The sequence below is a fragment of the Loxodonta africana genome, chromosome 3 (assembly GCF_030014295.1).
Source record: "Loxodonta africana isolate mLoxAfr1 chromosome 3, mLoxAfr1.hap2, whole genome shotgun sequence".
Taxonomy (NCBI): domain Eukaryota; kingdom Metazoa; phylum Chordata; class Mammalia; order Proboscidea; family Elephantidae; genus Loxodonta; species Loxodonta africana.
The window spans coordinates 44,150,761-44,272,656 of NC_087344.1; the positions used below are offsets into that span (position 1 = coordinate 44,150,761).

At 46.6% G+C, this 121,896-nt stretch overlaps 2 protein-coding genes across 3 annotated transcripts; both read left to right on the plus strand.

Moving 5' to 3' along the window:
- Positions 1–45,545: 45,545 nt before the first annotated feature.
- Positions 45,546–82,565, plus strand: SLC25A33 (solute carrier family 25 member 33). The gene is made up of 7 exons (XM_064281231.1): positions 45,546–45,667; positions 54,460–54,639; positions 67,332–67,409; positions 69,591–69,691; positions 71,480–71,546; positions 74,643–74,923; positions 79,534–82,565. Exons 1-7 carry the CDS (start codon positions 45,612–45,614, stop codon positions 79,734–79,736), a joined length of 966 nt encoding a protein of 321 aa, XP_064137301.1. The 5' UTR covers positions 45,546–45,611; the 3' UTR covers positions 79,737–82,565.
- A 1,032-nt stretch (positions 82,566–83,597) lies between these two features.
- On the plus strand, positions 83,598–114,300 carry TMEM201 (transmembrane protein 201). 2 transcript variants are annotated; one of them, XM_010593138.3, is made up of 11 exons: positions 83,598–83,735; positions 90,754–90,871; positions 91,602–91,796; positions 93,078–93,254; positions 94,543–94,895; positions 95,535–95,738; positions 102,077–102,309; positions 103,712–103,783; positions 104,443–104,742; positions 105,506–105,643; positions 106,946–114,300. In XM_010593138.3, exons 1-11 carry the CDS (start codon positions 83,623–83,625, stop codon positions 107,041–107,043), a joined length of 2,001 nt encoding a protein of 666 aa, XP_010591440.1. In that variant the 5' UTR covers positions 83,598–83,622; the 3' UTR covers positions 107,044–114,300. The 2 variants fall into 2 exon arrangements, with proteins under 2 accessions (XP_010591440.1, XP_023407846.1); XM_023552078.2 differs by having other exon boundaries at positions 104,443–104,738.
- Positions 114,301–121,896: the final 7,596 nt, after the last annotated feature.

Here is a 121,896-nt window from a genome sequence, read left to right on the forward strand (position 1 = left end):
GTTCTCCTCTTACTTCACGAGGGGGAAGGAGAATCAAGAGTAACAACCCAAGGCTGATTCCTATGAGGCGGAGAGGTCAGACGTGCTTCTTCTCTCCACCATCTTTGCTAATTCTGACACCAACTCTCCCTCCCGCGTCACTCTACTTCTGTGCTGGTTCGATTATTCATTGCACTGTCCGCACAGAACTCACAGACAATACGATTATCGGGTTTATTAAGGGAAGTAACAGGTTACAATTCAGGCTCAGGAACACTCAGGATGCAGTTCTTCCATCAGAACAGCTTTTTTCCGCTGTGTTCACAGGCACACCTCTCTCTGGCCCTAGGCCTCTGCCCTGCTCAGGCAAGTGTTACAAAGCTCTTTTAGCCTCTGCCAATTAAGTGCCCAGAGGCACCACACTCCACCAGGAAGCCTTGGCCCAAAGGCACTCAGCTTTCCCACTCTATGGACTGGGAAGCCCACTGCACGGTCTCCTGCCAGACACTCCTGCCACTGATTCTCGCTGTCTTCAGGGTGGCAGCTCACACTCCCTCTCAGTCTCCTGGTTCCAGGAGCTTCTCAGCACAGGGATCCCAGGTCCAAACGATGCGCTATCCTCTCCTAGCTGTCCTTCCTTGGTGGTGGTCGGACCCTCTCTTTCCTGCCTCTGGTTTGGCTCATTTCAAGTCACAAGGTAAAACTGACCAATCCCTTTGATGGGCCACAATTACCCTATCTGCACAGTCCCACCTGCAAGACCATGGTGAGAAAGGCCGCACAAAAGTAATCTATCGCACCACAGAGATTTAGGAAAACTTGGCTCGAATGCACCGATTTTACAACTTGTGCGTGTCCAGTCTCAAACCTCAGACAAAGAGACACAATTTCTTCTAGTTTGCAACCTCACTTCCCCGTAGCCCTGCTGTCTTCACCCCAGTTGGGTCTGCCTCCATTCAGCTGCCAGTCAGTGGGCCTGGGTCCCTTTGCCAGCTTCCTCCATAATCCTATCACACTGAGGATGCCCTGGGACCAGTACCTCTACTAGGAGCCAAGGCTGGGTGTGGGGGCAAGACTCCCAGAGTGGGGGTCAGGGCTGGCGATGGATACAGCTGGGCTAGGGCTAGGGACACATTTACCTGAGTGATGTCATTAGCCAGAGGATGTTGTTGTCGATTACCATTGAGTCGGCTCTAACTCATGGTGACGCCATGTACAACAGAATGAAACCTTGCCCAGTCCTCTGCCATCCTCACGATCATTGGTATGCTGAAGTCTGTTGTTGTGGCCACCTGTGTATTTTGAGTGCCTCCCAATGTAGGGGACTCATCTTCGATGACTATATCAGACAATATTCTGTTGTGATCCATAGGGTTTTCATTGGCTAATTTTTGGAAGTAGATCACCAGGCCTTTGTTCCTAGTCTGTCTTCATCTTGAAGCTCTGCTGAAACCCATCCACCATGGGTGACCCTGCTGGCATTTGAAATACTGGTGGCATAGTTTCCAGCATCACAGCAACACACAAGCCACTGCAGTACAACAAACGGACAGATGAGTGGTAGATCTGAAGATGAGTACTAAAAACCCAGAAAGATGCTGCTATGAATTGAATTGTGTCCCCCCAAAAAAGATATGTTGAAGTCTTAACCCCCAGAATCTGTGCATGTGACCTTGTTAACATGAGTTCATACTTGAGTAGGGTGAGTCCTAATCCAGTCTGAGTGGTATCTTATAAAAAAGGAGAAGAAGCACAGAGAAACAGAGGAAGGAAGGCTGTGTAAAGTTGTCCCTACAAGCCAAGCAATGTCTGGGGCTACCAGAAGCTGGGAGAAACAAGAAAAGATCTCCCCCTAGGCCTTCAGAGAGAGCATGGCCCTGTCAACCCTTTGATTTTGAACCTCTAGCCTCCAGAACTGTGAGACAACAAATACTACCTAATTTGTAGTGTTTTGTTACAGCAGCATTGGGAAACTAATACAGATATTATTAATAAATATGTACCCTCACTACTTTGTCCTCACAAACTGGCTACCTAATGGGATTTTTAAAGTGGAATCTAGAATTTTCCCCTCTTGGCCAGTCAAGTATTTCAGCAGTAAATTATCTCTTAATTTCTTCCTTTCACGAATTAAACTACAGTACTACATCAGCTTCAGAATTTGAAATACGTACTTTGCAGATTTTTTAAATCCTTGTTTGAAGTTGCTAGAGGAGATGGGAGCCCTGGTTGTGGAATGGTTAAGTGCTCACCACCAAAATGTTGGTGATTTGAACCCACCCAGCGGCTCCTCAGGTGAAAGACTTGTCAACCTGCTTCCATGAAGATTGTTGTGTGCCATCAAGTCGATTCCAACTCATAGCAACCCCATGTGACAGAGTAGAACTTCCCCATAAGGTTTCCTAGGCTATAATCTTTATGGGAGCAGATCACCAATTCTTTCTCCCGAGGAGCAGCTAGTAGGTTCAAACCACCCACCTTTCAGTTAGCAGCCAAGCACTTAACAATTGAGCCACCAGGGCTCCTGCTGTAAAGAATACAGCCTAGCTGATCAAAAGGCAGAAAATATAGAACAGAATTTCAAATTTTCACAGAGTCCAGATTTTCTGGAGCCATGGAGGCTGGATGAACCTCTGAAATTATTGCCCTGAGATAATCTTTAATCCTTAAACCAAAAATATCCCCTAAAGGTCTTAAACGCTAGCAAGCAGCCATCTAAGATGCATTGATTGGTCTCAACCCACCTGGATCAAAGGAGAACGAAGAACACCAAGGACACAAGGCAATTACGAGCCCAAGAGACAGAAAGGGCCACATGAACCAGAGACTACATCATCCTGAGACCAGAAGAACTAGATGGTGCCCAGCTACAACCGATGACTGCCCTGACAGGGAGCACAACAGAGAACCTCTGAGGGAGCAGGAGAACAATGGTATGCGGACCCCAAATTCTCATAAGATCAGACTTAATGGTCTGACTGAGACTAGAAGGACCCCGGTGGTCATGGCCCCCAGACCTTCTATTGCCCCAGGACAGGAACCATTCCCAAAGCCAACTCTTCAGACAGGGATTGGACTGGACAATGGGTTGAAGAGGGATGCTGGTGAGGAGTGAGCTTCTTGGAGCAGGTGGACACTTGAGTCTATGTTGGCATCTCCTGCCTGGAGGGGAGATGAGAGGGTAAAGGGGGTTAGAAGCTGGTGAAATGCACACGAAAAGAGAGTGGAGGGAGAGAGCGGGCTGTCTCATTAGGGTGAGAGTAATCAGGAGTGTGTAGCAAGGTGTATATGGGTTTTTGTGTGAGAGACTGACTTGATTTGTAAACTTACACTTAAAGCACAATAAAAATTATAAAAAAAAAAATCCTCTGAAGTTGTCTTAAAACTGAACAACAATTTAGCTTAATTAGTAAAGACTGTCTGTCTTGAGCATTGTGCTCTTTTAAGAACTATATGGAACCTTATGAACAACAGCAACTAGAAAGATTAGATAAGAAACTTGGGAGGGAATGAGTTTATGTTAATGGGAGAACAGCTCAGAAAAGGAAAGTGAAAATAGTTGTACAACTCGAAGAATATAATCAATGTCACTAAATTGAACACGTAGAAACTGTTGAATTGGTGTAAGTTCTAACGTATATCCTCAACAACAAAAACAACAAATTATTAAAAAAAAGATTACAGCCTAGAAAATCCTATGGGCAGTTCTCTGTCAGATGGGGTTGCTATGAGTCAGATTGACTTGACAACATCTAACAACAACAGAGGAGATGGAGGCTAGAGCCCCCCCAGCCCTCTCCACTTGGGGTCCCCACCGTGTGCCTTCACACTCAGCCTCCCTCTCAGGACCTGACGGTGGGGCCCTCCTGGACTCTGCACTCCCTGAGGGAGGGTCCCAGGAGAAGAATCTCTGTACATCCAACCCTAGCAACTCTGCTTAGTGGGGTGGGCTTCCCGGGGCCAGTGCAGTCTTCCTAGGAGGTGACACGAGGGGTAGGATTTTCACGAGTGGGGCCGTGGGGGTCTGGCTCCCTCCACCTCTGGTAGGGTGTCCTGGGAGAACCTGAGGGGCACAGCCAGGGGGTCTCCATCCCAGGCATGGTTGGTTGTAGGTGGGTGAAGGGGTTTGGGGCACAACCCTCTATGTTGTTGTTTTGTTAGGTGCCATCTAGTCAATTCTTGGCTCATAGAGACCCCATATGAAAGAGTAGAACTGCCCCCATAGGATTTTCTATTTTTTAATCTTTATAAGAGCAGATTACCAGGTCCTTTTTCCATGGAGTTGGTGGGTGAGTTTGAACCACCAACCTTTCAGTTAGCAGCTGAGAGCTTAAACTATTTTGCCACCAGGGCTCACACCCCCAAACATCCACCTGTCTAGCCCAGGATGGTGGCCCAGGACCCTTGAGAGAGAAATCTGGGAGAAAACACATCATGGCCACCTGTGGGGATGCTCGATTAGTAAATCCTAGTGCCCACCCCTAGCAAAGCCACCAGGGCCACCATGGGCGCTATGGGGGTGGCTGTGCCTGCTGCGGCCACCAGGAGGCACCACAGGGACCAGTCAAGGATCCCCAGAAGGCTGCAGGACTCTGCCCACCCTGCATCCAGCATCCACGTGTATTATCTCTGTTAATCTTCACTGACACTGGAGGAAGGTACTGTTACTGCCCCATTTTACAGGTGTCACCAACCTGCCCAGCCTCCCAGCTGGAAAGGGGCAGAGCCAGTACCACACCCCTGACACTGGGCTCTTCGCTGTTCTGCCCAGGGGAGGGAGACCACTAGCCCTTGCTTCCTTGCTTTAATTGGCCCCTCCCAAACAGATGAGGCCTGGGGACCTCAACATGCTGGGACTGGGAGACCCTTCTGCCAGGGTCCCTCCCTCCCAGTCATTCCTTGTTTAAGGTGCTTATGGGGGAGGAGGGTGCTCAGAGTTTTGGGCTTTTTTTCTTCACCGAGGGAATAATTTTAAACCGGTTTTGGGTCCCATATGCTGCCTCCCTCACCTACTCCAACAAAACTGACCCAGGAGATCCTGCTGCAGGCCTCCAATTGGGAGAGCTCCCTTCTTCCCTCAGAGAGAATATTTCCAGCACCGCAGAGCAGGTAGACGTGGCCAGGAACCTGGAATCCCGACACCGTCCTCCTTTCTCCTCTGCCCATCCTGGGATTGTGCCCTCAGGCTCTGCCCTCTCAGGCTGGGTCCCACCCCAGACCTTTCTCAATGGACAGGGGGCTGAGCATGCCTGGGCCACACCTCCACTACTCCACATTCCTCATGTGGTAAAGCCCAGGCTCCATGGCAGAGCACCCAGGCCCAAACACCTGTCCGTCTCCAGCAGTCTTTCTGGTCTCACCTTCTCTCACCCTCCTTGCTTCCACTTCCAGACCCTTAGTTACACTCTGCCCACAGCAGACCACAGATCAGCATTTGGTGCACTCATTCTGCAAATATTTACTGAAAGCCTTCTGTGCCAGGCCCTGAGCCTAGTGCTGAGGATACATGGTGAACTAGACACTGTCTCTGCCCTTGGAGCCTGTGGTACAGTGGGAAGGAGATGTGAGTGACCCCTCATTGTAATATAGGTAGATAGGCACCATAACAGGGGTGGAACAGGACCTTTGGAAGCTGCGTGGTTTCAGGCTTCCATATCTCTATTCCTTCACTTCTACACTCCTTTTAGAACGTGCATTCCCAGCTTCTTGGCATAGCAAAATCCTATTTATCCCACAAAGCCCAGTTTAAATGTTCCTCTTCTGTGAAATCTTTGTTAGTTGTCCCAACTGTCCAAGCAGAATTCACTGCTCCTTCATCTTTGCTTTTGCAGCACTTGACGTACACTCTAAGCTCTACATTTTGTGTACATTATGCTGGACCTTCCTGACCCCAAGTGCTGCTCCTGGGATGACATAATCCTTGTCCCCAGTGTTCATATGCAGCCACCATGCCCCATCAGCCAGCCTGTGCTTCTGTCTTCAGCTACAGCACTCCCCTCCTCACCAGATCCCCCCTGGTTCCAGGCTGCCCAGTGCTACCTCATAGGTTGTCCCCATCTGCCCAGTCCTCAGGATAAGAACATATTTTCTCTCTCTTTTTTATTTTATTGTAGTGAAAATGTACATAACAAAACACATGCCATCTCAACAATTTCTCCACGTGACCTTGATTACATTCTTGGAGTTATGCCACCATGCTCAATATCCTTTTCCAAACCATTTCACCACCATTAACATCAACTCACTGCCCCCTAGGCAACAACTCCCCCTCTCCCTTTCCATCCCACCCCTGATAACCACTAATAACCTTTGGTTTCTATATATTTGCTTCCTTCATCCAAGTGAGATCATTCAGTATTTGCCCTTTTGAGACTGACTGATTTCCCTTAACTTGTTTTCAAGGTTCATGTATCTTGTGGCATGAATCAGGACTTCATTTCTCTTTATGGCTGAGCAATATTCCACTGTGTGTATAACATTCCTCTGTTGATAGAGATCTTGGTTGTTTCCATCTTTGGCTATTGTATAAATGCGCAGCAATGAACATTGGTATACAGATTTCTGTTTGTGGAACATGTTTTCTCTTGATGCCTGCTGTTCCTTGGATTTGAAAAAAAGTATGTTTTAGGAAAATCTTTCCCACTGCCTCTCTCTGCTGTGAACACTTTGCCAGCCCTGAGCTGGCACCAGACTATCACCATTTCCTCCCATGATTAGAAACTCTTGAGGCCTGGGCAGGGCACCCTGTATGGTTGGGCAGGGTGTGCGCTCCCCAAGGCACCACATTGAAGGGGGTACCATTCACATCGTAGACATCCTAGACATTGTAGATCTGTATGTTTGTGGTAACAATTTCCTCGCCAGTGGCAGTGAAGTGTCTTGAGGAAGGAGTACCTGGGGGAGCTGAGGCTAGAGTGAGCCGGCTGCCTCTAGTCCTGAACAGTACTGAGGACATTGGCCTGGCCATGACCAGGAAAGAGCTGGGAGGCTGAGTGTGGTTTCAGGTTCAGGTGCAGCCACTGAACTGTGGTTCTCACTGTACTGTACTTTCTGCTCTTGGTATCACTCCTGGGTCAGATGCAAGCAGTTACTGTTTAACAGAGGCCTATGGGAATCTGCGTGGGGCTTTTAGGATGAACTGTGGGCATGTAAACTTTTAAAAATCAAATGTAGGTAAAGAGGCATCTGGCATAGAGGTTAAGAAGGAGGCATGTGGAGTATGACCAGCGTTGGTTTCAGGCCTAGCTGTGTGTGACCTTGGACAGATTACCATTTTCTTCATCTATGCATTGGAGACAGTAAGAGTAGAAGAAAGACAATTGTTATGGATGAAATTGTGTCCCCCAAAATATGTGTTGGAATCCTAGCTCGTAGTCCTAGTAGCGCAGTGGTTAAGAGATATCCCTGCTAGCCAAAGGGTCGGCAGTTCAAATCCACCAGCTGCTCCTTGGAAACAATCCCAGGAGCGGCTAGCAGTATAGCTTTCACAGGTCAACAGGTGGAGAGGAATTTTGCCCCAGTTTGAAACACACCCAAAGTCTCACCCATACGTGATTTAGATGACTCAGAAGATGAGATTTTTGGACTTAGATTAGATGCTGGAATGGGATTAAGTCTAATTCTTCATTTGTTTTTGCGTTTGTTTGTTTTAATAGAGGAAGGAGCCTACAAAGGCAAAAATGACCAAACCGAAAAACCAAACCAGTTGCCATTGAGTTGATTCCAACTCATAGTGACTCTAAGTGTGCGAAGAAGAACAACTCCATAGGGTTTTCTTGGCTGTAATCTTTAGGAAAGCAGATCTCCATCCCCTTCTTCTATGGTACCACTGGGTGGGTTTGAACCACCAACCTTCAGGTTAGTAGTTGAGTGTAAATCATCTGTATCACCCAGGGGCCTTCCAAAAGTGTCCAGGGCCCCCAAAAGTCACAGTATGGCTCTGAGCCCTACATTGGATGTGTTTTGTTTTTTCACCATATGTTTTAAGGCCCTATCTCCAGGGACTTCAGCCTATTTTATAAATAAAAATGAAGCTCTAATACATCCCTCTCTGACAAAGACAAGCCGAGGAATAAATTCCAGGCAAATGGTCTTGGGAGCATGGTCACCTCCTCCCCCTTCCTCCCACAGTCAAGATATTTGTCCAGAGGGAAAGTGAACAACAACAACAAAAAAATTTGCACATTTGAGCCTTCACAGCCTTGAAAGTGAATGGCTCCCAAGAACCAATGCAGCTCTTTGCGTCTGGATTTACCTGGCTATGTTCAGGTTCAGATTCTCATTTGGAAAAAAATTAGTAAAAGGACTTGGCATGGGAGACTCAAACAAACCAGTCTGACCCAGGAGCTACTGGATCCAGGGCATAGAAATAAGTGCACTGTGGCTGGCTCCCAGGGAGGCTGTGCTGTACACTGCGTCCCCATGAGGGCCAGGCGTGGCTTTCACCCTATGGCATCAGCTTTGTCTTCATTTGCTGCAAAGAGAGGAGGGAGCAGAGGGAGGTGGCTCAGATGACTTCCCGTGAGCCTCTTCACCCGTTCTGGAAGGATGAGTTCTGGGCAGCTCAGGAAAGGTCACAGGGCTAAATTTACTTGCCTTGAACTGGTGTCCCTCAGAGCCCTGTACCCCAGAACACACACCTGTTTGTTTTATTATTATATATATTTTTTAACAACCAATGATGTTTTCTTTTGGGGTGCCAGGACAAGGGATGAGAGGTTGTGCCTGGGCAGTGTGATGAGGAAAAGCCATTCTTAGCGGCCGTGGTGTATGCTGGGCTGGGCAGGCCTGGGTGCTGGGTAGAGATGAGGGGACCTCACCTTCAGAGGGAGCCCAGTGAGCCCACCCTGCTGAGCAGGCCAGGGGCAGGGGGGTCAGCCCCTGTGTACTGGTTCTGACCACTGTCCCTCTGACAGGGCGTGTCTGTGCCTCTCAAGCCTTTAACATCTTGCCCAGCACTCCTGCTTATTATTGTTAGTTGCTGCTGAGTCGGCTCCAACTCATGGTGACCTTACATATATTAGAACGAAGGGTTGCCCAGTCTTGAACCATCTTTATGATCACTGGTATGTCTGAGCCCAAAGTTGTAGCTACGGTATCAATCCATCACATTGTTACATTCGTTTTCACTGAGCCCCTACCAGACATCATGTCCTTTCCTAGCAATTGATCTTTCCTGATAACATGTCAAAAACAAGCAAGCCGAAGTCTCTCCATCCTCTCTTCTAGGGAGCGTGCTGGTTGTATTTCTTCCAAGACTGATTGGTCTGTTCTTCTGGCAGTCCATGGTTATAGTCAATGTTCTTTGCCAATGCAGCAGTTCGAACGCATCACTTCTGTCTTTCAGAAGAATTCTACCCTGCTCACACACAGCAGAACCAAGCGAGGGGCCATGGTGTGTCCTCACCGCTGGCTTCAGACTCGTGACCTCACCTGTACAAGCCTCCTCTGGGGTCACGCCTGGCTCTGACTTCGCATTCCCCACATGACTAGAAGCATCCCTCTCCGGCAGAGAGTACTTTAGGGGCTGGTGGAGGCAGGAGGAGGTGCTGTAGGAGGGATCTTTGGGACAAGGCAACAAGTGACTGGCAGCCTCATTTCCATCATTGCCACCTAAGGCTTGGATTTAACTCTTTAATCCCCCATCCCCTCAGGTAGTGATAGTCCAGTCCACAGACTTGAAGATCCCGGAGCTGGATGGGTTAAAGTCAGTACCATGTTAGATTCTGGCCCTTGTGTACCTGGTGGCTGAGAGCAGGCGCTCTGGAGGGAGCCAACTGCATAGCAGGCCCCTGCTCGGACACCTCCACTGCCAGGTCAACCCCCCTGAGCCTCCCTTCCCTCATCATCAAAATGGGAGTATAATAGCACCACCTCGCAGGATTCCAAGGATTCAATGGTGTAAGGTAAAATGCTTAACCTATGTAGCCATTGCATTCAAGTTGATTCTAACTCCTAGTGACCCTGTAGGACAGAGTGAACTACCCCATAGGGTTTCAAAGGCTGTAAATCTTTATGGAAGCAGACTGCCACACCTTTCTTCTGCGGAGCAGCTGGAGGGTTCAAACCACTGACCTTCCAGTTAGCAACTGAGCTCTTAACCACTGCACCACCAGGGCTCCTACATAGTCCTCCCCCAAAAACAAACCAAACCAGTTGCTGTCAAGTCAACTCCAACTCGTGGTAACCCCATAGGTGTCAGAGTAGAGCTGTGCTCCATAGTGTTTTCAGTGGCTGATTTGGGGGAGGTATATTGCAAAAAAAAAAAAAAAAAAATTTTTATATTGCCAGGCCTTTGTTCCGAAGCACTTCCAGGTGAACTTCAACCTCCAATGTTTTGGTTAGTAGTTGAGCACTTACTTAACTAGTTGCACCACCCAGGAACCACACATAGTCCCCAGCATGTGGTAAATGCTACTGTATTTTAAAATACGTATTGTAGGTGAAGTGCCAACACCCGGGTGAGTTAGTGCTGACATCATCTGCTGGTGGCAGATATGGGGGACCATGCACTAGGAGATACACTGAGCATCCAGGGTCACCACTAATATGCTGAGAGGTTACAAATGAGGCATCAAGAGTCTGAGGTACAGCTGGAATGCAGGGGAGAGCAAATTCTCAGTAACTGCTATGAACACTCACTTGGTGCCCTTCTAAGTCCATCCCTCTGTGACAGTCCCACTGACTGAGAACCACGTGTGACGCTCCCTCTCAGGCTAGTGTCTGGAATCCAAGTCTCTGACTGCTTTGCTGCTCCTTCCTAACTCTTCCTGCCACAGCCCTGGCTGCGTTTGATCTGGCACCATAAAGTGGCTTCCATCCGAGGCAGGACAACCGTTCCACAGACGAAACTAAAACTGTGCACCTTGCAAAATAGTCCTGGGTCGCAATCCCATTTCCCAGCCTTAGAGTAGAGACCAGTCAAATCAAACCTGCTGCCGTCAAGTCGACTCTGACTCATAGCGACCCTATAGGACAGAGTAGAACTGCCCCATAGAGTTTCCAAGGAGCACCTGGTGGATTTGAACTGCCGACCTTTTGGTTAGCAGATGTAGCTCTTAACCATTATGCCACCAGGGTTTCCTGGAGTAGAGAGAGGTGACAATTAGAAGCTAATAGGCTGTTAATAACTTTTCATTGAGCATGGCCTGCTTCCTCTTTGTTCCTGCTTAATTTTCATCACCCCACAGCTGAAGACCTCACAGAGGTGTGTGATGCGGTTTACTGACCAGTGGAAGAAGCCTCTTCAGCTGGTCCTGCCTTGGCTGAAGCTGCTCCACCTGAATTGGGGCTGTCATTAGAGTGACTATGACTTTGACACATCCTGTTTGTGAGTTGTTGTTGTTGTTGTTGGGTGCCATCAAGTCAATTCTGACTCATAGTGAGCCCATGTGACGGAGTGGAATTGCCCCATAGGGTTTCTAGATTGTAATCTTTGCAGGAGCAGATTGGCAAGTCTTTCTCCCACACAGCCACTGGGTGGGTTAGAAGCATGGAGTTTTTGGTTAGCAGCCAAGTGCTTAACTGTTGAGCCACCAGGGCTCCTTCCGTTTGTAAGTGCTATATTACTAGTTGAAATGAGTATTGCTTCAAAGCAATCAATAATGTATTTTGTTCTGTTTTGTTTTGTTAATGTTTTGTTGAGATATAATTCACATACCATAAAGTGCGTGTTTAAAGTATACTATCCAATGGTTTTTAGTATACTGTATTCACAAAGTTGTATAACCATCACCCCTATCAATTTTAGAACATCTTAATCACCACCAAAAGAAGCCTGTAACCGTTAGTTATCACTCTCAACACACTTCCTTCCATCTCCCGGCAACCACAGAGTTGCTATGAGTTGGAATCAGCTTGACAGCAAGGGGTTTGGTTTTTTTGGTTTATAGATTTACCTGTTCTGGACATTTCATATAAATGGAATCGTAGAATATGTGGTCTTTTGTGACTGGCTTCTTTCATTGAACATCATGTTTTTGAGGTTCATCCATGTTATCAGTTATCAGCATATTATCAGTACTTCATTCCTTTTTATGGCTGAATAATATTCCATTGTATGGATATGTCACACTTTGTCTATCCATTCATCAGAAGGTGGACATCCGGGTTGCTTCTACCCCTCGGCCATTATGAATAATGCAACAGTGAACCTTTATGTAAACAAGTTTTTGAGATAGTGCTTTGCTTTTGTAATTGCCACCCAGACAGTGTATCAATGTCCTTGAGAGAACCAGGTGCATCATCTTGTCTGCAACCCTAGGAAAACTTGGGTAAGAAACTCCCTCAAGTACTTTATACATAGACAGATGCAGCTTAAGCTTCAGGGTTCCTGGCAGTGGTGTTCACAGGGTCAAATGTTTTTGCTAAATTTGCAAACGTGAGATACTTTACTGCAATCAGTTAAATACTGTTTCTTTCCACTCCAACTCACTGCCCCTCCTGGCAATGGCACTGCAGTGGCTGTAGGCGTCGTCAGAATCTGTTAAGGGGAGGCTGAGTTGGGTTTGGTGGAGTATATTAATGTGTTCATAGTCGAGTGCATTGTGTTAAGTTATTGTAGGAAAACCAAAACCAAACTAAACCAGTTGCTGTTGAGTTGATTCCAACTCATGGCCACCTGTGTGTGTCAGAGTAGAACTGTGCTCCACAGGGTTTTCAATAAGTGATTTTTGGGGGTAGATTGCCAGGCCTTTCTGCCTCTTATAGGAAAGGCTTCCAGAAATGTTTCCACTGCTCACTGCAGCTTACCCTGCGTGGTGACAGGATGGTGCAGAGCCAGAACTGTGTAGCCAAAAGATGTAGGACAAAGAACAATAGATGACTGACTGTCAGTTGTTATTTTTTTAATTGTGATGAAATACGTATAACAAAAAGTTTGCCATTTTAACCATTTTTAAGTGTAATCAGTGACATTAATTATACTGACCATATTGTGCTACCATCGCCACTATCCATTTCCAAAAGTTTTACATCACCCCAAACGGAAACTCAGGACCCCTTCAGCAGTAACTCCCATTCCCTGCCACCCAGCCCCTGGTAACCACTAATAAATTTTTGTCTCTGTGCTCGTGCCTAGTCTAGATGATTAAATTAATTTTTAAATGTTGTTTTTAATTTTCTTATTTTATGTTCACCACTTTGTGGTGATTTCTGCTAGCTTCGCATTGGGCAGGCAAGAGAATAAGATCAGCTTGGGCCCTGTATTGTTTGAGGCACCTGTGAGAACATCCTAGCTGAGGTCCAGGGGGCGGTTCTCTAGACAGATCTTGTGCCCAGGAGAGAATCTGGACCGGAGGCGCTGACATAGAAGCCTCCAACATATGTTGTTGTTGGGTGCCGCCAATTTGATTTCAACACATAGTAACCACATGTGACAGAGTAGAACTGCGGCATCGGGTTTTCTAGGCTGTAACCTTTATGGGGGTGTCCTTGGCAGGAACAGTTCCAGTGTGTGGTGAAGACGGAGTCAGGCTGAGGACAAACACAGGATTCAGTTATGAAGGGGAAAAGGAATACAATGCCATGAAGGTCTTCAAAAGACACTAAATGCTGGTGGGCAGGAGCCCGGAAGAAAGTTCAATTCAGTGGAGATGCAGAAAAGAGATGGGAAACAGTTCAATGGTTGCCAGGGGTTATGGGGGAAGAGTGTTGAACAACTGAACCTAGAGGTTTGGGGGAGCACTGAAGCTGTCCTGTATGACATTGCAGTGGTCAATGCGTGACACTGTACATTTGTCAAGACCCATTCGAGTTTTATAGCTCAAAGAGTGGACTTTTTAAGAAAAAAGAAATTAATTAGGAGTTCAGGAGATTCCAGGATGGAATGCAGACTGTGATATAAGAGTTTAACTACAGGCAGTCCCCGATTTAGGACGTATTCGAGTTACAACAAACTGCACTTACAACCATCTGTTTTGGGGGCCAGTTTTTTGTACATCCTATCTGTAGTAGTGTACACTAGATACAGTGTTACAGCACGTAATTTGCTGACGTTATCATCGTCAGATGTTCACTTACAGATATTCAGTTTTGTGATTTGTTGTTCAAAACACTTCCATACAGCAGGTGATAGGAGGCAGTTATGGAAAATGCATGCAGGAGATATGGAAAAAAATGCTGAGTTATGTGAGCATGCTCCAAACATTTGATCAGGGTAATATGGAAGAGATCAATGGGAAAATCATCCATATGGCAAGAATGCTGAATTTAGAACTTGATATTGCTGTTGTGGAACACCTTATAGATCACAAAGAAGAGGAATTGACAGATGAAGACTTTATGGATTTTGAAGAGGAAAGAAATGCTGAAGAAGAAAGAAATAATGAGGAAGATGAAGGAGAGCAGTTGTCAAAAAAAATTAACAGTGAAAGGATTAGCTGGAGTTTTTTCTAAACTAAATCAGGGGCTTCAGTTGCTTGAAAACATGAACCCAAACGCTGATTGCTTTGCTAAAGTTGCTTGGCAGATTCAGGAAGCAGTGAAATGTTACTGCAAAATATATGAAAAAGAAAAAAGAAAAGGACTATACAAAGAACTCTTACTAATTTTCTGACTAGAAACGCCATCCCCAGTCCCAGGAATAAACCAGATGATCCGTGATCTTCCATAAATGGAGTTATTACTACAACTGACAAAACACCAATGACATCATCAAACTCTTCAATGTCGGGGTAAATTTTTATGATTGGTGTAATTATTATGTATGTATGTATATATGTATTAAAATATATCCGTAAGTTTATATGTAATGTTTCCAGTGCCCAAAGACAAATAAAAATAAAGATCAGATTTATAGAAACTGATAATAAGGCAATAATAATGAAAACCAAAAAAAAAAGGAAAAAACGAAACAAGATATTCAACTTATGTCAGAACTTTCTACGAAATTATCTGAATGGAACACTGTCATAAATCAGGACTACCTGTATATTACAAATGTATGGCATAACCCCACTGAGGAGGTGGGGGGAAAGGTGCTAACTTTAGTAACTTTGAAGATGAGTGGAGGCTGTAAGACTAAAGACAAAAGTAACTGCACATAAGCACTGTACTCTAGCTGATAAAGTCCATTTCTCATGGGAGTACATGCAGGTTAACAATTCTGAACCACTATACATGTATACTTGGTGCATTTGAATTATGATGTTGGCAAAGAATATTGAATATACCATGTACTGCCAGAAGAATGGACAAATCTATCTTGGAGGAAGTACAGCCAGAATGCTCCTTAGAAGCGAGAATGGTGAGACTTCATGTCGCTTACTTTGGACACGTTATCAGGAAGAATCAAACTCTGGAGAAAGACATCATGCTTGGTAAAGTAAATGGTCAGTGAAAAAGAGGAAGACCCTTGACAAGATGTATTGGCATAGTGGCTGCAACAATGGGCTCAAACATAACTATGACTGTGAGAATGGCTCAGGACTGGTTAACATTTCATTCTGTTATACATAGGCTCAACAGTAGCTAAAAAGAATGGAAGTAAAAGAGCTTAATAGAAGACTTCAAAAGGCATTTTGAAAAGACAAAGTAAAATATTATCATGAAGTGTGCAAAGACCTGGAGTTAGAATGCTCAGCATTTATCAAGCTGAAAGAAATGAAGAAAAAATTCAAACATCAAGTTGCAATATTGAAGGAGGATTCTACCAGGAAATTATTAAATGACAGAGGAAGTATCAAAAAAAGATGGAAAGAATATAGAGAGTCACTATACCAACCATTTCAGGAGGTAGCGTACGATCAAGAACTGATGGTACTGAAGGAAGAGGTCCAAGGTGCACTGAAGGCATTGGTGAAAAACAAGGCTCCGGGAATTGATGGAATACCAACTGAGATGTTTCAGCAAACTGAAGCAGTGAGGCAAGTGCTCACTTGTCTATGCCAAGAAAGTTAGAAAACAGCTACCTGGCCAATCAACTGGAAGAGATCCATATTTATGCCTATTCCCAAGAAAAGTGATCCAGGCGAATTCCAAAATTATCGGACAATATCATTAATATCATACGCAAGTAAAATTTTGCTAAAGATCATTCAAAAGCAGCTGCAGCAATATATTGACAGGGGACTGCCAGAAATGCAAGCTAGATTCAGAAGGGTGCATGGAACCAGGGATATCATTGCTGATGTCAGATGGATCCCAGCTGAAAGCAGAGAATACGAGAAAGATGTTTACCTGTGTTTTACTGACTATGCAAAGGCATTGGACTGTGTGGATCATAACAAATTATGGATAACATTGTAAAGAATGGGAATTCCAGAACACTTAATTGTGCTCATGAGAAACCTGTAGATAGATCAAGAGGCAGTCTTTTGAAAAGAACAATGGGATACTGCTTGGTTTAAAGTCAGGAAAGGTTTGTGTCAGGGTAGTATCCTTTCACCATACTTATTCAATCTCTATGCCGAGCAAGTAATCTGAGAAGCTGGACTATATGAAGAAGAATGTGACATCAGGATTAGTAGAAGACCAATAAGCAAATGATAAAACCTTGCTTGCTGAAAGTGAAGAGGACTTGAAGCATTTACTGATGAAAATCAAAGACTATAGCCTTCAGTTATGAATTACACCTCAACATAAAGAAAACAAAAATCCTCACACCTAGGCTAATAAGCAACATCATGATAAATGGAAAAAATATTGAAGTTGTCAAGGATCTCATTTTACTTGGATCCACAATCAACATCCTTGGAAGCAGCAGTCAAGAAATCAAACGACATATTGCATTGGGCAAATCTACTGCAAAAGATCTCTTTAAAGTGTAAAAAAGCAAAGATGTCACATGAGAACTAAGGTGCACCTGACCCAAGGCATATTTTCAGTGGCCTCGTGCATGCGAAAGGAAGACCAAAGAATTGATGCCTTTGAATTATGGTGTTGGCGAAGAATATCAAATGTACCATGGACTGCCAGAAGAATGAATGAACAATTCTGTCTTGGAAGAAATAAAGCCAGAGTGCTCCTTGGAAGCAAGGACGGTGAGACTTTGTCTCACATATTTTGGGCATGTTGTTAGGAGGGACCAGTCCCTGGAGAAGGACATCATGCTTGGTAAAGCAGAGGTTCAGCAAAAAAAAAAGGAAGACCCTCAACAAGATGGGTTGACACAGTGGCTGCAGCAATGGGCTCAAATACAACAATTGTGAGGATGGCGTAGGACCAGGCAGTGTTTCATTCCATTGTACATAGAGCCGCTATGAGTCAGAACTGACTTGACAGCACCAAACAAGAAAAAAAACAAATACTTCTAGTGTCATGAGATATTCTTCCCCCCACCCCCAACTGTTTAAAAATGTAAAAATCATCCTTAGCTCATGGACCATACAGAAACTGGCCCACCAGCACTCGTTGGCTGACTCTTATTCTAACCGAAGAAACCATCAAGCCAGATGTATAATAAAATGCTCTTGAGGCTAACTGATTAATCGGCTTTTCTTTGTTTTCATCCTTATTGATGGACGTGATTCCTGGTGTCAAATCCAAACTATAAAAATTAAAAAGTTAAGTTGCAGCTGTCTTCGAAGCATGACTTCTCCCCTCCATCCCCTCCAGGGCCATCATCCTTGAGTGGGAACACCACCTGAAATCACTTTGCAGCAGGACTTCGAACTGGTTGGTTCTGGTTCGAACCCCTGCTGAGAATTTGCATTTCCACCCCAGATACACTGAATAAGAATCTACATTTTAACAAGATCCCCAGGTGATTCTTAATAAATTTTGAGAACCACTGCTTTACTAGTACAGGAACCCTGGTGGTGCAGTCGCCAGTAACCAAAAGGTAGGCGGTTCGAATCCACCAGCCTGTCTGCGGGAGAACGATGTGGCAGTCTGCTTCCGCAAAGATTTACAACCTTGGAAGCACTATAGGGCAGTGTGAGTTGGAATGAACTCTACAGCAGTGGGTTTGGGTTTTTTTGTTTCAACTAGCGATTTTGTTTTTTAGTTATTCTCATAGCTGTAGGATCGTTATGAGTTGGAATCGACTCAGTGGCAACGGGTATGGTTTTTGTTTGGTTTTGTGGTTCTCAGAATTGGTCCCTAACCAGCAGCATTCGCATGGCCTGGGAACTTATTAGAAATGCAAATTCTTGGCAGGGGTTCGAACCTGCGTGAACCAGTTGGAAGCCATGCTTTGCAGTTTGCACCTCACTCAGACTTTCCCCTCACGACCTAATCTGCCGTCCAGGAACAAGACGCTTCTCAAGTCCTGAGTATGGAAATGTGATAGGTGACTATCGGCTCTGGTGAGGACACAGGTGGGGCCAGGTCTCCGTGCATGTTCTTGACAGCCAGGGTCGGAGCGCCAGCTCAGGAGCTGCTGCCAGTTGAAAGGCTGGCTTGTCCCTGGTGGTTGCCTAGGAAGTACTGGCAACTCAGACTCCTCCTAGAGTCTCAGCTGATCCCCTCCACCTCACAGGAGGGGGAGAGGAACGCTGGAGGAAGGGAACATCTCCAACGCTCTCACAGAACAACAAGTACCCGGGGACCCCTGCCAGGAGGAGCCAGCCTCCCGAGGGAGTGTCAAACAGGCAAAGAAAGGCAGTAGCAGCAAGCTGGCCAGTGTGTGCCCCCAATCAGGAGGAGCATTTCAGACTCCACTGACCCTCACGTTTTGAAGGGAGGACCAAAAAACACCAAACCCTTTGCTGTCAATTCTGACTCGCGGCGACCCCATGTATTTCCGAGGAGAACTGCTCCACGAGGTTTTCATGACTGACTTTCCCGAAGCGGATTCCCAGGTCTTTCTTCTGAGGCTCCTTTGGGTGGGTTTGAACTGCCAATCTTTTGGCTAAGTTGCTGAGAACTTAACTGTTTGCACCACCCAGGGACTCTTTCTGAAGGGAGACCAGTCTAAATTTCTCACACTGTTCGAAAGAATTTCCGTGTTATTGCTTTCAAGGACATGGGGTTATTGAAACTAAGCTCACCAACTTTCTGGAGAAAGGCCCTGCCTTGATGAAGGGCTAAGGGCATTTCGGATAGGCCTGGTTTCTGTTATCTAGTCATTGTGAAGGTGCCATCTGGGCGGGCACAGGCTGGGCAGTTGAGACTCAAGCAGGGAGACCAATATAATCAAACCCTTCTCCACTGGGATATGGGGCCGAGGTGCTGAGCGTGCAGAAGAAGCAGGGTTAGCAAAGCCTAGAGGTGGAGAGCAGGGACCTCCTTGGGGAAGTGACACTAGGGGTCAATCTACAAGCAGGAAAAGGGGAAAGAGTCCTAGCAAGGGCACAGCACATACTAAGGCATGGAGGCACCAAAGACTGTGCCGTGGGAGTGCGGCGGGCGGGAGGGTCTAGAACTTTTGCAGCGGGGAGCAGATAATGCTTTGAAATGTTGGGTTTGAACGTATATTCAGCTGGGCCTTTTCGGGGGAAGTCCTGCAAAGCCTTGTAGAGGGAGCTGAGCTTCTGTCAGGCCTCCCCCTGTCCCCCAGGGACTATCAACTGGGACTGTTTAACTTAATGGATCAGACAACGTGGAGCTCCACTCGTATCCCCTCTGCCAACCCCAAAAGTGACCTGCAGATGGTCCCGTGCAGCCCCTGCTCCTCCTTGAGGGTATTCCCTGGCTGTGGGAACATGCCCGTTCTGAGGAGGCAGCCAGGAGTTAGCTCCCTGGGAGCAACCGTTAAATCATGAGCAATGAGAGGGCAGATAAAACACCCCGCTTGCTCACCCCTCGAGGGGTGACTGTGAACTGCTTTCCACATTGTCTCCCAGGGGATCCCCAGAAGGATTGCGCCTTAGGTCCCCACACTGGTAACTGCTCATCGGCGCAGCCTCTATGGCTCCCTCCTCCCCTCACTGAGGGGGGGGCCTTCCTCCCTGTGCTTCCTGGGACCACCTCCCAGAAAACACCAGTTGCTGTCAAGTCGATTCCAACTCGTGGCAACCCCATGTGTGTCAGAGGAGAGCAGAGTATCACGGCGACCCCACGTGTGTCCGAGGAGAGCAGAGTATCACGGCGACCCCACGTGTGTCAGAGGAGAGCAGAGTATCACGGCGACCCCACGTGTGTCCGAGGAGAGCAGAGTATCACGGCGACCCCACGTGTGTCCGAGGAGAGCAGAGTCTCACGGCGACCCCACGTGTGTCCGAGGAGAGCAGAGTCTCACGGCGACCCCACGTGTGTCCGAGGAGAGCAGAGTCTCACGGCGACCCCACGTGTGTCCGAGGAGAGCAGAGTCTCACGGCGACCCCACGTGTGTCAGAGAGCAGAGTATCACGGCGACCCCATGTGTGTCAGAGGAGAGCAGAGTATCACGGCGACCCATGTGTGTCCGAGGAGAGCAGAGTCTCACGGCGACCCCATGCGTGTCCGAGGAGAGCAGAGTCTCACGGCGACCCCATGCGTGTCCGAGGAGAGCAGAGTATCACGGCGACCCCGTGTGTGTCAGAGGAGAGCAGAGTATCACGGCGACCCCGTGTGTGTCAGAGGAGAGCAGAGTATCACGGCGACCCCGTGTGTGTCAGAGGAGAGCAGAGTATCACGGCGACCCCGTGTGTGTCAGAGGAGAGCAGAGTATCACGGCGACCCCGTGTGTGTCCGAGGAGAGCAGAGTCTCACGGCGACCCCATGCGTGTCCGAGGAGAGCAGAGTCTCACGGCGACCCCATGCGTGTCCGAGGAGAGCAGAGTATCACGGCGACCCCGTGTGTGTCAGAGGAGAGCAGAGTATCACGGCGACCCCGTGTGTGTCAGAGGAGAGCAGAGTATCACGGCGACCCCGTGTGTGTCAGAGGAGAGCAGAGTATCACGGCGACCCCGTGTGTGTCAGAGGAGAGCAGAGTATCACGGCGACCCCGTGTGTGTCAGAGGAGAGCAGAGTATCACGGCGACCCCGTGTGTGTCAGAGGAGAGCAGAGTATCACGGCGACCCCGTGTGTGTCAGAGGAGAGCAGAGTATCATGGCGACCCCGTGTGTATCAGAGGAGAGCAGAGTAGGCTTTGCAGTGACTGATTTTTTGGAAGCAGATCACCAGAACTTTCTCTCGAGGTGCCTCTGGGTGGACTTGAACCTCCAACCTTTTGGTTAGCAGCCAAATGTGTTAACCATTTGCACCACCCAGGGACTCCCCGCAAACAAACCTGGGACACCCAAACCCTTGTCACAGGTTGTGCTCTGGGGAAACCATAAGGAGACAAAACTTTGTAGTTTGGTGCTTTTTGGATGCCAAAAGCAAGAAACCAAACTCATTGCCACTGAGTTGATTTCCACTCATAAAACTGAAACTGACGACCCTATAAAACAGGGTAGAACTGCCCTATCGGGTTCCAAGGCCATCAACCTTTATGGAAGCAGCAGAGTGTCTGGTGGGCTCAAACCACCGACCTTTTGGTTAGCAGCCGCCAAGTGCTTAGCCACGGTGCCACTAGTGCTCCTTTCTGGATCACGATAGTATCAAACCTCAAACCACATGAGGACAGGCCTACGGGCACAAATTTTCTGAGGAATTTTTTCCCTTCCTCCTTGAGTCCAGATGGACAGACAAGTCTCCTTACTTATCCTTGATGGTAGACAAACATGTTAAAGTTCCCCTTCACATAGGGTTGATCCTCAGACAGCCCTGCCTGCACCCCTCCCGCTCAACCATCTCGGCCCAAACATCTGGGCTACAAAGTGCAGCAAACAATTCAAAGGCAGCCGTGATGCCCTCTGTTTTTGAGATTTCCCATAGTTTCAGAATAACTCAGTTTTACGTCTAAAAAGTCATTCGTTAGGTTTTGCCTTGGATTTGTAGCTTTGTAATGGGGGTGGGAGCGGGGCATGGAGCTGCTTTTCAGGATCTAAATCAGCCGTATTTCCGGAACCAGAGGACTCCAGAGTCAGAGCCAAGGGCCTCTAGACTGGCAGCAGGTGCCTTTGCCATTTCATAGACACCGTTCAAGGCTTTGCATGCCTGCTTCTCCCTGACAGTGTGCCAGCCATTGCCATTGTCACAAGCTCATGAAGCTTGAATTAATTCAGCTTTGGTGTTTGTACTGGGATGTATTCAGAACATAGGCTGCTGTAAGACAATCCTGGATGGGGTGGGGAGTAAGACCGACTGTTAAAGGTAAAAGGCCATATCTATAGGGTCGCTATGAGTCGGAATTGACTTGATGGCAGTGGGTTTGGTATTTTTGGTTTTACTGACATGAACATGCAGCCTGCCTCTCTACCACAACCACACCCCACACCCCCACACCTCTCCTCTCTTCACTCACCAAGCTGCAGCCACACTTCCTCCTTCTTTCAGTTCCTCACACAATCCCAGCTCATCCCTGCCACAGGGGCTTTGCACCTACCTGCTGTTGCCTCTGATTGAGACACTTCTCCCAGAGCCTTACAAGTTTAGCTCCTTCCTATCCTCCACATCTCAGCCTAATGCCACTTCTGCAGAGAGGCCTTCCCTGCCCACTCTTTCCATAGATAACTCTAGATCATTACAGCAGTTACTCAGCACAACACCCATTTATGCCCTTCCCAGCATCAGGCACAAGGCAATGATTTAATGTGCCCTTTGTTTCTTTGTTTGTGGTCGGTCTCACCCACTGGAATGCAAACTCTGTGAGAGGTGGGGACCATGTCTTGTTCACAGCTGAATCCCAGCGCCCAGACATTGAGGAGGAATTCAGGCATAAATTTCACACAAAAAAGAAAATACAATATTATCAGACTTTTCATGATTTGATGGTACCACTAAGACTTTTGGCTCTGATTCCACCATTGGCAAGCAACCTAATGGTGACTCTTCAGTGGGAAGATGAAGCAGGCAGGGCGGGGAAAGGAACAGATATGGGGAGGGTGAGATGAGATGTGGTTTGGTCCACATTAAATTCTACTTGCCTATTTGTAAAAATGTCATGGTGGCGTCTGACCTCTTCTAACTTCACAAGGTGGAAGGAAAATCAAGATCAACACCTGAAGGCTAATTCCTATAAGGCGAGGTCAGACATGCCTCCACTCTCCAACCTTTTTACCATTTCTGATATCAAGTCCCTCCCATGACGCTCTCTACTTCTCTGCTGAGTTCCATAATTCATTGCTATGGCTACACAGAACTCACAGACAATACTCGTGATTATGGGGTTTATTTTAGAGAAGTACCAGGTTGCAATTCAGAATCGGGAAGTTCTCAGGATATAATTCTTTGGTCAGAACAGCTTCTTGGCCTGTGCCCACAGGCAAGCCTCTCCCTAGCCCTTGGCCTCTCAGCCCCTTGACTCCTTGGCCCCTTGGGCCCCTTGGGCCAGCCTGGCCTCTGCCCTGCTTGGCCAAGTGTTACAAAACTCTTTTAGCTCTGCCAATAAGTGCCTGAAGGCACCCCGCTCCACTGGCAAGCCTCCTGCCCAAAGGTACTCAGTATTCTCACTCTGTGGGCTGGCGAGCCCACTGCACTGTGTACTGTTGGTCTCCTAGTTCTGCTGACTCTGCTGCCACTGTTTCCCTGCCACTGCTTCTTGCCATCTATCACTGTCTCTGATGTCACAGCTCTCTGTCTCCTGGGTCTAGGAGGTTCCCGGCACAGGGACCCTGGGCCCAAAGGACTTGTACCCCTTCCATCTCTTCTTTCTTGGTGGTAGTGAGTTCCCTCCTCCACTTTGAAATTAGCAGGATGGCAAAACTGACAAGCCCCCTTTTTAGGGTTCCATACACCTTATTTGCATGGTCCCACCCACACAAAGGTGCCATGCACCTTATTTGTATTACTAGCCAGCCATCCAATCCCCTTGGTGGGCCACAAGCACCTTATTTGCATAGTGCCACTCAGTCTTTTGGTGGGAGTTACAAGGCTATGGCTAGAAGGGCCATATTAAGTAATTCACTGCACTGTGCTATTCAATACCCACCTGGCATCATGTAGGTAGATGGATGCTCCAGAACACACATCAGGGAAAGGGCAGAGCTGCAGGTAGAAATTGAGAGTCACATGGATGCCATATAGAAGGTTTTTAAAGTCTTGGGACTAGATGAGGTCACCTGGACAGAAAATAAATAAACCAGTGGCCATAGAGTTGATTCTGACACATGGCGACCCCATGTGTCGCAGAGTAGAACTGTGCTCAAATGGGTTTTCAATGGCCTTGACCTGTCAGAAACAGATTGCTGGACCTTTCTTCTGAGGCGTCTCTGGGTGGGTTCAAACTGCAACCTTTTGGTTAGTAGCTGATCACTTAACAGTTTGCATCACTCAGGGACTCCTGAGAGAGAGTATAGCCCCCAAATCACAGCACTAAGAAACTTGGTGGGTTTTGACCAGTGTTGTTGTGTGCCATTGAGTCGATTCTGAGTCATAGTGAACCTATATGACAGAGTAGAACTGCCCCATAGGGTTTTCTAGGCTGTAATCTTTATGGAAGCAGACATCCAGTCTTTTCTCCCTCAGAGTGGCTGGTGTTTTTGAACCACTGACCTTTCAGTTAGCAGCCAAGCGATGAACCATTGCCAACCCAAGGCTCCTTTTTTGAGCTGTGGGGACCACCCAGCATATATCCTTCCATGGTGGGCATTAGGGCATTGCAGAAAGAGCAGAATCAGGCGTGGTAAGACTTACTAGCTGTGTGTCTCAGCAAGAGGCAATGTCTTCAAGCCTCAGTTTCCCCATCTGTAAAATCACTGTGAGTCACACGGCCTACCTTATTTATACATCAACACTTCTCCAGTGCCCTTCAGTGTGGCGTTGGGAATGTAGAGGAGAATGAAGTGCCCCTGCCCAGGAGGAGCCATGGTGTAGTGGAGAAGCCCGAGGTAGGGTGGTGAGAGCTGGAAGGAAGGAATGGGCGCGGTTCCAAGGAGGCAGGAGGGGCTGCCTCTAGCTCTGAGACAGGTATGTGCTGGCGAGACTCTCAACAACCGGGTGAAATAAACATGCTAAGCACCACTTTATAAAAGAGGGAAATCAGGTTCAGAGACATTAGGTGACTTGCTCAAAGGCACACAGCATGTGAGTGGCAGAGCACACAGTGGAGTGCTCAAGTATCATTAGCTTTGATGGTAGTGTCCACGACCATCGCATACAAAGCACCACCCCACCTTCCTCCCCCTCACCAGTAACAGAGTGATTGTTAGGGACTGAATTGTGTCCCCCCGAAATGTGTATCAACTTGACTATGTCATGATTCCCAGTATTGTGTGATTGCCCACCATTTTGTTATCTGATGTGATTTTCATATGTGTTGTAAATCCTCTCTCTATGATGTTAATGTGGCAGGATTAGAGGCAGTTATGTTAATGAGACAAGACTCAATCTACAAGATTTGGCTGTGCCTTTAGTCAATCTCTTTTGAGATATAAAAGAGAGAAGCGAGCAGAGAGACAGAAGACCTCATAGCACCGAGAAAATAGTGCCGGGAGCAGAGCATGTCTTTGGACCCAGGTTCCTGCGCAGAGGTACTACTAGACCACAGAAAGATTGATGACAAGGACCTTCCTCCAGAGCCAACAGAAAGAGAAAGACTTCCCCTGGAGCTGGTGCCCTAAATTCAGACTTCTAGCCTACTAGACTGTGAGAGAATAAACTTGTTTGTTAAAGCCATGCACTTATGGCATTTCTGTTATAGCAGCACTAGATAACTTAGACAGCGATCAGTAGGGAAGATGGCTTATAATACGGAGGATCAGTTTACAATAGGGAAGATCAGCTTAACTTGAATTTCAGAGGGAGAAAGGCTAGGGGTGCACCCTGCCTTGAGCCTCTAGTCCAGCCTTGGGTGGAGGCTGGCGCCATCAAACTCCTTGTTCAATCTGATCTAGGTAGCCTTGGGCAATGATTTCCTCTCTGTGCCTCAGTCTCCTCATCTGTAATATGGGCACAATAGTCTCTACCTCATAGGGTCATTGTGACAATTAGGTGAATTAATACAAGTAAAGCACAGAGCAACTCGTTGCTGTCAAGTCGATCCGAACCGATGGCGACCCCATGTGTCTCAAAGCAGAACTGCTCCATAGAGTTTTCTTGGCTATAATCTTTACAGAAGCAGGTTGCCAGGACTTTCTTCTGTGGCACCACTGGGTGGGTTCAAACTGCCAACCTTTAAGTTAGTAGCAGAGAGCAAACCGTTTGGTCTTCCCAGGGACCTTACACAGAAAATGGGCTCCATAAATATTAGGTAGAATTCTGGGTGCCCTTTGCAGACCTGCTCCCCCCCCACTGACCTGGGCCCAGGGTGGCAGCGTCGCAGCTCTGCCCTAGCTCTGCCCTGCTTAGACTGTGGTGATTGCAAGCCTGCGGCTGGAGCCAGCTCCCCTGGCAGGGTGAGGAACATTGGATAATGTCCAGGAGCTAATGAATTCTTCAAACCCTTAGGGCTCGTTGGCATATCATGGTTTCAGCCCTCTGAAGGGTGCCCTGGTTCTGCCACTCTGGGTGATCAGGCCCTGAAAGAAAGCCCATCGGAGATTATCTCGTCACAGCCCAAGCTGCTCTGTTTCACGCAGTTGCTTGACACATGACAGTCACAGCCAGTGGCACCAGTGGAGACCTGCGCCCATCTGCTTAGTCTGCATGGAGCCACTGGGACTCCCAGCTTCGCTCTTAAGTCCTCTGTCTACCAACTCGTGGGTTGTCTTACAGGAAGCCAGAGAAAGCTGTTATTTCTCAGAACGCCTTGGGGCACAACTGAAGTGGAGCTTCGCCAACAAAAACAGCTCTTCCCAGTTCAGCCTGGCCAGGGCGGCTCCTCATTGCTCTATTGTCTCTCCATTTTCTTTCTGGGGGCAGATTCTAGATCAGAGTGGCCAGGGAGACTCTGGGGGCACTGAAGGGCTCACCAGTTCGGGGTCTCTGAGATAAGCCATTTGGCTGTGATCCAGGTAACCTCCTTTGATCCCACACTTTTAAATCGCAGCAAGCCCAGGGTAGGCCAGGAGAGCCCAACATGATCAGTGACAAGTTGAGGAATCGAGGAAGAACAGGACATGGCCCCCCACCATCCTCTGGCTATAACACGTGGTCCCGTGAACGCTGAACTCCCAAGTTAGAGGGGTCTCTGAGCCCCTCCCTCCTGGCTACAGGAGCTCCGTCACCCACCTTCACAGTGCACCTACCCATTATAAGTGGGCCTTCTCAGTGGGTGCCTCACAGAGGCTTCAAGAGCCAGCTGTGGGCTGTAGGAACCATGGGTTTCATTCCCACCCCCACCTGACCCCTCACAGAGCCTTTGGCGTTTTCCCTCTAAATAACAGCCAATCCCCTCCCTCCTCCCCCTCTCTTGTCTGCACCATCAGAACACCCTCCTCATCTTTCTGATTCCACTCTTCCCCCCAACCAATTCTGGGTCCACACAACGGCCAGGAGTATCCTTTTCAAAAGCCAGCCTGAGCCATACCACAGCTCTTGAAAAACCTTTCAATGGCTTCCCATTGCCCTTGAGGCAAAGCGCAAATCCATGGGTCTTCCGGGTGGATCTGGCCCACCTCCTCAGCCAGGTCCCTCTTTATCTCTCCCTTCCATTCTCCAGCCCTGTGGGACTGGTTTTCAGATGACCTTTCTCTCCAGCCTCAGACCCTTTGCCCCTGCAGTTCCCTCTCCCTGGACCATTCTCCCCACCTTTCTTTTGGCCTGGGATAATTACTGTTCCACCTTCAGGTGTCACCTCCTCAGGGAAGCCTTCCCTGACCCTGCCCAGACAAGCATGGTATGATGAGGGGCTTCTCCTCTAGGACTTGTCCATTGTCCCTCTCTCCACCGGAGTGAGCTCCAGCCAGACAGGCAGGACTTGTGAATCTCACCCACCAGGGATACCAGGTGCCAGGCTCCCAGGCTTGCAGTGGACGAGGAGGCAGATCATTTGGGGGAATGAATGAATGAATGAGTGATACTTATCCTGCTTTTCTGTGTTGCTCTGCCCCACCCCTCTGTGATGGGAGGCTGCTGGAAGAGTTCTCACTGTGGTCCAGATACCGCTTGCTTCCCTCTATGGGATGACAATGTCCATGTTGATGGTCTGTGGCCCAGCATCCCTTGGTGTTCAGAGTGGTCAGCACTGGGTACCAGGCTGAAGAGGGAAAGGGGCCCCCTTGCCAATTCGGGGCCACCCTCTGTCGACAGGAGCCCAGAACCCCAATCCTTGTGCCCAGGATCCTGAAATTCTCTTGCTCAATAGCCTCTTAAACTGCCAGCTCCCAGCTCACCAACCAGCATGGCTTAAACCCACACCGAGGGAGACAAAAGCATAGCAATGACAAAGCTCTGGTTCCCAGGCACAGTCTCTGGCCTAGGCCCAATTTTCTTGTCATCTTGCCACAACCCGATAAGGCAGCTACCAATCTCATCCATCTCCGCTCCATGACTGGGGAAATAGATGCTCAGAGAGATGAAGTAACTTCCCAAGGTTCTGGGATTTGAACTCACACAGCTTCGCTGTAAGGCAATCATGCCTAACCTCTGTGTTTGTTGCTTCTCTACCCTGGCTTGATGGTTAAGCACTCACATTCTGCAGGCACAGGCAGCTGGGTTCAGATCTTGACTCTGGACAAGTTATTTAACCTCTGTTAAGCTCAGTTTGTTCATCTTTAAGATGGGAATAATCAGAGGGAGGGAGGAAAAAGTGCCTGCCCCAGCCAGCGAGATAGTCCAATTACAAGTCTCCTTGGTTGATATTGAGTGTGCATCAAAGTCTAAGCATTCTTCAAAATAGATGGGAATTGACCTTCTACCGAAGGTGCTTTCTTTTGAAGAAATGATCAGGAATCATGTGGGTAGGGGCAAAAAGCTCACAAAGGGTTTGAAAAAACAGGTTCCAGCCTTGTGGACACGGAGACGGAAACTCGCTGGCAATGAATTGTCCTTGCCAGAGGAGCCAGGAACAATGCAAGCCTTTCATGGTCAAGAAAGCTTGGCTGGTGAGGCCTCATTAGGGCTGCACCCAGAACTTGGCTCAGGAGAAAGTAGCAGCCTGCTGGGTAGTCGTCCTTTGCCCCCAAACAACTCCATCTGTCACCGTGCCCTCCAGCACCTAGGCAGAACACACCTGGGGCCTCAAAATGGGGAAACAGGCCTTAGACTTTCTGCAAAACTCCAAACCCAGGGGGAAGGTTTTCCAAGAGTCAGCAGCTTTTGCAGAAAAACAAGGATTAAAGACACAACTAGAGGTTCGACAGCCAAAAGTCAGAGGAGGAGCAAGAAGCCGGCAGGCAGCAGGTCATCAGGAAGCCTCAGGTCTGCATAGATTCCAACGGTCACAAAGGCCCAAACAAGCTCCTCCTCAACCAACCCCCTTCTCCCGCCCCACCCAATGTCAGGGAGCAGGACTTGTACCTGCCTGGAATCTGGTGTCTCGTAAGTGAGCTCTGTGTAGCACTGTCTACGCACTTTCTAATCTCTAAATTGATATGTTGTTGTTGTTAGCTGCTCCTGACTCATGGCAACCCCACCCACAACGGAGCAAAACACTGCCTGGACCCCATGGTCATCTTCAGATTGGACCATTGTGATCCGTAGTGTTTTCATTGGCGATTTTCTGAAGTAGAACGTCAGGCCTTTCTTCCCAGTCCATCTTCCATGGCAACACGCAAGCCTTCACTGACAAACATGGGGTAGGAGGGAGAAGTAGAGGAGGGTGTGGCTGTGCATGGGGTGCCGTGGCTGGGAATTGAACCTGGGTATCCTTTTTTTTTATCCTGCATAGAAGATGAGAATTCTACCACTGAACCACCAATGCCCCCGATATGTTGTACGTATGGTTGTATATTTTGTCTGCTTTGCTTTTTCTCTCTCTGATCAGCTTAATGGAGATAAAGGTTATATATAATTAAGCACACTTGTCTTAAGGGTATAGTTCAATGAATTTTGACAAATGTATATACCTCCACGAGGATATAGAACATTTTTATCACCTTTGAAAGTCAATCACCTACCCATTCCCAGTCCTGGACATCCACTGATCTTTCTCAGTCACTATAGATTAGTTTTGCCTTTTCTAAAATTTCATATAAATGGAATCATGTACTCTTTTATGTCTGACTTCCCTCTTTGTTTTTTGATGCTACTGTAAATAGAATATTTTTAAATTTCATATTCAAATTGTTTGCAGCTAGCAAAAAGAATTATTTTTTGTATATCGACCTTGTGTCCTGAAACCTTGCAAAATTCAGTGATTAGCTCTAGTAGTTATTACATGAATTCCTTAGGGTTTTCTATATAAACAATTACATCATCTGTGAATAAAGACAGTTTTACTTCTTCCTTTGCTATCCTTATTTCTTTTTCTTGCTTTATCGCACTGACTAGGAGCTCTGGTATTACACTGAATGAGTAGTAAGAGCAAACATCTTTGCCATATTGCCAATCCTAGGAGCAAGTGGTCAGCTTTTTACCATTAAGTATGATGTTAGCTGTAGGGTTTTTGTAGACACCCTTTAATCAAGTGAAGGAAGTTCCTTCCTATCCCCAGTTTGCTGAGAGCTGTTTTCATGAATGTGTGTTTAGTTTTGTCAAAGACTTTCTCTGCATCTGTTGGGATGATTGTCTGATTTTTATCCTTTATTCGATTACTATGCTGAATTATACTGATTGATTTTCAAATATTAATCCAATCTTTCATTCCTATTTGGTCATGATGTCTTATCTTTTTTTTATATTGCTGGGCTTGATTGCTAATGTTTCATTAAGGATTTTTATCAGTTTTTAAAATAATATTTTATTGTGTTTTCTATGAAGGTTTACCAGCAGTTTAGGTTCCCATTCAACAATTTCTACACAAGTTGTTCAGTGACATTGGTTACATTCTTCACAATGCATGAACAGTCTCATTATTGCCATTCTGGTTGTTCCATTAGATTTTTATCCACTTTAATCACTGCTGTATCCCAGAACCTAGAACACCGTCTTGAACAGAGTAAATGCACAATAAATATACATTGAATGAATGAATGCAAGAATGGAATAACTTCCTTGATATGAGATTGCTGGGTCAAAAGTGTAGCTATAGAAGCTAAAAACAAAAATGGAGTTACTTATGCCCAGTCTGGAAGAGCATGGCTGCTACCTGGTTTCACAAAGCAAAATTTTAAGCTAATAAGTAAACTAAACATTTGTTGTTGCTTTTGTTGTTGTTGTTCCAAAGAAAGGTGATCCAACAGGATGCAGAAATTACCTAACGCTATCATTAATATTACATGCAAGTAAAATTTTGCTGAAGATCTCTCAAAAACGTTTGCAGCAGTATATCGACAGGGAACTGACAGAAATTCAAGCCAGATTCAGAAGAGGATGTTGAACCAGGGATATCATCGCTGATGTCAGATGGATCCTGGCTGAAAGCAGAGAATACTACAAAGATGTTTACCTGTGTTTTATTGATTACACAAAGGCTTTGGACTGTGTGGGTCATAACAAATTATGGATAACATTGTGAAGAATGGGAATTCCAAAACACCCAATTGTGCTCGTGAGAAACCTGTACATAGATCAAGAGGCAGTTGTTTGAACAGAACAAGGGGATACTGTGTGGTTTAAAGTCAGGAAAGGTGTGCATCAGGGTTGCATCCTTTCACCCTGCTTACTCAATCTGTATGCTGAGCATATAATCCAAGAAACTAGACTATATGAAGAAGAACAGGGCATCAGGATTGGAGGAAGACTCAGTCTGTATTATGTGGATGACACAACCTTGCTTGCTGAAAGTGAAGAGGACTTGAAGCACTTAATAATGAAGATCAAAGACCACAGCCTTCAGAATGGATTACACCTCAACATAAAGAAAACAATCTAATTTTTAGAAAAAGTAATTAGCTTGTTTCTGTGTATATATGTATAATCAACAGTCCCTGCTCTTTAACTCCTGCATTCCAAATAAGCAGATGCCTGGTTATTTGAGAGCCACTCAGCAGAAATTGATTCCCTCAAACCTTCGTCATTTGTATTCTTAAGCAAATCAACATTTTAAAGAAGAAAGGATTTCAAAGGACATTTTAATGAAAAAAATTTTTTTTTCTGAAAATCTGGCTAAAACCACTGGACTTCTCAGACTCTCTTTGTTCCCTTCTGATTATATAAACCCCAATGTTGGCACATTTCTTTGGAACATGAGGTTTAGGCTGTGTGCTGTCTGGTCCTGGAATCATTGATTGAATAACAAAGCTCTAGTACTGTTTTCAACTTTGTTTCCATTCTCAGAGTCTTTTACATTTATGGTGTCAGAAGTGGGATTCCCTAGTGTCTTAGGCACCTAGTGCTGCTATAACAGAAATACTGTAAGTGAATAGCTTCAACAAAGACATATTTATTCTCTCACAGTGTAGTAGGCTAGAAGTCCAAATTCAGGGCAACAGCTCCAGGGGAAGGCTTTTTCTGTTGGCTCTGGAGGAAGGTTCTTGTCATCAATCTTCCCCTGGACTAGGAGCTTCTCCACACAGGAACCCCAGGTCCAAAGGACAAGCTCTGCTCCCGGCACTGCTTTCTTGGTGGTATGAGGTCCCCATGTCTCTCTGCACACTCTTCTTTTTTATATCTCTAAAGAAATTGGCTCAAGACACTATCTAAGTGCCGCTAATCCATCTCATTAGCATGGTAGGGATAGGATTTACAACATGTAGTGAAATCACATATCAGATGACAAAATGGTAGACACTCATACAATACTGGAAATCATGACCTAGCCAAGTTGACAGATATTATGGGGTGACACAACTCAACCCATGACACCTAGGTAGCCTCTGAGATCCTGGGATCAATTGCCAGTTTTGAGCTTTGGTACCAAGCTGAACTGATTGCATTCCTTTGTCTCCACTTTATTTCAGGGCTACTCGGGTTAAAAAAAAAAAAACCTCTCAGAATCTGAGCTCCTCACCTTGTGTAGTAGCTCTTCTTAGATTTATTTTTCTATTTGTGTTTTGAATTGCTGACTTTGGAACTGCTGTCCTGATGGGTAGCATGAACTCCCATATTTATTGTGACTTTGGTGAATCACAGTGCTTCGGACTGTCTCAGTATGGGTTATGCTGAATCCCAGAAAGCAGCTGATTTTCCTAGTGGAATTCTGGCTCGCTACATGGCCAAGAACTATGGATCTAGGCCTTGTTTGTATTTGGATATTTGTTTGAGCTCCCTAACGACAGTTAAATCACTGGCCATTTTAGGGTATTTTCCAGTTGGAGAGACTAGTATATTTAAGGTCTAAAATAAGAGACTAGGTTTCTAGCCAGCAAAATGAATTAGGTTCAGAAAAATGGAATCAGGTTTTGTATGGTTGTTACGAAGGAATCCCAGAGACTTTAAGTGCACATGGGTTGAGCATCATAGATGCTCTTACGGCACTTGCCACCAACAGAAAATCACCCACGAAAGGATAAGCTGGGACGTGAGATGGGCCAGAGCTTTAGGCTGTCCATCTCAAGAAAACTCTCATGCAAAGGAGGCACACTGTGAAACAAAACACTGACCTAACCCCGTGGCAGACTCCCTGCTAGGAATTTAATTTGATTCTGGGAAACTAAAGTTTCAACCTAAGAGAATAAAATTCTTGGACATCCTTGATAAATGAGCCTGGATTTCCCCCCACGGGGATGCTTGTTTAGGGTTCATGTTCAGAAACGCTATAAGCTGAATATACTTGAGGTAATTTAGAATTTCAGTGATCACTTCGGGAAAATGAGTTTTCATTAGCATTTTTTTTTTCTTTTGAGAACTTTAGTTTAATGCTCAGTTTTAGGCAAAAGATCTGAATAAAATCCCTCCATCTGAGACTCTGCCAAGTTAATGAGTTTATCTAGGACCTGTTTTTCTTTTGAATTGAGTCAATCTCATCCAAGAATTGTTGTATACATTTTGAGAAACTGGCTTCTCCATATGTTTGTCTTGTGTGGTGTTGAGTATAAGCCTATGTTTTGAGATAGCCTCACAGAACAGTTGTCTTAGTTATCTAGTGCTGCTATAACACAAATATCACAAGTGGATGGCTTTCACAAACAGAATTTATTTTCTCAGTTTAGGAGGCTAGAAGTTCAAATTCAGGGCACTGGCTTTAGGGGAAGGTTTTCTCTCTGTGTCAGCTCTGGAGGAAGGTCCTTGTTTCTTCAACTTCGGTTCCCTGGTTCCTTTGAGATCTCTACGTGGCTTAGCATCAATCTTTCCCCATCTCTTCTTACTTGCTTATCCTAACCTGCTCTTTTTATGTCTCATAAGAGATTGATTCAAGACACACCCTATACTAATCCTGCCTCATTAACATAACAAAGACAAGCCATTCCCAAATGGGATTATAACCACTGGCATAGAGGTTAGGATTGACAGCACATATTTTGAGGAGACAAAATTCAACCCATAACATTCCATCCTCTGGCCCCCAAAATTCATGTCCTTCCCACATGCAAAACACATTCACCTCATCGCTTCATCCCAAAAGTCTTTAATCACCCTGAAGAGATAAAGTACTTAGGAATAAATGTGACCAGGGATGTAAAAGACCTATACAAAGAAAACTACAAAATACTACTACAAAAACCAAGTGAGAGCTACATAAGTGAAAAAACATGCCATACTCGTAGATAGGAAGACTCAATATCGTAAAAGTGTTAATTTTACCCAAAGTGATCTACAGATATAATGCAATCTCCATCCAAATACTAACAGCATTTTTTAATGAGGTGGAAAAACTATCACCAACTTGATTTGGAAACGAAAGAGGCCCTGGATAAGCAAACGATTATTGATGAAAAAGAACAAAGTAGGAGGCATCACACTATCTGATCTCAGAACCTACTCTATAGTCATAGTAGTCAAAACAGCCTGATACTGGTACAATGACAGATACATAGACCAATGGAGAATTGAGGCCCCAGATGTAAATTCATCCACCTATGGTCAATTGATCTTTGATGAAGGGCCAATGCCCATTAAATGGGGAAAAGATAGTCTTTTTAACAAATGGTGCTGGCAAAAATGGATGTCCATCTGTAAAAAAAAAAATAAATGAAAGAGGACTGATACCTCACACCATACACAAAAACTAACTCGAAATGGATCAAAGACTTAAATATAAAACCTAAAATTATAAAAATCATGGACAAAAAAATAGGAACAAAGCTAAGGGCCTTAATACATGGCATAAATATAATATAAACTATAACTAACAATGCACAAATACCAGAAGATAAACTAGTTAACTGGGAGCTCCTGAAAATTAAACATTTATGCTCATCAAAAGACTGGGGAAAAAATTAATTGACTACAACATATCAGACAAGGGTCTATTCTCTAAAATCTATAAAATACTTCAACACCTCAACAACAAAAAGACAAATAACCCAATTAAAAAATGGGCAAAGGATATGAACAGATATTTCACCAAAGAAGACGTTCAGGTGGATAACAGACACATGAGAAAATGCTCATGATCACTAGCCATTACAGAAATGCAAATCAAAACTACACTGAGATACCCTCTCACTTCAACATTACTGGCACTAATCAAAAAAAAAGAAAAAAAAACAGAAAATAACAAATGTTGGAGAGGTTTTGGGAAGATTGGAACTCTTATGCACTACTGGAGGAAATGTAAATTGGTACAACTACTATAGAAAATGATATGGCTCACCCCCTTAAAAAGCTAGAAATAGAAATATTATATGATCCAGCAATCCTACTCTTAGGAACATATCTTAGAGAAATAAGAGCTGTCACACAAATAGACATATGCACACCCATGTTCATTGCAGCATTATTCACAATAACAAAAAGATGGAAACAACCTAAACACCCATCAACAGATGAGTAGATAAACAAGTTATGGTACATACACACGATGAAATACTATGGAATAATAAATAACAATGATGAATCTGAAAAACATCTCACAGCATGGATGACTCTGAAGGGCATTATACTGAGTGAAATAAATCAAGTACAAAAGGACAAATATTATATGAGACCACGGTTATAAAAACACAAAAGGTTTACACACAGAAAAAAACAATCTTTGATGGTTATGAGAAAGGGGAGAGGTGGTGAGGGGAAATCACTAACTAGATAATAGTTGTTGTTAGGCACCTTTGAGTTGGTTCTGACTCATAGCAGCCCTATGTACAACAGAACAAAACACTGCCCTGTCCTGAGCCATCCTCACAATTGTTGATATGCTTGAGGCCATTGTTGCAGCCACTGTGTCAATCCATCTCTTTGAGGGTTGAGGGTCTTCCTCTTTTTCGCTTATCCTCTACTTTACCAATCATGATGTCCTTCTCCAGGGACTGATCCCTCCTGATAACATGTCTAAAGTACTTGAGATGAAGCTTTACCATCCTTGCTTCTAAGGGGCATTCGGGCTGAACTTCTTCCAAGACAGATTTATTGGTTCTTCTGGAAGTCCATGTCATATTCAATATTCTTCACCAACACCATAATTCAAAGGTGTCAATTCTTCTCCGGTCTTCCTTATTCATTGTCCAGCTTTCACATGCATATGATGCAATTGAAAACACCATGGCTTGAGTCAGGCGCACCTTAGTCCTCAAGGTGATACCCTTGCTTCTCGACACTTTGAAGGGATCTTTTGCAGCTGATTTGCCCAATGCAATGCATCTTTTGATTTCTTGACTGCTGTTTCCATGGGTTTTGATTGTGGACCCAGGTAAAATGAAATCCTTGATAACCTCAATCTCCTCTCCATTTATCATGATGTTGCTCATTGGCCCAGATGTGAGGATTTTTGTTTCCTTTATGTTGAGGTGTAAGCCATACTGAAGGCTATGGTCTTTGATCTTCATCAGTCCTTCAAGTCCTCTTCACTTTCAGCAAGCAAGGTTGTGTCATCTGCATAACACAGGTTGTTAATGAGTCTTCCTCCAATCCTGATGCCCCGTTCTTCTTCAGTGAGTCCAGCTCCTTGGATTATATGCTCAGCATACAGATTGAATAGGTATGATGAAAGGATACAACCCTGATGCACACCTTTCCTGACTTTAAACCATGCAGTATCCCCTTGTTCTGTTCAAATGACTGCCTCTTGATCCATGTACAGATTCCTCATGAGCACAATCAAAAGTTCTGGAATTCCCACTCTTCGCAACGTTATCCGTAATTTGTTGTGATCCACACAGTCGAATGCTTTTGCATAGTCAGTAAAACACAAGTAAACATCTTTCTGGTATTCTCTACTTTCAGCTGTGATCCATTTGACATCACCAATGATATGCCTCATTCCACGTCTTCTTCTGAATCAGGCTTGAATTTCTGGCAGTCCCCTGTCGATGTACTGCTGCAACCATTTTTTAATTATCTTCAGCAAAATTTTACTTGTGTGTGATATTAATGATATTGTTCAATAATTTCTGCATTCTGTTGGATCACCTTTCTTTGGAATGGGCACAAATATGGATCTCTTCCAGTCGGTTGGCCAGGTAGCTGTCTTCCACAATTCTTGGCATAGACGAGTGAGCATCTCCAGTGCTGCATTCGTTTCTTGAAACATTTCAACTGGTATTCTGTCAATTCCTGGAGCCTTGTTTTTAGCCAATGCCATCAGTGCAGCTTGGGCTTCTTCCTTAGTACCATTGGTTCTTGATCATATGCTACCTCCTGAAATGGTTAAATGTCCACCAATTCTTTCTGGTTTTTGAATAAGAGTCTTCCTTGTGGGTGAATGGCTATTATCTAATCACTGTTGGCGTTGTCCTTCAGGGTAGATCTTGAAATTCTTTTTAGTACAATGACTGTGCCTATTCCTTCCATCTTCTTTTGATGCTTCCTGTGTCATTTAATATTTTCCCCATAAAATCCTTCAAAACTGCAACTCAAGGCTTGAATTAAAGTGTTCTGGACTTCCCATTTTCTGCAATGTTACCCATAATTTGTTATGATCCACACAGTCAAATGCCTTGGCATAGTCAATAAAACACAAGTAAACATCTTTGTGGTATTCTCTGCTTTCAGCCAGGATTCATCTGACATCAGCAGTGATATCCCTGGTTCCACATCCTCTTCTAAATCTGGCTTGAATTTCTGTCAGTTCCCTGTAGATATACTGCTGCAACCGCTTTTGAATGATCTTCAGGAAAATTTTGCTTGCATGTGATATTAATGATATTGTTTGATAATTTCTGCACTCAGTTGGATCACCTTTCTTGGGAATAGGCATAAATATGGATCTCTTCCAGTCAGTTGGCCAGGCAGCTGTCTTCCAAATTTCTTGGAGTAGACAAGTGGGTACTTCCAGCCCTGCATCTGATTGTTGAAACATCTCAATAGGTATTTCACCAATCCCCCAGAGCCTCGTTTTTCACCAATGCCTACAGTGCAGCTTGGATTTCTCCCTTTAGTACCATCAGTTCCTGATCATATGTTTGAAATGTTTGAAGGTAAGTGAATTCTTTTTGGTACAGTGACTCTGTGTATTCTTGCCATCTTCTTTTGATGTTTCCTGCATCGTTTAGTATTTTCCCCCTAGAATCCTTCAGTATTGCAACTCGAGGCTTGGATTTTTTCTTCCTTTCTTTCAACTTGAGAAATGCTGAGTGTGTTCTTCCATTTTGGTTTTCTATCTCCAGGCCTCTGCACATTTCCTCATAATACTTTGACTTCTCGAGCCACCCTTTGAAATCTTCCTTTCAGCTCTTTTACTTCATCATGTTTTCCTTTTGCTTTAGCTACTTAATGTTCAAGAGCAAGTTTCAGAGTCTTTTCTGACATTCATTTAGTTCTCTTTCTCTCCTGTCTTTTTTATGACGTCTTGCTTTCTTCATGTATGATGTCCTTGATGTCATTCCATAATTTGGTCATTAGTGTTCAACACATCAAATCTATTCTTCAGATGGTCTCTAAATTCAGGTGGGATATACTCAAGGTGGTACTTTCGCTCTTGTGGACTTGTTCTAATTTTCTTCAGTTTCAATTTGAACTTGCATATGAGCAATTGATGGTCTGTTCCATAGTCTGCCCCTGGCCTTGTACTGACTGATGATATTGAGCTTTTCCATCATCTTTTTCCACAGATGTCGTTGATTTGGTTCCTGTGTATTCCATCTGGTGAGGTCCATGTATATAGTCGCCTTTGATGTTGGTGAAAAAAAGTATTTGCAATGAAGAAGTCATTGGTCTTGCAAAATTCTATCATGCGATCTCTGGCATTGTTTCTATCACCAAGGCCATATTTTCCAACTACCGATCCTTCTTAGTTTCCAACTTTCACATTCCAGTCACCAGTAATTATCAGTGCATTCTGACTGCGTGTTCGATCAATTTCAGACTGCAGAAGTTGCTAAAAATCTTCAATTTCTTCATCTTTGGCCTTAGTGGTTGGTACATAAATTTGAATAATAGTCATATTAACTAGTATTCCTTGTAGGCATGTGGATAGTATCCTATCACTGACAGAGTGGTACTTCAGGATAGATCTTGAAATGTTCTTTTTGACGATGAATGCAATGCCTTTCCTCTTCAAGCTGTCGTTCCTGGCATAGTAGACTATATGACTGTCTGATTCAAAATGGCAATTCCAGCCCATTTCAGTTCACTAATGCCTAGGATATCCATTTTTATGCTTTCCATTTTATTTCTGATGATTTCTAATTTTGCTAGATTAGGATATTTAGAGACTTGATACTCTTGGTATATTCTTGGTATATCCTGACTATCTGGTATTATGTCTTAAGAGTATCACGTGTTATATCTGAAGCTTTTTGAAAATAAGATTAATCATTATGTTTAGAGATATTTTTGTCTAAAGTTTTTTTTTTTTTTTTAATTGACTTTATTGGGCTTTGGGTTACTTTTTAAATTAATTACCATCAGATCTTTTACTTTTAAGAATTATTATTATAAGTTAATCATTGTCATTTTTAAGTTGTCTTCTGCAGGTAAATTTTACTTTCTGATTCACTCAGAACACTTGACCAAAATATTTCAACAAAGACCAACTATATCAGACTTACGAAGAGGACTCTAATATTTTGAACGGGGATACAATTGGAATGAATCGAGATTTCTAGAACTCTTATGTAGAAACTGATGAAGTTTTCAAACTGCTGCTGAGCCAGAATTTCATGAAACCAAAATTAACTACATAGGACTGAGTAAACTAAACAAATTACCATAAAGTTTATATGAGAATATTGCTATTGTTTGGCATTCTATTTTCTAGAGATAAGAAACTGTTTTTTTCCTTTCCCTCTTTTAATGTAACAATCAGCAATTTCAGTAACTAATAACACTATGCTGGCTATAGAATACCCTATGGTAAGGGTTTTTCTCATCTCCTGATTGTTGTTATTTGACTTGGTTATGTGACTCTAACCTTTGGCCTTCGCTCCCACCAGGATGGATTAGCAGATGCACTATAGGATTGAGCTGGACTAAAGGTCAAATACTAACTGATTTACCTCTTCTAGCTGATGTCCCCCTTTTAAGAGCTCATTAGTCCAGATCTCTATTTTTGCACCTCAGTGTCTTAGTTGTCTGGTGTTGCTATAACAGAAATACCACAAGTAGATGGCTTTAACAAACTGAATTTTGTTTTCTCACAGTTTAGGTTACCAGAAGTCTGAATTCAGGGTGCCAGCTCTAGGGAAAGACTTTCTGTCTCTGTAGGCTGTGGAGGAAGGTCCTTGTCTCTTCTGAGCTTCTGCTCCTGGGCAATCTTCATGTGGCTTGGCATCTCCTCCCCCGCAATCTCTACTTCCTAGCCTGCTTGTTTAATCTCTTTTATATTGCAAAATAGATTGACTCAAGAAACACCCGACACTAATATCCTGCCTCATTAGTATAACAAAGACAACCCATTCCCAAATGAGATTATACCACAGGCATAAAGGTTAGGATTTACAACACATATTTGTGGGGGACATAAGTCAATACATAATGCTCAAATAGGGTTAGAGGATGTTATGGCACAAGTCAAAGCTCTGACTAAATGTATTCAGAGTATTTTTAATAATTTTACCCATGGACTCTAAGAAATGAATACTGAAATAACTATGATAAGAAAAGTAATTCTTCAAAATGGAAAGGCTCTTGAGATTCTCACTGCTGTTCAGGAAGCCTCCTGTGCCATTGTTAAAAGTGTTGTGTTTATATTCCTGATAATACTGCTAATATTACTCATAGGTTTCCCATACGCAACCTACAGTGTCAAATCCCAATAATCCTGTTCCCCCTGTGACTGATATTTTAAGTAATTGATTTAGTTCTTGGGGTGGATAAAGGAAGAAAATATTGATTTACCTTGGCTTGTTTCAATTCATCTTTGTATCTATCTTTATAATTATATAATGCTGTTTTTTGCTAATCAATTGTTGTATTTCTGTGGAATGTTGTGTACCCAAATCTTCTCAGCCCACATATAAACTAATGTTAATCCCTCATGCTTTTCAGCAAAAAATAAAAATATGTAACCCTGTGCCTGTTGATATACAGGTATTAATATATTTTTACACAAATAGCGTGTATTTTCTGGATTTGTTTGCCTGCTTCCCCCTCCCCCCACGAGGCACTCTCAGTAAGTGCTGCCATGCCAATCCTCTTCCACATGTTGCTGTAAAAAAAAAAAAAAATTTTTTTTTTTTTTTGAGCATAGCGCACTTAGTAAAATACCTTATGGGGGAAGGGTGTGGCTGGCAAACAAACGCAGAAGGCACTTGTTTTTGTGTAAAAATATGGTAGCTAATGTTCTTCAGGCTGGCTAAGGAGTTCTCAGATTTGGCCTAAACCTTCCCCTGATAAAACCCTGAAACACCTCACTCAGAAGAGGAGGCCTATTAGCATGGCAAGGTGAAGAAAATATATGTGAGGTAAAATGACACTAAAATAAGACAAACGACGGAGTGGTCAACAATAAGACGTAAAAGGAAGATTACTCCATCTGTAGATGATCAGTGCCTCCTAGTGTAGGCTTGGTCAAAAAGGAAGAAATGTGGCTGTGGAAGCTAAAAACAAAGATGGAGTTACTTATGCCCAGCCTGGAAGAATACGACTGCTACCTAGTTTCACAAGGCAAAAGTTTAAGATAATAAGTAAATCTAACTTTTAGGAATAGTAATTAGCTTATTTCTGTAAATTTATGTATAATCAACAGTCTCTGCTGTTTAACTCCTGTATCCCAGATAAGCAGACACCTGGTTATCTGAGAACTGCTCGCAGTGATTAACCTCCTTCAGACCCACGGCATTTGTCTCCTTAAGCAAACTAACATTTCAGAGAAGAAAAGATTTTGAAGGACATTTTAATGAACCTCTGAAAAAATGGCTAAAAGCGCCTAGAGTTCTCGGACTCTCTTTGTTCCCCTCTGACGATATAAACCCCAATACTGCCACATGTCTTTGGGAGGCACAGTTTAGGCTTTATGTTTCCCGATTCTCAAATCAATCAAATAAATCCCTAGTATTATTTTTTGAGCCCTGGTGGCTCAATGGTTAAACCACTGAGCTGCTAACCAAAAGGTTAGCAGTTCGAACCCACCAGCCTCTCCCCAGGAGAAAGATGTGGCAGTATGCCTCCCTAAAAGATTTACAGCCTTGAAAGCCCTATGGGGCAGTTCTACTTTGTCCTTTAGGATTGCTGTAAGTTGGAATAAACTCCTTGGCAACGGGTTTGGTTTTTTGCTTTTTTTAATATTGTTTTTAATTTTATTTCTATTCTCAGAAATTCTTTTACAGAGGACCTGTGCATTTCAACATTTTAGCAGAAATTGCCAGACTTCCCACTGAAAATGTCCCACCAACTCATATGCCAGGGAATAATGCAGTGTGGTACAATAGAGCTCTGAGCAGTGGGGGCGTAGGAGGGAGAAGCCCTTGATTTCCCAGGTGAGCAGAGAAGCTGCCATTTGAGCCAGTCTTAGAGGAGCTCCAGGAGTCTGGCCAGCAGAGGAATGAGAACACCCTAGGCGGAGAAAACAGCGTGTTCAAAAGCACAGAGGCATGAAAGATGGTTGCATCAGCCACTATCTGGAGGTGTGACCTTAGGCACATCCATCCTGCTTATCCAGAAAAACAGAATGAAAACAATGGTGCTGTCAAACCTTATGAGTATCCAAGGAGATAATTTAGGTGAAAGACCTTGGAAACACGGGAAGGCTGAAAGCATGGCTGACATGAAGGAAATGGGGAGGGCTGTTGATGTGCCCAGCACAGCACTAGGCTGAGGAGGGTTCGGGAAGTATTGGGAAAAGAAGGCAGGAGGCCATGGGTTGCACTGGAGTTAGCAGCCTGGGTCCCAGCCTCAAACGCCTCTGTGAGCAGGAAGCAGAGATGGAGGACTGTGGTCCAGGGATTTAGGATCCTGCCCAGAGGGGGAGCAGTTCCCTCCTGGTTGAAGCAGCAACAGTACTGTCCTCTAGCTCCACTCATGCCTAATAAACCATCTTCAACTAAGAAAAATACCAACTTTCTAAGGGACTAAAGCAAGGGATTTGGGAGATGCAGGGAGTATGAAGAAACTTTCTTTCCTTCCTCTCTTCTTTCTTCTTTTCTCCGTTTATTGAGCACAGCACTGGGTTTGGTTTTTTGGTAGTATGATTTCAGAGCCCTGGTGGTCCAGTGGCTAAGCGTTGCCTCTTAACCAAAAGGCCGGCAGTTTGAATTCACCAGCTACTCTTTGGAAACCCTATGGGGCAGTTCTGTTCTGTCCTATAGGGTCACAGTGAATCGGAATCGACTCAATGGCAATGTGTTTCGAGTATGACTTCTCTCTCTAGGGCTGGGAGCAAAGGCTTTAATGCAGAATAATCACTCTTCGTATTTTGGATGACCGGTCGTAAGAGTGGTTTTTAAGAGTTCCAGAAATCAAATGCAGATTGGCCAGCTAACACCTGTGTTTGCACACAATTCCCCCGCTACTTAAGCTCTTCTTGTGTTTACGTGCAGGACATCAAGCTGCTTGGTCTGGTCCAGGTACCGCTTTTAACAGCTCTGGGATGGTGCGCTCTGCTTCTGGAGGTGGGTGGGGTCAGGGTAACAGACTGAAGGGGAGAAGGGGTGGCTGGTGAGAGCAGTTAGATTTTGCTACAAAGTAGATGAGAGACAATGAAGACTGGAAAGCAGCAGCAGAGCTAGAGGAAACAGAGAAGGAGATAGATTCAGGAGAATTTTAGCACGTAGAAGTGCCAGGTGAATGATGGGCTGCTTAGAAAAACAGGGGGGTCTAATGCAAGGCAGATTTCTGACCCTGGAGGCAGTGGGAATGGTGTTGTCACCACCACGACAGGAAATACAGGAAGCAAAACAGGTTTGGGGGAAGGGAAGAATGAGTTCTATTTGGGACATGTATGCATTTATATCCTTGGGCGTTACTAGATGGTAGGTATTGTGTCAGGAACAAGCGGTGAACAAGAGAAACAAAGTCTCTGCACTCCTGAAGTTTACATTCCATGAGTGCATGGTTGGCAAGAAACAAATAAATCAACAAAGTAACTGCATAAGCTTATCTCTGGCTATTGAAATGAGGTTATGTGATAGATTGTGTGGGGAAGGGTGGTCAGGGAAGGCTTGTCTTTTGGGAAGACCTGAGGTTGAGTTGATGCCAGGCTAAGTTTGGCAGTGATCCAGGAGCATACAAATAGAGAAATAGTCTGGATTTATAAACCTGGAGTTCAGAAGTCTGGGCTGGAGATGATTAGAAAATACAGACCAAAAAGCATGTTGCAAAATAGGCGCAGCGTATATAATACTATTTATAGAACGATCAAAAATACACGAGGTAATAGTAGGAGTACAGGGATTTTGCGCTGTTTTCAGCCCCCCCCCAAACTGGGTGGTGAGTCCAGGACTGCGAGATGTAATTTTTATACCTTTTTGCACATCTTAAATACCACAAAGCAAACTAAAAATAACCAGTCTATTAGAACTAATGGTAATTCATGTGTGTCAGACTAAACCTGTGCTCTATAGAGTTTTCAACGGCTGATTTTTCAGAAGAAGATCACCAGGCCTTTCCTCCAGGTGCCTCTGGGTGAACTTTTTTTTGATTAGCAGCTGGGGCATTAATGCTTTACACCATTCGAAAATTCTCGTTGGCGTGGAGTGAATTCCTACTCATAGCGACCCACCAGTGGCTTTGCAAGGGAAATATGTGGCCGTCTGCTTCCATAAAGATTACAGCCTTAGAATCCCTGCGGGGCAGTTCTACTCTGTCCTGCAAGGGCGCTTTGAGTTACACCACCCAGGGAGGAAAAATAAAACAGCCAAGGCCAAGGGCCTCTGCAAAGCCGGATTTTGCCGCCTCTTGCGGAGAGGAGCAATTTTTTTTTTTTTTTTGCGGAGAGGAGGGGAACCAGGCAGCCTCCAGCAGGACCAACTCCAAGCATTCCCCTCCGGGCAGACCCCCGCCCAGGCGGTGCAGTCACCCGGCCCGCGTGCGCTCGCCGGCCTATGGGCGCGCAGGATCCGGGCCCACACCCCCGCTGCGTCCCGCCCCCTGCCTCGCGCCCCGCCCCCGTCGCTTGCGCCACCGCGTGACGTCACGGCCCGGCCCCCGCCACGTGACGGCCGCGCGCCGGCTCTCGCTAGCGCCGGGCTCGGGCCGCAGAGGCCGCTGAGGCGCCGGCGGCGACGCCGGGAGGGCGCGGGCCGGGAGCCCTGTGGTCGGCCGGCGCGCACATGGCGGCGGCGCAGGCGGCAGCCTGAGCGGCAGCGGGCGAGCAGACCAGCGACCGCGAGCGTTCCTCGAGCCCCACGCGGCTGCGGCCCCGGCGGCGGCGGGCCTCGGAGCCGGCGTGGCCATGGCGACCGGCGCTCAGCAGAAGGAGAACACGCTGCTCCACCTCTTCGCCGGCGGGTGAGCGTCCCCAGTGCGTTCGCCGAGCCCCGCCGGCCCGCCCGGCCCCCGCCCGCCCCGCCCGGCCCCCGCACCGCGCGGGTTACCGGCCTCCCGGGCGGGTGGCGACGCCGGGAGGAGGAGGAGGAGGAAGAGGAGGAGGAAGTCCGGGCCAGGTGGCAGGTGGGAGGCCGCGGGCCTGAGCCCGCCGTCCGGAGCGCACCCCCGGGGCGATTGCATCCCGCGAGGGTCGCGCTCCTGACGCCACCCTGCGTCCGGGCTTTTCCTCTTTCTGAACTCGTAGCGGCTGGCGTGAGCGAGCGTCCCGCGGGGCGGCTCTGCCCGGCCGCTGTGCCCCGGCCATCCCGGACTGGCTGCCGCTCGAGGGCCTTAGCGCTTCAGAGCCGGTGGTGGCCTGGCTGGTGCCCACATTCGCACAGGGGCTCCTCGGGGCAGGGCAGGAGCTGTGTCAGACAGTCACAGGGACTGCGGGGGTGGGCCGTCAGCCAGGGCGTGAGAAGTGCTGGTGACCCGTGATGCTGGCAGCAACCTGTGGCTAACGGGGGACCTCGGAAGAATGTGGGCAGGAGGTCAGGAAGGTGTGTTGAAATTTTTTCATGGGGTGGTGGATACTCCCAACACTGGAGACAACGAAACTCTATGAGCCGCATTAATTTGATAATCGTGCATCATGCTTTTTTTCAATGGAGGCAACAATTTTTTAGGGAGCAGGGGGCCTAGGAAGGGAGCTAATTTTATTCAAAAATGAAAATTAAAATGTTTGATTTCAGTAGTTTTTTTTTTTTTTTTTTATTACAACCAATGGCTTTTGGGGTCTATTTGCCAGCCTCACAGGCCAGGCACAACGTTCTGCATAACATAGAATTTATCCTGTATTATCATCTTGAGTTGAGTTTTTTAGATGCAGCTTGGACTGCTACCTAGATGTGCTGCCTAATTATGGTTGAGAAACATATCTTCAGAGATAGCTATGATGAAAGTGCTCTTCCTGAGCTTTTCATACTTTTTGTTGTAGGTGATCAAGGAGTTCTCCAACCAGAAAACTTTTGTGGTTTTTCATGAATAGGACGAATTTCTCATTCATCTTCTCCCTGTCTTTCTCTAAACTATCCCTCCACCTCCCCATTGATATTTCCTTTGGAAGTAACACAAGGATGAAGCCTTCTTAAATTAAGATACTTGTTATATAAATTTATCATTCTTGGAAATTTTAAAAAAGTTGTCCATTTTATTAAAGCCTCACACATTTTTAAAGCCAAGAGAGATAATTAAAAAAAAATTTTTTTTTTTTTTTTTTTTTAATGCTTCACTGAGTTTGAATTACTGTTTTCAGTGAGGTGGTCTTTTAAAAAATACTTTGTATTTCAAACTGGAGCATTCAGTGCTCTGGGGCAGCCTGTGCTGAGGCTTCTGCAGAATTTGTCTGCTGTCTTGATGAATCTCCAGTGCCCTTCACAGTGCCCTCTGGCTGCTGCTGCTCGACAGGAGCAACCAGCCTCTTATCTTATGATGGTGGAAACTGCAGTGGACCGGACAGCTCGCCTGGTTGATGGAGTTGTGAGTAGTGCCTGAAGCTATTGTATTTAGTAGGTTTCAGTCCCTTCAAAAATAGCAGTTCAGGATAACTCCCATCCACTGCGGTCGAGTGGATTCCGACTCATAGTGACCCTATAGGACAGAGTAGAACTGCCCCATAGAGTTTCCAAGGAGCACCTGGTGGATTCAAACTGCCGACCTCTTGGTTAGCAGCCGTAGCACTTAACCATTACGCCACCAGGATAACTAGATACTCAAAAAAAAAATCTTCCAGAAGAATGTTTTCAGAGTAACTAATTGGATTTTGATCAGTTCCCACTAGCTTAAAATATATTACTTCAATTTCATTTTAGGGTAGAACATTAAAGAAGCACAGTAATGGATATATTATATAGTTAAAACTAGTTGGCGCGGTGGTCCCTCTAGGTCTGGGTGAAATACTCGCTGCTTTGTCCTAAGTAACTAGTTTCCACTGTTAAACGGGCATCTTTCCAAAGAACTAAGTTCACTTCCTTTGAAAAGAAGTCCAAGCCCCTGCTTTTAATATCCTTTACATCTCTCCTGTTTATTGAATAGCCACTGGAAACGATGATAACAAGTTTAAGCTATCACCAATCAATGATATTGAATAAATACATTTTATCACATGTAATAGGCTTACGAACAGTTTTAGATCATGGAAAATACGGGCTTTGCAGTAGCAGAACAACTCAGTCTCTTTCATCTCACTGATTTTTTTAAGTCAATTTCTTGGATTCTTTGTAAACGTGAAAATACTCCTTCATGGACCTGCGCTAGTCATATTTTTTATAGAGTGTATTGCCCTATAAGAAGAAAGAATTTACATAACAGATTGGCATACAGCAAGGCAAAGAATTGAATACCTATGTTATCTAATTTGAAGGTATGATTCAGTTTATAACATTTCAGTTTTGTACTTGGCTGGGAATAAACCTATTGCATGAGTTGCAATTTGACATTGTTACCAAATTGATGGGATGCCAAGTTATTCTAATGTTATAATACCTGACATATATATATGCTGTGTGATGGTTTTAAGTTGTGCACCCATTCTCATCCTCCTTTTCCTAGTTGTTCCCCATTAACATCAGCTCACTGACCCCTTTCTATCTAATCTTTTGAGTTGCACTTGCCAGTTTGATCCCATATACAAAATCCCATTATTGTCGAGTTGATTCTGACTCATGGCGACCCTACAGGACAGGGTAGAACTGCCCCATAGGGTTTCCAAGGAGTAGCTGGTGGATTGAAACTGCCGACCTTTTGGTTAGCAGCTGTAGCTCACTGTAACTCTTAACCACTGTGCCACCGGGGCTCTTGATCCCACAGAGATACTTCTTAAAAGAGCTCAATACTCAAAGCAGACATTCTTTACTAGTTAAGCTAAATTATCATTTGGTTTTAAGAAGACTTCAGGGAGTATTTTTGGTTTAAGTTTTAAAAATGATCTCAGCAAAAGTTTCAGGGGTCGATCCAGCAGCCATGGCTCCAGAAATCTGGACTCCATGAGAACTGGAAATTCTGTTCTGCATTTTTTCCCTTTTTATCGGGATTCTTCTATAGGCTTTGATCAAAATGCTCAGTAATGGTAGGCAGGCACCATCTAGTTCTTCAGGTGTCATGGCAAAGGAGGAAGTTGTTCATGGAGGCAATTAACCACACATTCCATTTCCTCCTCCTGTTCTTCCCCTTCTTCTGTTGCTCTAGGTGAATAGAGACCAATTGTACTTTGGATAGCCATTTGCAAGCTTTTAAGATTCCAGGCAGTACACGATAAACCAGGAGGTAGAACAAAAGCACTAAACACTTTATTAGGCCAATTAACTGGACTGTCCTATGACATACTGAGTTTTAGTGGCAACATAGTGAATATTCTGTGAGTATCCCACTAAACCAGTTGAGTCAGAGAAGAAGTGTACTCCAAATGGTTGATTTTTCCAGAGTAGAAAGAACTAGATCTTTCTTTCAAGGTGCCTCTGGGTGGACTTGAACTGCCCGTCTTCCGGTTAGCAGCCAAGTTCTTGTACCATTTCTGTTCAGTGCCTGGGTCATGGGGATATAGCCGTGAAGAAGGCAAGTGATTGTGGAGTTCAGTGAGGGAGTTTTAGTAACTTACCACAGGGTTTTTATTCTAATTACATAACTTTTGTATAACTCCTCTGATTGCAAAGTTTTTGCTAGTGTAAATAAGTAGACATCTTAATGTGTACTTCTCTAATTATTTTCTTAGGCTAAACCATTAAAAGTAAAAGCGCTGAGTCAGAACATTTTTTTGAGGCTTGGTACCTAAGCAACACATTCATAAACCATCTCTCAGGGTAGGGTACTTCTGCATGAAAGAAGCTCATTCATATGATGCTGATTTTTATGATCTTTTTTGGGGTTTCTGCTGTTTTCTGCCTTTTTCCCTCCCACCCCCAAGTTTGAGGTCTAGATGTCAAAACAATTTACACTTTCCTCACCCCAAAATCTGGGTAGCAGTGTTATCAAAACAAAAATGTGCTCAAACGAATTTTCTTGTTACTACATGACAAGCAAAACCTGTGATTCCTTTTCCACTGTTTAAGCTAATTAAGAAAAACAGTGAAAGCATCTGGGTTTAAACAGTGAGGCATTCTTGGCAAGTATACCTGAATTCTAGAGGAAGAACAAACTTCAGGTGAGGGTTTATCTATTCACTCAACAATGTCACTGTGGTATCTGCCTTATTCTAAGGCTGGTCTCTCACCCAACACAAAATGGATTCCAGTTGCTCCTATTTTTTCCAACCATTGAACGAGTCTTTGTGTCTAGTCTTTATTTGCTATTGAAAGAAGGACCTTAAAACTTTCCCCATCCAATGACTTGGGGTTCAGCTTGCCCACAGAGTGTGAAGGGATGTCCTTCATCTGCTGAATAAGCAGTAACATAAGGGGGCAGTGACTTAGGAGATCTCTGCAGTACCTGAAATAGCTGGACTGAGCTGTAAGCAGATTTGGAGTTGAAGGCCTGGATTACATGTTCAGGTCTTATTTTTATGGGATGATTGTTTTGTTTTGTCATCAGATATACTTCCATAGCCTTTAAAATGCATTTTAATGGAAATATGTTAAGCCTTTAAGCTTTTAAAATATAAAATTGACATGTTTTCAAAATTCTGTATTTTTTCTCCTACTGTGGACAGCTGTTGCTTGGTGTACACATGCACTGTGCTTGTCCCTACACACTTAATGTTCATCAGCTGATGGCTACTTTTAAAGTTTTAGGGAGTACAGAGATGGTGCCTGTTGATACATTTGCTAGGGGAACAGTGTTGAGAAGATACAGGAACATATTTGAATCACTTAAACTCTTGTTGTTGTTAGGTGCCATTGAATCGTTTCCCACTCATAGCAACCCTGTGTACTACAGAATGAAACACTGTCTGGTCCTGTGCCATTCTCATGATCTTTGTTATGGTTGAGCCCATTGTTGCAGCCACTGTGTCAGTCCGTCTCATTGAGGGTCTTCCTCTTTTTTGCTGGCCCTCTGCTTACCAAGCATGATGTCCTTCTCCAGGAACTGGTCCCTCCTGATAACATGTCCAAAGTTTGTGAGACGTGGTCTCACCAGCCTTGCTTCTGAGGAGGATTCTGGCTGTACTGCTTCCAAAACGGATTTGTTCGTTCTTTTGGCAGTCCATGATATATTCAGTATTCTTCGCCAACACCATAATTCAAAGGCACTGATTCTTCTTTGGCCTTCCTTATTTATTGTCCAGCTTTTGAGTGCATGTGAGGCGATTGAAGACACCATGGCTTGGGTTAGGTGCACCTTAGCCTTCAAGGTGACATCTTTGCTTTTTAACACTTTAAACATGAGTCCTAACTGCCTTTTGGAAGATTTATTTATAGTAGTAAAATTTTTTAAATGCTTTCTTGAAAAACTTTAGATGTAATTTTTCTTGGATAGAGTCATTTAGAAGGCTTTCAGTTGTGAGTAACAGAAAATTTAGTTCAAACTGGGTTTAAACAGTGAAGAATTCTTGGCAAATATACCTGAATTCTAGAGGAAGAACAAACTTCAGGTGAGAGTTTATCTATTCACTCAACAATGTCACTGTGCTATCTGCTTTATTCTAAGGTTAGTCTTCCCCCCAACACAAAATGGATTCTAGTTGCTCCTATTTTTTCCAACCATTGAACAAGTCTTGAGCTTAACTCGTATTGGACCAGTGTGGGTGCACGTGCCCATCTCTGAACAGATAATGTAGCAAAACCAAAACCAAACCCGTTACCATCGAGTTGATTCCAACTCATAGCGACCCTGTAAGACAGAGTAGAACTGCCCCATAGGGTTTCCAAGGAGCGCCTGGTGTATTCGAACTGCCGACCTTTTGGTTAGCAGCCATAGCTCTTAACCACTACACCACCAGGGTTTCCAATAATGTGGGTGGTACTTTTTTGGCTTAAGTGAGTCAAGGCTGGAACTAGAGATGGGTTTCAATCCCATCCAAACTGTATGGCTTCAGAAATTTGGGGTCTTGTTAATACAGAGGAAGACGGGGATGGATGCCGGAGAGGCAACCAGCAATGCCCACCATGTTGGTTATTCAAATATATTGTCCATTTTTTGGTCTAGTGCAGTGTTTCTGAACCTTGTCTGGATAATTCTTTGTTGTGGGGACTTTCCTGTTTAGGATATTTAGTGGCATCCCTGGCCGAACGCACTAAGTGCCAGTACTTGACGGCAGCTGGTTATTATACATATTGTAAAACATACGTAGAAGATAGAAATGAAGTGATGGAGATTATTAATAAAATGACACTGAGATTGTAGTATTTTCTTTCTGTATGCCAGTGGCTCATTATGCATGTCTCTTGGAATATGCATCCCACTTTGGAGATTAATGGTCTAGTGTATTGGTGTCCAGTCAGATTCGTCAGTTTCCCAACCATGTGATGCTACTCTGTATCACCTAGATATTGAATGTGACTTTTCCCGTTGTCTGAGCACTGGCTACTCGGGTCAGCTGAACCAAAGAAGTGCTTTGGCCCACAGGTCAGAAAACACTGTGATAGATAAACAATTTAGGGTATATGTTATCATCATGATTGTAAACCAGGTTTACTTTAGTGGCTATGAGTCCGAGCCAGCTTGATGGTACCTAACAATGGCAACAACCTAAATAGGGTGAAATGGCTATTTTTCTTTTCTCTCCTTCCCCCTTCACCCCTGAATCTGTATATTTCAGTCTCTCATTCGGACATTCATGTTCTTCACTGTAGATCGACACTAAATGATAGTTCCTATTTGTAGGAGTATTAGAGGATTGGTTACTTGTCATAAAGTCATCATTCAATAAACAGCAGTAGTGGCTTCCAGCTCTTAGTTATCAGGATTTACTTGCTATATGGAACTGTAGGCTTCTGGTTTTCAGGTACTGCTGGGGGTTTTACTTCATTCATTATGTCAGGGCCTGTGAGGTGCTGGATTTGCTCCTAAATTTCCAACACTTGCTGCTGGTGGAGTAGAGAAGTTGACTTAAATATTCTGTGTGTGCCCAGGCCCTCCTTCCTTTCTGTGGTCACTTTCCCCAGTTAAAGATGCTAATGCTATGTCATTTTTATTGATCTACCTTTTGTGGGTCAGGTTCCATACTCTAGTTAAGTACAAAAATATGTGACTACACAGCTCTTTTTCCTTAGCGAGCTCCCGGTCTAGTGGGAGAGACAACGTGATAGAAGGTAGACCTATGTCAAACCAGAAGATTTAATTAATGACATGTTCCCAAAAAGCCTTTTTAAAAGGTTGAGGCTATTCCATTTAAGGAGTACTTTTGAATAAAATCTTATTGATTGCTAAGTGGAGAGGGATTATATTAGCAAATCCTTAAATTATAGAATTACTTTATTTCAAGGTTGTAGAGTAAGTACTGGACTTGTTAGTATTCTTGCCAAGGACCTTAGTGGTGGTTCAGTGGTTGACTTTTCATCTTCTACATGGAAGACCTGGGTTTGATTCCAGGCCAGTGCACCTCAAGTGCAGCCACCAACCCGTCTGTCAGGGGAGGCTTGTGTGTTGCTGTGATGCTGAAAAGGTTTCAGTGGAGCTTCCAGGCTAGGACCCCGTGGATCACAACAGTCTGACCCCATTGTGCATGGGGTTGCCATGAGTGAGGGGCCAACTCAGTGGCAGCTAATAACAACAGCAATTCTTGTCAGGTAGAAGCTCTGAGAGTTTGTTTTAATGAAAAACTAATACATTTATGGTTTGCTTATTAACTTTCTGAAAAAACTGGTGTGTAACTTGCCTGGAGACTATAAAATGATACTGTTAAGAGTAAATGTTATTTTCACATATTTAGATATCTTAAAAGATATTTTCCTTGAAATCTCAATAACTCCTTAGCTTAGCAAATACTGTTTGTGAACCTGATGCTGGGGGTATGAAAGTGAGTAATACACAGATCCTGGCCTTCAGGAACTCATATTGTGGGGCAGCATTTCCCAAAGAGTAAAACATGTATCACTACCAGTATGGGTGATGATTTCAGATGATACATGATGTTGCTAAGTATAAGTAGCCATTAAACATGTAATTTCATGAATATTATTGCTTAGGGAAAGATGAAAGTAGGTATTTTAGGATAAAGAAATGAGTTGTTCGGAAGAAAATATTTAACTAGTAATTCAGGTCATATTTCAATATCAGCAACTCGTAAAGACAGCACTCAAATGACTGACAGCAGGGAACACTAGTCCAGAGAGATGTGTCAGTAATGGGGACACGGGACGAATTTGATTACTTCTGACTGAGGGAATCCCAAGAACTTTATTGTTAAAAGTAAGCTTTAGTTTAATTTTCAGCGGAGTCCAAATTAATCAGATTTTTAACAGAAATCTGTATTTTCCTAAACATAGATTTTCAAAATAGTAGCATTACCTAAATAACTATTTTGAGTGTGCTGAGATACATTTTGTAGACTATTGCAATATGGTAGTGAAATTGAAATTACATGAACATCCAACAGTGGGAAATTGGTTAAAATATTATACATCAATGCAAAATGATAGTATGCAGCTATTAAAATGATAGTTATCTCTTTAGTTGATGAGATTTCAGCTATTTTTCAACTATTTTTTTACCTCCCTGTATGTTCTAATTTTTATTAAATGAACATATATACATCTATAGAAATAGAAAAATATTCACATTTCCTTTGTGTAGAAAATGGTGTCACTTTTCTGATCCTGCTATGACTTCTTTTCTTCCAGGTGTGGGGGTACAGTTGGTGCTATTTTTACTTGTCCACTAGAAGTCATTAAGACGAGGTTGCAGTCTTCAAGACTGGCTCTTCGGACAGTCTATTACCCTCAGGTTCATCTGGGGACCATTAGTGGAGCTGGAATGGTGAGACCAACATCCGTGACACCTGGACTCTTACAGGTTCTGAAGTAAGTTCAGTCCTCTCCCTCCAGAACTCTGTGCCGCTGCCACCCACATACCCGCCCCCACCATCCCATACGAGATGTTTGTAAAGCACAGCAGATGAGATGCTCTGTTTGCACATTCTGTGTGTATCTAAACTTAAGAATTAGGTTTCTTTACCAATACCATTGACCGCTGACCTTGCTTACTTAGCAACAGGGGTCATGCTGTACATGTGACCATCATCCAGACAGTTAAAGTAAACCTAACAGCAGACGGAAAATCCTCCGTTACACAGTGGCATTGGATTGTCACGCTTGTCCAAAGTCTGTCCTTAGCAAGAAGATAATTTTATTCTACTAGAGTAAAAAGTAAAAATTTTAAGAAATCAAACGAGAAGCGTTGTGAATATTTTAAGAGGAAGTAATACAAAAATAAAATGTTTTTATTTTTTACCTTTTTTCGGAAATAAATTTAAATTTATAGAAAAGTTGTGGTATAGTGTATTCAATATATATATTTTTAATTTGTTTCATGCCTGGGCTCTCTGGCCATTTTATTTTCACTGCCTTAGAAATATCTTGTATACTGACAGAGTAGCTAAATATTCATAAGTTGGATTTGGCTTCTCAGTCTCTATGCTTAAAATAAAAACTCAGAAATTCAGATGTCCACTTAACAACATCTGGCTTTCTAAAAAGGTTGAGGCTTTGTCCTTTCAGAGATAGTGCGCAATAAATATTCCTTGAATTTAACAGAATGTGATATTCAGATCTTTGAAACTTATCATTTCAGGTAAGATATTTTTAAGATTCTCCAGCATACCTCAGCTATATTTGATAATTTTCAAGTGAAAAAATGACTCCTTTTATGTTCAAGAAAGACCTAATTGCCCTTTATCAATATAGACATTTAATTGGGAACTGTTGGAAAAAGATGTAGTAAAATAGAAATGCTGTGTCTGAGTAACCACGAAACTTAGCACTTTGACCAGAGTTCAGCCACATTTTAGATAAGGGAGAATGAATTGGAAAGTGCTTTGTTTATTTTTAGGTACGTTTTGTTTGTAAAAACCTATCTTTGAGTCACTCAAGCATCCATGCCAAACGTGTGTTCGATGTCTCTGAGCTTGTTGAGCAAAGACAGGACAGCAGGGCAGCAGGTGGGGACAAGGTCCCGAGAGAGAACCTGAAACTGAGTAAGGAAAGGAGAGGGAAGCTAGTATCTAAGACTCTAGGAGAATGAGTTTTTTAAATTAAACATTGAGAAGGGGAGTGGAAACACGAAAGGCAGGCAGAAGGTTAGGGATAAACATAGGAAAAATAGAAACACAGAATTATGGAGGCAACCTTTGATCTCAGAAAGAAGAACTACAAACTCAGTGTCCTCAAAAAGACAGGGCTGTGAGAAACACCCACATCTTGGTTTGCCTTTTGACACTCTTAGGCATTGCAGTGCCTTGGATGGCACCTTTCTTCTAAGCAATCCAAAGTGCTTTGAACATAATGAAACAGAGACAGATAATTTGTCAACTAACATTCAAAGTGAACTTCCTCTTACATGCTTGCCAAATAACTCATGACTAGTGAACTTACGTTTACTGTAACTGGGAAACTGTTACCCAAAAGTTGTGGGCGTCAGCAGGGCCAAGCCCGTAAGGTAAATGGGAATGTTTCTGTATTTCAAGTTTTTTAGGATTCATATTCTGCATGCCTAGGACCTGTGTGTCTCTCTATTGCCAGCAAATATCTCTGGGTATATATTTTAAGATTCTCCAGCCCACTTCAGCTGATATTTAATATCTTTCAAGTGAAAAAAACAACTGCTTTTACGTGATAATGATTTTATTGAGTTTTCACAGCACGTTAGCACTCAGGCATGATATTACCCGTATTTCGTAGATGAAGAAACAGATTGGAGGTTAAACGACTTATCCGACATCATATTTGATGTACATTTGCCTGTTTCTAAGAAAGATATGAAACAGCTTGAAGTAAAGTAAAAAAAACAACAAAAGCCCTAGAAACGAGGCTAAACCTCTGTTTCTTTCAGGTGAAGACAGCAGTAGTAGCTCAGAGAATTTTAGCTACCTCAAGTCCTTCTACCTCACTGGCTGCTGCTGCTGTTTTCTTTGCTGTTTCACCAGCCTCACACCCTCTTGATATTGGAGGGTCTCAGGGCTCAGACCTTGGACCTCTGTAGTTATATCTATTCTTTCGGGGATCGCATTTAATCTCGTGGTTTGAATACCATCTGTTAAGCTGACAGCCCTTCTCTGAGCCTAACACTCCTCTTCCAACAGCTTATTTGACAACTCTACTGGGATGTTTAATGAGCATCCAAAGCATAACATCTGTGACACTGAATCTTCCTCCCGTCCGCCCCCAAAACCTACTGCTCCTAGGGCCTTCCCAGTCTCAAATAAACGCAACTCTATCCTGATTATATAGCTCTAAAGCTTCAAAGTCGTCTTGGCTCTTATTTCTCTTTTTAGCAAATCCTCTCAACTCTGCCCTCAAAATATATCCAGAATCTGGCCCCTTTTCACCATGTTCTCCACTACTGATTGGTCGAAGCCGCCATCTCTGTCACCCGTATTATCTCATTAGCTTCCTGACTGGTCTTCTGACTTCAGCCTTGCTGCCCTCACCATCCTCAGCCTAGCCTCAGTAGAGCAGACAGATGATCCTCAGTCCACAGCCCTTCAGGTAAAAGCCAGAGCTGTTCCATTGGCCAACCAGGCTCTACTCAACTGTCATCCCCTCCCATGACTTTTCGGACTTCAACTACTCTATCCCCTCTCTCAACTCCTCCTGGCTGTGCCTTTCAAAGGCTGGGAATATTTTCTGCTGCAGACCCATTGTACTCCTTTGTACTTGGCTGGCACACAGTTGTCATCTTTGCAGGAAGGCTGTGAAGCACCTGTGCTATTTAAAACTAAACCCTCCTTCCACTCCCCACCTTTTGTTCTGCTTTATTTTTATCCCCAGCACTTACCTCCATCCAATATAAGTGTAGTTTACTTATATTGTGTATTTTTCTCTATTCCCCTCCAGTAGAATGGAAGTTCCTCAGAGGTTTCTCAAGGTAGGGACTTTTGTTTGTTTTGTTTACTGAGGTATCCCCAAGGACCTAGAATGCTGCCTGTCTCATAGTAGGCATTCAGCATATATTGAATGAATGGATTTTGAGACATTAAGATCATGCATATAAAGGGCTTCACACACATATACACCCACACACGCCTCCCACTATATAAATAACAGCTGCTGTCATTGTAGTATGATTATAGTATGTACTTTCTGTGCTTTTTAATAATAAGATTTATAACAGTTTCTTGATGCCCCAGGCAAAAAGGGAAATACTACATAAGTCTCATTTGAAGAAAGAAAGCATGCTCACTCTTCAGGAAAAATTGTGTCTTTTCCTGATAGTTCTAAAAGCAACCTGTTACTCAGTAGTTGTTAAGATGGTTTACCAACATAAGAAGCGTTGCTTTCGAGGATGGTTTAACCGAAGATGACCGCTTTTCATTCTACTACCTGCATTATTGCATTAGCTTTCTGTCTCTTCTATTGACCATCCCTTACCTAAGAGCCCTGTGGGCACAATGGTTAAGTGCCAGGCTGCCAACTGAAAGGTTTGTGGTTCAAACCCACCCAGCTGTTTCGTAGAAGAAAAGTCCTGGCGATCTGCTTCCATGAAGATTATAGCTTAGGAAACCCTATAGGGCAGTTCTACTCTGTTCTGTGAGATCTCCATGAGTCAGTATTGACTCAAAGACACACTACAACAAGCTAAGGGCAGGGAAGATGGCCTGTAGGGAGGGGTCTTTAGTAAATGATAAGACAAGGAAAAAGGTCCAGACCTTTACCACAGAGACCATTGCGGTTGTCTGTTCACACTTCTAAAAGACACGAGTTTATCAAAGACCCAAATGAAGAATAAAATGGTCATTCATTTAAAGCTAAGCTGCTTATTATTAGTTTTACTCTTTTGGGAAGTACTACTTTAAAAGACTTAGCAGATAACAATTTATCAGTAGTTTTTTCTTCAAAATGTAAGTTGGATGTTTTTGGTGTCTCATGTTAGCTTAAAGAAAACAGAAATTCTCACAACTAGACCAGTAAGCAACATCATGATAAATGAAGAAAAGATTGAAGTCATCAAGGATTTCTTTTTGCTTGGATCCATAATCAACACCCATGGAAGCAGCAGCAGTCAAGAAATCAAAGTATGCATTACATTGGACAGATCTACTGCAAAAGACCTCTTTAAAGTTTTAAAAAGCAAAGATGTCACTTTGAGGACTAAGGTGCGCCTGACCCAAGCCATGGTGTTTTCAGTCGCCTCCTATGCATGTGAAAGCTGGACGGTGAATAAAGAAGACCAAAGAAGAATTGACACCTTTGAGTTGTGGTGTTGGCAAAGGATACTGAACATACCATAGCCTGCCAAAAGAATGAACAAATCCGTCTTGGAAGGAGTACAGCCAGAACGCTTGTTAGAGGTGAAGATGACTAGACCTTGTCTCCCATACTTTGGATATGTTATCAGGAGGAATCGGTCCCTGGAGAAAGGACATCATGCTTGGTAAAGTGGAGGGTCATTAAGAAAGAGGAAGACCCTCAGCGACATGGAGTGACACAGTGGCTGCAGCAATGAGCTCAAGCATAGCAACTGTTGTGAGGAGATACACGACCAGGCGCTGCTTCATTTTATTGTCCATAAGGTTGCTGTGAGTTGGAACTGACTTGAGGGCACCTAACAACAACATGTTAGCTTAACCTATTCAGAAAAATTTCTCCCGTAGAGAGCCAATACCTTATATTTTGAGTACTGTTACTTAGAAAGAAAAAAGGTAAGATTTTAATATGCCTAGACTCTCACTATTAAGTTTACTAATAAACCAAAACCAAACCTGTTGCTGTCGAGTTGATTACAACTCATGGTGATCCTGTAGGACAGGATAGGACTGCCCTGTAGGGTTTTCACAGGGCAGCTGGTGGATTCAAACTGCTGACGTTATGGTTGCCGGCCAGGCTCTTAATATTGTGCCACCAGGGCTCCAGGTTTACCGATAGGTAATGATATATCAATTTATTTCAGGTATTTGCTTTTAAAAAAGTCTTCTAACTTACCAATTTTTTCCCCCCTAATCAGTGCTGCTATTCTTTAAACCGCTCAGGTACCTTATTTTTGTTTCTGAAGTACCTTTTTAAAAAAATTTTTTTTTTCTTCTTCTGTACCAGTATCAAAGGTTTCCAGAGCTAGACTAACCATTGATGGTTTGAAATACATATATGCCAGTGGGTAGTTGAAAATTTCAATCTGAGAAGTAACATTAGTGAGCCCATCTCCATCTTTTAAAAACTGACGTATTCTGATATGAAGTATTTGTCTTGGGCTTGTCTGTGACATGCATATTATGACCTAAAACTAGTGACAAGAATGAATGGCTCCAAACAAGACTGTAATCCTTTTCTGCATTTCTTTCCTAGATGAAAGTTTGCATTACTGTGGGAAAATTTGTCTAGTCCTTGCATGCTTTATTATGAAGCTGAAGTGTACCATTTATAGTAGGAACTTGATTGTTCCAGAAACATTTTGTAAACATTCAGCTAGGTTAAAAGTTTGGGTTATGTAACAGACTTGACTGCTTGCCCACTGTTAATATGCATAACTCTGAGGACAGTCTCTCTGCAGTTCTAAAAGGCCTGAGTCACTTAAGGACAAAAGTTCCCTGCTGCATTATGGATGAGAGGCTCAGAGCTTCCTGGAGCCAGAGATTCCCCTAATTGTCTTTAAATGGCCCCTGGGCCGCACAGCATACATTAATGTTGGCCACAGATATCTGAACTTTTACAAAAAATTTTGAATGTGCTTGGCATTTGAAAACCTTTATTATATACTGATAAGGTATAGGTTGCTTCAAGATGTGATTTGAGAGAAGTTTTTAAAGTTCAGAAAGTTCAGCTTTTACTAACACAATGTACTGGTTTGAGAAAGATAGTAAGAGTATCTCAGATGGAAAACAATAAATTCTCATGGCTCTCTTAATGGCCAAATGGCTTATTTTTGGACCACTGTGAAAATTCACTGAAACTCCATGAATTTCATTTTGACGTGTTACATTATCAGTGTTTATTCCAATCATGCTTTTCATGATTTTGTGGGCTAAAATAATGAGCGTGGTATTTTTTTATGGCCTATGGTAAGCTTTTTTTAAAGAATATTTTATTTTGAAATGCAAGAATGATACAAATAATTTGTTTATACCCTTTGTCTGTATTTACCGGCCTTGAATATTTTGCCACATTCATGTTTTCACTTGTGCTCTGTTGACGTGCGTATTTTTTTCTGAAACATTTGCAGATAGGTTACATGAGTCATGCCCCTTTGCCCCTTAATACTACAGGATTTATTTCCTTAGGACACGGATGTTCTCTTAAAACCACAGTGCAGTTTTCAAACTAAAGGAATTTAATATTGATACACTACTTTTCACTTTTTAAATCTACCAGCCTTATCAATTAGCTATTTTAAGTGATGAATTTAGCACAAGAACTAAATTTTATTGTAAAACTTTGTTCTTGCCAATCTCTCTCCTGCTTTCTAGATTTTTTCCAGTAGTTTCTTTCCTTCTTGTTGTATCTTATTTATTCTTCAGCAGTTTTATTAAGATGTTATTCATACACCGTGCAATGTACTCTTCCAAAGTGTGCAATTCATTGGTTTTTAATATATTCATAGGGCTGAGCAACCACTGCCACCATTTAATTTAGAACATTTTCATTCTCCCTGAAAGAGACCCCATCCTCCTTCCCCTCCCCTGGCAGCCAATAACCTACTTTCTGTCTCAATTGATTTTGTCTGTTCTAGACATTTAATATAAATGTAATCATATAATATGTGGTCCTTGGTGACCGCCTTCTTTCACTTAGCATAAGGTTTTCAAAGTTCATCTGTGTCATAGGATGTATCAGAATTTGATTTCTCTTTATGACAGATGTTATTCCATTCTTTGTATATACAGGTAGTCCCCAACTTATGAGCAGTTCTATTCTGAAGACTCCGTCGTGTGTCAAATATCTTTTTTTTTTTTTTTAGTTTTCATTATTAATGCCTTTTGTTATCAGTATCTTTATCAATCTTTATTTGTCTTTGGGGCTTGACGTGAGAATGATAACATCAGGAAATTACATACTGCAACATTGTGTGTAGTACATATTACTAATGATAAGATGTACAAAAATAAAAACAGACGGTAATAAGTATGATTTGTCGTAACTTGAACATATTATAAAGTTGGGGACTACTTGAACCACATTTTGCTTATCCATTCATCAGTCAGTAGGCATTTGGATTGTTTCTATCTTATGGCTGTCGTAAATAGTGCTGCTGTGAAAATTTATGTACAAGTATTTGTGTGGATCTTGAAATTTTATGTACAAGTATTTGTGTGGATCTGTGTTTTCATTTTTTTTGGATGTATACCTAGGAGTAGAATTATTGAAGACGACTTGAAGCCCTTACTGATGAAGATCAAAGACTACAGCCTTCAGTATGGATTACACCTCAACATAAAGAAAACAAAAATCCCCAACTATACCTATAAGCAACATCATGATAAATGGAGGAAAGATTGAAGTTGTCAAGGATTTGATTTTACTTGTATCCATAATCAATGCCCATGGAAGCAGCAGTCAGGCAGTCAAACAACACATTGCTTTGGGCACATCTGCTGCAAAAGACCTCTTTAAAATGTTAAAAAGCAAAGATGTCACTTTGAGGACTAAGATGTACCTGACCCAAGCCATGGTGTTTTCAGTCACCTTATATGCTTGCGAAAGCTGAACAGTGAATAAGGAAAACCAAAGAAGAATGGATGTCTTTGAATTACGGTGTTGGTGAAGAACATTAAATATACCACGGACTGCCAGAAGAGTGAATAAATCTGTCTTGGAAGAAGTACAGCCAGAATGCTCCTTAGAAGCAAGGATGGCAAGAGTTTGTCTCACATACTTTGTTGTTGTGTTTTTTTGAGTGGCTTACCACAATAAAGCTTTATTTATTTATTGAATTTTAGATGAAGGTTTACAGAACAAACTAGTTTCTTATCAAACAGTTAGTGCACACATGGTTGTATGACATTGGTTAACAACCCCATGACATGTCAACACTCTCCCTTCTTAACCCTGGATTCCCTCTTGCCAGCTTTCCTGTTTGCTTTTGCTTTCCAGTCCCTGCCCCAGGGCTGGTATGCCCCGTTAGTCTTGTTTTGTTCTATGGGCCTGTTCAGCCTTTGGCTGAAGGGTGGACCTTAGTAGTGGCTTTATTACTGAGGTGAAAGGGTGTTCGGGGGCCATACTCTCTGGGTTTCTCCAGTCTCTGTCAGGCCAGCAAGTCTGGTCTTCTTTTTTTGAGTTAGAATTTTATTCTGCATTTTTCTCCAGCTCTGTCCGGGACCCTCTATTGTGTGTCACCTACTTTGGACATGTTATCAGGAGGGATCAGTCCCTGGAGAATGATATCATGCTTGGTAAAGCAGAGGGTCAGTGAAAAAGAAGACCCTCAATGAGATGGATTGATTCAGTAGCTGCAGCAGTGGGCTCAAGCATAACTTCCGTGAGGATGGCTCAAGCCTGGGCAGTACATAGGGTCACTATGAGTTGGAAGTGACTTGACGGCACCTAACAACAACAGAATTATTGGGTCGTATGTGTTTAATTTGTTGAGGAACTGCCAAACTATTTTCCAAAGTGCTATCCCATTTTACATTTCCATCAGCCATGTATGAGGATTGTAATCTCCCCACATCGTTGACAACACTTGTTATTGTCTTTTTTATTATAGTTATCCTAGTGGGTATTAAGTAGTATCTCATTGTAGTTTGATTTACGTTTCCTTCATCACTTAGATGTTGAACATCGTTTTAGGTGCTTATTGGCCATTTGTATATCTTCTTTGGAGAAACATCTGTTCAAATCCTGTGCCCATTTTTTAGGTAGGTTGTCTTTTTCTTGTTGAGTTGTAAGAGTTCTTTATATCTTGTAGGTATAAGTCTGTTATCAGATACGTGATTTGCAGCTATTTCCTCCTATTCTGTGGGTTGTCTTTTTCCTTTCTTGGTGGTGTCCTTTAAAGCACAAAATTTTTTATTTTGATGAAGTCCAGTGTGTCTTTTTTTAAAAAATTTGTCACTTGTGCTTTTGCTGTCATATCTAAGAAACCATCCAAGGCCCTGATGATTTATTCGTATGTTTTCTTCAAAGAGTTTTATAGTTTTAGATTTTACATTTAGATCTATGATCCATTTTGAGTTAATTATTGTATGTGAGGCTCAGAATGTGAGGATGAGGTAAGGTTCCAACCTCCTCCTTTTATATGTAGATATCTACTTGTCCCAGCACCATTGGTTGAGAAGACAGTTCTGTCCACCAGTGCATTGTCATGGCACCCGTGGCTATAATCAATTGACCATAAATATGAGAGTTTATTTCTGGACTCTCAATTCCATTCCATTGATCTTTATGTCAGTACCACGCTATCTCGATTACTGTGGCGTTGTAGTAAGTTTTGAGTTCAGGATGTGTAAGTGTTCCAACTTAATTCTTTTTTCAAGATTTGTTTTGTTTATTCTGGGTTCTTTCCATTTTCATGTGCATTTTAGAATCAGCTTATTAATTTATGCAAGAAGCAACTGAGTTGTTTTTTTTTTTAATTTTTATTGTGCTTTAAGTGAAAGTTTACAAATCAAGTCAGTGTCTCACAGAAAAACTTATACACATCTTGCTACATACTCCCAATTGCTCTTCCCCTGATGTGACAGTCCACTCACTCCCTCCACTCCCTGTTTTCGTGTCCATTTTGCCAGCTTCTAACCCCCTCTACCTTCTCATTACCTCTCCAGGCAGGAGATGCCAACATAGTCTCAAGTGTCCACCTGATCCAAGAAGCACACTCCTCACCAGCATCCCCCTCCAACCCATTGTCCAGTCCAATCCCTGTCTGAAAAGTTGGCTTTGGGAATGGTTCCTGTCCTGGGCCAACAGAAGGTCTGGGGCCATGACCACCCGGGTCCTTCTAGTGCAACTGAGATTTTGATAAAGATTGTGTGGAATCTGTAGATCAGTTTGGGGAGTATTGCCATCGTAACAATATGAAGTCTTCTAGTCCAGGAACATTGCTAGCATATAGAAGTACAGTTGATTTTTGCCTGTGGCTCTTATGTCTTACAGCTTTGCTGAACTCATTTATTGGTTGTATTTTTTAGTGGATTTCTTAGTATTTTCTGTATGTGAGATCATATTGCCTGCAGAGACAAGTTTACTTTTCAGTCCAGCTACCTTATATTTCCTCTTCTTGCTAATTGCCAGCCTGCTACATTTTAGGGAAGCTTTTACAAGTACAAACATTCTTTATTTCAAGCAATTAAGTATTCTGTAAACATCCAGAGACAGAAAAGAAGCTAAGATTTAAAATTTGTGCATTCAAGGAGTCTAGAACATGAGAAGCTGTAGTTAGTTATCTGAGGAAGGAAAAAATGGGAAACAAAACTATAAACGGACAAAACTTGTATCCAGTATGCCATGGACCAAAACATCAGCTTAACCTCTTTTGCACCAAAAATTTCAACTTGGTTTTGGAAACTTTATGTCTATGGGAAAAGTGGAAGTTGGCGGAAACAGAATAGGCATGATCCGTTTTACTATTAGCTTTATAGGAACATCTTTTCCATAAAGTGAAAGAGAGCTTTTTCCCTTAACCTTAGTGTCACAATGAAGGTCAGACGGGGCAGGGCTATGATAATTTGTGAACTAGAACTTAGGATGCTGTCAAAGTGGCGGTACTGTTACCAAGGAGAGAAACTCCTCAGGATGAAAAGGAGAGTAAGTTAGAGAAAACAGCAACTTAACAATGTAAATTCTGTTAGGTTCCATGAAAACTGAGCTGCTGGAAAGAATAAATTAAACTAACTTGAATCACTATATTGGACTGGGAAAATGCCTGTAAAGGATGTTCTGTACAATCCGCTTAGGATTTATTTAGTCACTTTTAACCAAAAAACATTTAACATAAAACAAAGGTAGTCACAGTAATATCTTTGGATTTGAGATGCTAGGTGTCGACTTTAAATAACACTCATTTCCGGCTGTGAAAATGATGAGAAGCATCTGGTATTTCTATTCCTGATATCCCTGCCTAGGGTTCTGCTAGAATAGGTAGAGATCTAGAAGATAGGAGAGTTATAAATTAGGAATAAATTCAAAAGAAATACCATCGAGTGAAATCCCTGAACCTATTTCTGGGTGAATCTTACAGTGAAGACATTGTTCCGTGTATTGGACCCTTTGCCAGATGCTCAGGCTTCCTTATAGGATGTTGGGGTGGGGTACAAACCCTGAAGATGGTGCTCCCGTGCAGGCAGTGGGAAAGGCTTCTTGAAATCATGTCTAACTGATGCTTTTGAAGCACATTTTTTCACTGTATTAAGGAAAGCGATGTTGTAGAGCCTCCTCTGATTCTGTATTGTGATAGGTAAAACCTCTGAAAGCTGGAACCTGTGTAATGAAAACCTGTCATAGAAGGAAAACAAATATTTTGTAGTAACAGAGAGTGATAGATAAGTAGAGAGAGTGTAACCTGTCAAAGGTGTAAAACTTTTTGACCTGGAAAAACAAGGCAGTGTCATCAAGTTCTGGCCTTCACAGCTTTCACTGTATTACAAACAGGCAAGAGTTCGGGGTCGTTTGTACATTTTATTCTATTAAGGAGCTAATGTAAAGGCTGACTCTGGTTTCCATAGTCTTTGCTTAAGAGTTTCTGTTTGTCTTGTTTTTTATTGTGCTTTAGGTGAAGTTACCAAGCAGATTAGTTTCTCATTCAACAATTTATACACAGTTGTTTTGTGACGTTGCTTGCAATCCCTGTGATGTGTCAACACACTTTCCTTCCCCACGCCAGGTTCCCTGTTTCCATCTGTCCATCTTTCCTGTCCCTTCCTGCCTTCTCATCATTGCTTTGTGGGCAGGTGTTGCCCATTTGGTCTCATACACATGATTGAACTAAGAAGCATGTTCCTCATGTATGTTATTGTTTGTTTTATAGGCCTGTCTGATCTTTGGCTGAAGGGTGAACTTCAGAAGTGGCTTTAGTTCTGAGTTAAAATGGTGCCTGGGGGCCAGCCTTGGGAGTTCCTCCAGTCTCTCAGACCAGTCTGGTCTTTTTTATTTTTTCCTGTGAATTTGAATTTTGTTTTACATTTTTCTCCCGCTCTGTCCAGAACCCTCTATTATGATCCTTGTCAGAGTAGCTGGTGGTAGCTGGGCATCATCTAATTGTTCTGGGCTCAGGCTGCTGTAGGGTGTGGCACTTGGGGTCCATTAGTCCTTTGGACTGATATTTCCATTGTGTCTCTGGTTTTCTTCATTCTCCTTTGCTGTGGACGGGATGGGACCAATAGATGTATCTTAGATGTCTGCTCGCAAGCGTTTAAGACTGCAGACGTTACTCACCAAAGTAGGATGTAGAACATTTTCTTTATGAACTTTGTTATGCCAATTGACCTAGGTGACTCGTGCAAACACGGTCCCCAGCCCTCAGCCCCAGTAACTCAGTCCCTCAGGGTGCTTGGATGTGTCTAGGAAGCTTCTATGACTTTGCCTTGGTCAAGCTGTGCCTAAGGGGTTTTAAAGATACATCTTTTCTTATTCAGGTCAATCTTGGAGAAGGAGGGACCAAAGTCACTTTTTAGAGGCTTGGGTCCAAATTTGGTTGGAGTTGCACCATCAAGGTAAGCATTACACTTTTCAGCTAATTTACTATATAATGCTGAGCCCTTTCTTACTGAGGGCAATACTGCTAAATGATCGGTGTCTTTTTCTGTGTTGGATTTGTGTCAATACATCCAACATATAGAAATAGTCAGCAGTGCCTGTGCGTGTGTGTTGTTGTGTGTGTGTGTGAAAGAGATTCTGGTTGTTCTATTCTTAATTATAAACATTTACCTGCTATAATCAGTTGTAATCTAAAATTTGCTACACAAAGTGTGGAATGGTTATTATCTGGGAGCTTGTTTAGAAATACACAATCTCAGCCCACATCCCAGGCCGACATAGGAATCTGCATTTTAGCAACCTCCCCTGTGCTTCATATGCACATTGAAGTCTTGACCTGGAGGAATTTTAAAAGCTTCTAGGCTTTATCTTATATAAAACATTCTTATTTTTGTAACAAGACTTAATTCTCTTCAAAGCTTGTTAAAATATAGGGAACTGTACTGCCTGACACTATAGCCACTGGTCATGTGGGACTATTTAAATTTAAATTAATTAAAATTAAAAATTCAGTTTCTCAGCCTCACTAGCTACATCTCAGTTACTCATTATCTTAGCGGCTACTGTATTGAATAGCATAAATATAGAACATTTCTGTCTGCATAGAAAGTTCTACTGAACAGTGTTGATACAGAGGATAAATGTGTATAGATACAAAAGTGAGCATGTGAGTGAGAGACTGTGTGTGTGTGTCTAGAATATCTCTGGAAAAATAGATAAGAAACTGGTACTAGAGATTGCTTCCTGAGAGAGGAGCTGTGGGGGGCTGGGTGGCAAGGGTGGGACATATATACACACACACAAATATACATATATATCCACCTATATTCATACTCCATATAATAGTCAAATAGACTTTAATGAAAATTAAGCCTTATTAAAAAGATGAGAACACTGTTTTATATAAAGTGAAGGTTAAAGCTTCTAGAATTCCCATAGATCAATGCCCCAGTATGTACACAAATCACCTGGAGGTGTAAAAATGCAGATTCTTACTAAACTCTTCTGTTCCTTTAGAATTTTGTAGCATCTGAGCACAGTCTATTCAAAAATAGCAAGTGTTAGTCTGATAGTTAATACAGGTTATAGCATTATTGGAAGATGGTAAACATATTGCACGTACATGGTAAATAAGTGCCTTGTCCACATGTGGGCAGTGCTAACGTGGTAATACTTGCTGTCTTATGTAGGTAGATTCTTGACTACTTTACTCATTTAGAACGGATGGGACCTAGAGTGAAAAAGGAAGATTTTACAATACAACAATAATGAACAGTCAAATCCTAAGTTGAAACATAATAGTCTATGCTTGATCCGTTGGCCAGCATAGAAAATCCCAACCAGACCCTACTTCCCAGCCCCAAAAGGAGGGGAGACAGAAGGGAAAAAAGCAAAGAGGGAGAAGAGAAGATGGAGGGATTTTGAAGGAGGGGTGGTGAAGTCCAACCCCCACCTGTAGCGTTCAACCTCTGGGGGATTGGGGAGCATATTCAGTGGAGGAGCAGACCAAAAACAAACAAAAACCAAACCCATTGCTGTCAAGTTGATTCTGACTCATAGCAATGCTATAGGACAGAGTACAACTCCCCCATAGGGTTTCCCAGGCTGTTTAATCTTTACGGAAGCAGACTGCCACATCATTCTCCTGTTGAGTGACTGGTGTTATGAAAGCATCGTATGATGGCTATTCCTATGGGATCCTGAGACATCAAAAAAAGTTCAAATTATATTTGACATTCTCAACTTTGGTGTAAGGCAGGACAAGTATGGTATATTTTTAAAATATTACAGATTTTAGAAGTCGTATATGTTGGCACCCAAAGGATTGACTTTTACCAAGAGTTAATCCAGAATGAAGACTGTAAAAGAATTTTGTATATATGTTTTAGTATCTCATTTTCCCCAATTATTTTGGATACCTTTGTTATCAATAAATAATTTTTGGAGTGGCAGGAACTTCCTGTGTAACAGGTTTTATGTAGAAGGTTTTGGTTACATATCCACTTTTTTCTCGTATTAGTTTCCTGCATTTTTCAGATGTTGCAGAGGGTGTGTGTGTGTGTGTGTGTAATCATATGCATATATGTTATATGGTGTCATAACAATTTCTTAACAGCTCTCTCTCTTTGTTCTAACAGGGCTGTGTACTTTGCATGTTACTCCAAAGCCAAAGAGCAATTTAATGGCATGTTTGTGCCTGATAGCAATATTGTGCATATTTTCTCAGCTGGCTCTGCAGGTATGTTACACTAATGAGTGGAGATAAGAGTTTCTCACTTTCCTTAAAGCATGTGTTGTGCCAAACGGCTTTTTCCAGGAGTTAGAAATGAGCTCCCTGCTTCTTTTGCACCTAAACTTGTTTATTTAAAGCTTATGTTAGACCTGACAGAATATGAGTGTTTGAGTGTAGTTTATAACTTGGTTCCAATTTCCTTGACCACGAAAGCTTTTTAATTCTCCCTAAAAATTTACATGTTCTCATGTCTGCTACTTGTTAGTGTTATGATTCTTTTAAAGGAATATTAATGTTTTTTATTCTATTTCTCCATTAAGTTATTTTCTAAAGTCAGAGCTGCTTTCTTCATAACCCCCGACAGCGTCCAGCTCATCCTACGCACAGTTGGCACTTCTGGCTTCAACATTTGGATTATATAATGGGCATTTATTCAGGGCTTATAGTTGAACCCTTCAGTAGGGTCAGCGGCAGCTCAGGTAGCTTCGGCTTGCTTTTGGTGGAGTTGTTTCACCAAGATGTTTTTCTGCAGAAGTTCTTGGCAAAAAAAATTTTGTAGATTTCTAGGGTAAAAGCTATATATACCTTCTTATATGCACTTTTGTGTCTGTTTAAATAGAAAGATATTTTAGAGAGCTTAAATTGGCATTTTATGAAAAATCTAGGCCTTCTGCCAGCCTGTAAGGCGTCCTCTTGTTTTGTCTGCCTTTGTTATTCCAAACAAAAGCACTTCTGAGTGCTTTCCCATCTGAGCGTTTATAGATAACAATGTCTGACCCTGAGTAGAAAATAAGTAAAGCTGCATCACACAAGATAGGCATTTCTACTTAATATGGAGGAAGTACAGAGTTTCAAAACAGGTTGATCTTCGTTTATATTTCACTTAATAGGCCAATGGTGAGTTAGCCAGGGCTAAAAAATGTTAATCAGGTTTGTAACTTTCTCAGAGATTACTTAGAAGAGCCCTTGGTAAATAAAGCAGATCTGGAGAGAGTTTTTTAAACCTCTGTCTTCCTAGTGGAGCCCTAGTGGCGCAGTGGTTAAGAGCTCAGCTGCTAACCAAAAGGTCAGCAGTTTGAATCTACCAGCCCCTCCTTGGAAACCCTGTGGGGCAGTTCTGCTGTGTCCCATGTGGTCATTATGAGTCAGAATAGACTTGATGGTGACGGATTTGTTTGTTTAATCTTCCTGGTATCAATCCACTTAGGACTGTGGAGGGCTGTGATATTGGGGAAGAGTTAGATCAGCACCACAACATTACTTTTCCTTGGTTGCTTTGGAATGATTAGTAGTGCTAAGATGGAGAAGGCTTACTTCAACAACAAAAGAATGGTGCCTCTAAGCAGAACAGTCTTAAAACTTCAATTTTCTGCAATGATTAGTCAGGTATTACAATTTTTAAGTTTGGATTCAGGTAAATGGAGATTTAGTTCCTTCTCCAAGTTAGATACAAGGTAACCTTCTGGATTAGATCAGCAACTTTTTTAAACAAATTATTTCTGGACCTGAAATTTGTAAATTGAGTTTAACATAGCTTCATAGTTACCACAGAAGCCACCTGAACAGAAATACCAACAGCACCACCTATAGGTTAAAAAGATGAGACAGGGCTCTAGAAAGTTGAAGAGATTTCTTTTAGGCCCAACATACCAGTATGTTGTATAGTTTCCACCTATATTATAGATTGTAACTGCTTCCTACTATCCATTTTTATTGTTAAGCCACTGAAATCTTGATTTCAAAGTTTATCATTTGGTGTAGACAGTGATGACTTTTTTTTTTTTTTCCTTCCAGCTTTTGTCACAAATTCCTTAATGAATCCAATATGGATGGTTAAAACCCGGATGCAGCTAGAACGGAGGTAAGCTATTGATTGTTCCTATGCTCACTTCCCTTGATATAGAAAGAATTCTTGGGGATTTTGTTTTCCCCCTCAGCCATTCCTGGCCTTTTTTTTTTATTATTATTATTATTATTATTATTATTATTATTATTATTATTATCGGCATATGTAGAAACCCCTTTTGTTTTGAAATTTGGGCTGCCAACCGTGGTGGGGACATAAGAGCCAGCTGATTTCTGCCTGGGGCATTTTAAAACGTGGTTCCAGTGAGCTCTGCTAGCATGTTCCTCAACAATGAATGTTTGTTGCATGCTTCCTATGTACTAGCCACTAGGGAAACAGCAGGGGGTAAAACATAGCCCTTGTCTTCCAGGAGCTACAGCTCAGTGGGGGCTACAGAAAGTAAAGAGAATGATTATAGCCTGGTATAATAAGGGACTTAAGGTGCTGCAGGACCATGGAGGGTTACCTAATGCAGTCCAAGCAGGGAGGAGGTTCGTGGAGGGTCACCTAATACAGTCCAGGCAGGGAGGAGGTTAGGGAAGCTTCCTGAGGCCACGACATCCACACTGCCATCTTAAGAACAGCCAGGGTGCTGTCAGTGAATTGTACGCCTTATAAAGTTGAATTGGCAAAAGTTGTATGATAGATGTATTTACAACAACGACAACATGAAGAAAAAAGCTGCTGAGGCTGCTTAAATACAACTAAACACCTGATGGGATTTGTTTGGTTCCTTGGTCTGGAGGTGGTCATGGTTTCATGGGACATCCCAGTTAATTGGCCTACTAATGTGTTTAGTGCTTCTTTTTAACCTCCTAGTTTGTTGTATAGTGCCTTGGGTCTTAAAAGCTTTTCAGGCAGCCATCCAAAGTACAACAATTGGCCTCTATTCGCCTGCAACAACAGAGGAAGAAGGAGAGTCAGGAATTGGAGGAGGAAGTGGAATGTGTGGCTGATTGCCTCCGTGAACAACTTCTTCCTTTGCCATGAGACCGGAACTGGATGGTGCTCGGCTACCATTACTGAACATTTTGATCAAAGATTCTAAAGAAAAATCCTGATCAAAGAGGGGGAAATGTAGAATAGAATTTCAAATTCTCATGGAATCCAGATTGCTAGAGTCGTGGAGGCTGGATGAACCCCTGAAACTGTTGCCCTGAGATAATCTTTAAACCTTAAACCAAAAATACCCCCTGAAGTCTTCTTAAAATCAAACAGTAGTTTGGTTTAACTAGTAAGAAATGTCTCCCTTGAGCTGATAGATAAGATCTATCTATATGGGATCAGATTGACAGCAGCAACTCAAAAGATAGGAAACTTGGGGGGGGGGACAGTGAGTTTATGTTAATGAGAGAGGAACAACTTGGAAAAGGAGAGTGAGAATGGTTACACAACTTGAATGTATAATGTCACCAAATTATGCATGTAGAAATTGTTGAACTGGTGTATGTTCTGCTGTGTATATTCCCAACAACAAAAATAAAATACTAAAAAACTTTTTTAAAAATGAAAGGTATGCCCAGCAGGAAAAGTTTAAAAAAAAGAAAAAATAGCCAGAGTGGTGGCTAGGGGCTGGGGTGGCAGTGAAGGGTGGTTCAGGCAGAGAGAACTGTGTGCCAAAAATCATGAGGCAAGATAGCATCGTAAATTCTGGGGAACTGGAAGAAGGGTAGTGCGGGGAGTGCACCACGTGCATGTGTACACGCTAGAGAAGGAGGGAATTATAGAAAGAGAAGGCTGGAGAAATAAGCGGGGACCAGATCCATAAAGGCCCTGGGAACGAGTTTGGAGTTTAGACTTGGGCTTTATTTTGAAGGCAGTGGAAAGCCGTTAGAGCAGCTGTTCTCCTTAGAGGGATGTGATTTTACACCCAGGGAATATCCAGCAATGTCTGGAGATGATTTTGGATGTCACAACTTGGGTGGGATGCTACTGGCATCTAGTAGGGTGAGGCCAGAGATACTGCTAAATATCCTACCCTACACAGGACAGCCCCCACAACAGAGAAGTAAAAAAAAAAAAAACCCATACCCATCAAGTCGACGCCGACTCATAGCGACTCTATAGGACAGAGTAGAACTGCTCCAGAGTTTCCAAGGAGCGCTTGGTGGATTTCAACTGCTGACCTGTTGGTTAGCAGCTGTAGCACTTAACCACTACGCTACCAGGGTTTCCAACAGAGAATTATCTGATGCTAAATGTCAACAGTGCCTTAAATGTCAACCTGCACTAGAAGATTTTAAGCAGGGGCATGACCTGGTTGTGTTAGAAAAGTCACTTCAGTTCAAGTGTGGGGAATGGCCTTTGAAGAGACAATCAGGGAGACAGAGAGACTCGTTGAGGATTGTTTGGCATGTGACCCAGAGTCACTTATTCTGCCTGGCAGCAGGCAGTTACAAATACTACTTTAAGTCGTTGAGTAGGAGCACCTGGTTTTAAGGTTTTTATTACTTTAAAAAATATTTGACATTTGTAATTTTATTAGAAAATTAAGAAACCATAGTCTCAAAATATGCAATTTGGAGACTAGAGAAATTAGAGTACCAGTATACTCACCACCCTGTCAGAAAGGTGAATATCCCTTCAGTATTTTCCTAAAGCACATTTGTATCATAGTTGTGGTTATTCATTACATATAATTTTGTCCCGCTTTCCCACTTAGAGCATTTCCCTGTATCTTACTGGCTTCATAACCATTTAAATCTCGTAGATGCACAGTAGTTTACTTGTTACTCCTATTTGTAGATATTTGGATTATTTCGATTATGTATATATTTGATGACCTAACAGTTGTATTTTCTCTGTGATTAATGTCTTTTCAAAATTAGGTCAAAGGCTGTGAACAAACATTTTCCATGACTCTTGATACAGGTACATATAATATCTTGTGGTCCTGCCAGATGTCCCAGCTAATGGACCTGGCCTCCCTCTCAGCCCTGAAGCCTGGCCTCCCAGTGGGCCAGGGGTCAGTGTGACCACAGGGCCAGGAGGACACAGGTCACCTGTTGTAGGACTTCTCTTATCACACCAAGCGTCACGTGGTGTGATGGGCGCAGTTGCTGGTTCGCTGGTGTGTGTTCTCATGGGTCTTTCCCTGGTCTTCTTGTGCAGAGTGAGAGGTTCCAAGCAGATGAATACACTTCAGTGTGCACGCTATGTTTACCAGACAGAGGGCATTCGTGGCTTCTATAGAGGATTAACGGCCTCATATGCTGGAATCTCAGAAACCATCATCTGTTTTGCTATTTATGAAAGTTTAAAGAAGTATCTGAAAGGAGCTCCGTTAGCCTCTTCTACAAATGGGACTGAGAAAAATTCCACAAATTTTTTTGGACTTATGGCAGCTGCTGCTGTTTCTAAGGGGTGTGCCTCCTGTATTGCTTATCCACACGGTACGTCATGCTTTTTCTTCCCGAGCAGTCCAACAGCTGTCAGGTCTGTGTCAGTTGTCAGTGTCTCTAAACTTCTGTAGCACAGATTGGCATGCAGATGCCTGCAGGTAAGGTCAGTGGGTACAGGTGTCAGTTGTTCCTACTGTAATTGCATATGTACATCCATCATGTGAGTCGTGGGAGCTTGACACAACTCCAGCTGATTGTGGCCAGAGCTGTTGTTGTGCAGAAATGTGGGCCATGTGTTGCTGAACTTCTGATGTTTTTGAAAGATGCCAAAAATCTGGATTTTTTAATAAAAGTCCTTGATTTTAAGGAATATGGGAGCCAAACTTAAAAAAAAAAAATCTCTCAGCTTCTACTCTTTCAGTGAGGCGCTGAGGAAGGCTACTTTGGATAAACTTATTTTTTAAGGAATTGTAGAACTGATGACCTATTGGCCTACTTAAAAACAAAAAAATAGAGCTTAGTTTATTGCATCATGAAAAACGGGATTTGCTTTCAAAAGCCTGTGTACTGTTGGCTATGACAAATGTGTACAGTCAGCTGACAGGCATTGAACCTCATTGTGTGCATTGACACTGAGCTGGGCCCGACAGGGCTTAGGGAGACGAGGTCCGCAAGGTATCTTACGGCAGGGAGACAGATGCACGCGTCCACTGAGGCCCGCAGAACACATAGGAGGTGGTGAGCTCTGTGCTGTGAATGCCTGGATGAGGGAGAGCCAGGTTGGCGAAGGCTTGAAACAGAGGTGGCTTTGAAGCTGGGGCAAATGGAGCCAGATTCTAGTAGAGGAAAGATTGGGGCGGGGGTGGGGTACATGAAAAGAATGTCTTGTTGAAAGATACAAATTACACCCTCAGTGATTTTATGGTATTTGTTTAATTAGGAATGTTAGGTACTGTCAGGTCAATTTCAACTCACAGTGACCCCATGAGACAGATTAATTACCCCATAGGGTTTTCTAGGCTGTAATCTTTAAGGGAGAAGGTTGCCAGGTCTTTCTTCCGTGGAGCTGGTGGGTGGGTTTGAACCTTTGACCTTTTGATTACCAGCCGAGAGCTTTAACCCTTGCTCTACCAGTCAATGCTCCTTAATTAGGAGTGGAAAACCATAAACTATATTTAAGTCCTATTAAAACTAAGCTCTTCTAAACCATTAAAAGTTGCTTCGTACTTGTGTTATTAGGTCCCATCGAGTCAGTGTCAACTCATAGTGACCCTGTGTACTACAGAACAAAACATTGCCCAGCCCTGAGCCATGCTCACAATAATTATGCTTGATTGAACCCATTGTTGCAGCCACTGTGTCAGCCCATCTCCTTGAGGGTGTTCCTCTTTTTCGCTGACCCTCTACTTTACCAAGCACAATGCCTTTCTCCATGGACCGATCCCTCCTGATAACATTCCCAAAGTATGTGAGACGTAGTCTTTCCATCCTTGGCTTCTAAGGAGCATTCTGGTTGTACTTTTTCCAAGACAGATTTGTTCGTTCTTTAGACAGTCCATAGTGTATTCAATATTCTTCACCAGCACCACAATTTAAAGGCGTCAATTCTTCTTCAGTCTTCCTCATTCATTGCCCACCTTTCACATGCATATGATGCGATTGAAAATACCATGGCTTGGATCAGGTGCACTTTAGTCTTCAAGATGACATCTTTGCTTTCTAACACGTTAAAGAGGTCTTTCGCAGCAGCTTTGGCCAACCCGATGCATCCTTTTATTTCTTGACTGCTGCTTCCGTGGGTGTTGACTGTGGATCCAAGTAAAATGAAATCATTGACAACTTTAGTCTTTTCTCCATTTATCATGATGTTGCTTATTGGCCCAGTTGTGAGGATTTTTGTTTTATGTTGAGGTGTAATCCATACTGAAGGCTGTGGTCTTTGATCTTCATCAGTAAGTGTTTCAAGTCCTCTTCACTTTCAGCAAGCAAGGTTGTGTCATCTGCATAATGGAGGTTGTTAATGAGTCTTTCTCCAGCCCTGATCCCCCATTCTTCATATAGTCCAGCTTCTCAGATTATTTGCTCAGCATACAGATTGAATAGGTATGGTGAAAGGATACAACCCTGATGCGCACCTTTCCTGACAACTGTCTCGATTTATGTACAGGTTCCTCATGAGTACAATGAAGTGTTCTGGACTTCACATTCTTCACAGTGTTATCCATAATTTGTTATGATCCACACAGTCCAAAGCCTTTACATAGTCAATGAAACACAGGTAAACATCTTTCTGGTATTCTCTGCTTTCAGCCAGGATCCATCTGACGTCAGCAGTGATATCTCTGGTTCTACGTCCTTTTCTGGATCCAGCCTGAATTTCTGGCAGTTCCCTGTTGATATACTGCTGCAGCCACTTTTGAGTGATCGTCAACAAAATTTTACTTGCATGTGATATTAGTGGTATTGTTTGATAATTTCCATATTCGGTTGGATCACTTTTCTTTGGAATAGGCATAAATATGGATCTGTTCCAGTCAGTTGGCCAGGTAGCTGTCTTACAAATTTCTTGGCATAGACAAGTGAGTGCTTCTAGCACTGCATCCATTTGTTGAAACATCTCAGTTGATATTCCCTCAGTTCCTGGAGCCTCATTTTTCTCCAGTGCCTTCAGTAAAGCTTGGACTTCTTCCTTCAGTGTCATCGGTTCCTGATCCTGTGCTACCCCTTGAAATGGTTGAACGTCGACCAATTCTTTTTGGTATAATGACTCTGTGTATTCCTTCCATCTTCTTTTGATGCTTTCTGTGTTGTTGAATATTTTCTCCGTGGAATCCTTCACTATCGCAACTCAAGGCTTGAATTTTTTCTCCTGTTCTTTGAGCTTGAGAAATGCCGAGCGTATTCTTCTCTTTTGGTTTTCTATCTTCAGGTCTTTGCACATGTCATCATAATACTTTGTCTTCCCAAGCCACCCTTTGAAATCTTCTGTTCAGTTCTTTTACTTCATCTTTTCTTCCTTTTGCTTTAGCTACTTGACGTTCAAGAGCAAGTTTCAGAGTCTCTTCTGACATCCATTTTGGTCTTTTCTTTCTTTCCTATCTTTTTAATGACCTCTTGCTTTTTTCATGGATGATGTCCTTGATGTCATTCTACAACTCGTCTGGTCTTCAGTCATCAGTGTTCAACATGTCAAATCTATACTTCAGATGGCCTCTAAATTCAGGTGGGATATACTCAAGGTCATACTTTGGCTGTCGTCAACTTGTTCTAATTTTCTTCAGTTTCAGCTTGAACTTGCATATGAGCAATTGATGGTCTGTTCTGCAATCGGCCCCTGGCCTTGTTCTGACTGATGATATTGAGCCTTTCCATCATCTCTTTCCACAGATGTAGTTGACTTGATTCTTGTGCATTTCTTCTCACGAGGTCTACATGTATAGTCACCATTTATGTTGGTGAAAAAAGGTATTTGGAATGAAGAAGTCATTGGCCTTGCAAAATTTTATCGTTCAATCTCCAGCATTGTTTCTATCACCAAGGCTATATTTTTCATCTACCGGTCCTTCTTTGTGTCCAACTTTTGCATTCCAATCACCAGTGATTATCAGTGCATCCTGCTTGCATGTTTGATCACTTTGAAACTACAGAAGCTGGTAAAAATCTTCAGTTTCTTCATCCTTGGCCTTAGTGGTTGGTATATAAATTTGAATAATAGTTGTATTAATTGGTCTTCCTTGTAGGCCTATGAATATCATCCTATCACTGACAGCATTGTACGTCAGGATAAATCTTGAAATGGTCTTTTTGACAGTGCAACACCATACCTTTTCAAGCCGTCGTTCCTGGCATAGCAGACCATATGATTGTCCAATTCAAAATGGCCATTACCAGTCCATTTCAGCTCACTAATGCCCAGGATATCAATGTTTATGCCTTCCATTTCATTTTTGGTGATTTCCAATTTTCCCAGATTCATAACTTTGTACATTCCACATTCTGATTATTAATGGATACTTGCAGCTGTTTCTTCTCATTTTGAGTTGTGCCACATCAGCAAATGAAGGTCTGGAAAGCTTGACTCCATCCACGTCATTAAGGTTGACTCTACTTCGAGGAGACAGCTCCTCCCCAGTTGTCGTTTGAGTGCTTTCCAACCTAGGGGGCTCATCTTCCAGCACTGTATCAGACAGTGTTCCACTGCTATTCATAAGGTTTTCACTGGCTAATTCTTTTCAGAAGTAGAAGGCTGGGTCCTTCTTCCTAGCCTTTCTTAGTCTGGAAGCTCAGCTGAAATCTGTCTACCATGGGTGACCCTGTTGGCACCTGAATACTGGTGGCATAGCATGTAACATGCAGCAACATGCAATCCCCTACAGTACAACAAACTGATAAATATGTGGGGACGTGTACTTGTATGTGTATGTAAATGTCCATAATTGACCCGTTCCCAGAGTCAGAAGATGTTCTAAAAAGAACTTAGCTTTGCATTGTATCTATGTATGTGACTGTCCTGTCCAAGTAGAGCTTAGATGGCAGGTGAACATAGCTGCGCATTGACAAACTGTGTGACAAAGCTATATGCTAGCTGCTTTAGACTTTCCCTGTGTTGCCTGGAAATAAAGCTTATTTGTAGCATAACAAGTGTATTTCTCTCTTCGCAGAAGTCATAAGGACGCGACTCCGTGAGGAAGGCACCAAGTACAAGTCTTTCATCCAGACCGCACGCCTCGTGTTTCGGGAAGAAGGTTACCTTGCCTTCTATAGAGGACTCTTTGCCCAGCTCATCAGGCAGATACCAAATACTGCCATTGTGCTGTCTACCTATGAGTTAATTGTGTACCTGTTAGAAGACCGTGCTCAGTAACAGGCCAGAAAATTGTGCTCTAGAAGAATAAAACTGAGAAACTCTAGAGAATTTTTTTTTTCCATTGATGTTTAGAATGTTTGAAACAGGAAAGGCCATAAAAGAACTGACTCATATCACCTGTTGGACATTTTCCTTTTGGATTCATGCTTTCTGGAAGGTTCTAATTTGTTAACGTTGAGTTAATTATAACTTTTTTTTTTTTTTAACTTAAGAGGATTCAGGATTAAGCAGCAACTAAATTAAATCATGCTATTTAACTTAAGTATAAATTTGGCTTGTGTCCTCTTTTATGATCACTGTCCTGTAAAATACAGCTAAAGACTTCAGTATTTCATGCGGTCACTGTACTGTAAAATACAGCTAAGGAGTTCACTGTTTCAGGCAACATGCGGAGAAAAACTCTAAAGTCTGACTTGTTTCCAAATCCGAATTTAAGACCTCACACTGCTGTACGAGTAAGAAGTGTCACACTTTGGTGGTACCGTGTGGACCAGGACAGAGTCCCAAGCTATTTTCCTCCTTTGTACATTTCAAATTCTTTGTATCAATTATAACCTAAGCTTTCAGGCTGCTGAGATGAAAAAATACGTACAGTTTTCTGGCACTATATGTTTTAAACTGTATACATTTTCCTGAAATTGTCCTATTATCCCCCATTTGAACCAAAGGAAAAATTTTAAAGAATGGTTTATCAATTCCATCCAAGGTCTCCCTTCACCCCTATTCTTGGATCTTTGCTACTACAGAAAGGGAGCTCAAACGCAGGATGGATCGCCCACCCCCGGCTAGCTCACTTTCATTCTGACAGGAGGCGCTTCATGGCGTTTAAATACCATAGTTCACGGTAAAAATTTAAAAAATCCCAGAAGTAAGAAGTTGCCAGAATTTTACCCCTTTGTTTTAATGGAAATTCAACAAGGAAAACAAAAGATTAATAAGACAGAAGGCAGATAAAGTTGATAATCTCCCGTTGGTTCTTCCATTGGAATTTGAATATAGCGACATTAAGGTTATTTTTCAATCTGGATGTATAGAAGGACACTTACTTCTACTTCCCGATGCACTGTCGTTTCAGATTCAGCCGCAGTTACTCTGACTGGGGTGAGAGGAGGATATTTTCAAATTGTGTTAGAGTTTAATTTTGTTCACCTTTATAGTCATAAAGGAGGTTAGTTGATGTTCCTGAGCCTTCTAGCATAAGCGGCTTCAACAGCTATCTAGAAGTCAAAATGAGTGCTGTAATCAAGCTCCGGTGCTTCTAAAATGCATGATAGTAAAGTGATATCCATTCCAAAAACTCGGTTTTAACTCTGATAGTGGCATGTGGCAACATCCTCCTATTTTAACATTCAGATTAAAACCTGAATTTTTCCTCAGATTTTGATCCAATATGAAGGTTAAACATTAAGTGTGACATAAATGGTCAAGCACTCAACTGCTAGCCGAAAGGATGAAGGTTTGAACCCACTCATAGGCTCCTCAGAAGACAGACCTGGCGACCTGCTTCCAAAAGGTCATAGCCTTGAAAACCGTATGAGCGGTTTTATTCTGCACACGTGGGGTCACCATGAGTTGGAATCTACTCGACCACAACTAACAATAACTATTTGCTTTTTGGATGTGAAGATTATTTAGAAATAATTTCCATTTATACAAACTTGAATTAACAATTTGATGTTGATCTAGTATAATTTAGGTCTCCACTTGCTTTTCCTGCACCAGGGCATTAAAATTAAATTTCAGCACGGAAAGTGGGAAGAGAACAAAAAGGAAATGATGCGTCCTCTGTGAAGAAGCTTGTTGGATTTTTAAATAGGAAGTATTGTTTGAGCTGTTGTTGGAGAAATCCCATTGTTTATTTCTCTCTTCTCCACAAGCTTAGTCATTGGGATTTCATTTTTTTTAAGTCATGTAAAGCTTTAAAAAACCTCATTGCATATCCAGTGTGTGCCAGGCACTTGGAGGGTATTAAATTTTTTTCTTCTTTAAATTCTGACAATTTTGTAAAGCAGGTATTATTGCCACCCACGTTTTGCAAACGAGAGGCTCAGGGTGGGGGACTTAGGTGATTTGCTTGTGGTCGTGCAGGTGGTAAGTGGTAAGCTGACCCAAAGGAGACTTACACGCTACCTGTGGAAGAAACCCGTTAAGAGGCAGAGGGGTATTTGAGCCTATGGCATGGCCCATCATTTTACTGAAGGACTACAAATCCACAGGCGTTCTCTCTGATCAAGGTGAGCATGAACTAACGCATGTGGCAACTGCGTGCAAGCTTTGTCTGCAGAGATCAGAGGCCTTTCCCTGCGCAGGACATCGTGCAGACATGGAATCTTGCTTGGAAAGAGAATGATACTTAAGACACAATGCTACACGTCTGAGACAAGTGATGCTGGTTATTCTATTTGTGTGCTGGCGGCTGGTGAAAGCAGTAGGAGGGCAGAGAAAAGCCTTTGCTCTGATACCCACTTCCAAGGTGGGTGGCTGCCCTGACTAACCTCCCCAGGTTTCAAGCTTGCTCCCTCTGATGCCTCCATCATCCAGCCTAGTGAATGCATGTGACAGAACAATGGGGCATCAGGAAACAAAGGTAGCATTTGCCCCCAAGTCTAAAATTTATCACTATCCACAAAGAACTTCAATGATGAGCTCAAAACACTGGAAGAGTTGTAGGAACATTGAAAACATGTATTGTGTAATTAAATACAAATATTTCCTACCATTATGTTTTTATTTTTTAATTACAAAAGCTATTTAGTTCAAACCAATGATACTGACAGTTGCATAAAGTTAATCTCCCCTCACCCCCCTTCCCCCCCCCAAATAACCAGTGTTAGCAGTTTGACGTTAACCATTCTCTTGTTAGGTACCCCTGAGTAGGTTCCGACTGATAGCCACCCTATGTACAACAAGGAAAGCTGCCCCCATCCTCACAATCCTTAGCTTGAGCCCATTGTTGCAGCCACTGTATCAATCCATCTCCTTGAGGTTTTTCTCTTTTTCGCTGACCCTCTACCAAGCATGATGTCCTTCTCCAGGGACTAGTCCCTCCTGATAACATGTCCAAAGTATGTGAGACAAAATTTTGCCATCCTTGCTTCTAAGGAGCATCCTGCCTGTACTTCTTCCGAGACAGATTTGCTCATTTTTGCGGCAGTCCGTCGTATGTTTTAAGATTCTTCCCCAACGAGGCGTCAGTTCGTCTTCAGTCTTCCTTATTCACTGTCCATTTTCTACTTCCTACAAACAAACTTTCTATAGGGTTTTTTGTTTTTTTAACTTTGGCTATTATAAAAATTAATCTGCGTGTTGCTAACACCTATAGCTCTGACATTCTAAAGGTTGCATTACAATTTGTTCAACTTCGCCCCCATCGATGCTTTAATATAGTTTTTTAACCCCTGGGGTGGTGGCTTCAGTGCAAGTGCCTTAAGGAGCTGCAACAATCAACAAAACTGAGCACTGAGCACATAGGCCGCCTTTGGCTAGGGTTTGGGAAGACAGTAGCAGGAGAAAAAGACTAATAACAAAGCAGTCGAATGTGCCCGAGATGCTCCCCTCCCACCTGAAGAGGATGGGCGCACTTTGAGCCCAGGGGCCGCGAGAACAAACGCTGCCGCAGCCAGCTCCGACTGCGGGCGGACAGGTCGCGCCTGGGCGGCTTCCCACCTTCGGCCGCACGGGGGCGCTCCGGAGCAGACAAGGCGGCTTCCGCCGGCGCCCCGCCCCCCAGGGCTCGCCCCGCGCCCCGATTGGCTGCGCCTCGGGCGCGCGCCGAGTCAGGGGGCGGGTCCGCGCCGGCTACAAAGCGCGGCGAAGGTCACTGCGCAAGAGGCCCGCCTGCTGCCCGGGCCGCTGCGCCCGGCCGCCATCCCGCGTGGGAGCCATGGAGGGAGTGAGTGCGTTGCTGGCCGGCTGCCCCACTGCCGGCCTGGCCGGCGGTCTGGGGGTCACGGCGTGCGCCGCAGCCGGCCTGCTGCTCTACCGGATCGCGCGGAGGTGAGTGCGGGCCCGCGCCGCCGACGTCCGCAGGCCCACGCGGCCGCCCCGCCCGCTCTCCCGGGCCTGTAGCCCGCTGGCCGCCCTCTGCCTCGGCCCCGCGGCCTCCCGCGTGGTGTGTGCCCTGCCGGCGGCCCCCGTGCGCCCCACCCCCCCGACTGCGGGCCTCAGAGGTGCCTCCTTTCCGGGGTCCCGCGGAGGCCGCAGCGTCGCGCTGAGGGGCCGGCTCTTGGCTTACAAGCAGAGACCGGGTCTGCACGCCCACCCTCCATAAAAAGTCCGAGTTTGGAACCTTTGTTCGGGAAGCGGCTGAGGCGTGTAGATTGGGGTCGGGGGCGTTCAGAGTGGGCATGGGGACTCCAGGAATGTGGGCTGCAGGCGAGAGCATCCACGTAGCTCCCTTGTAGGGTCGCAGTCCCTCCCCCACACACCCAGGCCACCCAAAATGCAGAAGAATCAAGCCGCGGATGGAAGGCAGATGCGGTCCTCTGTGCCCTGTCTTTGGCCCTGGTCCCCGGGCAGCATGCTGGGATGGTGATGTTAACAGCCAGCCTCTATCTATCTGCATACAATTTTCCAGTCATTGTTCTAAAGTCCTCCTATTAGCTCGTTTTATACCCCCAGCTCCTGCTCCCCCGCGAGACGCAGAGGTTAAGCAAGTGGTTAAGCAGAAGAGCCATAATTTGGACTGAACAATCTTGCTCTGGAGCCTGCATTCCTAACCGCCGGACTACACTGCCCCCAAGATCCTGCTTGAGATACTTAAGGGGACTTTAAAAGGGGACTGAGCTAGTTCAGTGGCAGCCCCCAGCTCTGGCTGAATGGCGCCAGAGATCATGCTGACCCCTCCTGGCTCAGCAGGGCCTCAGAGAGAGTGGACTGTTTGCCCACCTAACCCACCTTCCCAGGAGGCAGGGAGAAAAGGCAGGGTGGTGAGAACATCCTTGGGACAGAATGGGTGGGTTTGCAGCTTTGTCAGGCTATGCCAAAGGGATGCTCAGATCTTTGGTGAAAGTGAAAGGTCTTGCCCAGGGTCACTCAGTGGCAGGTGGTGGAGCTGGGATTTGAACTCAGGCCGTCTGGTTGGTGAGTCTGTTCTTCATAACCACTACCATGTAATGCATCTGGCCTCAGAAGGGGGAAATAAGTGAGAGTGGTTGAGTCACAGGCTTCTTGAAGGAGGAAGGGGTAGGAGGGACTTGAGCTGTGCCTGGAGGATGAGCCAGACTAAGGAGGGGGAGGCTGGGGATCTCGTGGACAGACCACAGCCGGCCAGAGCAGCCAGGGATTGAGGGGGCTGTCCCTGCCCCTCAAAGGACCTCTGAGAACCCAAGTTTCTACATGTATTAGTTCCTAGAAGTTGAGTCGGGGGGGCTGCAAGACCATCTGACTCATGCTGGCCCCTTTATCCATGGGTGCACTAAGGTCCAAAGCGCAGGGTGCTCTGATCCAGGGCGTGCTGGCAGCAGAGCTGGCCTAGAGCCCAGAGTTTCTCCTGGACAATGCTGCCTCAGTTAGCCGAGGCTGGGGAAGTGGTCCCAAGGGTCAGAGCCTGGACGGGGTAGGGAGCAGGCATGGTGCTGCGTCGTTTCCAAACTTGCTGGCATCTCCTGTACTGCTGTGTGGCTGCATTTGCTCACTGCGTCTCGCACTTTGGTGCCTTGTGTGATGGTCGGTCTCAGGTCCTATTTCCCCATCCCAGATCCTACAGCTAGCTTTCCCTCTTGGAGACAGGAATCTGGGGCCTGGTGAAGTGCTGGGGAGCTGGGTACAGAGGGCACGGTTGGGCGGGTCAGAGCTGTGGTGTGGCGTTACACCAGTGCTGTTGGTTGTGGTTTGGAAGGACCAGTCCCTCCCGGCATGCCCAGGGATGTCCACACAGAGCATTGGGTTTGTCCAGAGGTCATAGATTCAGAAACAAGGCCAGCCCTGCAGCCTGAGCCTCCACCCTTTAGGAAGGCAGCAGGCCAGGGGGACGCCGGGATGGTGATGAAGCTGGCTTTGGCAGCAGCTCGTATTTTGAGTGGCCATCAGGAGCGTACATAGGAGAGTTGTTTTTGGAAGGCAACTTGGCAGGTGGGAGTTTGCGGGCTCAGCACAGGGCTTGCAGTGGGCAGGGGCGTGGCCCTGTGGCTGGACATGGAAGGAGAGGCTGCCTGGCACACCGTGGGTCTGTCCCACTGCCCTCTGCTCAGATGCCAAAGGGCTGGCGTGAAGGGCATCCATCTTCCCAGAGCCTCCGTCAGTGCAGACCCCAGCTTCCTGCCTGTGGAGCCCTCTCATCCATACTACTGTTAATGCGGTAGCAGCCAGCATCTCCATGCTGGTGACAGACCAGACACTGTTCTGAACAGTGCACACAGTCCCCTCAAGAACCCTGGTAGCATCCCCACGAGGGGCAGGAGCTGCTGCTCTCCCTGCTTGACAATTTACAGAGGTTAGGCCACCTGCCCTCAACCACCAGCTCTGCCTGACTCCAGCTCTGAACCAGGCATCACGTCTGGGTCCTCACTGAGCACTTTGGCCTCTTATTGGCCTCACAGGTGGCCACCACCAGCAGCACGGTCTCAGGGCTAGGGACCAAAGTCCTCTTTTATACACCACCTCCCCCCCGCCCCGCCCTGGCTTGCCCACCCTATGTCCAGGGGCTCATGGCAGCTGTTAGCTTTTATGCCCACCCTACCCCAAACTCCCCCACCCCAACTGTCTCCCAGTCGGGTGTGGCCTTGCCCACACCCTGTGCACGTCCCTATCCTGTGGGAGCTGCAGGGGCCCCTGTGTTCCTGGGGTTGTCCACTTTGCAGTGTCCCAGGCTAAGTGCCTGAGCTCCGTCTAGCATTCAGAGTCCACCAACAACCCCCTGCCCAGGCTCAGTGCCCCTGTGCACCAAGCCCCAGCTGAGCAGCACTGCTCCCTGGGTGCACACCGTGTGGTCCCTTCCTGGGCCTTTACCCACAGCCATGCCTGCTGGAGGGCTGTCTCCTTGTTTTGCCCCATTAGAAAGGACACCACTCTTTAGGGCCACAGCAAATGTGCCTTCTCTTGGGCCCTTTCCAGTGTCGTTTGCCACCATCTGTCCCGTGAGGTTGACCTCTTTATCCTTGTGTCAAGTTCAGAAGCAGACAGGGCCTTGCTCTTGCATCTCTGCAGCCTAGTGGTTGGACTGAGGTGACTGGGGGTGTTGCCCTGCCCAGGCCAGGGTCTGCCCCCATAGCAGTGGGTTTGGGGCTTCTGTCCTAGTGTCAGAAGGTCTGCTATGGACTTGTGTGTTTTGCTCTAAGTGGGTCGGTGGGGGCGGGAGGAGGCCCATTATGTCCTTTATGCCCAGTTGTGTTTTGATGCCCAGTCGCTGCAGCCCAGGCTGGACGGGATGGCACATCTGCTTGTGCTACTGCAGGGAGGTCAGTGTGGCAGGTGTGGGCACAGCATGAGAATGGCCTCCTCGGAAGCCCAGCAAAGGCCTAGAGGAACAGATGTGGACCCCTCCCCTGTGAGACTGTCCCAGGATGTCCTCTTGGGGCTGACCTCTGAGTCCCTGGGCTGTCGGGGGAGCAAGGCCTGGCTCAGAGAGACGTCCACTGGGCCCAGCGCACAGTGGCCAGGGCCCTTGTCAGGGGGGAGGAGGGCTGGGCCTCCTGGAGGGGAAGTGTCCTTCTCAAAGCCTGGAGACTGGTTCACACAGGCCACCCCCGGGTGGCTCTGCGGTCTCCAGGCAGGACTGTCCTGTCCCATGTCTCTGCGTGGCACTGCACTGGGTACATAGGTGCCTGACCCCGGCAGATTCCTAGACATAAGACTTGCAGCTGCAGGCCTCTGGAGTGGTGGGCTTGCTCCTACAACAGGCCCGCCACCCGCAGGTGCTGATGATGATGTCACCGTTAGAGGCACATGTTTTTCTCATGTTCACACTTCTTTGCAGTGTGTGTTCTTGGGCTGGTGTAGGGGCAGCCCAGAGTGTGCAGCTGCCTGTGGTACCCAGACCCAGCAGAGCCCAAAAGCCTCTGGATCCAGGTGGTCACAGCCCGTGTGAGTGGCCTCAGACCTGTTGCCCATTAAGCCAGACAGAGACAGGGTTTAGAGGCCTTCGAGGCCTGCAACTGGGCTCCAAGCTGCCCAGAACCCAGACTGGGTGCCCAGTAGGAGGGACAAAGGCCCCTATCTCTGCTTCTGGCTTTTTTACCTGTGTAACAAGGACATTCTCATCTTAAACCTGGCCACAGAGAAGTGTAGTTTGTCCCAGAACCAGGTTGGGGCTGAGGTTGTTGGCCTGGGGGAGAGATGGAGGTTGAAGCGTTCCTGGGGGGAGCGATTACTTGAGCAAAATCAGCAAGCACTGTGCTAAGCCTGGTTCTGGGCTGCATAGGAGGCAGGCGTGGCCTGGATGCCAGGATCCCTGGCCAGGCAGAGGGACTGTGTGTACTTTGAGGGGGCTGTCGGTGTGGCCCTGCATGGGGTTCACATCCACTGTGCGTTTGTCTGTTGCATGGAGCTCCAGAAGCCACGGCGCTGGGGCATGGAATAGCCGAGACTGGCGTGGCAAGTGGACTCCCCATCCCCACCCACCACAGGGACCACGAGCCATGACTCCTGGCGTTCAGACCCTGCCTGGTACTGGGCAGGTGGTGTAGGTGACTGGGAGAGAGGCCCCCCACCCTGGCAGGGATTTCCATGGGCTAATCACCCTTCCCTTTCGTCACCGGCTTCCTGCCCAAGCTCAGTCTGAGGCTGGAGTCATTTCTCTGGCAGTGGAGCTGGAGATTCAGAGAAGGGGCAGTGGTTCCCGAGGAGGGCTTGGGGCAGGCTCTCTGGGCCAAAGCCACAATCCCTGTGCACACGTTGTTGGTCCCAGGCCAGTGTCTCTCCCCTCCGTGTGTCTCTGTATCTGTCAGCCACTAGTGCCACACTCTTGCTTGGTTTCTCAGGCTGGTGGGGTGCAGTAGGGTCTGGGGCAGGTGTGGGCAGAGTTAAAAGGGCTGGGCCCCTTGGTGAGGATGGAGGGGTTCATCATGCTGCCCCAGGTGTGGGGCTGCAGGGTTGAGGGAACAAGAGGCTCCAAGGGCTGTGTCACGACCATAGGACACGCCCCCACAGTCACAGAGAAGCCAGGTACAGATAAACAGAGTATGTGCTGGGGGCCTCATTGCACAGGACACCAAAAGCCAAATCCTGTTGAGGCCAGTGCCCTGGCAGGGTGGGTTTCCACCCCTAGCCGTGGCTGGCACCTCCTCCCTTTACTGCCCAGGTGGTGAGGGCTGGCACCAGGCTAAGTACGGTCACGAGTTCTCTTGTGGGCCCTGTGCTGCGTGGCCCCATGCTGCTGACAAGACATGGCTGCCCCTTGCCATCCTTCATGAGGGCTTTGGCCTGTGCTGGAGCAGTGGGCGCTGGAGCACAAGGGAGTGGGGTGTGAGAGGGTGCGTGGGCTGAGGCTGCTAGGGAAGTCCAAGGCCCTTCTGAGGACCTGGTTTCATCTTCTCCGCTTCCTTCCCCGCCCTTTAACTCCTGCTTATTGGACATTTACTCTAGGAGTCCCTGGGTAGCACAGTCAAGTGGCTGACTACTAACCAAAACGTTGGCAGTTCAAACCCTCCCAGAGGCGCCTTGAAAGACAAGCCTGGCAATCTGCTTCTGAAAGGTCACAGCCTTGAAAACCCTATGGAGTAGTTCTATTCTGCACACATGGGGCCTCCATGATTGAAACAGACTCAATGGCAGCTAACAACAGCAACTGTGTAGGCCCTGTCACAACCTGTCACACAGCTCCTGCGAAAGAGGCGGTCGTCATCCTCAGTTGACAGGTGATAAGACTGAGGCCCGAGTTTGAGGAACCCACCATGATTGGTGGACAGGAGTGGGAGGGGCAAGGCCAGGGCAGTGGCTGCTGGTATCAGGAACCAGCCTTGCTTCCCAGGGGCTGGCCTTTGTCCCAGGCCAGGACGGGGATGGGTCATGACAGCACTGGCCCTCTGTCTTCGGAGCACCTGCCTGTGCCTGTGTCACTGGGTCCTTGTAACGCTCAAATCGAGGGTGCTGTGATCGCTCCCACTTCACAAACACTGCACCAAGGCCTGGGGAGGGTAAGGGACTTCCTGTGTCCACTCCTAGAAGCGAGGCGGGGGGGCAGGGCAGGGATGCTGACAGCTGTGCCATTGGGACCCATGGGCAGCGGGGCCATCTGGTGTGGCTCCTACCCAGCAGAACCCAGACAATACAGCTCCCCCAGTGCTGGAGAGGGCAGGGGGGCAGAAGTGTGAGGCCTGGATGCTGGGGTTCAAGCAGCTGCTATCATTACCCACGTTTCTAGATTTCTGGGATGGGGCTGTTTACTGAGCAGTTGCTGCACGCCCTCCCCGTGTCCGGTGGCAGACAGATCCCCCAGTGTCTGGGCCGGGATTATCCTGCAGGCTCCACCTGTCACCACACGTGTGGCCAGTGAGGCCCTCATCCCATCACCAGGGAGGGCTGAGGGCTGGCCCCAGGCTAAGCAGCTGGCCCGACTCCACCCCTGGGCCTCCAGGGGACTGTCTTCACAAGAGCACACCAGGCTCCCTTCAGTCTGGGAAGCTCCCAGGAGCACTGTTACTGCAGCCTGGGAAGCTGGGGGGAGGGCAGTCCTGGAGCCTGCTGAGTTGGTCCTGTGGCCTGGCCAGCCCTGGCCGTGTTGCCCCCTATGTCTCAGTGCCAGGACAGAGGGGACTGGTGGCCCTGGGTCCATGTGTGGACACGCTGGAGCCCAGGGAGCTGGTGAGTCAACAGCTGCCCGCTGGGGTTGGGGTGGGGGTGCTTTGCTACAAAGGATAAAGTGAAGTCCAAGTCATTTGCTTCCTTGTTCCATCTTATGCAGGCGTGGCATCATCCAGTCCAAGTGCATGTCCTGGTCCGGCCCCCCCACACCCTGCTTTGGTCCCCTTTTCCTTGGTGGTCTGGGGCAGGACAGGGCTCAGGTTGGCCATTCTGCAGGTAGCAGAGAATGGCCTGATGGGGGCTGCGGCTGACCCCACTCTTCTTCTGTCCACAGGAAGCCAACCCACACCATTGTCAACTGCTGGTTCTGCAACCAGGACACAGTGGTGCCCTATGGGAACCGCAACTGCTGGGACTGCCCCCACTGTGAGCAGTACAACGGCTTCCAGGAGGTGTGGTGATGCACGCTAGCCGGGGGATGGGACCTTGAAGCTACACGGCTCTGTGCCCTGTCCTGGGCCTGGCCCACACCCTCCCTGTGTAGGCCCTGAGCATGGGCTCCTCCCCTCCCCCTGGCCCTGCCTTTCTGCCCTGTCTGGGCATGAGGAGGAGGCTCAGGGAGCTGAGGTGGCTTGTCCAAAGTCACACTGCTAGCAGGTGGTGGACTTGGAGTTCTTCCCCAGGTGTGGCTGACCTATTCTCAGTGGTCAGCAAATGTTTTCTGTACAGGGCCCATTAGTAGATATCTCAAGCTTTAAGTGCCGTGTGGTCTCTGTCTACTTACAGCGTCTCAGCTCTGCCTTTGTAGCACAAAAGCAGCCGTAGACAATAGGAAAGCAAGTGAACGTGGCTGTGTGCCAATAAAACTTGACTTTTAAAGAAAAGTGGCCAGCCCTTGCACTAGACAGCAGATTGCAGACTGAGCCCTGGGGAGCTGTAAGCGTCTGAGGAACCAGGCCAGTTGGAGATTTGGACGGGAGGGCAGGGCCTGGGCCTCACCTGGGCTCCAAGCTGGGGGCCTCCCTCAGTGTTTTGTCTGTCAGGGTTCCATGTGAAATTACTCTGGAAGGAGAGCTGCTGCTGTTGCACGGAAGGAAAGGAAGACTGTGCTGGGTCCTCCCTGCACAAGGCCTCTGCTTTGGGGTTCCCCAACTGACTGCAGATCCTGCCCCCCCCCCCCAGAACGGTGACTACAATAAGCCGATCCCCGCCCAGTACCTGGAGCACCTGAACCACGTGGTGAGCAGCACGCCCAGCCCCCGTGACCCCGCGCAGCCCCAGCAGTGGGTGAGCAGCCAGGTCCTGCTGTGCAAGCGGTGCAGCCACCACCAGACCACCAAGATCAAGCAGCTGGCCGCCTTCGCCCCTCGCGAGGAGGTGAGGCCGCTGGGCAGGCGGGGGGACAGGGGCAGGGCACCGTCCTGGTGTCGTCTCCGCGCCTACTGCCTCTGCTCTCCCAGACAGTCGCTCTTCTGTCCTGAGCACCCGGGGCGGGGGGTGGGGGTGGTGCTCACCCTGACCCTGTGCTGGCCCAACATTCTGGGGTGTGCCGTTTCTTCTCGATCTCCCTGTGTCTTGTGGTTGCTGCTGCCTGGGTTCCAAGCCTGGGAACACCGTGGAAACCACAACTTCTGCCAGTCCAGAAGGTTTTGTCCCTGGGCAGAGGGAGACAGAGTCCCTGGACTCCTGGGAGGTGCCCCCAGGGAGGGTGAGGATTGCCCACTCTCCCCAGTTGGGGCCCCAGTGGGCCTGTCCTCTGCTCCTCCTTCTGAGTCGTTCTTGCGCCTCAGGTGGCCGGGCAGCCTGTCCGGGAGTTGTGGGGAGAGTATGCTTCTGGCTCCTCAGAGAGAAAGGGGGTAGAAGCTGCCGAGAGGCTTGGCGTTAGGAGTTTGCCTAAGCCGGCAGTTTCGCCTCCCCTGAGCCCACTGTGGTGTCCAAGAGCCTGTATCTGGCTCAGCCTGCCCAGATTTACCCAGTGCCAGGGGCTTCAAGCCCTGAGGGGCCAGATCCCAGCCGAGGCTCAGGGGCCCAGGTGGAGAACAGGTGAGCTACAGCTGGGGCAGGGAGAGGTAGGCCTGCGGGAAGAAGGGAAGGAACGTGAGGTTTGGCAACCAGGGCAGCCACTGCCAACAAATTTTGGGGTTCCCATAAAAACAAGAGGGGTGTACTGGGGAGGGCAGGCTGGGTCTTAAGTCTTCTGGGCTGCTCCTGAAGCTCACAGACTCCTTCAGTCCAGGCCCACCAGGGGCTTGCTAGGGCTTTCCAGGCCCTGTGCATCAGGAGAGGTGGCAGCCCTGTCCCCTGTGCTACCCACCTTCCTGGAGCTCTCAAGTCTAGGGGGCCTGATGCAGTAATGATGTCCCCATCTCCTGGCCTTCAGCTGCCACTTTTGGGTGACAGAACCTCATCAGAGTGGCCTCCGTCCCCTGCCGGGCCCCTGCTGTCCTGGGCTCCGTGCTGGCCCTTCCTCCCTGCTCGGTAGGCTGAGGAGCAAGCAGGCAGATTAGGGGGACTTGCCCTGGCCACCCCACTTGTGAATGGGGGGCCAGGTCTACATCCAGGCTGGGCATGGCAGTTGGAGGGGCAGCCTCGTCTCTCTCAGCACCTCTGCCCTCCCCGCCCCCCGCAGACTCTGAGCCTCTGCCCCTCTCCCTGCAGAGCAGGTACGACGAGGAGATTGAGGTATATCGGCACCACCTGGAGCAGATGTACAAGCTGTGCCGGCCCTGCCAGGCGGCCGTTGAGTACTACATCAAGCACCAGAACCGCCAGCTGCGCGCCCTGCTGCTCAGCCAGCAGTTCAGGCGCCGGGAGGCTGACCAGTCCTGCGTACAGGTCAGTTACAGGGGTGTCATGGGCACATGGGGGCATCCCAGTCCTTGCATTGGTGCAGAAAACCCCTTCGCAGAGGGCCAGGCCCTCATACTGTAGGTCCGCTCTTTGGAGTTGAGGCCCTTTTCCTTGGGGAAGCAGCCTTCCTGGGGGGGCCTGGTTCCCAACCAGCCCCCCAGCCCCTTCATGTCATCAGTCCGCATGGATGTCCCAGGAGAGTGGCCACAGTGACACGTTCGTGGTCTGCACCCTTCAGCGCACACTTCCCGTTGCCCGCTGTCTCTGAGTGCGTGCATTCCTTGCAGCACCCCTGCCCTGCACTCTTAGGCCTGGGACCCCTGTTTACAGCTGCGGAAACCGAACTCAGGGCGGCTGGGTAGCATGCCTGGGACCACTCCCCTAGCTTGCAGTGGACTCTCTGGCTAAAATCTATTATTACCTTTTTTTTTTAATAAAACCTATTGCTGTCAAGTCTGTCATAGTGATCCTATACGACAGAGTAGACCTGCCCCATAGGGTTTCAAAGGAGCCGCTGGTGGATTTAAACTGCCGACTTTTTGGTTAGCAGCCGAGCTCTTAACCATGGAATGGTGTGGTTGTTTTAAAGAATCAGATAGAGTAGCAAGTAGAGTTAGAAGTGAAAACCATCTGCCTGCAAAGAAGCTGCAGGCCCCACCCCTCTCCCTTCCCCAGCTGTGCCCTGTGACCAGTTGGTCTGTGGTTTCTGACCACACGGCTGCATCTCTGCCACTATGGCGTTCAAGTGTTTGCACAGCGGAAAACAAGGCAGACTCCGTCATCTGGGCTTTTTGGGTTCTGTGACTTGTAAGACTCCTTATCTTGGCTGTCTTTTTTAATTTAATTTTTGTCAGTGTTATCTGTATGTTTTTTGCAATTCCAGTTAACATCCCAGTAGGAATGTTTGGTGACACAATGCCTGGTAATTCCTTTGGGAGAACAAGGTTACTGTGATCTGGAAGGTTTCTCTAGGGGAGGTTGTGGGGCAGTGCCCTCCCACTCAGCAGCTTTCCTGGGGGCATGGAGGCCCAGAAAATGGGGCCGGTCCATGGAGCAGGAGGTGAAGTGTAGAATCTAAGCCAAGAACATTCGAGAGTTTAGGGTCTAGTGATCTTTGATCACCAGGAACTGAGTGGCTCCTTCAGCGAGTGTTGCAGCCCTAGCCAAACTCCACACTACATCCAGAGCCCGCACCCAGACAGGGCGGCAGGCAGGGCAGTGGGGGACATGTGGCCATTGCTGCTGACCAGCCTCTCTTCCTGCCTCCCTCCAGAGCTTCTGTTCCTCGGCTCTGAAGGCCCCAGTGCAGGTCATTGTGCTCCGAACCCTCGCCTTCCTGGCCTGTGCCTTCCTGCTGACCACCGCACTCTACAGCACAGGTGACCCCTTCACCCCGGGGGCCGCCCTGCCCCCTGCCCTGCCACCTGGTGGCAATGGCTCAGCTGCTCCTGACAACGGCACTGCCCCAGTGGGTGAGGGCTGGCAGCAGCTGCTGGGTCTGCTACCAGAACCTGCGGTGGAGAAGTTGCGGGAGGCCTGGGCCTTTGGGCAAAGCCACCAGACAGGCATCGCGGTGCTTGGCCTGCTCACCTGCCTGCTGGCCATGCTGCTGGCTGGGCACCTCAGGTGAGTGTAGGGCTGGCGGGTAGGGGTTTGCACCCTAGATGACTGTCCAGGACAGTGCTGTGGAAAGGAGGGTGCTCGGGGTGGAGCCAAGAGCCCAGGTGTGCTGGCCGAGTCAGTGCATTGGCCCCAGGCAGCACTCATGTGTACGTGGAACAAGATGTAGTCTCTGTTCTCCAGTGGTTGAGGGTCTGGTGGGTAAGACAGGCAAGGCAGTGGCTCTCAGAGATAGCCCCCTGCTCACTTACTGTGTGCTGGGCCAAAAGTACCTCATCTGTGAAATCGGGGTGACAATAACCACCTACCTTGGGGGGTTCAGTGGGGTGTTTTAGTCCCTTGCTGTCCTTGCCTGAGCAGCAGCAGGCCCCAAACCAAGGGCTGCGTCCACATCATCTTCCTCCTCAAGGTGACTTGAGGGAGGGTTCCTTAGCCCCATCTTACAGACTATAGCTCTGAGGCTGAGGAGAAACCCTGTGGCCTGCTCAGAGGCGGTATTCCAAGGCCCATGTTCTCTCTTGGCTCTGGGATCTGTCCTGATCTGGGCCAGGCCTAGGGCCTGTGGATTAAGGAGGCAGGAAGGGCTGGGTGGGGAGGGCTTATCCTGCCCGATGGGCACTCACTCTGCCCCGCTGTTCCCTGCAGGCTCCGGAGAATTGATGCTTTTGCCTCCTGCCTGTGGGCCCTGCTGCTGGGGCTGCACCTGGCCGACCAGTACCTGCAGGCCACCTCACCCAGCTGGCTGGACACAGTCAAGTTCAGCACCACGTCCCTGTGCTGCCTGGTGGGCTTCACGGCAGCCGTGGCCACGAGGAAGGCGACAGGCCCGCGGAGGGTCCGGCCCCGAAGGTCAGAGAAGCAGCAGTGACTGCGGGGGGAGGACAGACGGACGGACAGGCCCAGAGCTTTACCTCCCAGCCCAGGGCAGGGCTTTTCTCTCTCTTTTCCGTCTTTCTTGCCTGCCTCACTCCCATTCTGCCCAGCTTATAGCCTGGGTCTGGCCCAGCCTGGCACTTCCCTGATGAGCCAGGCCTTCCCCCTGCCCTTCCCAGCAGGACCAAGCCACCTCCTGACCTAGGGTGTTCCCCAGGTACCCTCTAGCTGCTTTTACTGCTGCCACCTCTCTGGCCAAAGACCCTTTAGCTGCCTCCCCCGGGGACAAGCTTGCCTGTGACCCGAGGCTTCCTGCTGGCAGCTCCAGGCCCCCACCCTCACCTCGGCCATCTCCTGCCTCTGACACCACTGAGGGGTGCGGCCCTGGTCTTGGCTTCCCTCTCGTCTCACCCTGTCTCTGAAGCCCTAGGCACATGCAGACTGGACCCTCACCACATGGCCTGACCATTCGGGCTATGTGACACAGGCAGGCGGGGTGACAGGGACCAGGGCAAGGCCCCCTCATCTTTTTCCTCACGTGGACCCTCTCCTTGGTCCTGCCTGTTGCTGGGCCAGCCTTGCTAGAGGCCAGCAGGGCTGGAGGGGTGGGTCTTGTCCCTCTAGAGCTGCCCCCAGCACCCTGTTCTCAGACCTTCTGGAGACTGTTAGCCCTCAGCCTACTTCCTTGGGAGTTGGGAGTACAGTTCCTGGGCCCAGCTGCCTGCAGGGCAGACCCACATCAGGAAGTCCTGCTTCTCCTCATGGCCAGGAGGTGGTCTCTTTACTGCCAGGCCCGCTGGGAGTGGTCCTGGGTCGGGGGGGCGAGGGGTGGGCGCAGCGTTCACAGTCTTTCCCTTCTTCATCCATTAGTTGTCTGGCTCTACTGTGGGCCAGACAGACAGCACCGGGCATTCATGCCCTACCATGCCACCGGGGTGCCCTGGCTCCACCCTGCCAACTGGGCCCTCCACACCTCTTCCTGGGCCAGCCAGGGCTTCCTGGTTCAAGGCTGCCGCTAGCTGCTGGGGCCTGCACCCACCTCCACCCTGCTGCCTGGAGTTGTCCCCAGTTTCCCCCATTCACCCCATATGATGCCTGGAACCAAGGTGTAGGGGCTCAGGCTGCCTGAGGATGTGCCGGTCCATGATGATAGCAGACTATTTCTCCTCTTGTCTCTCTGGCCTGTAGTCACCACCCTCCTCCAGCCCCTGGCAGCCACTCACGGAGGGTGCTGTGGGTGCCTGCTCTCCATTTCCACTGCAGGGCGGCCGCAGAACCCTCGCAGCCTCCCACCCTCCAGGGCCACCACCTCCCTTCCTTGAGTTGGGTGGGGAGGGAGACTGGGGACTGACTCAAAGTCACCAGAGGGCTGGCCTAGGGATGCCATCTCCCAGAGTCAGCCGCCCCAGGGGAAGGTGTGTGGCCTCGGCACAGACCTGCTACTCTCCAGCTGTGTGGTCTTGGCTAGGCCCTTCCTGTTCCCAGCCTCAGTTTGCTCTCTACAGAGTGAAGGGCAGACCCTCTCCAAGACCCTTAGAGTGTAGTCTCAGCAGATCTCACCCTCCTTTCTTCCCTACTGTCCCTGCCTCTGTCTTTTGTTTGGGTCCTGCTAGCGTCAACTCTTGCCAGCCTTGGTCTCCTGTCCCTGTCACCAGGGTCAGGGCCTGGAGCAGGTCCCAGGGTGAAAACTAGGAGAGGTGGACCCTAGAGCCCACTGCGTACAGACCTACAGCATAGCCCTGGGCAGCTAGAGCACATGACCTCTTGGGGCTCAGTTTCTTCTTCTGTACTTTTTGGCACCATGTGACTGGCTTCCACTCACAAGCTCTGGTGAGGATCACACGAACTGGTGCATATGGGCGCGCTCTGAGAACTGGAACCGTGTCCGCGCTCTGAGAACTGGAACCCTGTCCGCTCGTAGAGAATGTTCCCTGGCAGGGGGTTGCATCAGAGAAGGCCACACAGGAAGGTGGACCACAGCTATCCCCTCCCTGGTGTGGCGCCCTCTGGTGACCCCAGGCAGGCTGCACCAGCCCCTGCACTCCATGTCTGCAGGGCTCAGGGAGGGCAGGCTCAGCCACAGGGCTACCAGCTAGCTGGCCCAATGGGCCCATTGGTGTGAGCACTCTCGCGCTCAGCATGTTAGGATCCTTGGTGCCCTGGTCATGCCTAGGTGGAGCCCTGCAGAGGGGGCGCATGTCGTGCCTGAGCCCCGCTGTTCAAGGCAGGCCTGAGAGGCTGCCCCACCCCATGCAGCCAGATAGCAGCGTGCCCCCTCCTTGGCATCTGTCCGTGTGCGAAGACCCTCAGTGCTTGAGGAGACCTTCTGTGACAGTCCCTCCCCTACCTGTGACAAGGCCTCAACCTCTCTGGCCAGCTTGTTTTCTGCTGCCCTCATAGTATGAAGGGTGGGGTGAAAACCACTGTGGAGAGACCTGAAGGGGTCTATGTTTTCCCATGGCAGGCTCAGCGGGGGCAGAGCCTGGAATCCCGCCCATTGGCCAGAAGCCATTCTGGTGGTGTGCCTTGGGCGGGGGGGCGGGTAGGGGAGCCACCTGCCTGTGCCCCACACTCCATGCCCCCAGCCATGGCCCCTCAGAGAGCAAAGGCATCAGAGTGGGGCCCATTGGCTGTGCCTCCCCGTCCCTGTATGCTGGCATCTCTTCTGGAGGAAACTGACAGTGAGATGCTAATTACTGCTTTGCTTGGCATTGGGTAGAAGCAGGACATCTGTGTGTATGTATGTATTTAAATTAAATTATTTATAATAACCGTAAGCTCTCTTGCTGGCCAGGAGCCCCCTGCTAGGCAGACGTCTTTACTACTTCTAGCAGAGTATGGAAAGACAGACTGCCTCGGGAGAAGAACCTCTTTAGAGGAAGGGCTCCCGACCTTTTTAGAGTTTTGTGTGGCTTTTTAAATTACCCATCTGTCCCTTAAATTTTCATGAATAGGATATTTATTCCAACCCCCTTTTGATGTTACTGGCAACGACGGAGGAAGTGCTGGCGTCCCTGGGATTATGGCTTGTTACTGAGAATGTGTCACCCCTGGGGATGTCCCTTTCCTCCCCCACGGCTGGGGACAACCTGTCAGAATATCACAGGTCGGGTAGGATCATCCAGGTGGCGCACCTGGCTGTCTGCGCCCTCCTGTTCCAGCCCCCGCCCACGGGCCCTCGTTCCTTCGAGTTACCTCCTACGAGTTACCTGAGAAGGCTGCTCCAGTAACACTGGCCCAGGAACAGACCGCCAGGACTCGTCCTTCTCCAGCCCCAGGGCCCCACCCCACCCCACCCCAGAAGGAGCTTGTGTCTTTTCTGACTGTTCTGAGTCTTACTGTCTTTCTGTGTAGTAGATTGTGGAGAATTGTCTAGTACCCTCTAATCACTGTAAACACCACTCCTGGCCACCGACGCTGGTTTCGATGCCATGTTTTCAATAAATGCCTCCCGGGCCCGCTTTCTACCGGTTTGGCTTCAGGTGCCATGTCTTTTTTGTTTATTCCTTCGTGTTCCTTTAGAAGTGTTTCTGTGCCTGGGAATGGGGAGGGGGCTTGGGGTACAGGCATGTCCACGGGAGTCAGGCTGGCAGTCAAGTATGGAGCTGGTATCCTGGGCCCAGATGGCTCAGGGCCCAGCTCTTTTCACCTGCCTTGCTGGGTCACAATGGCTACTTAAAACCTTGTCTTCTTCATTCCACCCTCAACCAGGGCTATTTGGCTGGGGAAAACTGCCTCCCCTCGGTGTTGGATCAGAGTAGGACATGCCTGACCCCTCCCCAGAATCACTGTCTTCCGAGGTGGGCGTGAAGATTTGGGTTCTGGGCTCTTAGTCCATCTCTGAGACCTGGTTTGAGGATGCAGGGCAGTTTGGGGGCTCTCACCAAAAGGAACTCCAGTACCTTTGGAAGCTCTTAGGAGCATCCCTTGGGAGGTCCATCCTGGGCTCTCCTAGCTGCTTCTGCACCCTCTTCCAGAGTAGGGTCCTCCAGCGATACGGTCATGATGGGAGTTCACACTTGGAGCTTTACAGGGATCAACTGATTGAGTGATGTTACTGTTTAAGTGTCACAGCAAGAGGGGTCAGACCTCCAAGAACTTTCTCTCACCCCCGCCGGTACCAGCATATCCAGTGACACCAGAGACCAAGTAGGACATTTGCCAAGTAGACAAGAGACTGGAGTGTTAATCAGCGGGGCAGTCCCAGGTGTGAGCAGGATCTGGAAAAAGTGGGAAAGAGCTGGCAAGACCCAGCTTTTCCTGGCCCCAGGTGGCCTCTCTGCGGCTCAGGCAGCCCACTCGGAGCCTCTCATCCCACTGCGCCACCACAAGGCTTGCGGCTACTGAGACCCCCAGCCTGCCTGCTTCAGGCTGAGTGCAGTGGCTTTGCCTGTGTGCTGCCCAGTGGGGGCGGGCACGGGAAGCCTGGCACAGGGTCCTGCTGCCATCTGCTGGGAGGGCCTGGGCGTGTGCACGTGCATGAGGGCCCCAGTGCCCTGCTGTCCTCACTGCTCGTCCGCAACAGACTCTACAGGAGGAGACGGGCACCCACTCTCCTACAAAGGCTCCCCGCACGTTGTCAGAGCAACTTGTTCCCAGGCTCCAGCCCACCTTGGCTGCCCCTGCAGGTGCCTGGCACTGTCTTCCTCCTGGCCACTGCCCAAGGCCATGGTGCTATCTTGCCAAATGACATCACACTTCTAAAATGGCAACGCGAAGTTGTATTTTCTACTTAGAGGTGGAACCGCCCCCAGATGTCCCTTGGGGGCAGAGAGGTGGGGGGTCAGACAGGCTTGGGAGGAAGGCCAGTGGATAGAGCTTAGGCATATCCAACCTGGGGCACATCCTGCCTTGATTTCCCCATGTTCCCCAAACACTGGGCCTTGCCTTTGGTTCTGAAGTCCAGGTGCTTTGGAAGGCATTAGAAAGGTCACATGATTCTCCAGCAAGTCAATGGCTGACCCCATACTTTCCCTATAAAATGCTTTTAAAAGGCAGGGAGGTGAAAATAGCTCGGGAGATCTGTGGGACTGGAACCATAGCTTGGCTAGTGATGCCCCAAGCAGTCCGTCATGACACACGCCAAAGGCCTTAGCCAGCCTGCAGGAGGGCCCAAGCCAGCCTGCCTGCTTGGTGGCAGCTGTCAGTGGGCTCGCTTGTCCCTGGGGACTGAGGTAAGGTTGGGCTCCCCGCCATTGGCGGACTAATGTATTAACTGCCCCACCCCTCTCTCCCCTCTGTAATCAGTTGCCTTAATCAGAAGCATGGTTGACCTTCTGGCTTGGGGCCCTCAGGCCCTGTTGTGTGATTTGTACTCTTCTCGAGTTAAAGAGACACTGTCACCTTTTGTCTCTCGGGCAGCATTTGCTGGTAGTTGTCAGAACTTCCCTAAGCTTCGAGTTTGGTTTGTGGCCTGGTGGTCAGGTCTGTGACAGCCTCTTTCCAGGGGGAATTCCAAAGCTTGCCACCACCCCTCTGTGCCACACAGGGCTGTGGAGGGAATCTCCCAGCATCCAGGAGCCCTGGTAGCGCAGTGATTAAGAGCTTGGCTGCTAACCAAAAGGTTGGCCTGTTCAAATCCTCGAGCCACTCCTTGGAAACCCTGTGGGGCAGTTCTACTCTGTCCTGTAGGATTGCTATGACTCGTAATCGACTGGACAGCAGTGGTCATTTTGTTGGTTATGAGTCAGAATTGACTTGATGGCAGTGGGTTGGTTCTGGTTTTCCAGCGTCCAAGAGCAGGAGGCTGTCCCCCATGGGCAGCACAGCCATGGGACTCTGAGGAGTCGGGCCCTGGGGAACAGAGGACATCTAGGTTGCCACCTGGCTTCAAGAACTCCTGCTGCAGCCTTCCTCCCCGTGGTCCGAGCTCGACTGCTCTGTTGGGCCCTGAGGTCACCAGAGGCTCTGGACACAGAACAGGAAGTGCCAAGGACAGGGCCAAGCCCGTTAACCTTGATGGAGTGCCTGGCTCAGGGCTGGGTGTTTTTGCCTCAAGGCAAAGGGATGGCGTGAGGTTGGCAAGGGCGACAGTGTCACTTTAATACCGAGACTCGTAGTGAAACTAGTTTGCTGTGAGCCTGAAGGGGGTCGGAGGGGCATGCTGGGAGGGGTGGGTCATGCTGGCACCTCCCAGCCACCCGCTCCTAATGGCGTGAATGTGTTGGGACTGCTTTCTGCTTTAACTAACGCACGCCTTCTCCGGGGACCCAGACTCAGGCCCCCTGGCACGGTGGGGAGGGGTTCAGACCAGCTGCGCAGAGGCCTCCTGGGTTGACGCTTTTCCTTCTCCTGGGCCCACTGGGCTCCCGCAGGTACTTCCCAGGAGACCCTACTGGCCTCTTCCCCACAGTTCCCAGCCTGACCATCCCCTGCCCGGGGGTCGGAGGTGCCTCACCGGCTCTGCTCATCCCCACCCCACCTGGTTTCCTGCCCCTCACCAGCCAGCAGCTGTTTCGGTCACCCCGACGGGCCTCACCCTCCTCCCTGCCAGGCCGCCTCCACCGGGCCCTCTCGCTGGGAACCATGCCCTCTCTGACCCGAGCAGGTAAGAGGCACAGATGCTGGGCACAGGGTTTCTGGGGAGCAGGAGGTGGGAGGTCATGCCAGAGAGCAGGCGGGGCTCTTGCCAGCAAAACAGGCAGAACTGGGCCCAGGTCCCAGTGCATCCAATCCGTAGCTGGCCTTGGCCAAGTGACTTAACCTCTCTGAGCCTGTTTCCCCTCAGAAAAATAGAGGTGATAGAGGAACACGCCTCGGGGTGGTTGTGAGGGTTGAGAATGATGTGCTTAAGGCCTGAGAAGGCACCAGCCGCAGTAGGTGAATGTACGTGGTTGTTGGGGTTTGTCTTTTACTGCCATTCTCACCATTGTTACCACTGTTGTGGTTGAGGCGTGGGAGGCTGGAGCCTTCCCATGAAGTCCAGAAGTCCAGGGCATTCAGTTCAAGTCACTGGTCAGCATACTGAGTGCTTCTGCCAGTGGACTCCGGGGTAATGAAGACCTGGACACCGTCGTCAGGAGTTACCAGCCACAACGGAAGACCCTTGTCTCCCCTCACCTTTCCCGACAGGATCTCCAGGCAGTTGGCTGGGATTCAGATCCAATTTTAAACATACTCTGAGCCCTACAAGTGTTTTGTGGCCGAGCCTCTGCCGCCTTTGGAAGCGCCCTGGTGTGGACTGGGTTTGCCTCCCTCTTTGGACGCTGTGTCCAGGGGCTGGCTCCCTGGGTGTCAGGCCTGGTGCTGGGGGGCTGCAAGCTGGGATCCTATTCTTAGAGTCTGGCTGGGATCTTGGTCAAACCAGCAGGAACAGTGCTCTCACAAGACTCTGATTGTCCCTGCTTGGGTCACATGACCACCCTTAGCCCTTGGCGTGGGATGGTGTGGGGGAAGGGTGGCCGTGTACTGTGGCTGCAGGCCCTTTAGAGCCAGCAGGTGGGGGAGGGCATGTGGCGGTCACCTGCTCTTTCGTCATTAAGTTCTTGTCTGGCACTTGGGGAAGATGAGACCCCTGAGATGAGGTCCCGGTAGTTGGGGTGTACTTGTTTCAAAAAAAGGGCATTGTGCTCCATCCTCCCGAGAGTCCACACAGGCGGTGGGGGCTCGGCTTAGTGGAGGAGCTGGAACTCAAGATGGCTGGAAAGCCGGGCCTCACAGGGAAAGAAGGGCACAGAAAGTGGTATCGGAGGACTTGAGCCCATGCCCAACTCATCACTGAAACTTGCCCTGGGTTTTGGTTTCTTAATTCCACAAAATGGGAGTGATTGCTTGGGCCTAGCTCAAAGGTTGTTTCAGGGGTTAGTCAGAGCCTGTGTTCTCACGCAAGCATGGTATGAGTAACAAGGATTGGATTTAGACAAGATGGTCTGGGAGTCATGGGGCACGAGAGCAGGTAGGAGGCACAGAGTATGCAAGCTGACCTGGTCCCCACTTTTCTTCCACTCCAGACTCAGGGTATCTGTTCAGTGGAAGCCGCCCACCTTCTCAGGTGACTCGGTCAGGGGAGGTTCCTGTTCCAGGTAAGGAGAACTGATAGCTAAGGGCGGGGGGGGGGCTGCCTCAGGTGTGGGCAGCATGTCAGGACCAGGGGCTCCAAGTGTGGTGGGGGGGAGTGATTAGCACATCCTTTGGGGTCAGACAGCTTTGCAACAAAACACCAACCTAACACCCCCAGCTGCGCAGCCCTGAGCGAGTAGCCCTCTGCCTCAGTTTCCTCCTCTGGAAAATGGGGCTGATGGTTATTGGGATTAGATGACGTGGTACCTCTGGAGCATCCAGCATACTGTATTTGCCATCATCGTACTGGGGAACCCAATGAAGAAGCTGCTCTTGGGAGCTGGCCATCAGCAGGGGCCCAGGTTAGCTGACCCTATGTCTCCAGAGGGTGTGCCTTTCTGGGCCCTTAGCCAAGGGGGGATCAGGGGCTTGGACAGAAACTGAGGGCAGGGGGGGACATGGTTGAGGCTCTGTGAGTCTTCTGTGCCTGGCAGGGTGCAGGCCCTTCCTCCTGGTTTCCAACAGATGCCCTTCTGCCCCCCAGTTGCCCTGCAGCCATCCTTTCTTCCTGGGTTAATATATACAGAAGCCCCAGGAACACAGAGCACACAGTGAGCGTTAAGGCAACAGCAGCAAGCATCATGCCTTATTGTCGTCGTGGTTTTGTCACTCCCCCACCCAGACTACTTCTCTCTGCTGTCCGGGAGCTGCCTCTCCTCCTCACTGCCCTCCCCCGCGCCCTCTGTGGCCGGCTCCTTGGCCTCCAGCTCCAGCTCCCTGCGCCACCGCAGACCCCTCATCAGCCCTGCCCGGCTCAACCTGAAGGGCCAGAAGCTGCTGCTGTTCCCGTCACCCCCCGGAGAGGCCCTCAACACGCCAAGCAGCTCGGATGAACCCTCTCCCCATGATGGCAGCCTCTTCACCATTGAGCCATCCCAGGCCACCCTGAAGCCACCCCCGAGGGACACCAAGCACACTGTGGGTATGGCTTGGTGGCGTCTTGAGGACCAGGGGCCAGCAGGGATGGTGGGTGGCTGGTGTGGGACAGGGCCCTGCTGAGGCCTTGCCTTCATGACTTATGTCCTCTGTGTAACCTGGGCCTGTGTTGCTCAGAAGGTGGCACTGCTCCTGTCCACGTGTGTGCGGTCACTCTCCTAGCCCCAGGCAGCCCAGCCTGGAGATCTTAGACCCCAGCTAGAACACTGCCCTGTGCTGGCTGATTGCCTCTTCCTTTCCACTTGGCCTTTGGATCCTCTGCCCCTCAGGGTGGATCTGAAACAGGCCACACACTGCCAGGCTGCATTAGGGCACAGATTTTTGTTTTGCTCAAACAGTGTTGCTCTTCAGAGCATTTTTGAAAGTTTTAATCAGGCCCCAACACTTAAAATCTAGTCATTTTCCACAAATGTGTAAATATCCTATGTCTTTTACAATGTCAGAAGATCTGGCTGTCCTGGGCCTGAATCCTGCCCAGGCAAGCAGAGGTACCTTCTCTAGCAGGGCCCAAGCTCGCTTGTCCCAGCCCTGCCCCACTGACTAACCCATCCTGAAGCCCCACTAGAGTTTGCTACCCTGATCTCAAAGCACCTGCCTTGAAGGAAGGACTAGCCTCCGGCTGGAGCAGGTGGGGACTGGCACTGACCACCATTCCCAAGGCCCGTGTCCTGGGTGAGAGGTGGAGCTGCCCCACATCTGTCACTGGGGCAAGCTGTCAGCACCTGCTGAGCTGTCTTTTCTCTCTGCAGACATGGGAGCAATACCAGAAAGAGGCCGTGCCTATAGCAGCCGCTCCATCAAGAAGGAAGACGACTCATCCCAGTCATCCACCTGTGTGGTGGACACCACCACCAGAGCAGGCTCGGAGGAGACTGCTGCCTGGAGAGGTATGTACCATACCACATTAGGGTGGGGCGGGGGTGAGCGGGGGCTGCCACCTGGAGAGGTCTGCCACTGCGCCAGTGCAGGGCAGGGGTGGCGGGGAGGCCAGTTCCTGGAGAGGCTTGTGCCCTGACATGGCAGGGAGGGCAGGGGAGGCTGCAGGTCTGAAGGAGCTGTTGGGTCTGGGACCCCAGAGGGGACTACAGGCCCTCTAACAACTGAGGGTGGATTAGATAACCACCCAGCAGACAATGCCCCGGTCCCCGCCCCCCAGGATTAGGGTCTAGACCTGCCCTATTCGTTACAGCAGCCTGGTGGTTATTTAAACGTAAATTCATTAAATAAAAAATCCAAGTCATCAGCTGCAATAGGCATGCTTCAAGTGCTCTAGAGTAGCGTGTGGCTGGTGGCCTTCGTGCTGGACCAGCAGATAGGGAATATATTCTTTGTCAAGGAACACTCTCTTGGACCGAGCTGGTCAGCAGAGTGTGGTAAGAGGCCAGTGTGCTTCTGGGCACCTGGTGGCCTGGGTTCAAACCCTGCTGACCAGGGCAGGGGGTGAGGTAAGATCAGTGGTTCTAGGCAAAGCGCCCAGCACCTGGTAAGCACTGGACAGGGTTGTCCACCAGCCCATTAGTCTCCCCTGTGGGGAAGCGCCTGTACTGATGAAGGTGGACGGAGCAGCTGAGCAAGCTTTCTTGAAAAGGGTCCTTTTGAGCTGAACCTTGAAGCTAGGGTGGCCTCACACCAGGCTGGAAGTCAGGTGTGGCCAGCAGGGTGACACAGGCTGGGGGCCGACTGGCCTGGGTCAGTGGGCGTGACCTTGGAGGCTGGGCAGTCGCTTGTCTCCCTGAGCCCCAAGCTCCTCATCTGCAGGCATGGGGGCTGCAGCCCACTCCTTGCTGAGGTACAAGCACGAGGAGCCCAGCCTAGTGCCCACCCGGTGGTATGGGTTGGTAAAGGCTGCACCTCCAGGGACGTGGCACTTCAACAAGGGACCATGGGCAGGCTTGGGTGGCCTTTCCAGGTGGGGAGGCCTTTCCGGCGGGGAGGGCCTTCCAGGTGGGGGGTCCTTTTTAGGTGGGGAGGCCTTTCCAGCTGGGGTGGCCTTTCCTGGTGGGGAAGCCTTTGGGCCGGAAAAAGACATGGGGGTGAAGTCTCACCTATCTAGGAGGGTGCCTTCGCAGCCCCCAGGAACTATGTTCCATGGACAGGCGTGGATGCTCTGCCAGCTGGCCCCCCATCCACATGTCCCCACTGTCTCCCTTGAATTTTGCACCCTTGACCAAGTCTCTCTGCCCTTGCAGGTCGTTTCAACCCCTCCCTGGTCCGAGGCCTCCTGGCTGTGAGCTTGGCTGCCAATGCCCTCTTTACCTCAGCCTACCTGTACCAGAGCCTGCGCTGACCCACAGCCCGGCCACCTCCACCACTGCCGCTGGCCACCGGGGCCGGAGCGATCGGCAGCCAAGCCTCAGAAGCCTCCTTGGAGCAGCCACCACTGCCTCTGCCTGCCCCTTGAAGGCCATGACCTCGTGGTTGCAGAGAAGAGTGAAGGGAACAGCCAGTAGCTGCCTGCACAGTGGGACCCTCTCCTGCCCCAGGCTACCCCCTCCTCAGCCAGGTGGCTGCAGGCCTAAGTGGGTGTTCCTGAGCCACACACCTTGCTCACTGATTCCAGGGCTAACATCGGGGATGTGTTTGGTGCTGACGCTCTGATCCCTGGGCCTGGGACCCCCAAGGGACTGCCGGCCCTGGGACCCCTGCCCCCATCATCCAGCCTGGCCTGGCAGGAAGGCCAATACTACTGCACCTGGAGAGGAGCTGGCAGGGGCCGCCGCCCTCCTCCATCCAAGGCCGCGGTCACATCCTGCTACTGTACTCCCGGAGCTGCCCTGGGGTACCTCAGAGCGCATAGAGCTAAAGGCTAGGGGGTGGGGGGGTGGTCCTACTGTCACCACGTCCTCTCCCCATGAACTTGCCCTTCGGCAGGCCCCTTGAGGATGTTGTCCTCTCCCATCCTGCCCTTTTCTGCCCCCTAGTTCTATCCCTCACCTAGCTGGAGGCTCCTCAGAACTCCTGGGTCTCAGCCACCTAAGGGCCCTTCCAGGCCCTCAGGCCCAGTGTAAGCACCTGCCCAACCTCTCCTGTCCCTCTGTTTTGTTACCTCTGGTGACCCTCCCAGGAAGCAGCCCCATTAGCCACGAGTGTACGGAGCCCAGGCCCCCCTCCCCGTTATTCCCTTGCTAGACCCTTCAACCTACATTGGGCAGCAGGTCAGGGCTTGGGCCCCTGCCCTCAGAGGAGACTGACCTCCCGCACATCTGGCTCCTGTTGGCCACTGGGAGCCCAGGCCACCTGGCCTGGCTTCCTTTCCAACCCCTTGGCTCCTGCCACTGACCTGACTGATACTACAGTATCAGTACATGCCCCCTCCCTCTCTTGTGTTGGGGATGGTGTCCCAGGCTGTCCCCAGAGAGGAGGATGGCAGGGCCTTGGTCTGGCGCTGGGACCCTCGAGATGCTATGAGGAGGGGGGAACCGTGTGCACCTGCAGGTGTCAGAGCCACCTTCCCCATTGCCCAGGCCTTAGATGAGGGTGCTAGGTGGTGCGTGTGTGCACGTGTGTGTGCCTGCGTGTGTGCAAGTGCACATGTCTGTGGTGCAGATGGCATCGGGCGGGCCTCGGTGAATCCCGAGGCTTGTGAGAGAGGGTCGCGGAGTGGAGGAAGGACCTTCACTCTCATTCAGGGATAAAGGTTAATTTTATTTTTGTACACATTTTTGCAGGAAAGGCATTCTGCTGATGGGCAGACGCCCAGTTCTCCCTGCCAGGGAGGTTGCATTTTCTTAAGCTGTGGGTGCTTTTTTAATTGTTTTTTTAACGTGTGGGTAAGGAGATTGCTCAGACTTCAGCCCCTACTCCCCATTCCTGTCCCGAGAGCTGCTGGTGCTCTCTCCTGCCTTTTCACCCCCAGAGCGTGGGGAGGGGTTGTGTCCTGCCAGAGACAGTTCCACTCAGAGGTGGTGCCTCAACCCCGCTTTGTATGGTGGGCACGTGTGTCGGGTTTTTAAGTTTTATTTTTGCTTAACAAAGCCAAACACCATTCCCAGTGACCCTCCTCTCTGGCTCTGGGACGAGCCCAGTGGCTCCTCCTGCCCAGGATGCCCATACCTGCACCTGGCACCCTGCAGGAGGGGAACAGGGGCTGGCGAGGGAGTGGGTTTTACTTATGTTCTGTTTCAGACAAAAAACACACCTTATTTTTCTTTACAAAAGCAAAAAAAAAAAAAAAAAAGGAAACCAAAAAAGATACCAACCTTTGAACTATACCTGAGTCCATTTTGTCTTTGTTCTTGTTTCTTGTGTGGCTCTGGCCCTGGAGAAGGCCCCAGGTGGGGCGGGAGTGAGCCCAGCGGAGGGAAAGTGACTCCATCCATGTGTGTGTTTGTTCACTGTAGAGCTCAGGTGGACACTCAGGTGGACTTCGGGGCTCACTGTGGGGTGGCAGGCAGGTGGGCAATGCAGGTGACTACCTGGAGGCGGCTGAGGGCGTGGCTAGAGAACCTCAGGGCCTGGGATAGGAATGGGGAACAGGAGCTTCCTGAACAGAGAGGAGAGAAGGGCACCCCAGATTGAGCAGCCTGGCAGATGAGCTCGGCTTGTACCCTCAGAAAAGTCCACCTCGCCCAGCCACCCTGACTGTCCTAGGCGGCAGGGAGAGGATCATCTGCAGGGAGAACCAGGGCAGGGGCCTTGTCTTCCTTGAGCCCACTGGGGCTGTCACCCTGCCGGCCACTAAGCATCAGCACCTGCAAGTGCGGCGCTGGCCAGGAGGCCCGTGCAGGCCAGGAGGCCCGTGCAGGCCAGGAGGCCTGGCTCTGGGGAGTGCAGTCAGGTTGAGCTGACTTGGCCCTGCTGTGGTGCCTGTACTGGGGTGGTGAGCTGGGCGTGTAGGGCGCCAAGCAACAGAGGCACACTCAGGTTTGTACAGGTGCAAGTGGGCACCAGGAGGGAGGCTCTGGAAATACGGCGCCTGGGCAGCGGCAGCCTCCTCAGCCATGCACACCGAGCCTCCTACAGACACAAGCTGTGGCATCAGGTGGGGTTGGGGTGACGGTGAGGCTGTGTGCCCGTGGGCCTCAACTTAGTTCTAAAATATTAGGGTGGCTATCTGGGTTGATGTGATCCAGCCAGGAAACGGAGCAGCGGGAGCTTCCAGGAAGTGTTACGTATGGCCACTCAGTGGGGCGGGATGGTGAACTGGAGCCCCAGGCAGTCTGGAGGCAGGGTGGGCAGTGGTGCCCTTACCCAGAAGCCACCCCTCTGCAATGGGAGCCAAATGCAGGTGGAGCCACAAACACACCCCATAGCTCCCAGACATGATGTCCCTGGAGGCCTAGGGTAGCTACTGTATCTTAGTTATCTAGTGCTGCTGTAACAGAAATATAAGTGGGTGGCTTTTACAAACTATTTTATTTTCTCACAGTTCAGGAGGCTGGAAGTCTGAATTCAGGGCCTGGTTCTAGAGGAAGGCTTTCTCTGTGTCAGCTCTGGGGGAAGGTCCTTGTCTCTTTTCAGCTTCTATTTCTTGGTTCCTTGGAGATCTCCTGTGGTGTGCCATCTATCTTTTCCCATCTGTGCTTGCTTCCACGGTTGATTGCTTAATCCACTCTTGTATATCTCAAAAGAGACTGACTTAAATTATACCCTATGCTAATACTGTCTCCTTAACATAACAAAGACAACCCGGTCCCAAATGGATTATAACCACAGGAATACCAAAAAAGCAGACCCATTGCCATTCAGTTGATTCAGACTCAGGCAACCTAGAGGACAAAGTAGAACCGCCCCACAGGGTTTCCAGGGAGCAGTGGTGAATTGGAACTACCGACCCTTTGGTTAGCAGCAGCCGTATCTCCTAACCACTATGCCACCAGGGCTCAACCACAGGTATAGGGGTTAGGATTTACATGACATATACTTGGGGGACAATTATATTTGGGGGACAATTCAATCAATAACACCCACATCTTAGATGCCATCTCAGACAATTCTGCGGGCACAGGCACTAAACATCCCGTGTTATGTGTGAAGAAACACAAGCCACACCCATCCCTCGTGCCCCGCCCTGGACGCCCCTACCCCACCCTGCCCGCCCCTGCTCCCCAGCCCTGCCGTCATCCCCCGCCCCGTCCCGCGGGGAGGCAGTCCAGTTGAGGGCAGCCAGAGGGGAACTCATCACAGCTGCGGTGTTTTTGCGAGGATATCTTTTTTCCTTTCTTAGGTATCTATATTTTCTTACTAATGTTTTCTTCTGTGGCTTTCTTAGAAAAGGAAGACATGGTTATTGTAAAAAAAAAATCTAGAAATACAAGTGAGAGGAAAAAAAAAAGCCCATAATCCACAGCTAAAATGTTGATGTTTGTCTTGTGTCCTCTTTTTTCCCTGTGTATACACGTACATATTTATTTGTATGAAAATAGTATATAACATTTTGTAGCTTTATTTTTTCACCTGACAACATCATGAACACATTTCCAGATCATTAAATACGCTTTTTCATCCCTTTGAAAGGCTTCCTTCCAGTATGTGCGTGGATGATTCCTCTTTTACCTTCCCCTACTGCTGAGCCTCTAGAAGGCTATTGTCAATTGCTTTCATCATTGGTACAGAGACTCTGGTGGCATAGTGGTTAAGAGCTATGGCTGCCAACCAAAAGGTCAGCAGTTCAAATCCACCAGGCAATCCTTAGAAACTGTATGAGGCAGTTCTACTGTGTCCTATAGTGTCACTATTAGTTGCAATGGATTTGGGTTTTTTTGGTACAGAGACCCTGGGTGGTACAAACGGTTAAGGAGCTAGCCAAGAACAAAGAAGGCAAGTGGCAGGTTGGGAGAGGGGGCGGCAGCATGGACAGGAGGGGGCAGGGTGATGGAAGGTGGGGAAAAGGGGTGTCTGGTGGACCTCTAGAATCATGACTGACTGGGTGGGGTGTCCCTTCCTGACCTAGGGAGACTAGAGGGGAGCAGGTGGGGCAGAGCACCTTGTACATTCCGCTTTAAGCATTTGCACGGGAGGTGGGTGGAGACATCTATGGGCGCCGGACTGCTGCGCCCACTGCCTGGAGCATTCTTCCCTGGTGCTGCCCGCAGGCCCATCTCAGCTGCAAGTTCACTCCTTTGAGGACCTTCTCCAGGGGTTCCCCATTGTTCTCTGTAAACACCCTTGTGCTCACAACCATTCAGTTACAGGTTGTTTGGCATGACGACTTGCTCACCACCTCCCCCTTTAGAATGGAGTTTCCACTAGAGCGGAGACCTGGGCACATAGTTAACCAAACTAGCCAGTTAGAGTGAAGTTGATTGAGACTCATAACTGCTCCATAGGGTTTTCAAGGCTGTGACCTTTTGGAAGCAGATCTCCAGATCTGACTTCTGAGGCACCTTTGGGTAGATTTGAACTGCTAACTTTTCAGCTAGTAGTTGAACGCTTAGCCATTTGCACAACCCATGGACTCCTGGCACGTAGTTGAGGCCCATGAAATGTTGAATGAATGCATGCAACGTGCAGGTAGACCCAGGTCTCAGCTCTGAGGAGAGGTTGGGGAGAGATGCTTGTTTGGGGTCCCTGAAGACCAGATGGGGGAATGTGCTTCAAGCTGCAGCCTTTGGAGGCTTTGCCTGTGGAGCTGGTGGGAACAACCCGGGCAGAGCTGAAGAGAGAATCGAGGTTTGAGCCCAGGGGAAGCACTGTGGAAAGGGCCGGAGGTGACCTGGGGGCTTAGTTGATTTAGGGGCCATGTATATTCCATCTCCAGGGAATTAGAGAAGTCATTCTGCTCCAATATGGCAGGGTTCCTGTCTGACGTTCCAGGCAGGAGCAGGGCACAGTCCTTGCCCTCCAGCGCTTATAGTGCTGGGAGAAATGGGTACAGGCAGGATTAAAGGAATAATCACACAAAGAATTAATGATGACTATTGGAAACCCGGAAACACTGTTGGCGTAGTGGTTAAAAGCTATGGCTACTAATCAAAAGGTCAGCAGTTCAAATCCACCAGGCACTCCTTGGAAACTCTATGGGGCAGTTCTACTCTGTCCTATAGGGTTGCTATGCATCGGAATTGACTCAACAGCAACAGGTTTGATTTTTTTTTTTTTTTTTTGGTATCCTAAACCTAAAATGTACCTAAAGCGAATGGAAGAAATGAAGAATTAAAAAAGAGTTGAACAGAAGATTTCAAAGGGTTGGCTTGAGAAGATAAAATGAATTATTGTAATGACATGCACAAAGACCTGGAGTTAGAAAATCAAAAGGGAAGAACATGCTTAGCATTTCTTAAGTTGAAAGAACTAAAGAAAAAATTTAAGCCTTAAGTTGCAATATTGAAGGATTCTATGGGCAAAATATTGAATGGCATACGAAGCATTAAAAATGGAAGGAATACACAGAGTCACTGTACCAAAAGGAATTGGTTGATGAACAACCATTTCAGGAGATAGCATATGATCAAGAACCAATTGTACTGAAGGAAGAAGTCCAAGCTGCACTGAAGGCATCGGCTAAAAACAAGGCTCCAGGAGCTGATGGAATACTAATGGAGATATTTCAACAAAAGAATGCAACACTGGAAGCACTCATTTGTCTATGCCGAGAATTGTGGAAGACAGCTGCCTGGCCATCCAACTGGAAGAGATCCAGATCTGTGCCCATCCCAAAGAAAGGTGATCCAACAGAATGAGAAAATTATTGAGCAATACCATTAATATCACACACAAGTAAAATTTTCTGAAGATCATTCAAAAGTGGTTGCAGCAGTACATTGACAGGGAACTGCCAGAAGTTTAAGCTGGATTCAGAAGAGGACATGGAATAAGGGATATCATTGCTGATGTCAAGTGGATCTTGGCTAAAAACAGAGAATACCAGAAAGATGTTTACCTGTGTTTAATTGACTATGCAAAGGCATTGGATTGTGTGGATCATAACAAATTATAGATAACATTGCAAAGAATTGGAATTCCAGAACACTTAATTGTGCTCATGAGGAACCTGTACGTAGAAGCAGTCGTTCGAACAGAACAAGGGTATATTGCATGGTTTAAAATCAGGAAAAGTGTGCATCAGGGTTGTTTCCCTTCACCATATTCGTTCAATCTGTATGCTGAGCAAATAATCTGAGAAGCTGGACTGTGTGAAGAAGAACAGGGCATCAGGATTGGAGGAAGACTCATTATTAACAACCTGCATTATGCAGATGACACAACCTTGGTTGCTGAAAGTGAAGAGGACTTGAGGCACTTACTGATGAAGATCAAAGACTACAGCCTTCAGTATGGATTGCACCTCAACATAAAACAAAAATCCTCACAACTGGACCAGTAAGCAGCATCATGATAAACAGAAAATATTGAAGTTGTCAAGGACTTTATTTTACTTGGATCCACAATCAACCCCTATGGAAGCAGCAGTCAAGAAATCAAATGACCTATTGCATTGGGCAAATCTGCTTCATAAGACCTCTTTAAGGTGTTAAAAAGCAAAGATGTATTGTGGGGAGAACAACTACAGTCACATAACAATATGTGTATAAGTTTTTGTATGAGAAACTGACTTGAATTATAAACTTTCACTTAAAGCACAATTAAAAAAAAAAAAAGCAAAGATGTCACTTTGCCATGGGTCAATCACCTCATATACATGCAAAGCTGGACAGTGAATAAGAATGACCAAAGAAGAACTGATGCCTTTGAATCAGGGCATTGGCAAAGAATATTGACTATACCATGAACTGCCAGAAGAACAAACAACTCTGTCTTGGAAGAAATACAGTCAGAAGGCTCCTTAGAAGGGAGGATGGTGAGACTTCATCTCACGTACTTTGGACATGTTATCAGGAGGGACCAGTCACTGAAGAAGGACACCATGCTTGGTAAAGTACATAGAGGATTGATGAGAAAGAGATAGTCCCTGAACGAGATGGATTGACACAGTGGCTGCAACAATGGGCTCAAGCATAGCAACGACTGTGAGGATGGCGCAAGACCGGGTGGTGTTTTGTTCTATTGTATGTAGGGTCTCTATGAGTCAGAATCGACTTGATGATGCCTAACAACAACAACTATACCATTCTAAGCCTGGAGCCCTGGTGATTCAGTGGTTAAGTGCTCAGCTGCTAATTGAAAGGTCAGTGATTCGAACCTACCAGCTGCTCTATGGGGAAAAAAAGACCTGGTGATCTGCTCCCATAAAGATTGCATCCTTGGAAACACTATGCCAGTTCTACTCTGTCCTATAGGGTTGCTTTATGTGGAAACTGACTCAAAGACAAGATTTTTTGGTTTTGTCCTAAGCCTAAGAGAGAGAATTCTGCAAGACAGCAGGGGCCAGGAAGTGTCCAGAGCCACCCTGAAAATTGAAGCCTCTGGATGGGGTGGGAAGGAGGGGCAGGCTGTGCTGATAGGCGTGGATGGGGGAGGTGGAGGCAGGGGGAATGTCAGGTGGAGGCTGCTGAGAGAAGTGGTCATGTGCTGTTTAGCACTTCATGTTGCAAAGGCCTGAGTGGCCTCCTCCTGAGCCAGGGTTTGGGAGCTGAACCAGGATGCTGGTGGCCCACAGACTGTGAGAACCCGGGATGCCCCCGGGGAAAGCACATCCCCAGTCTCATTCATGATGGAAGACCAGGGGAGAACAGGGTCTGATTTATACAAGTTTTCTTCCTTGGGTCCCTTTTGGGGAAGGTGTCTGTGCCACCCACACTCAGAGTCTGCAAGATTTAAGACTAGGGTAGGGCTCTGGGTAAAGGTAGTCCCCCCTGCGCTCAGTCTGTCAGGGGGATGGGCATTTGCTAATGTTTTGCCTGCGCTGGCCCCACTGACCTGTCTTGACCCTAAGCAAAAGCAAGGGGGTCAGGCTGCATCCAGGGGCTGCAGAGAGGGGTGAGCCCGCTGCCCGGTTCCCGCCAGGCACCCCCACCCTGCGCTGCACGCCTGCAGCCCAGGCGCCCTCCGCAGGGCCGCTGCACCGGAGCTCTGGGCGGCGATGCCCCGCTGGAGTCCCTGAGCAAGGGACAGAGACCTCCACGGCCGGGCCCAGAGGCCGCCCCTCTCCGCCCAGACGAGCGCGGGGCGGACAGGTGATTGACCTCCTGGGGCTCAAGGTCGCCGCCTAGGCCGGGCTGCAGTTCCGACTTAAGGGTGCCCGGGCTTCCGCAGACCGTGGGCGACGGCGGTGGCGACGACAGGCATCGCGGTGGCGCTGCCTGCTTGGACCTGGCCTGAAGCTGGGACTCTGGGTCACAACAAAACCAAGGGGTGAAAGTGTAGCTGACTCTGCTCTTCCCCCACCCCAACCAAATAAGGACCACATGGGGTCGCTATGAGTCGTAAATCGATTCCACTAGCAATTAATAACAACAATAATAAATACTTCATAGCTGCCGTGAACTTGCAGCTCGAGCATAGCCGGCTGGTTTCCCACTCGGTGAAAACCTTGGGCTTGGGAAAACCTCCGCAACTGACGCAGACGCCGTGTGGCCGGCACTGCCCTGGCTGCCTGGGAAAGAATGTGAATACCTGTATCATCTACCTAGCTATCCAAGATGTCCAGGAAAAAGTCCCCTTGAGCAGAAACAATGACCCTCTACAACATGCTTTTGGGTTTACAGAGAGTCATTTTTGGTGTGACTCTGAGGTTTTTCTACTCCACTCAGTGCATCAAGCAGCCCCAATTGTTCAAGGGTAGGGGGCAATTGGAGCCCTGGTGGCACAGTGGTTAAGAGCTTGGCTGCTACCAAAAGGCCGGCAATTGGAACCCACCAGCTGCTCCTTGGAAAACTTTTGGGGGCAGTTCTACTCTGTTCTTTAGGGTCCTAAAAGTTGGAATCAACTCCATAGCAAACGAGTTTTGGTTTTTAGGGGGCAATTAACATTAATTGAGATCCTTTAAATAGTCCTTTTGACTCTGAAGGTGGAAAGAGTTTTCTGGTGGTTTTGGTGTTTCTTAAAACCAAGAGTTATTCAATTTTTGGAAAGTGAAGAAAGGTCTAAGATCTATTTGTAGAGCCTCATTTTCTGTGTTTGATTTTTTCTTCTACTTGACTGAATTAAATACCTGCTGCTTAGCTTGAACTGTGTGTGGGTATTAGTACGTTAAGACATAAGGTAGTTGCCGTCGAGTCATGTCAGAGTACAACTGTGCTCTGTAGGGCTTTCAAAGCTGATTTTTTGGAAGCAGATCGCCAGGGCCTTCTTCTGCAGTGCCTTTGGGTAGACTGGAACCGCCAACATTTTTGCTAGTAGCCAAGCATGTTAATCATGTGCACCACCAGGAACTTTTAAATTAGGATCTACGTAGGGGCAATTCCACTCCTAGGTATATGTTCCAAAGACTTGAAAGCAGGGACTCGAACACATTCTTGTACACCAGTGTTTGTTGCAGCATTAGTCACAGTGCCAAAAGGTGGAAACAGCCCAAGCTCCATCAACGGATGAATGGATAAACACAATGTGGTCTAGTCATACAATGGAATATAATTCAGCCATAAAGAGAAATGAAGTCCTGATGTATGCTACAACCTGGATGAACCTTGAAAATGTGACCCCACTTGCATAAAATGTGACCCCACTTGTTTTATGCAAGTATAGGCAAATGCGTAGAGACTCAAGTTTATTAGTGGTTACCAGGTTACCAGGGGTGGGTGGGAGGGGGAAATGGGGAGTTGCTGCTTAAGGGGTACTGAGCTTCTGTTAAGGCTGTTGAAAACTTTGGAAACAGTGGTGGTGACAGCATGACACGGTGAATGTAATTAACGTCACTGAATTATACACATAAAAATGGTTGAAATGGCAAATGTTTTGTTATATATGTTTACCACAATACAAAAATGTTGAAAACTGGAAAAACAAACAAACAGAAAGATCTATGTAGGAGCTTCCTCACTGCTCACGGGCATCTTAGGCTCGGGAAGCCAGCGTGGCAGAAGGATCAAAATGTGGGGGCTGCTCAGTGCTTTTTACAGCAATATACATTTAAACAAATTTAACTCTTTAATACTAGTGGATATTTCCAAATTAATGCATCTAAATTATATACATTAGCACAAATCCAAGTCACACAGCGCTGACTTGCCTGCCAATTTGCCAGAACTGCATTACCCAAGAACTCCAACCTGTAGCCTCACTTTACCTTCCCAGTTTGTTGTTAGTTGCCCTCGAGGCAGCTCCAAAATATGGCGACCTTACGCACAAGAGAACAAAAAGCTGTCTGGCCCTGTGCCATCTTTGTGATCATTGGTATGTTTGAGTCCATTGTTGCGGCAATTGTGTCAATCCATCTCATGGAGGATTTTCCTTGTTTTCAGTGACCCTCTAACAAATAAACCTCAAAAAAACCAAACTAGTTGCTGTCAAGTCCATTCTGATTCCAACTCATGGCAACCCAATAGGACAGGATAGAACTAGCCCCGTAGGGTTTCCAGGGAACAGCTGGTGGATTCAAACTACCAACCTTTAGGTTAGCAGCCGTAGCACTTAACCACTATGCTACCAGAGTTTCCATTTTAACAAATAGGATGTCCTTTTCTAGCAATTGGTCTTTGTTGATGACCTGTCCTAAGTAAGTCTGACCATCCTCGCATCTAAGGAGCATTCTGGCTGTATTTCTTGCAAAACTGATTTGTTCATGGTACATTCAATATCATTAATATTCTGTTGAAGGTAATTCAGATACAACGGTAGCTGTACATCGACAGGGAACTGCCGGAAGTTCCAGCTGGATTCAGAAGAGGCTGAGGAATGAGGGATATTGTTGCCCTTGCCACATGGATCTTGGCAGAGAACACCAGAAAGATGTTTTGTTGTTGTTTTCGTTACTTACTGTTTAGCTTCCACATGCATATGAGGCAACTGAAAATACCATGGCTTGGATCCGGTGTACCTTAGTCCTTAAGGTGATATCTTTGCTTTTTAACATTTAGAGAGGCCTTTTGCAACAAAAGAAAGATGTTTACTTGTGTTTTATGGGCTAGGCAAAGGCATTCGACTATGTGGATCATAACAAAATACAGATAATATTGCAAAGAATAGGAATTCTAGAACTTAAGTGTGCTCATGTGGGAACTTCCTGGTTAAGAGGTGCATAGTTTTCCCCTGCCAAGTGGCTGTAGACATAAGAGTAGAAAGAATAACGGGGTGAGAGTAAGCACGTGGTTTCCTCAGGCTGATTTCATGGCCAAGTCTATGCTGAGTCGTCTTCACTGGCGAGGGCCTCCTATGACCTTGAGTTAAGCCCCCAGCTGCTGAGCAGTTTGCTGAGCTGGTATCTTGTCTAGTGATTTGGTTTTCTTTTTTTCAGAAACACAGACAGCTTGTCACCAACTTGCAGTTTCCAAATTCACTGTGGTCGGACTGAGAGACTGGAGTTCTCCATTTGAGTTTATAAATAGTAACTATTTGTTTAAGCACTGGGCTATCTGAAAGGTCGGCAGTTCAAGCCCATCAACAGCTCCCTGGGAGAAAAGATCTGGTGATCTGCTTCTGGAAAGATTACAGCCTAGACAGCCCCACGGGGCAATTCTACTCTGTCTCATGGGGTCACTACGAATTGGAATCAATGCGGTGGCACCCAACAACAACAGCATTTCTGTTTTTATTTGGCCCCTTCATCCAAACCTGCCAAATACCAACTGCATTTGCTGAAGACTTTACAGAAGGGCTTGGAACAAGTATCCCCAAGTGACCCCTGGCACAACTGAGCATATACAGAAAGAGACCAAGTTAGCAGGTTCCGGTTTTCTGTTTCCGTGCTGAATAAACAGAAAGCAGCCTGAAGTTGCTTTTAAACTCATTTCATTGCACTTATATTTTCCCCACAAAATCAACTAGGAATGCACGCAGTTGGTATGTATTTTAAATATTATCCCATGCAACCTATCCATAATTACGCTGAATGTAAATGGATTTAAAGGCACCAATAAAGAGACAGAGAGTGGCAGAATGGATAAAAAAGCACGATCCGTCTATATACTGCCTACAAGAGACACGCTTTAGACTTAGGGACACAAACAAACTAAAACTCAAAGGAAGGAAAAAATATATCAAGCAAACAACAATCAAAAAAGAGCAGGAGTGGCCATATTAATTTCTGACAAAATAGATTTAAAGTTAAATTCACCACAAGGGATAAGAAGGACACTATATAATGATTAAAGGGACAATATACCACTAGGATATAACCATATTAAGTATTTATGCACCCAGTGACAGTGCTTCAAGATACATAAAAAAAAAAATCTCTACCAGCATTGAAAAGTGAGATAGGCAGCTCCACAATTATAGTAGGAGACTTCAACACACCACTCGGTGAAGGACAGAACATCCACAAAGAAACTCAGTAAAGACACAGAAGATCTAAATGCCACAATCAACCAACTTGACCTCATAGACATATACAGAAACATTCCACCCAACAGCAGCCAAGTATACTTTCTTTTCCAGTGCACATGGAACAGTCTCTAGAATAGACCACATATTAGGTCATAAAGCAAGCCTTAGCAGAATCTAAAACATCAATATATTACAAAGCATTTTCTCTGACCGTAAGGCCATAAAAGTAGAAATCAATAACAGAAAAATCAGAAAAGAAATCAAACACTCGGAAACTGAACAAACTCAAAACAACTGGGTTATAGAAGACATTAAGGATGGAATAAAGAAACTCATAGAATCCAATGAGAATGAAAACACTTCCTATCAGAACCTTTGGGACACAGCAAAAGCAGGGCTCAGAGGTCAATTTATATCAATAAATGCACACATCCAAAAAGAAGAAAGGGCCAAAATCAAGGAATTGTCGACAACTTGAACAAATAGAAAGGGAGCAATAAAAGAAACCCTCAGGCACCAGAAAAAAACAAATAATAAAAATTAGAGCAGAATTAAATGAAAATGAAAAACAACTGAAAGAGTTAACAAGATCAAAAGCTGGTTCTTTGAAAAATTAACAAAATAGATAAACCATTGGCCAAACTGACAAAAGAAAATCAGGAGAGGAAGCAAATAATTGGAACAAGAAATGAGATGGGCGATATCACAACAGACTCAACTGAAATTAAAACAATCGTATCAGATTACTATGAAAAATTGTACTCTAAAAAATTTGAAAACCTAGAAGAAATGGATTAATTTCTAGAAGCACACTACCTACCTAAACTAACACAGAGGCAGAACAACTAAATAAACCTGTAACAAAGGAAGAGATTGAAAAAGTAATTTAAAAACTCCCAACAACAACAAAAAAAAAAACCCTCGCCCGGATGGCTTCACTGGAGAGTTCTACCAAACTTTCAGAGAAGAGTTAACACCACTACTACTAAAGGTATTTCAGAGCATAAAAAAGAATGGAATACTCCCAAACTCATTTTATGAACCCAGCATATGCCTGATACCAAAACCAGACAAAGACACCACAAAAAAATAAAATTACAGACCTATATCCCTCAAGAACTTAGATGCAAAAATCCTCAACAAAATTCTAACCAACAGGATTCAACAACATATCAAAAAAATAATTCACCACGACCAAGTGGGATTCATACCAGGTTTGCAGGGATGGTTCAACATTAGGAAAACAATTAATGTAATCCATCATATAAATAAAACAAAAGACAAGAACTACATGATTTTATCAATTGATGCAGAAAAGGCATTTGACAAAGTCCAACACCCATTCATGATAAAAACTGTCAGCAAAATAGGAAAAGAAAGCCCCTCAACATAATAAAGGGCATTTATCCAAAGCCAATAGCCAAGATCATCCTAAATGGAAAGAGTCTGAAAGCATTCCCCTTGAGAATGAGAACCAGACAAGGATGCCCTTTATCACCACTGTTATTCAACTTTGTGCAGGAGGTCCTAGCCAGAGCAATTAGGCTAGATAAAGAAATAAAGGGCATCCAGATTGGCAAGGAAGAAGTAAAAGTATCTTTATTTGCAGATGACATGATCCTATACACAGAAAACCCCAAGGAATCCTCAAGAAAACTACTGAAACTAATAGAAGAGTTCAGCAGAGTATCAGGATACAAAATAAACATACAAAAATCCGTTGGATCCCTCTACACCAACAGAAAGAATATCGAAGAGAAAATCACCAAATCAATATAATTTACAGTAGCTCCCAAGAAGATAAAATACTTAGGACTAAATCTTACCAGAGACGCAAAAGACCTATACAAAGAAAACTACAAGACACTACTGCAAG

Coding starts and splice junctions, on each gene's coding strand:
- TMEM201 (XM_010593138.3), top strand. CDS start 83,623: ATGGAGGGAGTGAGTGCGTTGCTGGCCGGCTGCCCCACTGCCGGCCTG. Junction 90,872..91,601: donor AGTACAACGGCTTCCAGGAG/GTGTGGTGATGC, acceptor CCCCCCCCCCAG/AACGGTGACTACAATAAGCC. Junction 105,644..106,945: donor GGAGACTGCTGCCTGGAGAG/GTATGTACCATA, acceptor CTGCCCTTGCAG/GTCGTTTCAACCCCTCCCTG.
- SLC25A33 (XM_064281231.1), top strand. CDS start 45,612: ATGGCGACCGGCGCTCAGCAGAAGGAGAACACGCTGCTCCACCTCTTC. Junction 54,640..67,331: donor GGACTCTTACAGGTTCTGAA/GTAAGTTCAGTC, acceptor TTTCTTATTCAG/GTCAATCTTGGAGAAGGAGG. Junction 67,410..69,590: donor GTTGGAGTTGCACCATCAAG/GTAAGCATTACA, acceptor TTGTTCTAACAG/GGCTGTGTACTTTGCATGTT.